The following is a 125784-nucleotide window of genomic DNA, read 5'->3' as shown; positions in this document are numbered from 1 at the left end:
GGATTTTTTTGTTTTTAAGCCTGATCCATCTAACTATACTCTTACAGACAGAAATTTACCAGGTGAAGCTTTCGCCATCACTTCTTCTGCCTGCTGGGAAAATTAAAAGCTTCACATGTCAAATTTTCTAACTGTGCACTCCTTAAAGAAAGAAATGTTAACTTGGCATGAAATGTTAGCTTTGCCTGTGAAAACATTTCACTCTTAATGTGAGGCCATGGCTACATTCATCAACCCTTTGAACTGGGTATGTTTAGCCTGGAGAAGAAGACTACGGCGAGATAGGATAGCGTGCTGGACTAGGACTGGGGAGACCCGAGTTCAAATCCACATTCAGCCATGAGACTTGCTGGGTGACTCTGGGCCAGTCACTTCTCTCTCAGCCTAACCTATTTCACAGGGTTGTTGTGAAAGAGAAACTTAAGTATGTAGTACACTGCTCTGGGCTCCTTGGAGGAAGAGTGGGATATAAAATGTAAATAATAATAATAATCTTCAACTATCTAAAGGGTTGTCCCATAGAAGAAAGGAGGGGCTTATTCCCTTGCTCCCAAGGGCAGGCTAAAAGCAATGGGTTAAAAAGACAAAGAACTGAAGTGAATTCAAGCTAGACTTGAGGAGCAATTATTATTATTATTTACATTTTATATCCCCGATTCCCCGCTCTTCCCTGCCCACCCACCCCCGCAGCAGGAGAGAGAGCTCCTGCAGAGATAAATCTGCATTTCTGAAGAGATCATGCCTCTTATCATGCTAATAATTCTAGGTCAGTGCCTCTCCCATTTGCTCTGGTGTTTTCAGAAAAAGTAGCTTAAAACCAGCATTTTAAAAAACCTGGACTTACATTGAGATAAGCTCAAAAGGGACTCCGAAAAGTCCGAAGTAGGTTTGGCTGGTGTGTGAACGCACATTCTCTCTTCTGAAGGCGATTTGGGGCAGAAGCCCTGTGTGTAAAGCCTCCAGGCAAAGCTGAGAGTGGTCTATCGTGGGGGCTGGGGCTGTCTAATTGAACTCTCAACACTCAGACCAAAGTACAATTCCCAGGACTGGCTGCGGGGAAACTAAGCCTGTGATGTGAGTATAAAAATAACGTATGTTTGTTTAGATACACCCAGATCCCACAATACCCTCTGGGAGCGTTGCACAATGACAGCTTCTTCGATGACTGTGGTGTTAACACAGAAAGTACCTCAGAAGAAGTATTTCCTAGAATGGGTGTTTGGCATAATAATGGTAATTGAGTGTGCTCACATTGTCCTGCTGCTTGTGCTGCTCATCCTGGTAGTCTGTCTACCGGCTGTGATCAGAACAGAATCACTGACATGTCTTTTTTCAAAAGAGGGGAAGCAACTATCAGCACAGGTATTGCTTCTCATCTCCATCTCCATCAATGCCAATCTTCAAATCTCAGTTCAAAGAAGACTCACTCCTTTATCCAAGTGGTTCTGTCTAGCTAAAGTTGCCCTCCTGCCTCCTGCCCTGGCTTTTCCTAGAGGAAAGGGGGATTAGTTTCATTTGTTTTCAAGTAAAATCTGTTGCTGGCTGAGCAAACAGGTTGCTAGAGCGCAGAAGGAACCTCAGCTGATCATTTTCCTAACTTCCAAATAGTTTTGCTAACACAGTAATTTTAAAAGCTTGCTTCCTTGGCTCTCTGCCTTTCAAGGGTTCTGTCAGACCCCCCAAAGGATACTGGAAATGCAGAAATGACTGACTTCCTGGCTTTGTTGATCATCAGAATTCTCAGCAAGGCCTAAAAGGTTTAATGCATCTAGCACATGCTCTTTTTGACTTGTTTTTTTAAAAAAATGGAAATGGGCAAACCTTTATAATTTTTACAAATTATTAGTATTAAAATATTTGTATACCACTTTTCAACAAAGTCCTCAAAGCAAAAGATAAAAGAAAAAGTTCCCTGTCAAAGGGCTTGCAATCTAAAACCTACAAACTGTAAACGGAAAAGAAACCCAACAACCTGTTGCCCTCCCTCCTCTTTTCTGGGGACCAGAAAGTGTGCAGTATTCTCTCATAATTTTTTTTATCTGTGTATGGAATGAGTTTTGTTCTGGGCGGCAGTATCAAGGCAGTGTAGACGTGCATGCATTCAGAGTGGGGCCTTCCTGATTCAATCGGAGCGGGATCTAAGATTAACTGAGCAGACATCAACAAACTTGTGAGCGCGCACACGTGTGCATGCCTTAGAGGGAACACTGCAAGTGTGTTGCCAGTGTCTTCTAGAGAGAAAAGGTCAAATGAGGGTTTGTCTTCTGCCTTCATTTTATTCATTTTTAATTTTTTTATACCACTTCCTTCAAGGGACTCAGGACAGCATATGCAGCCTTCCAGTTGTGTTTTATCCGGTGAGGTAGCTTAAGCTGGGAGACAGTGACTGACCCAAAGTGTCACCCAGTAAATTTCATAGCTAGCTGGGCAGGGATGTGAACCAGGGTGAGGGTCTCCCCAGCCCAAGCTGGTCATTCTAGCCACTGACTCCGTGGCAGTTTATGGGGCAAGAGAGACTCCAAGGATGAGAGCTGTCTTTATGCCCCAACTGATGTGATGCAGGACCACATGTCCAGGAGTTTCTACGCCATCCTAAAGATGACTGAAGACTATCCTTTTTATCTGGGTCTTTGGAAAGTAGGAGAGGATTTCTCCTTTGGCCCTAGGTGCCTGCATGCCACATCGCTTTATGGAATGTTTTAGCGGCTGTCGGGTTGGTGGTTTTATTCTTGCTGCTGTGTTGACTTTTCTGCTTTGGTTTGCTTTTGGAATTAATCTCTGATGTGTGTGATCTTTTTATCTGCATACTGTACACTGCCTTGAGGTTAACTGATGAAAGGCAGTTTATACATGCCAATATAAATAAAATAAATATTGCCTGGAATCATGCCTTGGAACTGTTTCACCACTGCATCCAGAACCAAATGAAGAAAGGCGTGTCCTGGGAATCAGGAGTTGTAAAAATACTTCACAACTCTTGGAGCATTTCTAGAAGTACTGTAGCTCTCCTCTCCTCAACCCTCTTGGACTGTAGAGTCATGATTGGCTGTATGCTCATTCCTAGTAGGGCACAGTTAGAGCAGGGCACCCCATTATTCCCTGTGATATTACAAGGGGCCTTGAGGTACACTTCTCAGATTGCAGAGGATTGCCTGCCCCTGGCTCCCTGGGTCCCATCTTCCTCAGGCCATAGACCAATTTCACTCCAGCAAATATTACAGGGCATGACTGAGGAAGTCAAGAGATCTTAATTCTGGACTGGAGGGAAGCAAGGAAAAGGCATAAGAGAGTCCAGTGGAGGGTGAGATAGGAAGCCAGTGACTTTAGAGGTGGAAGTGGATGGAAGCAGGCTATTCAGACCTGGGACAGACCAGAACTCAGTGAGAGGCATGGGGAATGAATGAATTGGAGACTCCCGCATGGCAGCCAGCTGGTGGAATTATGAGACTGAAGTGGCAAATCTAGGAGCTCTGTCAAGGATCAATACATGCTAGAGACTGTCTGAATATCTCAGGGCAGTGATCTTCACTATTTTTCAAGAGGAGGCCACTTTAGCAAAAAAACCACAAAAAACCCTTCAGTGTGAGAGCAATGCTGACTGCTGCACGGTAGGGATGTGCACAAATTGATTTGGTGCATCCAGTAGGGATGCACTGAATTTATTTGGTGCAGCCTGCTGAATCTTTTCTGCGGGGTGGGAAGCGGTACCTTTAAGCATGAGTAAAGCAGGTCCTTACCTGCTCCCCTGCTGCCCCGCCACTTTTCCAGGTGTGGCGCTGCGCCGCACCACTCGGAAGTCCGTGTGTAGCCTTGGGGCTTCACCTAGCAGCCTGTGCATGGTGGCAGAATGCACATGGTCCTGCTGCCACATGCACATCCCTACTGCACAGTACTGTGCTTTTTTCAGTGCTTGGAGGGCCCTTAAAGGGACACAGAGCCCTCTTTTAAGTGTTCTATGAGGACAGCACTTTACAGGGCTACACATCTCAGCACTCCACACCACACACGTATCCAGGGTGGGGCAGGCAGGGCACGTGCCCTAGGCGCAGCTGAAGGGGGGTGCAATGTGCCTGCCATGCCCCGCCCCCACCACAACATTTTTTAAAAAAAAACATTCTTTAAAAAAAATTTTTTTAGTCCAGGCCAGTGGCGCCCACTCTCCCCCCTCGTCAGACGCGCCATGTGACTCGCCAGTTGCGAGATCTGTCCAGCTCCTGGAGAGCGGAGGCAGAGTTGATCGCTGCGGAAGGGTTAAAACTACAGAGCTTTCCTCCCTCCCTGTTGGCAGCCCCGCCTTCTCCCAGCAGCTGCTGCAGCCTGATTGGTTCTCCTGAGTTCTGCCTTGTTGTGCTCCGCCTCCATTTGTATGCAGCCAGTTGCCCAGCGAGGAAGTGAAGCTGAATGGGACGGAGGAGGGAATTGTTTGCTGGCTGCTCTCAATGAAAGTACAAACGACACCGTATGATAAAGTCATCTGTTTTCCCCATCTGTGTGTGTGTGAGAGAGAGAGAGTGAGAGAGATTTCTATCCCTGCTTGCTTAGAAGCCACCACTGGGTGTGTGTATGTTTCCCCCGTGTGTGTGAGTGTGTGAACAAGAGCACTACCGCCTCCAAAAGCCTGAATTTGATTTGTCTGTATGCGTTTCTTCCCTTCCCAGCTCGAAAAGCTGTGTCTGTGTTCTGCACTTTGAAAGCCCGTGTGTGTGTGTGTGTGTGTCTTCCTCACTTCCCTCCTCCTGCCCCTTGATTTGGAATTGCTTATTTACTTGGGAGAAAGACCCCCACCTCCCACACACTTGAAATATCCCCCTTTTAGTTTTGCCTTGTGCTCCCGCCCCCTTGGAATGCAGGCTTTCAAGTGGAGACAGTACTGCTCTCGCTCACACACACACACACACACACACACACACACACACTGGCTTCTAAGCAAGGGGTAGAAATATCTGCCATGGATATTATCTCCACGGGACTTCACAATTTTGCTCAATCTCCTGCCTCTGACAGTGGCAACTACTCATATTTCAAAGGGAAGTGAAAATACATGCAAAGTGCACACTATAGGAGAAGATATCTGAAAAAGGCAGTACCTTCATTTTTCATAATGTGGTGGAATTTAGCCCTAAGGCATGGATATTTATGTCCCTCCAGCTATGTAACACCTATTATTCTTGCTCTACTTCTCGTTTATTTATTTTATTTATTTTTATATTTTATATCCCGCTCTTCCTCCAAGGAGCCCAGCGCAGAGTACTACATACTTAGGTTTCTCCTCACAACAACCCTGTGAAGTAGGCTAGGCAGAGAGAAGTGACTGGCCCAAAGTCACCCAGCTAGTATCATGGCTGAATGGGGATTTGAACTCAGGTCTCCCCGGTCTTAGTCCTGCACTCTAGCCACTACACCACACTGGACCTGGCTAGTTTTACTTTAAATCTTGGCTAAATTCTAATCCCCAAACATAACCTGTGGCAAATATTTTCATAGGTCAATTAGAAATTATGTGAAAGAGAGTTTCCTTTAATCATTTTGGAATTAGCCAACTTAAAGTCCATTTGTGTTTGTGTTATGATAAAAAGGTCACATACTACTGTTTCATCATGAGTGAGCCTGCGTCCACTTTCTTCTAAGCAACTACTTTCTGCTAAGCAAAATATTTCAGTATGTGTATTTCACATCAGTTTATTTTTTGCATTCTGCATTCAATAAAATTGCATTCAATAAAATTGAATCCAATTTTAATTCCACCATAGTTCTAGGCAGTGTCAGTCTCCTCTATTTGTATATATAGAGCAACTAAGCTCCTTCTTAAATTTAGTAGTGTCCTAGCATAAAGAGCTCCATGCTGCCCCAAAATACTTTTTATTCCATTGTGAGTTTGGTTTTAGGGGAAATTTTCACTAGCAGTCTCAGGCTGCTGGGTTGAGGCAAAATTGATCCAAGAAAATAGGCAGGAAGAATAAATTTAGAACTAAAAAAGACATTCCTAAAGTCATGTGTAATGTGAACACCAGGAAGGTAACTAATAAATAAATAAATAAATAAATAAATATTTTGACTAGACTAGAGATAAATGATGACTCCTGAAAAGTTTGGAGTCACCTGTCATGGCGGCAGTGGTGGTGGAGGGGGTCTCCGGTGAGGGAGGGCCCTCCGAAGGCCTTTAGGTCCAGGCTCCAAATTTACCTAGGTGCACCACTGCCTATAAGGCTGGAGGTGGTCTAGCCCTCAGACCAGAAGCTAATGACAGACCTGTCCTCCATAAATTTGTCTAAGCCCCTTTTAAAGCCATCCAAGCTAGTGACCATCACCACCAGTGTTCCCTCTAAGGTGTGCGCAACGTGCATGTGCATGTGCTCACATGTTTTTAAAAATGTTTTTTTAAAGGACATAGTTCTGGCAATTAACTATATAACTATATAAATAGTTATAATTTTTATAATTATAATTATAAATATAACGATATAAATATTCACCATGTTCATAATGTGGCGCTAGCGTGGTGTCGTGGTTAGAGTGCTGGACTAGGACTGGGGAGACCTGAGTTCAAATCCCCATTCAGCCATGATACTTGCTGGGTGACTCTGGGCCAGTCACTTCTCTCTTGGCCTAACCTACTTCACAGGGTTGTTGTGAGGAGAAACTTAAGTATGTAGTACACCACTGAGCTCCTTGGAGAAAGAGCGGGATATAAAATGATAATAATAATAATGGGGATGTGAGTGTGAGTGCACTATATATTGTGAAGTGTGTGTATCAGTGAGGGGCCCATTTTAAAATCTTGTCTCTGGGCCCACTTTAACCTTGCTACACCCCCCCCCTCTCTCTCTCTCTGAGATTTCCTTCCCCCTATGCTTGGTAAAGTTATCTGTCAGATGTTTGCACAGGGGCGCAATTTCAGTGCTTGCCCTAGGCGCTATTTTCCCTAGATACGCCTCTGTTCCACACATGCCTTCCAAAATGCCACAGCGGCTCAAAATGGCTCAGTTTCCTTTAGAGGAATGGTTGACGGGGGAGGGGGGGACCAGACACAGCACAGCACTGCACAGTGAGAATGATCATCTCCACATGGTGCCTAGGGGACTGTGTCGAGTATTCAGCTCTGGCTGAAGCTTCACACAGGCCCAATAAAGAATTAGTTGGAAGGCTGCACTCAAGATTGATGGGGGTTGCCACTCACTGGCCCCTGGGCCTTACAATGAGCCCTGTCTTAGGGAAAGAGCACTTGGGCAAGAGAACAGGGTCTCCTGCCAAATTCAGGTGTGGCAACATTAGTCTTGGCTCCCCTAGGCCTGGGCTACTACACGTTCCAGAGAATGAGGTGGAACGGGCTGTACCAATTCAAGCTGCAGGTGGGAGGTGGGTTTCGGTTTTCCTGCAACCTGAAGACTAGCACAGCAGGGAGAAAAATTCTCTCCCAACACCTTGCCTGCTGTGCTAAGTTTATTATTTCCAAGGAGTTTTTGATTAAAGGAGACACTGAAAAATGTGATCTGCCACCTGCAGTTTGAAGTGGCACATCTCATTCTGCCATCTCACTCTGCTGTACTGGCAGACCAGGTCTAACTGTGGAGTCTATTTCTGGAGGCAGGTTTAAGTGACATGCAAAGTCCTAATTAAGAAGAAAGCACCATTGAACACATGCAGAGTGCGTTTTCCCTCCCATTAGCCAGTAGCCACAACCATTAGCAGCAGCCCCCATACACCTAAGTTAAGAGGAAGGACTTCTGATACTTCCACAAACTTGATCCTCTTCACCACTCAAAAAGAAGGCTAAATTCCAGATTATGGGGCTGGATTTGTTTGTTTTCCTTTCCCCCTTTTCCTTATTTGCCAATGAGAAAAAACATCATGTTGGCAGATCTGCCCACTTGCTTCTCAGTGCACAAGGGAGAATAGACTCAATGCAATGGAACCACAATGGGATATCTGGGCACTGTTTGCAAGGGAATAGCTTGGGAAGAGGGGGCCTGTGTTCGCCCCTCAGAATGAGGGAGATAATGAAGAAAATAGAGAGGGGTGGAGCTGGGGGGGGCCCTCAGGAGCTGGAGGGCCCGTGTTCTTTGAACGCATCCACTCAATTATAGCGACACCCCTGACTGCTTGTAGTGTGTGTGTAGCTGTGGTGCCTGGCAGAGATCGCTGGTGTCACTCGCATCAAGTTATTATTGCACAGCAGAATGGCCACAAGGTGACAGCAGACTACCAGGAAGGCCAATTTATTTACTTCATACTTCACACAAGCAGGCGGAAGTGTGAGAGAGGTAGTGAATATTTTGGCATTCCCCAACTTTCTGCTCAAGGTCCCCTTCAAGCGACTTCATTATCAGATTGGCCTTGACTCCATAACTGAGCACACAGAGCTGCCATATACTGATTCAGACCATGGTCTGTCTAGTTTGGCATTATCTACTCTGACTTGCAGTAGCAGCTCTCCATGGTCACAGGCTAGGGCAGGGCTGCACAGCTCAAATGCCCTGGTGGGCTGGAACCACCCAAAACATGGTGTGAAGGGGCTGAGATCAATTTTTAGCCCATTATTACAGTCAAATTAAAAAGAGTATTAGTTACTTGTGGGTTTATTCCCCCTGTCAACTGACCCATGGTTTCTGTCCCTGCTCCACCAGTGGGGCCCCTGGAGTGCATGCCAGCCCCAAACACATGCCAAGTCCTCTCCTCTCCCTAAATTGCCGTTGATTTCAGGCTGCAATCCTAGGCATGCTTACAGGGGAGTAAGCCTCGCTGGGCACACCATGGAGCATATTTATGAGGAAACATGCATAGGATGGCACTATAAGGCAGGTTCCAGCTCCTGTGTTGCTACTGCGGGATACCTGTGGGCCAGTAAAACAGTCCGTGCGGGCCGAATCCGGCCCCCGGGCCTTATGTTGTGCAGGCCTGGGCTAGGGTCTTTCCCAGCATGCTACCTACCTGAGAAGCTTTCACTGAGGATGCCAGGCAGGGACTCCACCTGGAATACCAAGCGTGGATTATACCAGCAGGTTATGGCCCCTCTCAAAGGAAGTGGGCTGCGCCTCCTTTGGGATTTGAACCAAGGTCCTTGCACACTAAACACCAGTCTTATGCCCCAGACCAAGAAGTCACACATACACTCCAGCTTAGAGAGCTGTAGTACTCTCGTTGAATACACCCTGAGCAATGGACCTGTCTGTAAAGCATATATCACACACTGAAACAAAAATATTTTCATACCCCCAGTAGTTGTTGGGAGTACCTTCTTTGGCTTATCAAGAGGCTCTACCCGCCCCCACCTCTCTACCCACCCACCCTTAGTCTAAACAAGGGGCTTCTAGAGAAGTCAGACCTTGCCATGCTGCTCCATGTTTCTGTAAGGTCCAGGCTTGATTCCAGCAGTGCGTGCTACATGGGACTGCCCTTAAAGACAACTGGGAAACAGTGTTCCCTCTAACAGGGATTCCCAGATGTTGTTGACTAGTACAAACCCCATGCAAAAGCCATTGCAGATGGGGATTCTGGGAGTTGTAGTCAACAACATCTGGGAATCCCTCTTAGAGGGAACACTGTTTGGAAAGTTTAGTTGGTGCAAAATATTGCTGGGTGCCTCTTAAGTAGTGCTGGAGGGAAGAATCCTATTTAATCTATTGTACACTGTGGGCGCCAGGAATCGAAATTGACTTGACAGCACACTTTACCTTTACTTTACACTAGCTGCAAAGATTTCCAGGCTGTTTCTGGGCCTAATTTGAAATGCTGCTTTTAACCTCTAAAGCAGTGTTTCTCAAACTTTTTGGAGTCAAGGACCGCTAAATTCTTCGTGCAGAGTTTCAAGGACCGCTACATTCTTCATGTGCAGTTTCCCGGACCAGCAGTTAGTAAAGGGGTTTCAAGTCTGTCTATCTATCTATCTATCTATCTATCTATCTATCTATCTATCTGTCTATCTATCTATCAGACTTCTATACTGCCCAAAACTTGCATCTCTGGGCAGTTTAGAATGAAAATAATATAAGCATTAAAATAATTAAATTTGGAATCTTTTGCAAACATGGAATATTAGGGGTTCTTAACCTTGGGTCCCTCAGTTAAACTCCCATAACCCCCAGCAACAATGGCATTTGGCCATTATGGCTGGGGATTATGGGAGTAGAAGTCCACCAACGTCTGGGTACCCAAGGTTGAGAACCCCTGAATCTAAAAGCCTGGGTGAACAAATTTGTCTCCAGTATGTCTGGAGAGGAGGTGCTTGTGATTACTCAGTGGAGAGGGGATGTTGGGCCATTAGAAAAATTCAAAAGCTACATGGGGCCAATGAAAACAACATACAAGCAAGCCCCACTGATGCAAGAGGGAAACAGCGTTCCCGCTCAAGGCGCCTCGATCACAACAGGCAGCTGGGTTTCAATCAACCAACCTTTGGCTGCAAACAATGAGCATGCAAGAACCAGCAGCCCTTCAAGTGGCGCCCCCTGCCATACTTTTTCCTCCATGCCCCCGCATTGCATACAGTTTGAAGCTGTAAAGATAGGGAATAAGATAGCTGTAGGAAGATCTCAGCAGCATGTGGAGGCAAGGCACAAGAAGGGTCCCATGCCTCCGTGATACTCTTCCTCTTCCGTGCCATGTGCAAAATTGAGGAAGTGAGTGCCTTGATTTCAGTTGGGGGGGGTTGACTCCCAGTCAGGGACCGGCACTCAACCCTTCGGGGACCAGCAGCGGTCCAGGGACCGGTGGTTGAGAAACACTGCTCTAAAGCCTTGCACAGCCAGGGAACCTCCTGCTTTAAGGGCCTTGTCAGTCTCCATGTGAGCCATACATGGAGATCCACTCAGCAGGCTTTGCTGTCGGTGTCATCTTTATGGTAAGTACAAACAACAATAGCTCAGAGTAAGGCTATCTCCTGCTAAATGAGCAAAGACACACCCTTTTAAAGTGGTGATTCTCTTTATTTAGCAGGGGGAGAGCAACTGGCTCTATCCATCCCCAGCAAGCATTCCTTCAGTGGTTGTTGCTGGTGTCTGTCTTATGTTTCTTTTTTAGATTGTGAGCGCTTTGGGGACAGGGAGCTCGCTCTATCTATCTATCTATCTATCCCACTTTGGGAACTTTTGTTGAAAAGCAGAACCTTCTCCCTGCAGAGTTGAAGACAACTGCTACTCTGTTTTCTTTTCCAAAGGGCTGTAAGACCTGGACATGTGTATCTTTTTGACCTGGCTTTAGATAGAAATCCTGTTTCTGAGACTGTTTAGAGTATAATTCACTCCCTAAATGCTTGCCTATGGGCAGTAATGGGCTGGATGAGGGATAACAAATTGAAACTGAATCCAAGCAAGACGGAGGTGCTCATTGTGGGGGATTGGAATTTGAGGGATGAGTTAGATCTTTCTGTGCTGGATGGGGTTACACTTCCCCAGAAGGAACAGGTACGCAGCTTGGAAGTGATCTTGAATCCAGGCCCCACCCTGGTATCTCAGGTGGAGGCTATGGCCAGGAGCTCTTTCCATCAATGTGTGATGGGGATCATACAGAAGAAGACTCTACGGTAGCCCGGACCCAAGCCATTCAAGGCATTAAAGATAATAATCAACATTTTTTTTGATTCAACAGCTGCAGCCATTCCTTGAAGAGGATAACCTCAAAACAGTGGTGCATCCACTGGTAACCTCCCGGCTTGACTATTGCAATGCGCTCTATGTGGGGTTGCCTTTGTACATGGTTAGTTCAGAAACTTCAGTTAGTTCAAAATGCAGCAGCCAGATTAGTCTCTGGGGCAACCCAAAGAGACCATATTATGCCAGTTTTAAAACAGTTGCCGATATGCTTCTGGGCAAAATAGAAAATGCTGATTATTACCTTTAAAGCCCTGAATGACTTGGGTCCAGGCTACCTTAGAGAGAGCCTTCTTCTGTATGATCCCCATCACATGCTGAGGTCATCTGAAGAGGTCCATCGTACTGCTGAATATGTCTGGTGGCGAATTGGAACTGGGCCTTCTCTGTAGCTGCTCTTGAACGCACTCCCAGCAGATATCCGCAGTTTAGGCTCGCTGTTGGCCTTTAAGAGAGCTTTAAAAACTTATTTGTTTGGCCTGGCCTTCCAAGGTTTTTAAATTATTTTTAGTATTTTAATTGCTTTTAAATGGGTTTGAGTTGTTTTAATATTGTTTTTATATTATTTTAAGCTTTTTAAAATGTTTTAAATGGTGTTTGTTTTTATGTCTTTTTAAACTTGTTGTGCCTTTGCATGGGGTGGTCTATAAGTGAGGGAGAGAGAGAGGGGGGGAGGGAGGCTTTTTATTCAGTTTATTTCTGTTGATATGCAAACCACTTTGTACACCACAACAGCAGCACAAACAATATTTTAATGGATAAATAAACTTAAATACAATTGGGCACTTTAGTAGAAGCCTCTCTCCAAAAAAAGAAAAAATGTAATCACATATATTACAACATTGTTTGTGTGTGTGTGTGTGTGAACATTGGCAACATGCTATAACTCTATTTATTACAAGCAAGAAATGTCTTTGTTTATTGACAAATATAGACAGTTCACAGAAGATGAGTAACAAGAAGAAATGTTTACACATTCCAAAATTAACCTTTGGCAACTTGTCCATTTTTTAAAAAGTGTTACTTTACCCTTTTCCTGTGTCAAGACAATTGTGCTGGAGAGGCAAAAAACAGTAAATGGCCTTCCTGAATCAGAGCAAAAGTCCACAAAGTCATAGGCAGTTCCAGTGGTGCAGGCGATACGTGCTGGTGTAGTGGATAATGTCTTCAGACAAGCAGATGCTTCCCCCTCTGTCCTCCCCATTGATGGATCCTTGTGGGACCTGGACTTAGAAATTATAATTGAGTCATAAACCCCAAAGCATGCTTACTTAAACATTCATTCCCTCAAAATCAACAGGATTCACTACAGAGAAAATATGATTAGGAGTATTAATGAAAAAATATATCATTCTGTCTTTCCCAAAACTCTAACTTGTGGGACAAGACAAAGCTACCTCCCCCAAATGCACTTTGGCCCTCTATGCTCATCCTCCCTCCCCCCTGGGGGGGGGCTACTTCATCAAACCCAGCATTCTATTTCCATAAGAACATAACATAAGAACATAAGAACAGCCCTATTGGATCAGGCCCAAGGCGCATCTAGTCCAACATCCTGTTTCACACAGTGCCCCACCAGATGCCACTGGGAGCCTACAGGCAGGAGCTGAGAGCATGCCCTCTCTCCTGCTGTTACTCCCCTGCAACTGGTACTTAGAGGCATCCTGCCTTTGAGGCTGGAGGTGGCCTATAGCCCTCCGACTAGTAGCTGTTGATAGACCTCTCCTCCATGAAGTTATCCAAACCCTTCTTAAAGCCATCCATGTTGTTGGCTGTCACCACATCTTGTGGCAGAGAATTCCACAAGCTGAATATGCGTTGTGTGAAAAAGTATTTCCGTTTGTTGGACTTAGATTTCCTGGCAATCAATTTCAAGGGATGACCCCTGGTTCCAGTGTTATGTGAGAGGGAGAAAAATTTCTCTCTACCCACTTTCTCCACACCATGCATGATTTCAAAGACCTTTATCATGTCTCCCCGCAGTCGTCTTTTTTTCTAACCCAAATAGCCCCAGGTGTTGTAGCCTTGCCTCATAAGAAAGGTGCTCTAGGCCCCTCATCATCTTGGTTGCCCTCTTCTGCACCTTTTCCAGTGAGTGGCCTGTCAATGTGTTTCTGAAAATTCACAAGCAATTGTAAGAGATTTGGGGGCTGATGTCCCTTTGTTATCTTGAGGTCCTCCGTCACATCAAACACATTTCTTTAAGCCTACGCAGCAGACACAGAATGCAGGAGTGGGAGAAGCTCATGTTGTAGAAGATGGTCCTTCAGCTAGTCAGACCGATCCCAAGCCATTTCAGTCTTTAAGGAACCAAACAGCACTTTGAATTGTGTCCAGAAATGTGCTGATAGGAGCAGAGCTGTTTGCTTAAGATACTGTACCAGAAAAGCAAAACTAAGTGCCAAGTTGTAATCTTGAACGTATACACGGCTCTCTAAAGAATGCTAATATTTACAGTTAAGAAGTGTAAATGAAGGACAGGGACAAGATGTGACTAGGAACACTTATTTGAATTGGGGATTCCTGGAAATGAGCTGGAAGACTTCAACTGCAGCCCAGTTAATATCAACATCCAAGTTAGTACATAGTGTGGTTATTCAGTATGCTGTGGATGGTCACATGGCTGCTTTTTCATAGTCACCTTGAGTTTTAGATGGGTATATAGTTCAGACCAATAGTTGTCAACCTGGGGGCCTCCAGATGTTGCCGAACTACAACTCCCATCAGCCCCAGCTACAATTTATTGTGGCTGGGGATAAAGGAAGTTGTAGTTCAACAACATCTGGAGGCCTCCAGGTTGGAAATCACTGGTCTCAGTCACCATTTTTCAGAGAATAACAATATCAGGGTTGTAAGTAAAGTAAAGTTGTGCCGTTTAGTCGGTCTCAACTCCTGGCAACCACAGAGCTCTGTGGTTTTCTTTGGTGGAATACAGGAGGGGTTTACCATTGCCATCTCCTGCGAAGTATGAGATCAGCATCTTCCTATATCACTGCTGCCCGATATAGGTGTTTCCAGCAGGGATTCAAACCAGCAATCTTGTGCTCCCTAGGCAAGTTACTTCCCCGCTGTGCCATTAGGTAACATCAGGGTCGTGGTAAGTACTAATTATTACTTCTATATAAATTCACTTATACTCTGACTGAAATGTGGGTCACTCAGTGGCATGCCAAACTCAGCCCTATGTGTGCATACACTAGAATTGTGTTTATGAATTGGTGTTGATTAGGATTGTCCGAAGGGGAAGCTGGAGGCAGGGAACGGCCCAGAGCCCTGTACCTACAAGGGGTCCCACACTGTAGAATTGTGACAGATACTCTAGTTCTGGTAGGAACAGAGCGATATTGATTCATTGTGGGGAGGGGGATGCAAATATCTTTGCCCTAGATCCCTCAAAAGCTACAAGATACAACCCTGGTTTTGATCAATGGACAATGTTTAACCTATAGGTTAGATTAATTGATAAAAAACCTAAATGTTTTTCTTTCAAACTTTTATTTTATACTTATATAAATGTAAATTTACTTATATATAATCAATTGACCAATTAATCATATGGTTGATGTGATTAATCAACTAAGATCTCTTTAACTGGATGACAGCCTTGGCATACATTGATTGGGTTGTGTCTAATCCCAATTATTACATAAATTACATAGGAAACTGCTTTATATCGAGTCACACCATTGACCCATCTAGCTCAGTATTTTCTGCATTGACTGGCAGTGGCTCTCATTATTACAAGTATTTCATTTGCACTGCTACCATGTTTCAATGGTAGTTATCAGTATGCTGATGACACTCAAATCTACTTCTCCATGTCAACCTCATCAGGAGAAGTCATAACCTCCCTAAATGCCTGCCTGGAGGCAGTAATGAGCTGGATGAGGGATAACAAACTGGGGCTGAATCCAGATAAGACAGAGGTACTTATTGTGTGGGGTCGGAACTTGGGAGACTATATTGATCTGCCGGCTCTGGATGGGGTCACGCTCCCCCGCAAGGAACAGGCACGCAGTCTGGGGGTGCTTCTGGATCCGAACCTCTCCCTGGTGTCTCAGGTTGAGGCAGCAGCCAGAAGCGCATTTTATCAGCTTCTGTTGATATGCTACCTGCATCCATTTCTTGAGATGACCGACCTCAAAACGGTGGCCCATATGCTGATAATCTCTAGGCTAGATTACTGCAATGCGCTCTATGTGGGGCTGCCTTTGTGCATAGCCTGGAAAGCGCAGTTGGTCCAGAATGCAGCGGCCAGGTTGATCTCTGAGTCATCTAGGAAAGACCATATCACTCCTGTGTTGAAGGAATTACACTGGCTGTCGATATATTTCTAGACAAAATACAAGGTGCTGGTTATTACCTATAAAGCCCTAAACAGCTTAGACCCTGGGTATTTAAGAGAATATCTTCTTCACCATGAGCCCCACCGCCTGTTTAGATCATTTGGCGGCTACTCGGGAACGGGCCTTCTCCGTTGCTGCTCCTGGACTTTGGAATGCGCTCCCTGTTGTCCCCATCTCTGACAACTTTTAAGAAGGCACTAAAGACACATTTATTCACTCAGGCCTTTAATTAGTTCTATGGTTTAAATTTTTAATATTGGTTTTAAATAATTTTAATGTTAAAGTTTTTTATGTTTAAATGATTTTAACTGTTAAATTGATTTTCATTGTTTTTATTTGTTGTAACCCCCCCTGAGTCATTTTGGAGGGGTGGTATATAAATCAGATAGACAGATCGATAGAGTTGGAAGAGGGGTCTTGTAGTCCAGCCTATTTGTTAGCACTATGGATCACATTTGTAAAAGACTAATAGAAAGGGAAATCACTCTGAGCAGGCTGGTTTAAATGGCACTACTTGCAAACATGGCTGTAGTCCTGTAAAGTAAACCAGTAGTTGTACATTGGATGGCACTTTTCAGCAGCATTACAGTGGTCCTTTGACATCTGCTAACAAGCAAACCTATTAATTAATTAATTAATTCTAATTAACTAATTACTTAACTAATTTTGCTTACATCAATTACTGCTGCGGTGCGGTGAATTGTCATTCAGCTTCACAGAGGATACCTCTTGCATTTCATGGCAATTTGACTTCACTGCTTCTCCCCCCCCCCCTTTCCCTCTATCCCATGTACAGAATCGGCATACCTGTCAACTGAGGACAAAGCATGAAGCATCTGAGAGCTTTAGTCCATGAACGAATTCGCTAAAATAAATACATGTATTCGTCTTTAATGTGCCACAAGAAGACTTTGCTACAGCAGACTAACGCAGCTACCCCTCTGGAACCCTGCTCTTTATTAAGGGGTCCCTGTATCAGCATGACACTTTGGGATATAATACTCCCTTGCATCACATGGGGTTTAAGAAAGTCCCACGGCGCTCCCGACGGGACGGCTCACGTCCTTCTCAGCAGCCCCTGGACAGCCGCCCATGTCTATGAGCCAACTGCGACCCGCCGTTCTACGTCCAATCAGGTGGGCTCCTTTCAGGTCCAAAGAGCCAATCACAGAGCACAGTTCCAATCCTGAGCGCTCCGGGCTTCCCCTGATCTCTCTTTATTTGTAATTGGAAACTCCAGCTACAATCTACTTTTTTGTGTGGTGGTGGTGGTGGTACAGGGGACGGTGTTTTCTGGCAACTTGGTATAAATATGCGTGCTCGACCGGAAAGCACAGAAGCAAGATTAAAGTTAAGATCTCTTTTCTGTTTCGTTTGTTAAATGCTTGAATTTTTCACCCCCCGCCCTAGAAAAGCACGTAGTATCTGTTCCAGCTTGAGTCAAAAGCACTCGCTGCGTTTGCGTTTCTGAACCTCACGAGTGCAGCTCTGGTGACCTGAACCCTTGGCAGCACGCTTTAAAAAAGGCGGCGGGGGTGGGGAGCGCTTTAGTTTTTTGGTTTGTTGGTTTGCACTGTTGACACTTGATATCCTCTCTCCTGAAGATCAGCCCAGCTATAAAATGAAATTAAATAAAGGTAGGGCATTTATAAAATGCATAGTGGAAAAAGGGAAAAATTTCGCTTTCCTTCGAGCCGGAATCGAACCAGCGACCTAAGGATGACTCATACATTGTCCTACAGTCCTCCGCTCTACCAGCTGAGCTATCGAAGGAGCATGTCAGAGTTTCTGAATCAGCCTATATAACTACTCCTTCAACGACAGGCTTTCTGTGTATTTCGAATGTACGTTGAAGGAATTTCAATGTACACATCGCTAAAATTAAGGCAATTCATATTCCAATCATAATCATTTGACCAATCTCAAAAGCTCATTGCAGGGGACAGACCATTTCTGTCATACAGCCCGATGCTATGCACGTTTACTTACTCTCAAGTAAACCTGCACGGGATTACTGCTTTAACGTGTAAAGGCATATTGGATTTCACTTCTCTAATCTGACTAGACCAGACAGTTAAAGTGCGGGCGGTACACGCAGGTATAGATATTCAAGGAATATGTCTAAGTCTAGCCAATATGACAATAGCAGAAGCCAGAGTCAAAAGGGCACACAGGAGCGGCTTTCCCCTTTATGAGTCCCTTTGAAAACGCACGTACAAACAGGTTTAAGATGTACGTGAGAAAGTGGACGCGTGAATGAAACCACACCTGTAAGCCGATGCCTAGTTTGGAAAGTTGTTTTGTTTTTTTTTAAACTGCGCCTCAGTTTTTCCACTAACTGGCTACCCTTCTACTCTCCAGCCACACGATGGCGGCTTGTAAACAGTGTAACTGGGTCACAACACGCGATTCGGAGTCAACATAACGCACGAAAAGTAAAACAAATGGGGAAACGAAAGAGTACAATTGTCCTCTGATCTAAGCCCATGTGGTCTCTACTACCGTCCGTATGGAATTTCTGTCTGTCTGTCTGTCTCCCTTCTCCCTAGACCTGAAGCCCCTGGATTTCTGCCAACCTCCCAGCTGTCTCTATGACTTCTTGGGCTGGGCCAGGTCCAGCGAAAAATGCCTCTCAATTAATCTAGTTCCCAGATTAACAGCACAATCCTATACATGCTTACTCAGAAGTGGGTCTCACGATGTTCAGTGAGGCTTATTCGCAGGTGAGAGTGAAAAGGATTGCAGCCTTCCAAGTTGGAAGTCTGCTTGAACTCAAGCTTCCTTCTATTTCACAGGCAATGCAAAATGTTTCTGCTGAGTGTGCTTCCAGAGAGGCCTGTGATAAGAGGGGCATATGTGTTTGATCCTTGTATTGTTGATGATGTGTTTGCTTCCCATCCCCCCGCCCCACATCTATTGTTATTTTAAACCAGAGTCTAAGTATACTAAGTCAACCAGATCACTTTTGTCCACTTGCCTGTTGACTCTCTCAAATAATTCCAAAGAATTAGTGAGGCAAGACTTTCCCTTGCAGAAGCCATGCTGGTTCTCCTTCAGCAAGGTGTTCTTCTATATGTTTGAGCAGTTTGTCCTGAAGTATGCTTTCCATCAGTTACCCGGCATAGAAGTTAATCTTAAATTAAGATCTGTAATATCCTAGAGCCCCCCTGAATCCATTTTTGAAAAACAGTTACATTGGCTACTTTCCAGTTCTCTGGTACAGAGCCTAATCGTACAGACAAATTATATTTTTTGCTAGGAGATCAGCAATTTCACATTTCAGTTCCTTCAGAACTCTTTGACTTCAAGAGGACTCCTGGACTTCAAGAGGACTCTGGTCCGCTTTTCTAGCTTGTTGGATTTTATCCCTTCTTTAATATATCGTGCCACCCCCACCCCCCAATCCTCTCCTCCCTGTCCTTTCTGTAGAATTTGCACCCAGGAATAGCAGTGCCCCACTGATTCTCACCATTCCACCAGGTTGCAGTCATGCCCACTATATCTATGTTTTCATGAGCTACCAAGCACATAAGCTCACCCATCTTGGCTTGGAGGCTTCTGGCATTGGTATATAAACACTTACACCGAGTGTCTTGCCTGGCGTTGACGTGTGCTATCTCCCTCACTATCACACTTGACCTTTCTGGCCAGCTGTCATGTGTTTCCATTCTACTCTGTCCCCTTCTGGTTTATCTGAAATACTCCATCCTGGTACCTTAGGGGATTTTGCTTGTTGAACAAGATGCCACCCAGTTCATGTCAGCAACCCCCGCAAGCATAATTTTAAAAGCTGTTCTGCAACCTTTTTAAATTCTGGTTCAATTTTGGGTCAAGGGGAGCCCATCCCTTTTGTACACATATTGCTTGCCCCAAAATGTATCCCAGTGCCTAACAAGTCTAAACCTCATCTCATGGCACAACAGTCTATCCATGCATTGAGACCCCTCAGCTAAACCTGTCCCATTGGCCCTGTGCATGGAAAAGCTAGCACTTCAGAATGCTAGTCTAGGAGTCCTGGACTTTAATATGCTACCCAAGAGCCTAAATTTGGATTCCAGGACCTCCCATCTGCATTTCCTAACATCATTGGCAAGGGTGTGCACCACAACAGTTGACTCCCCCCCACCCCCATAGGAGTGTGCACAAAACTGGTCTGCCCGGTTCATTTCAAGAAAAATGGACTCTGACTGGGCATGTTCAGTTTCGGCACCCTGAACTAGAACCCTGGTTTAGCTCAAATTCAAGCCGGTTCAGGGTTCTAAAGTGACAAAAATAATGTTAAAAAACACAAAAACACCACTGGGTTCACGCTGCAGCAGCTGCGGTGTGTGTGTGTAGCAGTCCCTCCTCCCCCACTGGCCTCCCTGTCTTCTATGGGCCAGTTCAGCCCATTTCTGGACTGTTTCAGCGCTTTTTGTGGTAGCAGTGGCCATTTTAGAGGCCACCATGCATGCTCCCTGGCCATTTGTGTGGGCAGGTTTGGCCAGGGCACATGTGTGGCAGCCCCTAAAATGGCCGCTGCAACCACAGAGAGGGTTGGAACGGCCCATAGAAGACTGGAGAGAGACTGGTGGGGGGTAACCACCGGTGGGGGGTAACCACCGATGGGGGGTAACCACCGGTGACTCCCCACACACAGAGACTATGGAACCCAGCAGCATGTTGTTGGCGCTCCGCCCCCCCCTTTAGAACCCCAAACTGGCCCTGAGCAACTCAGGGGGAGGTAGGGCTTGAGCTCAAACTGAATTGGGCATGGTCTGGCTTGAGTGCGAGCCCTTAAGCTAACCCAGTTCGATGGCAAACCAGCTCAACCTCAAGTCAGTTCACACATACCTACTCCCCAACACTGTGTAACAGCATATCTAGACACTGCATGGCATGCACAACCTTTGCACCAGGCAGGCAAGTCACCATACGGTTTATACACAGGCCACAATCCAGTCTCTCTATGCCCGATGATTGAACCACCCATTGCCCTTGCCCCCTGGAGTATCCCGTGTGAGGGGATATGGGAGAATCACCCAAGGAAGGGGTTCCTTCTAAGGAAACATTCCTCTCTTCCTCAGACTGATGTCCTCCTTCCCTGAGACCCTCATTCTCCATGACAGCAGAAGAGCTGTCAGGCTGGCAGTGGGATGCCTCTATCATGTCCCTGAGGGTCTCACCCACATACCCCTCTGCCTCCCTGAGCTTCTCTAGGTCAGCCACCTTGGCTTCGATGGAACGAATCTGTTACCTGAGGGCCAGGAACTCTTTGCACTGTGCACACCCACAACTTCTGCCCCACAGATAGTCATACATGCAACACCCCGTGCAACACACTGGGAAGCACCCCCTCCCTTGCTGGCATTCAAGCTTCATAACTGGGTTTATTGGCTATTTAGAATATATAGAGCTTGTTTACTTGAAAGCTAGGTCTTAAGCTGCAGTTCTCAGCAAAGTTAAGAGTCTTCCGCTGTCTTCCAAGAAAATTACAAAAGTGGGGTAGTACTCATCTTCTCCTCATGCTGGGTGTCTCCTTTGTAGAAAATGGGGACCACTTCTGTGCCTCTCCACACACTTCTCTCTGCTAAACTCCACACCAAACTCCTGCAAAACCCCTTCAATACCTGTTTGCAAACTTCTGTTAGCAAACTGCCCCTGGTCCAAGTCTTGTCTTCAAGAGCAGATTTCAAACTGAGGCACTTCAGGAATGTGGCCCCTCTCACAGTTGTGTGACTCACCTGGAGCTAATCCCCACCTTCTCTCTAGGCAAACCAAAACAGAAGCTGCCCTGTCTAAAGCAACCAACTAACCAACCAACCAACCAGATATCAAACCCTAGAAAAGAGAAGTGCGAACAAATGTAGCTTGCCCTTTCCCCCTTGTCTTCCTGTTGATTTATTTATATTTTTCTTTGCTTACTGTCTTCTTTAGGAGAGAAATCCCAAGTTTTCTGGCTCCCCTGGTCTGAGTCTTGTCTTCAAGAGTAGGTTTACAAAAAAACACAACCCCACTGTTTTGATCCTTTAAAAATCATATTTCCCCATCCAACTTATGGGTTCTTATACAGAAGAGATGCCTAAATTGTTTCTATACTAAACATCTTAACACCTTTTTTAAAAATCCCAATCACACACCTTACTATTTATATAAAGTGTTAGGAATAAATTGATGGAAAAATCATGAAAGTGACTTTTTGTGAACTGCCTAGAGCCTTTGGAGAGTCAGGCAGTATATGAATTTAATTAATTACATAAACAAAAACTGGCCAAGGCAGCAATATTCCTACATTTCACTACTGCACAATCAGTAAGGCCCCGAAACAAAAAATAAAAATGATAATGCTCATTTGAAGCAAATGATTCTTTTTGTCAGAGCTATTTGGAATATATAAGAGTAATTGCCTACCTCAGAAACTATTTACGGGGTTGGGGTGGTGGTGGTATGCTCTAATAACAAATGACTCCTTTCAAAAGTTATCAGCAGTCTGTTTGCATCCAAAATACAATCCTCTCTGGTAGGTTTTGAGGGAAATTGTGGTTTCAATATAAAAAAATTCAGTATATGCCCCTTAAACACCAAATGTTTGTAGGGTTAAAAGCTCTTCACATTTTTGGTCGAATATGACAATTTTTCATAACGGTTTGTTTGATGACTGGACTAAACACCACAAACATATATATTGGTTGATTTTGTATAAGCTTGCAAATAATTGGGAGTTCTAGGGAGGAAGGGAAGGTCTAGGGAAATATCAACGGATAAGGTTATGGACAGAGGGAGTGGTGGGATGTAGCTATGTGAACAAAAGACAGATGTTCAAGGCACTCAGGTCCCACCCCTCTGGTATTTTAAAGTTCTGCTCCACAATAACTTCTGAAATTTTATTAGTGATTGTACACATGCTCAAATTCAACATGCAGCCATAAAGGTTAAGCATTTGCTGTTTTCCCTTTTTTCAGACCACTGCTTTCCAAAGACATTGGATTCTATATCGAATTTCAGGCTTCCATGCCAGATTAGTGGAAATATCAAGGCTTTTGAGATGGTGGAAATCTTCTATTTCAGATGTGTTTATTCATATGAGCTAGAGGATAAGTTTACTAATGGCTCTTAGGTATGCTCTCTGTTCATAGCAGAAGGGGACTCTCCTGTTCAGATGTGTATGCTGTGTCTGATCACATACTCCAGGGAGAAACATGAGGGAAGGACAATCGGTATCATACCCTACTTGTGCTCTTTCAGAACAGCTGACAAGCCACAGTTAGGAACAGAATGCTGATTTTAGATCTTTGATCTAAAACAAGGCAATGTTTACATTTTCCTGACCTTTGTTTGACTTTACACTAACATACACTAAATGATTCAATGAGATCAAAGACACAGGTTGTCGGAAAGGGACCGACTTTTATTCTTGAAAATAAGTTTTTGCATCTTTAAATTCTTTTTTCCGCCGACTGAAATCTGAACATAAAAACAGCATCTCTCCAAGACACACCTTTGATCACCTCAATTTGTCACAAAGTTTACATCCAGTTGGAGGTTCCAAAACAAACAGTTCTGTGAGTGGAGGGAAGAAAGAAAAAGCCAAACTGTTTGCAGCTGCTGGTGGATTCTCTCCAACTGACCCAAACTCTACTCCTGCCCCTGGGATTCTCAGTTGACCTCTTCCCACTCTCCTCCACCTAAACCAAGATCTAAAGGTAGCACCGTGAGAGAGGACAAAACAAAACACACACAGACCACATCACAGGAGAGGTCAGGCAATAAATGGTACGAATAATGAAAAATAGAGGACTATGTGGTCCTAAAAGTGAGGGGTAGGGGAAAGGAACAGGTAATCAAATCTGACTGTTGAAGCAGAAAGGAAGTGTAGGAGTCAGTTTCTTAAAATACTGCCCAGCCGCCATCTGTGGTGGGGGCAGAGGTGAGTAGATGGTGGTGGGGAAATTTTGAGTCATACAGGTGGATAGTACCAACTCCTTCTTGGGGGGAAATGGAAAAGGGCAAGACGAGTAGCTGTGCTGGAAGAAAAGTAGCTTCCCTAACCGTCTCCTATTAATTTGGCTTCCAGTTCAGGAACTATGGGCCTTGGTGTGAAGGGGAACAGAAAGCACTCCCTCCCTCTCCAACAGAACCTCATAGATGTCAAAGAACTTGTGGCCAAAAGGGAGAACAGCCCTGGAATTGCTTCTAGGCTTGATGGTGAAATGAGCAGCTCGCCATCACTGCATATGCTTCCATCTTCCCATGGTCCATGAGGTCATTCACGCATGTACACCAAGGAGAAATGAAGAAGAATGGACCACACCGAAGAGTCTTTGCCTTCAATGGAGGGACTGTCCCAGCCAGGTGTATGGGGTGAAGCCTTGCTCCATATTATTCCTCTATCAAAGTGAAATTCTTTTCCAGAAACCTCCAAATGTGCATCCAATGATAGAAGCTCCTCCTCTAAGAGATCTCAGAAGGGATTGCCCTTTAAAAATAGCAAAGTTTCAAGGTGTGGGCTCTCAACAGGACAACTCTCATCCCCTAGAGATCTCAGTGCTCTGTAGCAATACTGTCATTTTCCAGAAGGACACTGGAAAAAATAGAGAACCAGATACAGTCTATTCAGTGTAGTCCCCTCCCACCACAAGGCACCGACTCCTGTTCTCTCACCAACATTGATGAGAAAGAACACAGATATGGAAGGAAGACCTCCCACATCCATCCCACTGAACTTGACCGCAGGAGGGAAATTCCTTACTGAAGTAGTACTCTCAAGCAGAGAATCTTTTTCTTTCTCCACTCACCATGGAGACTTTTTTTTCTTTGAAAAAAAGACAAAAGTAATACAGCATCCAAACAAACAAAATACTACCCTTTGGTGTGGTCTGAATTTTGGCCAAATGAGGTCTGAAGCCCCTTGCCCACACCCACCTCGTGAAGTGGCTCTGGAGCAGCTTAGCGGCAACTCGTAGAGGCAAGAATGCGGAAGGGGGATTCTGCACCACGGAATAAGGCTGGGCTCCTTTGCCGGAGAGCCCCATCTGTGGTGTGTGCTGCTGCCTCAGGAATTCTCCTCCCCACTCCTCCCACAGACATGGTAGTGACGAACTCCAATATGGCAGCTCAAGGAACCAACTGCAAGGACATGCCACTGAGGGCCAAGCAAAGTCTACCTTGAGATTTGCTTTAGGCAGGAGAGGGGTCCTCAAGCAGAATTAAGGCAGCCTGAGGGGAGGGGGAATCTCCTTGCTCACCTGGCAAAGGGATGTAGACCATAGTTACACAAACGTCCTATAAGCCACATGAAACTCATGCCATTGACTACAGAGTTTTCTGCAAGCTCTCACACATGAGAAGCCCCACATAATGTATCCATGCTGGGAACTGCATCATTTCAGACTGCAGGTGAAAGGCTGCATGTTTGTATGCTCTTCTACATAAAACAGCCCTGCATATACAACAGCAGCGTGTCAGAGAAAAGGCTAGCCTAACTCTTTCTCCTGGACATGCTAGTTTTGCATGCAGAGGAGCTTTCAGATATTTAATTGCCCACCAGCAGTCTGAAATGGTACTGCCCACCAGGCTTCTGCTTGTCTGCTGCAGCTTACAGAACGGGCCAGTTGACCAGACACTCCTTTGCCAAGCACCTCCCCCACTGCCACTTGAGCCATGGTCACATGGCATTTGTGAGTGCACAACGCTCATATCTACTGCCTCAGCCCAAGATGGTTAAAGAATTGGGTTACCCAGAAGACCCAAGCAAAAACGGCCAACATGGTCAATAAAAATGGTCTTCTAAGAGGCTCAGTGGTCAATGAGCTTTCTGCTTTCTAAGCCTGCATCCAAAGATGCTCAGATGAGAACTCACTTGGTAGCCAAGAAGAGGACTGTCATTTTTTCCCTAAGGTTTGCACAAAATAAAGACCAAACAAGCTGAGCAATGAATTAAATGAAACTGGGAAAACCTCAATGGGCTGCTGCTTTGGTTCACTGTTGGACTTTTACCTCAATTCATCAGCTTGGAGAAGCCACCAAGGATCTGAGTTGGCAGACTACCATGTCAAGGAGGAGGACAGGCACTGGAGGGTAGACTCAAGAGAGCTCAGAATGCTCCACCTCACCCTCTTATTGGGGCATCAAAATAATCCTCACAACCCATCACTCCCACCCCAGTATTTTAAGTGCACAAAACAACCCTTATCCCTGGAATGCACTCGAATGCCACACAGGAAAAAAGAAAAGAAAATACAATCTCCCCCCACCCCACCCCCCCACTAGAGTCCAACATGCTTAAGGATCATCAGCCGCTAACTCCAGCTGGGGTCGTAGCCTGTCCAGTCAGAAGGCGGTGCTAAGTAAACACGGCGGCCTCGGTAAAGGAAGCTGACAATGCCCCGGTAGCCGGCACGGGGCACACCTGACTTGAGGTCGTCCATGACACCTAAGGCCTTTGCAAAGGCCTTGAAGGAGTCACGAGTGGTATACTGCACTCTGACAGTGCCCAACTCCCGGTGTTGGTTACCCTGAAGCTCTTCTACCCGCAGCTCAGGGGCATTGTAGACCCGGGCCAGGAATGAGTGCTCGTACTCATTCTTCTTGAGGTAAGAAAGGTCCATCTGGGTGAAAGGCACGAAGCGGTCGTTGAGCTTGATGAACTTCAGGTACTGGTCAAAGAACTGACCGTGGCTCACGCCCTTGCGGCCAAAAGTCATAGTGCGTGACACTTCAGGCCTGATGCACGAACGGCTCTGCCGTTGTTCAGGCTGCCGCATCCAATCATCCCAGAAGGCCTTGGGCCACTTGGGCTCCAGCTCATCCCACAGGTCAGCAAGCAGAAGCCAACCCAGGCCAGGGAAAAAATCCGTACGGTAGAGAAGCTCCGGGTGGGCAGCATCTACCATCTGTTCCTTGCCATTATCATTCCAGGCAGAGATACACCAAAGAGTTGGGTCCATTAGCAGGAGTGGAAAGGCTGCCTGGAAGTATTCAAAAAAGTCTGGAGCCACTTCCAGGTCATCTTCCACCACAATGGCTGCTTGGTACTTGAAGGTCCGGAAGACCTGGCTCAAAGCCCAGTGATAATGCCGGGCAATCTTGTAGTAGCCCTGGAACTTGCGGTGATCAGTGGGCACAGGGATGTCACTTAGGTTGGGCTGCTTGATGTGCATGATAGCATCTCCATAGGAGGCGATGACTCTGGCTGTCTCCTCGTGTCCACAATCCTGGCTCACAATTATGGGAAACCGCGTCTTTGAGGGACGGTAATGCAACAACTTGTCTAGGCAACGGCGGACTGTGCTGCGGTCACAGGCAATTACCACAACTGGCAATATAGCGTCTGCAGAGACTTGACGACGACGAGGCAAGGAAACAGCCGTGGAAGGCTGGGCAGATGCTGCATCCAACATGTGATGCATTTTAGCCTCATTAGCCTTCTTCCTGCTCCAGAGGGCACTGTAACGGGAAATTTGCTGCAAGATGTCCTTCTGGCGCTCCAGTTCCAACTCAGCGTCCTCGGCCAGCCGGATAACCTCTTCGGTGAGGTGGCTGTGGTCAGAGAAGGACTGAGGCCGGGTCCACAGGAAGAAGAGGATCAGGGAATTCCAGGCCACAAAAAGCACCACGCCCCAGAGAACCAGGCTGCTTTTCTTCAGCATCCTTCACAGGCGCAGGCCCCCCCACTGTCTTCTAGTGCTCTCTCCCTCGGATGGGGGTTATGCTGCTATCATGGACCTGGACAAGGAAGGGAAAAGTAGAGTGTTAGTGGAGATCACCGCTCTAACAACCTGCTTCACAGGTTGCTCCCCTCCTTCCTGGCCCTTCACCAGCCCCTCTGTGGGGAAAAGAGTTATACCAAACCCCTCATTCCCCATAGTTTAAGTGCTCAAGCATTCTGCCAGGGAATATACCCAGATCCCCAAATGGTAGGTGCAATTCTGCACTAAATGGAAGACATCCAAGATCTCCTCAGTGTGGTTCTCAGACAGTTCAACAAGTGACATCCACAAATATGTTCCCTCTATTTAAAGTACTGCGTCAGCCCCATAGTAACCTGGAAGGCCACCCCACCTTAGCTCCCACCCTCTACTTCAAATGATTTCAGAAAAGGTAAAAGGCGGTGAAACAATGGTTTATGGAAGCACAAGTGACAGACATGTCTGGATGCTTGAACCACATGAAGTACAAAGCTCTCTTACAAGAAAGAACGTAGCGCCATGACCAAAACAGTCAGCAGGGCAACCATAGCCCTGTTCAAAGTAGGGATGTGCATGAACTAATCTGGAGGCCATTGTGGAGGCCTCCGAACCGGTTCGAATGTGGAGCAGTTCGAAGTTTCAGCACCGGGGTGGGGTGTTCTTTAAGGGCCGGGAGGGTGTGCACTTACCCCTCCCGCCGCTTTCCCCCCGCCGGCGCTCCTTTAAAAAAAAAAGTCTTGGGGTGGCAGTGTACTTCCCTGCTGCCCCTGCCCCTGTTTTTGGCCAGAAGTGGCCGGATGTACTGTGCGTGCACACGTCGGATGTGGGTGAGGTACTTCTAGCCACTTCCGGCTGAAAATGGGGGCAGGGGCGGCAGGGAGGTATGCTGCCGCCCCAAGAAGTTTTTTTTAAAAAAGAGTGCCGGGAGGGGTAAATGCACCCCCTTACTCTTAAAGAACATCCCACCCCGGCACCAGACTGCGGAGGTGCGGTTCTGTGAACACCACTAGCGAAAAGCAGAGGTCTGTGCATACTAGTTCACTTAACATGACCACAGGGACAAGCTGACAGTGCCCATTTGACAGTCTCTCACTGGGCTCCTATGTAGGATCATTGCTCTACATAGGGAAAAAGTCATTTGTGTAAGAAAGTCCGCAGTTGCACTGAAAGGTCATCACTCACACAACTCAGTGAGGAAGCTTTGCAGGTCTGCCCACAAAAGCTACAAGCCAATGTGCATTTTTAGGAGTCTAAGGTAGTAATTCATGGTTGCCTGATTAAGTCTCTCACCAGAGGGGACCAGGCAAACGCAGTAATTGCTGTACTATCCAATACTGAGAACAGAAAATGCTACTTTTTAAAAAAAAAGACAGTATCTATGTTTAGCAATGAAAATCCACATAATATGAACATGCAAATCAGTACTATCAGGATTGTTCTTGCCACAGTACTTTCCCATCTGAGTGGGGAAAACCCACAGAAAATTGAAACGTATCAAAACATCTTCCTTGCAATACAATATCCCAAGTTTCAAATTCTGCTAAATAGTGCTTCATAGGCTGGGGAAAGAAAAAAAATTGTTGCCTCTGAACCAGTATTGGCTATTACTAATATCAGCAGACACCCAAGGATGTTTAGTTTTGTCCCGGCATAAGCTCCTTGCTAAATGAAGTCCTTCAGTCAAGATACCTGCAGCACCCTTGCACACACTCCCCCCACTGCATATGCCCTGAATAAAGGCCTCTCCACCCACCTTACCAGACTGCTAACTTTCCATTCTCCATATTAAAGGGGATGAAAGCAACATTTCCCCTATTTGCACAGCAAGGAAGTTGGGAAGGTGTGGGGAGTGTGTGCGTGTGTGTTTTACAGCTTGCAGAGACAGGATGGCAGGGACAGGAATTCCCTCATGCCCTAATCAGCTTTCAATCCCCACCAAGCAAAAAAGGAATGAAAACATAGCTCATTCTTTCCCCAAGTCTCGGGAAACCATACCCCCATCCTACCCCTAATCTTTCAGGTTGCAAGAGTCACTCTCTTGCTAAGTTCAAAATATCAAGTGTTGGTAGGATTGCTGGGGCTTTTCTTTTTGTGGGGCGGTCTAGTGCACACAGACCTGAAGACATCTCATGCCCCTTCTGCATGAAGTCCTGGCGTTTCCTTACTCAAAACACCTTGCCACACTTCCACAAACCTCGAGGGCTTGCATTCCAATGAAAGAAAGTAACTTGAGCAGTTGTATGCAAGATAATTTTGTAGCACTGTCATTTGCATAATTTGGAAAGCAGAATTTGATCATTTGGAGAACAAAGTACGGAAAGCTCCCCTTTCAGGGTAAGAACAGTCACAATTAATTTCTTGAGGGAAACCACAAAATTGAATGGCGCATTTGCAACACTGACAACATGGCCCATGGTAGTCACTCTAGACTGTGATGAGCCTGAGCCAGATTACTTGAAGCTGCAGCTTCAGCACATACTTGTTTCTCTTTGAGGCTACTTAAGTAAGGAATGAAAAAGGAAAAAAAATATTACAGATGCCCTTATACCAATTAGTGGTAGCTTAGCCCTTATGCCAGGCCTATTGAAAGATTTGCTCAGACTCTTCTCTAGCTTCTGAGATTTCAACAGGCTATATATTTTGAAGCCAACCTTCACTGCTTTAAAGGATAGGGCAGGCAGGGATAGGAACTCTGGTTCAAGTGGAATGCTGTTTCCTGGATCTCAGTGGCATTACTAACCAGACGATCAACTGCACCTAGATAGGCACAATCCCATTAGGCCTGTTGCTGGTTAGTAATTCCCCAGCTCACTTTTTGCTCCATACAAAGGTTCAGTGCTATCTATCACCAGCAATGGACCCAATCACGGTAACAATTATGTGATGCATGCTATAAAGCAGGATTCTATTCAAAGAAAGCCTCCTCCTGTAATATACCCTGTTTCCCCGAAAGTAAGACCTAGCAGTAATTTCTGATGTACCGCTAATTGCCCTAGTGCCTTTTGCGGGGCTAAAATTAATATAAGACATTTTCGGGGAAACACGGGTAGTTATCTAAGAGTTCCTTGGTGGGCAGTACATCCCTAACCTGATTTCCATACATTGGAGATCTACAACAATAGTCATAGAAACTAAAGTATTCCAAAAGTGGATGTATGGAAGAAAGCAATTCTTGCAGTAAGAGGGTAGTGCTGTAGTTTGTTCTATAGTTCAGTCTCTCATGGTATCATTTTTACCAATTTTGCAACAGCAAATAATGCAGAGTCCTTAAATTCATTCCAGCTCAGAACTCTTGTCATATGAACCAGCGTGGTATAGTAGTTAGAGTGCTGGACTAGGACCGGGGAGACCCGAGTTCAAATCCCCATTCAGCCATGATACTAGCTGGGTGACTCTAAAAATGTTTCAAACAAATGTTGGAAGTGTGGGCATATTGAAGGTAGTTTTTTTTCATATGTGGTGGACCTGTGGGAGGGCTAAGGCCTATTGGGACATGATATATAATGAATTGAAGAAGATACTTAAAGTGACATTTCCTAAGAAGCCAGAATCCTTCCTGCTAGGAATAACACAAGGAGCAATTTCTATAAATAATTTAACTTTTTTTATGTATGCTTCTACGGCGGCCAGAATATTATATGCACAGAAATGGAAGACCAATGAACTGCCTTCAAAAGAAGATTGGCTGATAAAGATTTTGGAATATGCAGAAATGGCAAAACTTACAACACTGATTAGAGATCAAAGTTTAGAATGTTTCAAGGAAGATTGGGAACCTTTTTTGGTTTATTTAAAGAATTATTTTCCTACTATGGATCTTACAGCAGGATTTGATATTTGAAATGCAGGTTGGGCAGATTAATGGTGGTGGAAAGTTTAAATTTGTGGTTTTTAAAATTAATTTTATAATAAGGGTAAAATTTATAGTTGTTATCATGAAAAGAGGTGCGTGGGAAGTCAATTTTGTAATTGTGTTTATTATGATTGTTATGGTTATTATTATTATTGTTAAAAGTTAATAAAAATTTGAAATCGGGAAAAGAAAAAAAAGATACTAGCTGGGTGACTCTGGGCCAGTCACTTCTCTCTCAGCCTAACCTACTTCACAGGGTCGTTGTGAAAGAGAAACTTAAGTATGTAGCGCACCACTCTGGGCTCCTTGGAGTAAGAGCGAGATATAAATGGAATAAATAATAATAATAATAATAATAATAATAATAATATAGTTAATTAGTTGCTATGTTACTAGTTATGGGGAAAGTGAAAATGCTGGCAAAGTGCATAAGCTAAGAAAGATGAAGGAAAAGATTCACTATGCTGCTGTAGGTTTCAAGAATGTAAGAGAGCAAACAGGAGACACAGGGGAGAAGTACATGACTATGGGTCAACAGAGAACCAATGTCCCTTAATCGAGTTTTGTTATGGGGCTGCAGCATGGACAACCTATAAATCTTCCAATCTCACACCCCATCCCACTCTGCAACTAACCCCCAACCCCAGCTCCTGCTGATCCCTTAGGCATTAATCCTCTAATCTTCTTGACTCCCCTCTTGCCCTTGCTACTTAGCAGCTGCATCAGTAGCTTTCTTAAAGCTCCACTCAGTGTGAATCCCAGTCCAGTCATATTTAAAATTGCAGGATTGCATGTACTTCTGCAGGTGGATCTGAACACAGTTTGTGCAATATTTAGCCATTGTGAAGCCCTGGCATTCTCACTTAGCACACCCTGCCAGCAGGTAGCCGAAAACTTTCTGTACAGAACGGCCACCAGGTATACTCACTGCTACCAGGCAGTTAATCACCTCTGCAGAAAAATAGCTTCAGACACAAACGTGGGAGTTCTTCTAAAACTGACACACAGAGTTTGCACTGAAAAAAACCTGTGCATGTTTCTACCCAGTGAGACACAGAGAGGGAACCCTCAGGTGCCTCACAAAATCTTTTATTGAGCCCAAGGCATTTTGGATTTTAAAGTGTTATCTTTTTTCAAGGGCATGTTCAGGGCAAAAGCATTTTAAAAGGGGGGCAAAATGACAACACGCATCTCATGGCCACAGGAGTAGAGCTGCTATGAGTGGATTTTGTTGTTTTTGGCATCGTTTTAACATTGCTTTATGCTTAAGCCCTGAAATAACTTTTTTTATCTGAAGCATGTCAGGCACCATAAAGGATTTTATGAGGCACCCAAGGGTTTCTTTTGTGTTTATGCTTTTTCAAGTGGTGCCCCTGCCCATTTTTGTCTCCTCAAATTTCTGCCCAGCCGTAATAACTATCTATATCTATATATCTACTTATCCATCAAACGCTAAGGCAATGTGTGGCACACTGGAGTGTATCGGACGGGGTGTGGCAGGGATGGCAGTGAGTGCTCCTCCCACGGGCCACCTGACTCCCAAATGCCCCGAAATGGCTCGACCTGGCATTGGGGAGGAAGGTCGGCCTGAGGAAGGAGCTCTCACCACCTCAGTACTAGTGTGCAGATGCTCTGTGCAGGTAAAGCTAGTTCTTTTTTAATATACATAAGGAAGTGACATGATGTTAACAAAGAATGCCATGTGATATACACAGTACAATGGAAAGATTTGCTTTTCCTGGCGACAGATTTCTATGGAGTGCAGAGTTCTACACCTTTGGTCTTCACGTCACTGTTGGGCTCAGCCACATACAAAGCGGAACAACTGGGACTTGGCAAGGTACGAGCAGAGGCAATATTTTTCACTGACATGCAGAGTGGTGGGGACTCAACACCCACTGGCAGCTGCATAGGCACACCTTAAAACAGGATCCAGGGAGAAGAGTTCCTTTAAGCCTTCCAAGTGACAGACAAAATAGAATACATAATTACTTCAATTGGATGGGATGCCTGAAAATTAAATATTGACTCTAGGGAGTCAGTGTTCCTCCACTGAGTTTCACTCACCAAACACTGGGGACTTAGCACTAATACACAACACTACAAAATAGCTCCCCCACTATTTGCTTTCCAGGGAGCTGCAAAAACATTCTTTTAGCAGGCACTTGGCACTGCACAAGCTGGTAATATTGTTCATCTGTGATAGTGTACTGTTTTCTTCTTTTTAATGTTTTATTAAAAACATTAATAAAACAGTATAAGGGCAATGAAATACATATTTCCACACTGCAAAGCTTTTTCAATGGCCTTCTTTAATGCGCAATAAGCCAAAAGTTTAAAAACATTCAAAAGTTTAAAACTTAACACACTAAACCACAGAGGTAACAAAACAGTTTCAATGTAAGACATCATCCTCAGTGCATTAATAAGCGTTTCTATGACTGAAAAGCAGAACAGAAATACTTAAACAATCGGGCACAAAAAGCCCCTTCATCAGCCAGCTTGCCAACAGTTAGAAGCAGTTAAGGATGCAGTGTGAGGTTTGAGTAAGAACCCCCCAGAACCCAGGTGATGACTCTCTCTTCTCACTTGTTTTCAGTCCCAGCCAGATGACATTTAACTGAAATCCTATGGATCTTCATGAGGGGTCAAGCAACATCAATAGTGATTGGATCATCCAAGAAAATAGGACTGACTCCAGAAACAGGAGACTTATCTTATGGTGGCCTGTGACCTGTCTAGCATGCAAATAAAAAGAAGACCCAAACAATTGCACTTGAGGTCTCTGGATCACAATTCATGAGGGAGATGGGATGTAGAGGAGAAATTTAAAGAAAAGAATAGATCAAAGACTTGAGAGAAAAAGATGCCCCAGTAGCTTACACTCTGAAGGACCCATCTCACACCCTCATGGGGCTTTTTCTGCAGAGTGCATACAGCAGGGCTGCTCAATTTTGTCTCTCCTGCAGACACTGGCCTACAATTCCCATAATCTCTGGCTATGGGCCACTGTGGCTGGGGAGTATGGGAGTTGTAGTCCAAAAACAGATGGTGGGCCGAAGTTGAGCAGCCCTGGCATACAGTTACCAATTGAAGGCAGGATGGAACTACATCCTCAGCAAGAGACGTATCAACTCCTCAAGTTGCTTCTAGAGGAACTAGAAGAACTCCTCTAGTTTATAGTTGCTTCTCTGGCAGCTTTCATAAGCCAAAAATGGCAAAGCTTGAACATGTATGTGGATGAACATACATCATACATACATCAGAACCATCTTCTGAACCCACACCCTGCTTAGGAGCAAAGCTGCCACAATGGAGTGCCTCCTATGTAACCTCCAACCCACAAAAGGTGCTCCAGAAGGATCCTGTGGCAAATGACAATGAAAGCCGAAAAGAGATCTAGAAGAATTAACAAGGTCACACTCTCCCATCCTCCCAGCACAAGTAATGAACCAGAGCAACTAATGTAGTTTTCATCCCCAAACCAGACCAGTAAGGATCTAGATAAATCAGCTTCATCCAGGAGAATACACCTGCTCAAGTACCTTGCCCAGAAATGGTAGATCTGAAACAAGTCTATAAGTTATGAAGGTCAACCGGGTCCAGCAAAGGTTTAAGGAACTTTATTACTGCCTCTTAATGCAGATGTAATAGCTCCTCCTACAAGTGACACATTTACTACCCTGCTGACTAATCCAGATAGCATCATTCAACTAATTAGCTGTTAGAAGCAGGGCTGTTATCAGGGATCAGCACTGTTGGGCAGCTGTGGATGGTCCAGGGTCCTCTGGAGAACCTACTGCTGATTCCAGAGACCACATCTGTGCTCAAAACCTTTATATGGTGGTGGCAGAGCAATTCTCTCAGGGCAGGGCTTGACAAGTTCCAGGTGCCAGGGAGCCTTAGAAATTTAACCACAGCATCTAGACTAGGATATTCAGATAAAGAGGAGAGGAGAGCTGGTCTTGTGGTAGCAAGCATGACTTGTACTCATAGCTAAGCAGGGCCTGCCCTGGTAGCATATGAATGGGAGACTTGATGTGTGAGCACTGCAAGATATTCCCCTCAGGGGATGAAGCCGCTCTGGGAAGAGCAGAAGGTTCCAAGTTCCCTCCCTGGCTTCTCCAAGATAGGGCTGAGAGAGATTCCTGCCTGCAACCTTGGAGAAGCCGCTGCCAGTCTGTGAAGACAATGCTGAGCTAGACAGACCAGTAGTCTGACTCAGTACATGGCAGCTTCCTATGTTCCTAAATAACTATTTCCTCCAGGTAGCCTTGTTTCTGTTCTAAGTAAGGAAGGGGATAAGGAGAAGCCGTTCACCCTCACCCTCCACAATGTTTGTCTCTAAATTTGGTAATTTTGTCAAGTATCTATTGGTTGGCTCCTAGATCCAAAGAAAGTTTGTCAAGGCCTGTCTCAGGGCCCAGCCAAATAGGAGCAGGTCCATACAGGGGAGTTTGCCAAGGGCCCCCTGGAACCAGTCCTGTTTAGAAGTCAAGAGGGGTAAGCAATCCAAGCAGCATGTTGGGGCATGGACTTCCCCAAGAACCTGGCCTGCTTCCTCAGGTGGAATAAACTGGAAGCCCAGGAAGTCCTGACTTGAACCGACAAAGAGGCCTTGATGGGAATACTAAAGTCCACAAGGACTAATAACCTTCAGATCTTAAACACCACACTCAGCAGTATTGCATCTGCAAGCTCAACTGGGAAGTAATTTAGGCAACAGGGTTGGTGGTACACTAACACAATTCCCAATTTGTCCCTAATGTTTAATATCAGGAGAACTCACTCAAAAGTCCTTTATCAGACAGGGCACCTGATATAAAAAAACACACACAACTACAAATATTTATACAGGAGGGCCTCGCTATTTGCAGGGGTTCTGTTCCGCTGCTGTACCACAGATACAGAAGCCGTAAATATCAAGGCATTGTATCAATGGGGAATTGGGGGTAGGTTCCCTGTCACAGGGAAAATGTGAAAAAATGCTAAATTTTGGCCAAATTTGGGGGCAAAATCCAGGGGGAAGCTCCTTACCATGCTTTGCTGTGGCTAAAAATCGCTGTTTTTTAAAAAGGGAGCCATTTTGTGGCTCCAAGAAACAAAATGGTGACCGGAAATGACCTCCGCAGCCATTTCTGGCCACCTCCAACCCGGCATAAGTGAGGTTGATGTGTCTCCCCCCCTGCCCCCCGCATATGCCGAGGTCAGGTGTCTTTTACTCCAGGGATCCTCAACGTTGGGCCCCCAGATGTTCTTGGACTTCAACTCCCATAATCCCCAGGCCCAGTGGCCTTTGGCTGGGGATTATAGGAGTTGAAGTCCAAGAACATCTGGGGGCCCAACGTTGAGGATCCTTTTACTCGACCGCAGATTATGAATCCACGGATAACGAGGTTTCTCTGTATACTGCTCTTCAACCAAAGTTTTCAACGCGGTTTACATAGAAAAATAAATACATAATTAAGATGGCTCCCTGTCCCCAAAGGGCTCACGTAGTGGTTAGAGTGTTGGACTAGGACTGGGAAGACCCGGGTTCGAAAATCCATTCAACCATGAAACTCACTGGGTGACTCTGGGCCAGTCAAGTATCTCTCAGCCTAACCTACCTCACAGGGTTGTTGTGAGGATAAAAATAACCATGTACACCACTCTGAACTCCTCGGAGAAAGAGCAGGATAGAAGTGTAAAAATTAAAATTTTAAAAATAAGGCAGATATCAGCAGTAGCCACTGTAGGGCTGCTGTGCTGGGGCTTGATAGGGCCAGTTGCTCTCCCCCTGCTAAATTTAAGAGAATCAACACTTTAAAAGGTGTAGTTTTGCTCAGTTAGCAGGGCTAAATCGAATCTCTATAGATCATGATGACGACAATTCCTGCCTGACCAGTCGCACTATGCTGATTCTACATCAATTACCTGGCGGAGAAAGTTATACTAAGGTAAGACCAGCTGTCTCATCCAACCAGCCCTCTGTGATACAAAGCAAACCAGCTTCTTCCTCCAGGATTAAATGCTGGATTACAACTGTTTCATTTAAGACCAACCTGGCAAACAGCAAGTGGGAAAAGCTATCTTGGCAACAAGAGCCCCAAGACTAGAAGATCTGGAAAGGGACGGGAGAGCTGAGTGAGCTGTCTAGACCTCCCTCTTTCCAATAGCATGCTGGTCTCCAGTGCTGTATCTTTCTCCCTTCCCTCAATGGTGGCCCCAAATTTTGCCCCCCTGCCCTTGACTAGGGATGTGCATGGAACTGGGTGGGAGAGGCTCGAAGGCAGGAGCGGGGGTTCTGCTTTAAGGGTGGGGGAGGGTGCACTTACCCCTCTCTCCGGTGCTCCGTGTTTTAAAAGTTCACTGTGTCTGCACGAGCATGTTGGATACTTCCGCCTACTTCCAGTAAAGGCGGCAAGGGGGTGGCAGGGAGGTATGCTGCCGCCCCGGTGGACTTTTAAAACAAAAGAGCCCCGGTGGGGAAAAGCGGAGGGAGGGGTAAGTGCATCCCCCACCCTTAGCAGAACCCCCTACTGGTATTGAACTGGCGGAACCGCCTGCCGTTCAAACCAGTTTGGGGGCCCATAAAGGGCCTCTGAACCGGTTCCATGCACATCTCTACCCTTGACTAGCCAGCTGATATGGTGCCAGACACATGTCCACAGCCTAATAAAACCACTTAAAATGAATTAAACTGCAAAACAAATCTAGAGAGGATAAAAGGAGCAAACACAACGATCTGCCTCTGCCTATTCAATCACAATTACTCATTCTTCTAGTACTCTCATACCAAGGGCAAGAAGCAGAAATCCCAATTTATTTCCCATTAACATTTTCTCACCAGGGCTCTCACATCAACCATGCCGATGCATCTTCGCATGCCTTCATATCCATTAAGATTACTAACGCCAGAGCACAGAATCTGTATCAAGAGCAGGCTCTGCATGGATAGCTGTTCTGTTAAACGTTTGCAGAAGGCAAAGAGAACTGGATACAACTGTATATTGCCTCATACATCTGACTGAACACAGATGACGGGTCAAATCCCAGCCTAGGCAAGTCTGATGCAGTGGAACAAGTTTGCTTCTCAACCTTTTCAGAAGAACTCTTTCTTCTAAAAAAAAAAAGTTCAGTTCTTCTTCAAAACAGGAAGTTTTTTCTGTGTCTCATGAAACAAAGATTAGATAGGAATTTGGAAGAGTTTCCCAACACATTATTCTTCCAGAATTTTGGTGTCTTGTCTTTTGGATTTGAAGAGTCACTCCCCCGAAACATTTTCAGGGGTGCTCGCATCTCCCCATCCCTTCCACCCACCAGCCAACAACAGAACAAATAAACTCTGCTAATCCTCCTTGCGCTTTGACCTCTACAGCCAAGTTCACAAAGCCACTGGATACATGGAGAGAAGGTAGTCCAGTCATGTTCCTTAACAGAAGCAGGGGAGCCATATTTACATAGGCAAAGCTAACAGAGTAGTCCCAACCTGTAACAGGGAAATGAAAACCCTGCAGTCAGATTGATGGGATTTATGCAAATGTTATAGCTAATCTGCATAATACCTTTTTCAGGATGTTGACTGCACTAGCACCAACAGGATGGCGGAAGTTACAGACAGGAAGGAGAAATGGGATGAGTCTTGTTATGGAGTCTCATCTCTACTCTGCTCCTCATGGTTGTCGATACATATGTCATACTGTGGAAACTACGGTAAGCAGTGCAAGATGAAAAAGTTCCAACACCCATGGAATGGAGTTTTAGTAATTCATCCAATACTTACTAGCAATTGTTCCAGCTCTTGCTCTTCTGGCTTATCCCAGCTTCATTGTTCATAAATATTGTTCTGAAGTTGCTAGGTTGTGAGTGAAATCTGAAGGACTGCATGAACACGTGTTCCCACCTTCATGGCCTCCTGCCTGAGGAGGGTAAGAAACAGTGGGAGCCATCTCCTACTGCTCAAAAAGGATCCTTGTTTCTTACCTTCTCAAAAATGGCACTCTAAGTGAGACCTTGAGGAGATCTGTGTGTTGCTGGGTGTTCTGCTAACCAGAGGGCCAGGAACACTCACCACTGGAGAGCTGGCAAGTGGATTTGTGGATGCCTGGGCCTGACCCAATGCGATAGCTTCATATGTTCAAGAAAAGGAGGAACTAGGAGAGATGGGCATGAATGAAACCTGGATAGAGGACAGGAGGTCAGTGGAAACCCTGCTCAAGAATCATTCTAAAAGGCATTGCATATACAGCAGCAATTTTCAAAGGCTGAAAAGTGATGAAGAGGAGTACAAAGGTCTAGGTCAGAGTAGGCTCCACACGCCATAAGATCGTTCCTCTCTTTGTAATTCAAGGCATAATTGTGTCTTCTCCCAAACTTGTGCCATCATTCCAACAGGGAGATTTGGTGCTTTGCATGAATGAAATTGCTTTGTGTACAGTTTTAGAAGGGTTCACAAGTGTCTCCTTGTATTTTGCTTTCTAATGCCAGTGTGGGGTTATTATAATATTTCTATACCTCTTTTCAAACAAAAGAAATTCTTAAAGTGGTTTACATAGAAAAAGAAGATGGTTCCTAATCCCGATGGATAAGGAAACAGAAGGTAGACACCAGTAACAGCCACTGGAGGGGTGCTGTGCCAGGATAAGTGCCCCAATCTATGCATCTTTGCACACAGCAGGAGGCTGCATGCACACAACTGTGTGCAAAAATTGCTGTATGCTCTGTAGAACAGATGGTTGGTGATTGGTGGAGTGGGGAGCAGAGGGTAAGATAAATTTAGGATGGGGGCATGCTCAAAAAAGTTTGAGACACACTTTTACAACCATAAGGGACTAGAATGTAAAAGATACATAACACACTAAATCCTGCACTGCCCAGAGACTGGAAGACATGGGAACAGAAGTGAGCATGGATCCAATTACAGAAGACAGGCAGTAGCAAATTCCTGGGGAAGGGGTGGTGGTGAGAAGACCAGTTAAAAAAAAAAATCTACGCATTACTATGACAAAACACCTTCTAAAGCAGACCCTCAGGTCTGTAGGAGAGATCTCATCTCCCTTTTCATCTCACCCATTGATATTCTGGCTTTACGCTTGTTCTACAAGCTTCTGATCAAGCTAAGCTGCAAGGACAAGGAGTGTGTTTATTTATTTTTACATTTGTATCCCGCTCGTCCTCCAAGGAACCCATAGTTATTTTTATCCTCACAACCACCCTGTGAGGTAGATTAGGCTGAGAATTAAGTGACTGGCCCAGAGTCACCCAGTGAGTTCCATGGCTGAATGGGGATTTGAATTCAGGTCTCCCCAGGGATGGGGAGTTGTATGACACACATACATACACATCAGTGTTCCCTGTAACAAGGATTCTCAGATGTTGTTGATTACAACCCCCATAATCCCCAGTCATAGGCCATTGCAGCTGGGGATGCTGAGAGTTTTAGACAACAACATCTGGGAATCCCTCTACTGGGAACACACTCTTATCATGCACGTACAATTTCTATAAAACACACTAGTATGGGCATGCATTTCACATATGCTTGAAGGTACAATCTAATGCAAAACTGCTGCCCTGATTAACTTCCTGTTATATCTCATCCTCCCATCAATCTTTCCTCTCACCACTACTTCACCAATTCCAAATTCTTCTCCCCAAAACTGGCACTGTGACTCACTGGGCTATAAACACCTCCCATGGAGCTGCCCACTTTCTCATCACTACCAATATGAAGTGGGCAAAAGTCTGGATGTGCCTTCTGAATCCTACCACAACCTTGAAAAGAGCATCAAGGGCTAACACACTGCCGCACTCCAGCACTGAGCCAGTGCCCTGGGGAACAGGAAGAGTTGCCTGCTAGTGGAAGACATGAGCCGAATTTCATTGCTCTGCATGCCTGAACTGCAGAGACAAAAGAAAAGTCACGTCAAATTTGGCAACAAACAGAAAAACTCAACCAAAAGGCGTGAGGCTGGAAGAATGATTTAGGCCCAAAGCCAAGGGGAAATACTAAAATGTGGATAAACAGAGGTGACCCATTTCGAAACCTCCACAGGACAGTCTCCTGGCTGTTTAGTCAGCTTAATTTTGTAGCCCTTTTATTGCCATCTCCAGGGAATCTTATCTTAGATCCAACCTCTTAGCCAAATCTGCTGCACCCTTACTTGAATCCTTAAAATGAGCTCCATCAACTGGATTGCTCTCTTTAATCAAGCAGCCAATTCTCAGCAGGAAATTGCCCAGGGAATATGGGGGAGGAGGGATATGTGGAAGCATTCAGAAAACAGCAACTAAAGGCAATGAAGGGGTTGGAAAACATTCCCTGTGACAGAAGGCTTTTTAGTCTGGGAACATAAACAGGTTTATAAAAATGCTGAGTGATAGGAGGGCAAAGAGAAATTTCTCACATTCTACTGTAGAAAACAGAATAATCTAGTCCAGTTACATTGAGTGCTGGTATGTTCCGGACAGATGAAAGGAGATGCTTCACACAGACATCATCTTAAGGCAGAGTTGCCAAGTCACCCGGAATTCCGAGTTTCACCTGGATTTTAAGCATCTCACCCAGATTTCAGCTTTCATTTAAAAAAGAAAAAAGCTAAGCTCTAGCCCTTGTAGAAGCAAAGTTATGAAGCAAAACATGTAGTCACTATTGTGCTCAAAAATTATTTTAAAGCCAATTTACATAATATGCAAATTACGCACCCAGATTTGGAAAGCCAGAATATGGCAACTCTATCTTAAGGCATTCATTTCCCCAGGATATGAAGCTGCCCATGAGTTTATAATAGTTTTTTAAAAGGATTAGACAAATTGCAACAACAGCCCAATAGGACCTCTATGTTCATAGCCACTGTCTCTCTGGCAGTAGAGCAAACAAGAGGAGTGGTAATAACTTGGAAGGCAATTAATACATTCTCATGGAACTGTGTGAAGTAGGTATCAGGTCAGGAGTGGAGAGAGGCACATGGCATATAGATTCCAATCTGGAGACCCGGACATTAGTTATGGTCTCTTTAGAACCTTTCCCTCCATTTAGTCACATTAGTTAACTCTCTGAGCTGAGAAACCTGACTGTCAGCACTTACTAACTCCCTGTACCCAGTGAGCTTTGTTTTAGCAAAGAACAGGGAAACCCACCCAAAGGGAACATTAACCACTTTTTGGCACCACCCTCCAGCCACAATACTGTTTCCTCATTGCCGAAAAAAGCACGCAGAGGCACAAAAACAGAAGAAAAGTGAGAAGCAGGGCAGCTTGACTACAGGAAGGGGGCCTTCAGTGCCTGAACTTCTGAGCGCAAACTGCTGATGTGGGCTTTGGAAGTTTGAGTAACTGAACTTTTTTTTTTTTTAAAGAGATAGCTAGAAGTATAGACAGAGATAGCTGTTTTTTAAAGAGATAGCTAGAAGTATAGAGTGCACAAGCAGTTGAGCAGATCTGGGTCTGTGGCCTGTACAGATGTTAACATGACGCCATGTTTTAGTGCTACATGAATGAGTCTAAGGGCCACAGCTCCAGCACCCTACCTAATCCTCTTCTCTGTTTTGTGTGAGGGGAAGTGAGTAAAAGATTTTGCTTCACTTTAGAAACACACCACAGTTCTGCAGGAACAGCAATTTGTTAACTATAGCTTAGTTAGAGCACGGGTTTGCTATTCTGACTTGTTAACAAACAAACCACACCTCCTCAAGTTCATACATAATAGGGAGCTGGGATTTGTTCTTCTCATACAAGGGGAAGGGGAAGGCAGCAAAGGAGAACATGGAAACCGGCAGCTCCCTTGGGCTCAATCACATAGCACTAAACCATGGTTTGACAATGTCTGGAACAGGCATGTAGCTTGCCATGGGGAAAGTGGCCCCACTGAGAGTCAGTGTGGTGCTGTCGTTTTTTCAGCTGTGTGCGGAATGAATTTTGTTCTGGGCACCAGTATCAAGGCATTCAGAGTAGGACATTCCTGATTCAACCGGAATGGAATCTAAAATGAACTGAGCAGATATAAAAAAAATTGTGAGCGTGCATGTGTGCACGCCTTAGGGGCAACACTGGTGTAGTGGTTAGAGTACTGGATTAGGACCAGGGAGACCTGAGTTCAAATCTCAGTTCAGTCATGAAATTCACTGGGGGACTTAGGGCCAGTCATTCATCTCTCAGCCTAACTTACCTCACAGGGCTGTTGTGAGGATAAACATAACCACATATATCAGTCTGAGTTTCTCAGAGGAAGAGCAGAATATAAATTTTAAAATAAACTTAATATTTAGCAGGAAGAGTATATAGTGGAATGCACAAAGTATGATAAAACATTAACCAAATTTCTATGGTTTGGCCAGCCTGGCATTTCTGGCCTCCATTTTAAGAGGACAAAGCTTCATTTTGGAAGAGAACCAGCTAGTCTGTCAGTTCTATCTGTCTGCCAACAGAGGGAAGTATGAAGTGGAGTCCCCCAGGGATCTGTACTGGGATTAGTGCTTTTAAGATTTATTTATAAATGATCTAGAAGCTGGGGTAAGCAGTGAGAGGTGGCCAAATTTACAGGTGACACTAAACAATTAATGATAGTGAAATCTAAAACAGTTTGTGAGGAACTCCAAAAGGATCTCTCCAAAAAAACGCATAATCAACTTGTGGAATTATCTGCCACAAGATGTGACAGCCAACAACCTGGATGGCTTTAAGAGGGGTTTGGATAACTTCATGGAGGAGAGGTCTATCAATGGCTACTAGTTGGAGGGCTATGGGCCACCTCCAGCCTCAAAGACAGGATGTTTCCGAGTACCAGTTGCAGGGGAGTAACAGCAGGAGAGAGGGCATGCCCTCAATTTCTGCCTGTGACTTTTAGCGGCATCTGGTGGGCTACTGTGTGAAACAGGATGCTGGACTAGATGGGCCTTGGGCCTGATCCAGCAGGGCTGTTGGTATGTTCTTAACTGGGTGAGAGGGTGACAGAATGTCAAATGTGGTTCAGTGTAAGCAAGTGTAAAGTGATGCATATTGGGGGCAAAACCCCCAACTTCACATATACACTGATGAGGTATGAGCTGTGACTGACTAGGAGAGAAATCTCGGGGTCATGGTAGACAGTTTGTTGAAAGAAACTTAGTGTGCAGCAGCAGTGAAAAAGGCAAATCCTATGCTCTGGATCATTAGGAAAGGGGTTGAAAATACAAATGCTAATATTATAATGCCTTTATACAAGTCTATGGTGCAGCCACATTTGGAGTACTGTGAACAGTTTTAGTCACTTTTGGTCAAAACTTTGGTTTTGTATCTTAAGAAGGACATTGCAGAGGTGGAAAAGGTACTAAGAGAACTTTACAAAGAATGGAAGGACAGGTTCCTGCCCTACAGGGTTTACAATCTCAATGCTGACACAAGGAATACAATATAGGCAGGGAGGAAAATGGGAGCAGAGGTAAGCAGGGGATGAATATGCAAATCTTTGCTACTTGTATCTGAGTTTAGTTACAATAGGGGATGGGTTTTAAGACTGTGCCAAAGGCTTCATGGAAAAGGTTTTAAGAAGGAATGTGAAATTGTTCAAACACAGAGTAAAGCAGGTAAGCCTAAGAAAGCTTAACTGAGAGAACACTGAAGCAAAAGATTCAAAACTATCCTAGGCTTGCTTCTACCTCCACTTATTCCAAGAGGATGGCAACTTGTTTTAGTCTTGGCTAGGAGCCCATGATCAGTGGGCAAATAAGTCAAGGCTGAAACTTGTATGAAAGATGCCCTGATAATCAAGGACTCATCCCTAGTCTCAAGGGTCATGACGGGTTTACTGAAGTTAAGAGGTGGAAATGTGTACACTGGAAAGGAGTATAGTCAAATCAATGCACTTTATATTCACCCACTGAATCAAAACTATGCATCAGACAACACAATGAAAATGTCTGTGCCAACAGATAGACAGGGACTTATGGGATCCACTGGTATCTTAGAACTGAATATAACAGCTTTATGACATGTGAACAAGTCTGAGCTTGAGTCAGGATAACAATCCTGAACTGATTCCTTAGGAGCTGATTGTTCAGAAGAGCAAGGAATTGCTCCCAGATCTGATCTGTAAAGTCAAATTCCCCGCTTACATAAATTTCTGCCAAAATGGCTCAAATCTTCCAGTCCGGAGTATCTCCCACAAAAAACCCAGAGAAACTCCCCATGTAGTGTGTGTGCCCACAGCAGTCACATTTTTGACATGGAGAGTTAGCTAGATGTGCTTGGGATATGGTCGAAAGGGAACCTCTAGGCGAAACCAGGTCATCATGCAGATGGCAGTTTAACTTGTCGCCCCACCCAGAAATAAATTGTTTTCATGTTTTATTGCCATATTATTGAGCTGAACTTTTCAGGAAGTGAGTGCAGCTAAAGATCCATGGTTACTAGTGCTAATGTACATAGACATCTATAGATAGCACTATAATGCAAAGTTTGGAAGGTAACCACTATGCATTGTATATCTACAGGCACCTGGTCCTGTTCTCTGCGATGCTTCCTTTATGGGTCTTGACACATCAATAGGTTCCCCCCACCAAAAATGGATAGGAAATGAATTATAGCTTATAATTCATACAAGGGTAATGGGAAGCAGACCGAAAATAAGCACACAACTGAACAGAGTCCCAGCTACTCAGCAAACAGCAACTATCATCAACTAATCATAGGACACAGTCTAACACCACAGGATAGCTGAATGACCCCATCCTTTAACCTTAGACTTAGACCTAGAGACTGTTCTGCACAGAGGCCAGCAGACTCAGCAAGTCTGCTAATGTTAAGAGGGTGGCTCAGCCACAATGGTATGTCAGTCTATGCAACAGCCAGATTGAGACAACTTATGAAAAATTTCTTCCACCTTCAAATCCTCTGGGAGACAGGACAAACAGAGAGAATGCAGTCCCTTTTACAGGAAAGGATTTTAAAATCAGATTAACCCCCCGCTCCAAGTTGTATGTTATTCAGTTTCTTGCTGGCGTTTCCTCATATTTTAAGTGCTGTTGGGCATTGGTCTTTTGCTACATATAAGAGGAGGGACAGACACATAAGAGTCAGAGTTAAGCAACTCTGAGTTTACAGGAGACTGCTAGATAGAATGTAGTTGCGCATGCACACGTAAGCGCTATACCAGATATGCACAGCACTGTTGAACCCATAGCTGAAGATATATGTCTCATATGTCTCAGTGTTTTACACACACACACACACACACACACACACACACACACACACACACTCTCTCTCTCTTAATGCATAAATACGACACATTCAGGGCTGTACGTTGACCACCACACAGGAAATGCACACAGTGGCAGCCATATACCATCTAACCCATGCAAACTAGTGCATGGATAAAGACCACTGCATGTACACAGCTCAAGGCAGAATGGCAGGGCAGAGCAATTTACTGTAAGTCATCCAAAGGGCCTCACCGCTTTATAGCTTCCTCAGTGACACTTCAGACCTCCCCCCTCTCGCCATACATGGCCAAAGTTCCAGTGTTAGAGTTCCACTTGCTGTTATCTTGCTGTTGCCACACAGTGCCAGCGTTTCTCAGCGTTCCAGCTGAAGGTCTGTGGAGTCAAAACACAGTGGTGTCGCAAGCATATTACCCAGTCCAGCTTGGGAGACATTCCCTGTGCTGTGACAGAGAAACAAGTCCAGCCTGAGGATACCCTGATGCTGCTAAGTTTTGCCTTTACCTCCCCGCTGCCTCTGTCTGTACCAACCAACAGTCAAAGTCCAGTGCTACAAACTTGCCTTCTGTCTCTCTCGGGCAGCTTTAATCGCTTGAAAAATCTTTCTGCCGGTATCCAATTTCCAGCTGTGGGAGGACGGCAAGGCTCCTGCACTCTGTTGGATCTGTTTGGGACACGGACTGAGAGAACAGCAAGGCACGCTGCCCTGCCAAAGTTTGAAGCCCCGAGTGCCGTGGCAGTGCTTCCCCAGGGAAATCAGGAAATGCAACTCCTCCCTCGTAGGAGGAGGGGGGCAGGGTTACAGGAAATACAGCTCCTCCTTCACAGAGCAGGGTTAGGAGGTTGCCACAGGGCAGCCCTCTCTATCAGGAAGTCAGGGCCCCTCTCCCCTCCAACCTTGAGAAGGAAGGAGGGGAAGGCTTAACCCTCACACAGCCAGAACCACGTGAAAACGGTGACAGCAGGATAGGCGGCTGAAAGGCTAATCTCAGTATTCAGAGGGGGACTATAGGGGATAGTACTGGATTCTGATCCCAAGGGGGGGGGGGGACTGGAATCACAGAACTCAAATTAACATCCCCAATCTTGCATCTGCTGTGTTTTCAGAGAGGCCAATGTGGACCTAAAGTCACTCCACTGATCAGCATGGGAAAATGTGAGGGCCAGATTCTGATCTCAATTACTGGCATTACCACAGGCGCTGCAATTCCACTGAAGTCAAAGAAACAGCTTTCCTGGAGATGATTAGCTAGTAAAGCAAGCAATGACCGCAATGAGCTAATTTCTGCTGCCACGTTCCCCCATGGAGGAGTGTTAACCATTAACTGTTCTCTTCCCAGCCAGCTGGTTGCCTGTTTCTGCTGAGGGAAGCCAGAGGGAAAGCCGGTTTAGAGGTAAACAGGATACAGAAACAGGAGAGCAAAACGGAGTGGAAATTAATGAAAAGACATTAGGTTTCATGTGTAGGGGTGGGGGGGTGGGGGGTTGAGAAGCCTCCCTCCTCACACACTCCTGTCATGGGATGAGGATTAAGGGAACTGAGGAGAAAGTAGTAGATTTGCACAGTCTCAGGCTACTCACAGGCCCCACCAGGAGAAGAAGAGAAGAAGCAATGTCACTTGGGGTCACTGTATGTGTACTGTTGCCCCCCACAACTAGTCAACAAGTTGAGTAAAAGAAGAAAAAAGACTGCTAGAGAGAAAGGAAACAGATACGTAACTTGGGGCTCTAAATGTATGTGCAACTCAGGAAAAGATGTCGCTTTCTTTGGAGTATCGAGGTTTAAATCCCTGCTCAGATGCTTCAAGTCCCCCATCTCTCTAGGCCTCAGTGATTTTACAATGATGTTGTGAGGTCAAAGCAGACTGTAGAGCATTTAAAAGTGCTACATAGAACACAAACAATAAAAAGCATTTATTGGATTATTTGCATCAAGTTTGCTTCAGAAGATCAAGGTCACAACGAAACCGAAGAAGAGCCAGACACAAAATTAGGAGCAGATTGTCCAACCATCCACTCCACAGCTGCCTGCTTGCTAATGGGAAACAGAACTTTAGCCCAGGCTGCCTGCTCCTCTACAAAATTATGCTGGAGGGGAGGAAAAGGGAACAAAGTAGACCAAAAAACAGGAAGCCTGAATCAACTAGTTCAGTAAAGGAGATGAATTTCTAGTGAATAGTTCAGTACCATTGGAAATACGTAAGCGCTAATTCTGATGAGTTTCAAAGCATGGACAGAAGGAAGAGGTGCGTATTTGGCCTCGGAAACAAATATATATTCCCAGAGTACAGTGGGCTAGAGTAGACAGAGGTGGTCAACTGTGTCAGTAAAATAGACTCCGCCACAAAGTAATGTGACTATAGCCCAGGGCTGCTCAACTTTGGCCCTCCTGCAGACGTTGACCTAAAACTCCCATAATCCCTGGCTATTGGCCTCTGTGGCTGGGGATTATAGGAGTTATAGTCCAAAAACAGCGGTGGGGGCCAAAGTTGAACAGGCCTGCTATAAATTACAGTAGCACTTGAGAGCTGAGAAGATCCCAAGCAGGGATGTGCACAGAACTGGCAGTGGGGGTGGGGTTATCTTTAAGGAGCAGGGAGGTTGCTCTCCCCCTCCCCCCACCGGCCTCATTTCCCCCACCGGCACTGTGCTAAAAAATGATCCTGAGGGGTGGCAGCGTACCTCCTTGCTGCCCAGTGTGCATGCGTGCACATCACGCAAGGAGGTACACTGCTGCCATGAAGGACCGTTTTTAAGCACAGCACCGGTGGGAAAAATGCGGCAGGGATGGGTGGGTGGATAAGCACACCCTCCCTGCTCCTTAAAAAGGTAACACACCCCCCCCCGCATGAAACCGGTCAAACCACTGGATCTTCAAATTGGTTCAGAGGGTTCCATAAAAGGGTCTCCAAACCGGTTCGTGCACATCCCTAATTCCAAGCACCGCCACCAGGTCATTCAGACACCTAATAAATAACTATTTGAGCCCAGAGATCAGAAATAGTATCTCACCCATGAACAAACAACAACAACAACTTATATACCGCTTTTCAACAAAAGTTTCCAAAGCGGTTTACATAGAGAAATAATAAACAAATAAGATGGATCCCTGTCCCCAAAGGGCTCACAATCTAAAACAAAACACAAGATGGACACCAGCAACAATCATTGGAGGTACTGTGCCGAGGGGGGATAGGGCCAGTTACTCTCCCCCTTCTAAATAAAGAGAATCACCATGTTAAAAGGGTGCCTTTGCCCAGTTAGCAGGGGTGACTACACAGGACTAGCTCCTAAAACATTCTAAGAGAAGGATGAGCCCCCACAAGCATGTGTGTTCAATTTGGTCCCATGGGCTTCCCCTTTGGTTCCCCTTGGTTGTCTGTACCTCAGCCACGTTCTTCCATGAGAGCTGTGGGGAAAGCTTCTTCAGCTTCCTTTGTGAAGAGCAACAGAGGCTTTGGCAGACACCTCAGCTGCTCACTCCCATTTGCCTGTCTCTTGGCTCCAGTGGGAGCATGAGCATCTGAGGTACATCACAAGGTAAGAGTTTTCCCAAATGCTCTGTTGCACAATGGGGAGGAAATGACTGGGCCATATCTTGACTTGTATGGGAGTGAGTCAGTGGGCAGAGTCAAAACTGCTGGCTTTTCAACTCTTGCTCTTTTTAAAATATGGCCCCTGTAGAAAAGCTAGTTGCTAAGCAGGAGCCTAGGGATCCCCCCAATCTTGGCCATCAGGCTGGGCATTTGACTGGACAAGAGAGATCTGGTCAACTTACCAGTTAAATAATGATCAAGTATTTCAAAAGCACACACACACACGTATATATTTAACATTTTATATCCTGCTCTTCCTCCAAGGAGCCCAGAGCGGTGTACTACATACTTAGATTTCTCCTCACAACAACCCTGTGAAGTAGGTTAGGCTGAGAGAGTAGTGACTGGCCCAGAGTCACCCAGCAAGGATCATGGCTGAATGGGGATTTGAACTTGGGTCTCCCTGGTCCTAGTCCAGCACTCTAACCACGACACCATGCTGGCATTGACTTTATTAGACCAAAAAAACCCCAAACACTTTAATGATCAGGTTTGATAGTTATGCCAATTACAGAAACAAATTAGCTGTTGTGAAACAATGAAATTAACTTTTTAAAAAGAGTGTAATAAATCACTATATCTTCTGTTAAGATTTCTTTAAATAGACAATCCACTGAACAATTCTTCACTTTGGCTTTTATCTTAGAACACCAGAGTCAGGCTATAGTTATATACTTTTAATTCCATTTCTTAAAAAATGAAATTAACACAAAGTAGCAAAAAAATATCTCACTCACACAGAGGCAGAACTCCCTACTTCATTCAGCAAACAAGATGGAGTCATGGGTGGCCCAAGGCAAGCGACCTTTGCCACTGATATCTGCTTGTGTTCCTGTATGGAGATGCCTGCAATTCTAACAGGTGGCCAATAGGAAATGCTTTGGGGTGTAGCTAGATTTGCCCTAATACAGGAGTAGGAGACAAGCAGCTCTCATCCCTGCCCTTGCTAACAAATAATGCAGTTAAATAAAAGCTGCTGTTATGGAGGCATTCTTGGTGTCACTGGATTATTTGAAAATATCTGACTGTGCTTAAATAATTGATCAAGTATTATCAACTGTTTGTCAACTGACCATCATTCCAACCCTATTTGGCCAGGTCACCTTTGTCCTATCTACAGCTCTAGAGAAAATGAACAAAGGCCTCTGAGTTACTCAACAGTACTGCTCAGGAACAACGACTTTGTCTAGTAAATTTAATTAGGCCATCACCCAGTGCAACACCCTTTTCAGTGAAGGAATATATGAGCTGAGCAAACAATCAAAAATGCAGGCTCTCTGTTCAGAACAGCCATCCAGCTTAAATCCTCCAAATTCTGGTGCCTGGGAACTGGAGCTACAGGAGCCAAAAGGAGAAATTCTGACACTCTATACTCCACCCTGCAGATGCAGCATGCTAAGACAACCTCTCCTTTCCCTCTCAGTTTTACATGCCCAGGTTTGAGTCAACTCCTGATGAGAAAGGTCTTCTGGACAAGATGAATACTATTAGGAGACTGACTGGTGATCTCACACAAAGTCAAGAATGCCACACGAAAGCAGCAAAGTCAACCTTGTTCACAGGTGTACAGAACATGTCTTCTCTTGAGACTCTGGGATGGGGATGTTTTGTGCAGCTGCTCCCCTCACAGTGCCAGACTCCCTCCCTTGTGACTGTCAGCTGCCAGAACAGGAAGAACATTAATAAATAAAATACTCCTTAACGCAGCAACATGCAGCCCGGACCCTTTCCCATCTAAAGACACCAAATCAAATCTAGAAGGGTTGTGTAGGAAAGTACAGAGAAAGCTCTGAAAATAACCTTTTTACATGTAACAAATCAGCTTGGTTTGGCTGATGAGTAGAATCCATTGAACACAGCAGCTCTCACCGATCAGATTCAGCCCCAAATTGAAAAACACAAGAACAAACTGGGATTTTGTATCTCCTGATGAACTGTCGAGCATGACCAAGGCTGGTACTAACAAGAGCTAAGGAACCAGGGGCATAGCAAGCCCTCTGGGGGCCAAAATCTTGGCAGGGGTCCCCCCTTCAACTATGCAAAGTGTGTACGCTCAGTGCCCCAGCACCCCACCCCCTGTATCTGATGTCAGATGCAAGGGGCGGGGCAACCAACACCTCCCTGTTGCTGCTCTTACCTCCTGTTGGCTGCCCCCGGTGCCAACCGCTGCCCCACTGCCGCTTATTTTCTTGGCCCCCCTGGCGGGGGCGGGCACTGTGGCTGTCAGGACCCTCTGGCCAGCCTGCATGCCTCTCCGGCAGAACTGTGCAGGCGTGCAGTTTGGCCAGAGAGGTGCGCAGGCTGGCTGGAGAAGCCTGACAGCCACAGTGCCTACCGCCGCTGCCTCGGGGGGGGGGCTGACCTGCCCCACTCGGCTCACCCCCCCAGCCTCCGGAGGCCAAGATAGGTGGCGGGACAGGTCAGGTCAATGACAGCTGTGGGGCAGTCTGCTTGGAGGCCGCTTGGGGGCGCCCTGACCTTCTGGGGCCTGACCTTCTGGGGCCAGGGACATTTGTCCCTGCTTGTCCAATGGAGGCTACACCCATGTAAGGAACGCATGCCATAGAAAAGACAATAGTACATGCAGGGATCCCTTGCCCCTTGAAGGCCTTGTGTATAAGGATCGCTCTGGTTTCTAAGCCTTTAATTCACCCTACCTAAAGGTAAAATTGTGTTGTCAAGTTGGTGTCGACTCCTGGTGACCGCAGAGTATGTGGTTGTCTTTGGTAGAATACAGCAGGAGTTTACCCTTGCCATCTCCCGTGCAGTATGAGATGATGCCTTTCAGCATCTTCCTATATCACTGCTGCCCGATATAGGTGTTTCCTGTAGTCTGGGAAACTTACTTTGAAGTGCAACTTAAATCTTGCTGAGCTGCTTACAAAAAGCTAGGTTTAACTTATGTGGACAATACAGGCAGATGTTTGTACGTTCAGTTCCGATTATCTTCTTCGGTAGAGAGATCTCTTTGCACTGTGCCCTTTGTGCTGAGTAGTTTTAGGCTTTTCCCATAGTCTGGGAAACATACCAGCAGGGATTTGAACCAGCAACCTCTTGCTCCCTAGACAAGTTACTTCCCCGCTGCACCATTAGGTGGCTATACTAGACAGCTTTAAACTTCAAAGCTCTAGAGGCTAAGAACTTGGTCCATTTAGAAAACTTGCAAGTATGATACTCAAAGCAGTCAAGTCTTGTGTCAGGTTCTGGACAGTGTGACAGTTACATAAAACTTGCACAGCCCCAGGTTATATTTTGTCCCCTTTAAGGAATTGCCTAGTTCAATCATGCTTCTGGTTGAGAGGGGAGAGGCAATAAGAAAAGGGCCTCAGCCTTGTCCTAACTTACAGAAAGTTCCCTAATCTAAAACAGCTGCTCACCAGTAGGAAACAGTCCACCTAAAAGAGACAAGCTGAATGGTGAGGTCTTGCAGAAAACCCCACTGTACATATCAAGTCAGGCAAAAGTATGATGGGATCCAAGAACATCAGCCACACCACTGAGGTTTCACTCCCTTGCTCATCCCCAACAAATGGCATCACCAGCTAATAATGCCTTTCAGACATCTACAACCAAGCAAGTCTCTACTACACAAATGAATAAATGGATACAAATCCAACATAGAGAAGGGCAATATTCAGAAGCCAGTGGGAGCACATTTCAGTCTCCCAGAACACTCTGCTACTCACCTGTAAGTCAACATTTTCCAACAAAAACACTCCAATATGAAATTGTTGAACGAGAATTAGTTTGACTGTATCCATTTAGGATTTGCTCTCTCACTGCAAGTATTAAATTAGAACAACAAAATTAAGACAACTGTGGCCAAGTTCACATGTAGTGCATAACCAGTGGTTCAGCTGAGGTGCTGCAGCCTCAACGTGCACGAGCCACTTCTGGTTTCAGAAACAATATGTCGAGATTGGTGGGTTTGTACCTCATGCCTAGTCTCAGCATATTCAACCATACTTGCAGCATGGAACCCAATATCTGTCATCCACTGCGAATTTTAGTTACAGATTCAACGTCTGATGTCATAATTTGTAATCACTATGAGAATCTCTACGCTATAGAAAGTGCAATTTACATTCCAGTTTGAGTCTGCACAGTTGTTCCGTTCCATTCCACAGATAGGGTAGAATATGCCAAGAATGGGCTTGACATACAAACCCACTAATCTCAGCAGATCATTCCCAAGACTGGAAACAGCTCTCATGCATGTGTTTAGGGTTGTGGCAGCTCAGCCAAACTGCCAGTTCTGCACTGTGAACCTGCCCTGTGTGACTGCCAATGACTGCAATTATAAATATTTTTATTTTTCCTCTGCACCTATGCATAGACACACACACACACACACACACACACACCCACCCCAACAGGATAATATTTCACACATCTGATGTTCACTCTAGTTCCTGAGATGTCCACAACAGATCTAATGAGTCTTTAAGGTTTCACAGGATTTGTGTTCCCAGTACCTGACACTGCTGCAAATTTTAATGCCGCATAAAATAACAATTCAGGGTCGGGACAGCAGGGGAGGGGAGTGTGGACTCCCTCAAGCAACTGGTGGAAACAGTGATGGCCACTTGCATCCAACACACCAATAGCACCTCTTCCTAGTGAATCTGGCAACTGTCACTCATGCTTTTGTAATCTTAATGTGTATTACAATCATTATGTAGGACTGCCCCAAACACTATTTGGAAGCTGTAGCTATATTACAGAAATCAGACTTATTGGGGGTAGATGAGAGCGTATGAGTCCTGTACTATTTAAGCCCAATTTAAGATAGTAATAGTAATCTGAAACATTCCCTACAGATACACGAAGAAGCACTCTGCATAATCTCCTCACTCACAAAGATCTATAGACAGAGGATTTCCCCAAATGCCATATGCCCATGAAATATAGTATTTTAGGTCAAGGAGTGGAGCTCTTTCACATATGAGACACCGATGTGTAATTCTGTTCCTGAGGAACAGAACACCCAACACCCAATTCTATACTCTTAGGAGACAAGTGAAAAATGTTTGAAAGTTTATAATCTGGTTAAATAAAAATTTCCCAATTCCAGTATTCTCACTTTTAAAAAATTCCGTGGTATACATTATATTCTAATTATTTTATTAGCTACCTTATCTCTCTGTTTGGAAGGATAAATAAATGCATGACACAGCCAGAAATCCCTGCCTATTCTTCTGAGAGAATTTGATCTGTAGGCTATTTTTTTAACCACCCATTGTCCTGCTTCATAGCTGGTCTCCTACTCTTTAAGAGAACTGGTGACAGATAGCTTCCCTAGGCATAATGGATATTGAAACCAATCTCCTCTGCCTGGGACACCATGATCCAGCTGACAGAAAGCCAGAGGGCTACAGTCAGGGCATAAGACACTGATAATTTGAAATAATTTTCCAGCCCTGCTTAAAGAATTAGAAAGTTTTCATAACAAAGCAGAAGGCTTAATGATATATCTTTTATGTTTCCCAAGTCCATCTTACCCTTTCAAGAAAGACTTGCTTTAAGTGCCCCTGCTGCCTGAGGCAGGACAGGTAACTAGAATCTCCTCTGTAGTAGTCCACTTACAGGACTCCTTGCCCAATTCCATTAACACCTCAGCAAACCGGTGAAAAACAACCCATCCTTGCTTCAGAGGGTGTTCACCTTTGGAAATTGTGTCAGGAGTTGTAATTCACAGATTCCTTGTTAATCCCTTTTCTTATTTACCTGGTTCTCCACCCCTGTTGGATTGGTGGGGGGGCAGAGGGCTGCTATTTTATTGTTTTTTATACTACATGTATCTGTTAACCACTTCAGAAACCTTGGCTTTGAAGCAATCTATACATCTGAGAAATAAACAAACTGGAGCAGACCTACAGTGGGCTATTAGGACAAGAAGTATTAGCTGAATTGATCATTGTTTATACTAGGCATAATGATGAGAATAATGCTACCTTGCAATTCAGCAATGCTACGTTTCCACTGAGCCTCACTCCCCTTTGCAGAGTGGCTTTCTTCCAGTCTTTCAAGGATCTGCATCCTTAACAGAATCAAATTCTGTTAAGCAGCTAAGGCATAAAGTAGAAGCATTTCAAATGCCAGAAGGCCGTTTCAGTTTCAAGCACTCTGCTTGTCGTTTTCTCAAAACATGAACACTGCCACATCATAATGGGCCATCACCTGCTCACTAGAATGCTTAATTTAGAATTGTTACTCATTCATACACACACACACACACACACACACACACACACACACACACACACACACTCTAAACAGATTGAAAGATCAGAAGAACAGCATTTCTTACTTGCCTTCTTGTTTCCCAATGTAAAAGTTTTCTATCAGCATGTTTTCCAAACTTCTGTTTAACCCTGTACAGTGGTCCCTCGACTTACGAAGATAATCCGTTCCGAACGCACGTTCGTAGGTCGGAATTTTCGTAAGTCGAAAAGCGCATCCACGGAGGTCCGGAAACATTCGTAGGTCGAGGAAACCACATCTAAAAATTCGTAGGTCGAAGAAGCCGCATCTAAACCGGCAACGACTTCCGGTATTTTTTGTCGTTCGTATGTCGAAATCTTCGGATGTCGAGTACTTCGTAAGTCGAGGGACCACTGTAGATACTTTTCTCCCCCATGAAAATCAGTTTCTTACATTTTTAATAAGCCCTCACAGACCACCAAAAATTTATCACAGTTTTTATTTATGTAAACCACATCAAGTCTAAGGAAGTCAGGCGGTCAATACATTTGCAAAATAAAAGAAAATAAAACAAACCAAAACGAAAACACTGCTGAGCTCAAACTTGTACATAGCCACTCAGCAAAAGGGAAAAATGTTTCCAACAGAAAGAGACTTGCATCCTTCCCACTCTCTTTCAGGCTCTCAATATGCCATAAATGAAGATCATAGATATGCATCAGCAGGTAGGCTAGTAAAAATGTTAGTAGGCTAGTAGCTTTTGTGGACCTGTGTGCAAGGCTGATTTGGCTCATGGGTTGTATGATCATTTCTGGCCTGGGAGCAATCATGGCACTCAACAGAAGTATCAAGCTGAAAGACAGCTCCTTTAAGGTGGTGTTTAATAACCCTTGAACAATGCTTAGAACAGAGATTGTATTTGTGCTTGAAGCCTCAAGAAGTTTTCTAATTTTTTGGTGTTTTTGAGAGCAATACAAATGGAATTAGCTCAATTACAAACCCTCAACGTTTTCTGCTGTCTTATGATCTTGAATACACCATCTTGTTTTCCATTTATACTTCCTTTGGTGCTTTATTCCATCTACCTTCAGCAGCTACCGCTTCTAAGTAACACACCAAGTATTGGGCCATTTGAAGATGAACAGGAAAATCTACAAAGGACGCTCTTCAAAAAGAGAGGAGGAAACATTGTGCCCGACAGGGAGAGAAATGGCAGAGACAGCTCCATGCTTTGCAACAGCCTGCCACCATGCAAAAGGAAAAATAAATGGACATGAAAGATCAAACCACAGATATAGGGCAGGATTGTTAGAACTCTCACTTTTAAAAAATGGCAGGAATAGCGCGATTCAATATCCTGAGAGGTTTAAAATGGAAAAAATACATTTGGTACTGTACTTGACTTGGGATTCCTCATTTTCAAGAAGCTGCTGCATTTGTCTTTTCCAACTCTACTGCTGAAAAGTGAGAATTCATGCTGTATTTGTCCCTCTTACAAACTGCAATCCAGGTTTTACTCCATTTTGATTGGTGCAAATTTTAAAAGATCATTAAACAATGCATTCTGGTCCCCCCCCACCCCCCGTTCTGTAGCTCAGTTTGATTTAAAAGGTATGCTGTGTGCAGATGATCAAAGAGCGTCACATTCAACCCATCACAACCTGCATAGCTCACTCACAGACCAACCATTCTAGAGAATCAGGAGAATCTTTTCCAGGAAAAGAAGGCCTTCACATACACATCCTTGCAGGGTTATAAGGGGGTGAATTGCAAAAGTTAAAAGCGGAGGACGGGTGAATCGCAAACCACAAAACCATTCATAAAAGGTACACAAGATTTCTCTGGAAACTAGCTTTGCTATCTTAAACATGAAGCTAATGTGAACAAGCTATTTTCATTTGTTTCAGATTTACATTCAAATAAATGTTTTCAGTCAAATGTCAATGCTCCCTAGCGTGCAACCCCACCAGTCATATTATATTTAAGTCTTAAATATGCATTATATGAGCACCAATGCAAAGCACTCCCAAAACTGGACATAGGACAAGTTTGAGCATTTCTGCTTCCAAGACATCTGAACCTATTGAGAATTCACCTACCTCTCTCTCAGAAGCAGACACAAAATGCTCCTCATGTTCTTAAAGTTAAAGATGACTTGTAGGTCAACTCCCATGACTCCATATATACAAAAGTTATATTCACTTCTTGAAAATGTTGAGAACCCAATAAGATACCTGATGGGGGAAAAAGAATGAATGAGTAGAAATGCCTGTTCCTGAAAACTTAACCAAGTATTATACACTAGATTGTTGTGCCATTATGGTATCCATCCTTGATAGATGAGACAAAGCTCAAAAATAGATGTTACAGAAGTCCAAATTCTGTTACCAATACTTTAACTTCTCTGCTCAGAATTATGATGCATCTTGGGTCATAGAGAAAGTTGTTTATCTCAACATTTGCAGCTCCCACAACAAGGACAACAATTCCTTCCAGGAAAGCTGCTTGGCAGACACACTGCTCAGGCTTTGACAGAGATGAACACAGAAGCAGACAAGCTGGTAAAATTGTCTGCAGGGTGTCAAAACATTTACTACTCACTTGCAAGGTTGCTTTAATTTATAGAATACTGTGAATTAAACAGTCCTATAACCTAGAATCTTATGTGGGCTTTGAACAAACAGATATGTGCAAGGCCAACCCACCAGATTCTACTGTTGTTTCATTAAGGCTGGAATACTAGAGTCAGATGTTATCAACTGACCACCTCTTATCTGACCAAATCATCCAAATGTTAATTATTGCACAGAGTTGAGAATACAGTTGTAAGAGTGACACACTTTTTTAAAAATCGGATCCTGGAACATGTCATAGCACTAGCAGGCGAGCAGGCTCATGGCTCCCAAACCTACACTAATAAGGGATACACTTACACTTGAAACACACACCATCTAGAATAGGTACCACCTCCCTTGCAACTCTCTCCCAGTTAACATGCATGGCTCAAATCCTCCAAATGACCATTTGCTTTACTGCAAGCATCTCTGAACAGAAATACAGGGTTCAGGAAGGAAGCATGAAGCAAACACACAAACAGTGAAAGTGACACAGGTCCAAGACCCCTTCTGAAAACTAAATACTGAGTAAGAGGCTACTGCCGTCAAGTCCTGTGCATGGGCTTTTCTTTTTCATCTGGTTGGCCACTGTGAGAAGCAGAATGCTGGACTGGTAGACCCTTGACTTGATCCAGCAGAGCTCTTATGTTTGCACTGTCACAATACACACAATGAAGCATCACATGGGGGCAGTAACCATGTTTTTATTGTAACACACATGGTAATAACAAAAGGTTTTATACTTCAACTGCAAAGTGCATATTGTGTTGTTCCATATACAGGTGAAATTCGGAAAATTAGAATAGCGTGCAAAAGTCCATTAATTTCAGTAATGCAAATTAAAAGGTGAAACTGATATATGAGACAGACATATTACATGCAAAGCAAGATAAGTCAAGCCTTAATTTGTTGTAATTGTGATGATCATGGCGTACAGCTCATGAAAACCCCAAATCCACAATCCCAGAAAATTAGAATATTACATGGAACCAAGAAGACAAGGATTGTAGAATAGAACAATATCAGACCTCTGAAAAGTATAGAGTGTACTGTGCTTGATTGGCCAGCAAACTCGCCTGACCTGACCCCATAGAGAATCTATGGGGCATTGCCAAGAGAAGGATGAGAGACATGAGACCAAACAATGCAGAAGAGCTGAAGGCCACTAATGAAGCATCCTGGTCTTCCATAACACCTCATCAGTGCCACAGGCTGATAGCATCCATGCCACGCCGCATTGAGGCAGTAATTGCTGCAAAAGGGGCCCAAACCAAGTATTGAATACATACAGTGGGTATAGGAAAGAATCACCCCCTTTGATAGACCTTAAATTCTGGTTCCCTTACATCCTGAAATGAAAACACAAAGAAAATTCCCTTCACTAGCTGTACTTATCCAATGCAACCTATAACATCCAACTGAAAAACATCACAATTACAGTCCAGAAAAAGTGTCAGAAATAAAAAACAAGAACTACTGAGATTGAAAAAGGATCAACCCCCCCCCCATGTCAATATTTTGTTGAACCACCTTTTGCTTTAATAACAGCCTTGAGTCTGTTGGGATACTTCTCTATCAACCTTGCACATCTAGACGGAGCAATATTTGCCCACTCCTCCATACAGAACTGTTCAAGTTCGGTCACATTGGATGGTAGGTGTTGGTGGACTGCTATCTTCAAATCTCTCCACAGATTTTCTATGGGATTTAGGTCTGGGCTCTGACTGGGCCACATGAGGACGTTCACTTTTTTCTCCTTCAGCCACTGTGTGGTCAATTTTGCTGTGTGCTTCGGATCGTTGTCATTTTGAAAGGTGAATCTTCTGCCCATCCTCAACTGTCTGGCAGAGGGTAGCAGGTTTTCTTCCAGAATCTGACGGTATTTTGCCCCATCCATTTTTCCTTCTACCCTAACGAGAGCCCCAGTCCCTGAGGCAGAGAAACACCCCCACAACAGGATGCTGCCACCTCCATGCTTCACTGTAGGTATGGTGTGTTGTGGATGGTGAGCTGTGTTGGATTTACGCCAGGTGTACTGTTTGGTGTTGAGGCCAAATAGTTCAATCTTGGTCTCATCTGACCATAAGACCTTTTTCCATTTGGCATCAGAATCTTCAAGGTGCCTTCAGGCAAAGCTCAAACGAGCTTTAATGTGGCCTTTCTTGAGAAGTGGCTTTCTCCTTGCGACCCTCCCGAACAAGCCACATCTGTGGAGCGCTCGTGAAATTGTTGTCACATGCACAGAACAACCAGTCTTTGCCATGAAGTCCTTTAACTCCTTCAGAGTGGCCACTGGCCTCTTGGTAACCTCTCTTACCAGTTTCCTCCTTGCTCTTCCATCCAGTTTGGAGGGCCAACTGGATCAAGGGAAGATAGCAGTCCACCAACACCTACCATCCAATGTGACCGAACTTGAACAGTTCTGTATGGAGGAGTGGGCAAATATTGCTCCGTCTAGATGTGCAAGGTTGATAGAGAAGTATCCCAACAGACTCAAGGCTGTTATTAAAGCAAAAGGTGGTTCAACAAAATATTGACATGGGGGGGGTGTGTGTGATCCTTTTTCAATCTCAGTAATTCTTGTTTTTTATTTCTGACACTTTTTCTGGACTGTAATTGTGATGTTTTTCAGTTGGATGTTATAGGTTGCATTGGATAAGTACAGCTGGTGAAAGGAATTTTCTTTGTGTTTTCATTTCAGGATGTAAGGGAACCAGAATTTAAGGTCTATCAAAGGGGGTGATTCTTTCCTATACCCACTGTATGTATTCAATACTTGGTTTGGGCCCCTTTTGCAACAATTACTGCCTCAATGCGGCGTGGCATGGATGCTATCAGCCTGTGGCACTGATGAGGTGTTATGGAAGACCAGGATGCTTCATTAGCGGCCTTCAGCTCTTCTGCATTGTTTGGTCTCATGTCTCTCATCCTTCTCTTGGCAATGCCCCATAGATTCTCTATGGGGTCAGGTCAGGCGAGTTTGCTGGCCAATCAAGCACAGTACACTCTATACTTTTCAGAGGTCCGATATTGTTCTATTCTACAATCCTTGTCTTCTTGGTTCCATGTAATATTCTAATTTTCTGGGATTGTGGATTTGGGGTTTTCATGAGCTGTACGCCATGATCATCACAATTATAACAAATTAAGGCTTGACTTATCTTGCTTTGCATGTAATGCGTCTGTCTCATATATCAGTTTCACCTTTTAATTTGCATTACTGAAATTAATGGACTTTTGCACGCTATTCTAATTTTCCGAGTTTCACCTGTAGCTCCATCCCTTAATACGAGAAACCATGGAGGTGATATGCATAATTTAAAGACTATCTCATCACTGATCACCTCTCAGATTGTGGGATCGCTGTCTCTGTAGATAGGCAAGACTAGGACCAGATTCCATGATCTCTGACCAAGTGAGGGAATATTTCCTGCACAAAACAAAAGGCCCTCTGCACATGTTCAGGAACATTTTGCCTTTTGGTCCTTATTTGAAAGATTTTGCCTTTGGGGGAAAAGAAGCTGGTCATTCTGACAGGCACTCACTCTGAACCATAATCTTTGCATATAAAAGATGGCACATACCACCAATACACAGGAGTAAACTGCATTTGCTGTGAGGCGGAGGGGGGAGGCATCATTATCATTTGTAAGGGATACCTCCCCTCTAGGAGCTCAAGGGATGTACGCAATCCCTCTGCTTTTATCCTTACAATAACCCTGAAAGTTAGTTTAGTCTGCTGAAGATAGCCTGCCTGAACTCATCCAATGAATGTTGTGGCTGAGCAAGAATTTGCTTGAGTCTCCTGAAGTTAAGTCCAACGCTTTGACTGTTACGCCATGAAGAGAAGAGAGCTGGACTTGTGGGAGCAAGCATGAATTGCCCCCTTTGTTAAGCAAGGTCTGCCCTGGTTTGCACTGAATGGGAAACTACATGTGAGCACCATAAAATATTCCCCTTGCAGGCAGAAGGTTCCAAGTCCCCCCCCCCCGGCATCTCTAGATAGGGTTGAGAGAGACTCCTGCTTGTAATCTTGGAGATGCCGTTGTCTGTCTGTGTAGACAATACTGAGCTAGATGGACTAAGGGTCTCACTCAGTGGAAGGCAGCTTCCTATGTATCATACAGTGATCTGACAGTGTTCTGAAAAGGTTCTGGGCACAACTGATATCTGAAGTCTTCTAAGACAATAGTTTCTACAGTGAGCATATATCTTTAAAACAATGTTTAAAGTATATGAACATTATTGTAAGTTTATGTGAACCATAGTCTTCCACATAATCAGTCTGGTTTCTAAATTGCAGATCACAGCCATCTCTGACAGAAAATGGCAGGGTCTGTCCTTAGCGATATTCCTCTAGTCCATTCTACCAACAAATAAAGTCTTGCTTAAAGAGCTCTCATCAAACATTCAATGCTGATGAAACGAGTCCTTACCCGGACACCTAAGATGTCTGCTGGGAAATAAGACTGTCCTACTGAATTACGACAGTCCTGTCTACAGGAACAACCACAGGACACAACCCATGGTGATGGGTGACCTCCAACATTGTATGCGAAATTCAAGCCCATCTCATCTAAACTTTGAATGGGATAGCCTCACAGAAGGTCATGGCTTAGATTTTTTTAAAAATTTTGATAGAATTATGAGGCAGAATTCAGACTAAGTTAGATATGACTAACTTGTCTCACTGATTTAATAATGCTTAGCCATGATTAACTAGTATAGATGCTGCCCAGGGCTATTAATGATGCAGTGATACCTAAGTAGAACCTCCATATAGCAAGGCAGTATTCTTCTAAATACCAGCTTCTGGGGGAAGGGGTCATTAAGCAGTGGAGGAGAGGCTTTCATTCCCTGCTTATAAGCAACATTCCCTGCTTATGGGCTTCCCAAGGACATTTTACTGGATACTGTTGGAGACAGGGCTAGAGTAACCCCTGGACTAAACCAGCAAGGACATTATAGAGTTCTCATGATGGGCTGATGAGTTTCTCTCTGCAGTCTTGCTAGATAAGGTCCTATGACAACTTCTTCCTAGGGTGAAGGGGAGAGAGGACATGGAATGCTGTGTGATTGCACGTGTGTGCCCACATACATGTATATGCACCAAGTCTGTCTGAAAATAGAGTCTGCAATTTAAAAAATATTCCACAATGAAAAAAATGCTCACAGAACTGGAGGACTGGGTAACTCGCAGTGACCAACTGTTAAACTTTCAGCTCTCCAACTGTGAGAGAGGCTTCTTTGAGAAGACACCAACATTCTCCAAAGGAGAGGGAGGTTTCTCCCGGGCTCAGCCTCAGTTTGCCTCTCCTTTGGGCCACGATAGGGAGCTCACCACCACCTACCCCAATTCTGTGCAAGGCAGGTAGCTGTGTGCCCTTTCTTTGAACTGTTGGTCATGCTGTGAAGCCCCTGGAACAGCCCCCTTGTCTCCCATTGGCTTTTTTGTTCCCCTAGGGTCAATCCTACAGAACTAAAATTGCACAGCAAAGCTATGCAACTGCCTCTAAGTGAAAGAGCCATCTGTTGACATGTCTTGGCTATGCTTGGATAAAGCATGAAGCTTCCTTTAATTGCAAATGGGGTCCTATGAACATCTGGAAACTGCTCTCAATACAAGACTGCAACTACTGTACAAACCAACCCTTAGGATCACTGAGGGGAAGAGACGAGTAGCGTCAAAGGGCACATTGCACTGTCCAAACTGGTCCCATATTAGGAAAGGGACCGATATTATGCTGTGCAGGCCTTGACAAATGTTATCTGGATCTAGGAGCCAGACAATGCATACTTGACAAAATTACTGGACTTAATGATAGACATTGTGGGGTGGGGAGGTAGAAACATAGGAAGCTGCCATATACTGAGTCAGGCCATTGGTCTATCCAGTTCAGTATTTTCTTCACGGACTGGGAGCGGTTTTTCCAAGGTTGCAGGCAGGAATCTCTCTCAGCCCTATCTTCGAGAAGCCAGGGAGGGAACTTGAAACCTTCTGCTCTTCCCAGAGTGAGCTCCTACCCGAGGGGAATATCTTACAGTGCTCATACTTCTAGTCTCCCATTCATATGCATCCAGGGCAGACCCTGCTTAGCTAAGGGGACTTCCTAGCTAAGGGGAATTTCCTAGTCTAGGTGTCACCGCAACCTGGCTGCTGGGATTTGTCAAGCTTTGCCCTGGGATACCGAGTAGTCAAGCAGGAAGACCGTGACTGGTGTTGTGAGGCAAGGCTGTTGATCCCTCTACTAAGAACTCTGCAGTCAAAGCCCACAGCCATCCATCATCTGGGTAAGATCATGAGTTAACTCCTTAATTCACTTCAATCTCTGTTTATTTAAATCATCCAACAAGCTGAGACTAAACAGATCTGAGAGAGAGACTTAATTAATGATGCTTGTGCCATTCAGCATAAGAAGGAGGAGACATAATTTCAGGTGACCACAACAGAAGAGTGGAATTTACAACAAGCACCTGGTGAAGATGTGGCTAAAGAAACAGGTGTGGCTGAAAAATCCTGCCTGTACTACAAGCCTAGCCAACCATCACTGAAGTGTCCTCAGCGCCACTGACCTTGTTAGCCAACACCTAAATCATTAACTTAATGGGGACACGCTACATGGTTCACTGAAAATATGCAGTCAGTTTGAGCCTGAGGTGGACTCAGCTTGAACCCACTCAGCTTGAACCCATCCCTGTCATGCAAAACCGTGGAAGACTCTTCTTCAAAATCAAAGTCCTAATGCCTGTTTATTAAGCAGATATTGGGAAGCAAGCAATTTGCACAACTTTCCCTCCATATTTTTCTTGTTTCATCGGATCAGGGTAACAAAAATAATGTACACATGAACCCTCTTCTTTTCTGGCATGTTCAGTATATTTGTGTCATTCCATTAGGAAATGCTAACATCTTCCTCTTCCCAATTTAAAGCCACTGGCCAATTTTAGTATCCAGGACTAAGCACCCTGCTCTAATGCGGAAGCTCAAATCCAGCTCTCAGAATGACTTAGTGACCTATTTTTTACTTGGAATAAATTTTGCAAATCAACTTAATAAGCATACTTGTCTCTGACTATATAATCAGGATTTCCCCAAATTTGGAATATTGTAGAAAGGATCAAAATGACTGAGAGAAAGAGGATAGTGGGGGCTTGTGAAAACACTGAAGGCAAGCAATGGAGGGACAAGTCCAAAAATAGTCACAAGAAAGCAGATACACCAGAGAGTATCCAGCTGTGCACTGTGGTGGTACTGCACCTTACAATACCACCCGCTGCCAGCCTCACCTAAATCTGACTCTCAGCCTGATCCTATAATCTGCTCTTCAAAAGAAAAAACAAATTGGCTCAGGAGCAAGGCTCTTGCTTCACTGAAACATCATGAGTTGCAATTGTGCATCAGCACAGCAGCTCGTAACAGCAAGAGGTGCAGCTGCCAAATCAGATGCGGGCAGGGGCAGGACAGGAGCAACACTGAGCACAAGCCTGTTCAGCCTCTTAGGCCACCCCTCCCCAAACTAATCTCAAAACTTGAGTGGGATCTCAAGGGTGTGAGTACCAAGTGCCAAGACTCTTCACCAAAACAGACAGAACGATACTCAAGTGCAGTGATATTGGAGTCATGGACTGGTACAATATTCATGAGCAGTTTCCCGGACCAGCAGTTAGTAAGGGGGTTGCCACCCTCACCCCCAACCCCCCCCCATGCACCCCCCAAAAAAACCCCACAATTTTGGTCAGCTCTCTGGAGCTCATTTCCAGGCAGTCCTCGCTGCTGGATAATGTTCATTTCAAGGAAGTGAAATGAACATTATCCAACAGCAAGGGCTGCCTGGAAATTAGTTCCAGAGAGCTTCCAGTGGCCATCGCCAATCTCCCCCCCCCACCCCGCTTTTTTTGGGGGGGGGGGTGATTTTTATTAGTGATGCCTCATGGACAGGTACCCAATGCCTTGTGGATCGGTGGTTGAGAAACATTGCTCAAGTGTATACTAGTTGTTACAGGAGCCCTTCATAGACATAAGGCAAAATGGGCAAAGAGGCACTTTCCAAACTGGTGATTCTCTTTCTATTAAGCAAGGGGAGAACAACATTCCTCCAGTGGCTGTTGCTGGTGTCTACCTATGTGCTTATTTTTAGATTGTGAGCCCTTTGGGGGAGAGGAAACCATTTTTCCTCCCTACATAAACCACTTTGGGAACTTTAGGGGGGGTGTTAAAAAGTGGTATATAAATAATAGAGATAGCAGTAGATTAGGGTTCAGGTTTCTCCAGCATAGGCCAAGTCCTAGCTAACAAGCTACATGAGTGAGCTGCAAACCAGGAAGTCTCCAGTTCAGATCTCACCTCTGCTATTATCTCAGGAGGCAGCCTTAAGTAAGTGATTTACTTTCAGCCTTGCATGCTATGATATGGGGGAAATACCTACCTACCTTACAGGGCTGTTGTAAGGGTTACTCAAGATTGTGTGAAGTATGTTAGGATTCTAAAATCACCATCCCAATTGACTAGATCCACTCTAAATGACGCTAAAGCCCAATTGTTGCAACCACACTCACAATTTTACCATAGAAAGCTATTCAGAAAAGAACCTGTCAGTTATTACGCCCAGTACACTTTATCATCCACACCCTCTAGAAGAATGTCTTCAGAAATACATATATTAATGGGCATTAAAACCTCCTTTTGAGATTACTTCTGGCAAGGATAACCTTTTACAGGCCCCATATATTACATGTGCATGTTCATACAAGTCCCAAACTCCACATGAATGACTCAAATGGTACAAGTAGGTACAAAGATCCAGTACAGACAAAAAGTTTTGACATCTTCTCTTTTGCAAGGAAACTCAAATATTAAGAGCAAAGTTGTGTGCATTCTGCACTAGAATATTACAATTTTGCACCAATAATAAACTATGAAAAATGAAAGAGACATACATATGTCTACTTAAATAATATGAGAGAAATGAGGTATCACGGGGCAGCAGAAAAAAGGCAAATAAGGACTAGAAGTCATATGGAGAAGCACAAATCTCACCTATTCAAACATCCTGCCCAGCCTTCAATCATATTTTACCACGAAGACTATGGTTTTGGCTCAGTCCACTCATTTCATGCTTGCATTCCACACTGAACACACAGTGCATAACATCAAAGCACATACAGACCAAGAAGATTATCCCAATATATAACAAACATAAGGTATTTCCAAGTTGTATCCAACCCCTCCAACATCAATCTCACCTGACAGGTGCCATCTCTCCATAGCTGTGCCGAGCCAATCTAAATTTCTTCTCTCCAGGGGGAGGGGGGATCTCTGGGCACCCCCCTCCCCCTTCAAAAACTCCACTTTGAAGAATCAGTGCAGATGCATGAGCCAGAAAAAGTTTAGTTGCTTCTTCAACTACTACACAGATCACCCTATGCTGGTAGGCAGGGGGTGGATAGGTGGGAAGTTCCTGTATTCTCTGCTACTACAAGGAAAGGCAACCTGGTCCTCCGATACCAGGATAATTCTCCTCAAGTATTTAAGGCTCTTGCAGAATCTTCCATCACACAGAAGGAAAGTCCAGTCTTCACCACTGATCATCAGCGTTGCCCCACTGCCATCAGAATCCAGTGGCTCTCCCTAGTAGATGTCCTCAGGTTCTGTTCTGTATTAGTCAATGGAGCAAAGGACAGTTCAAGAAAGTGCAACTTCTTTGCTGGATCTAAACCATCCTGGCAGGCTCCCCCAGAGGCAGGCACAGCAGTGCTCCTCTGTTTTTCCCCCAGCATCAGTCAGCATGCCCTGCATAGCACATAATTAGGATTAAAAAAAACAGCCTTCCGGTTCCAAACAAGTCATCCCCACAAGGCCTCGATCACTGCTGCTAATATAATCTGGATTAGAATTTGGTTTAGAATTTCCCTTGGTCAATTCTATTGCTTCACACAATCTCTACCCTAGACACAAGATTTACAGTCCTAACCCAGTCCTCAAAAGCATCAGGTAAAACAAAGAGTTTGCCCTTAAGATCTTTACTGTTTAAAACTTACACATATGCACTACAGGTGTGCCAGCCCAGATACAGAAGCAGACACATTTCTCTAAAATGCAACCTACACCTGAAGATGAAGAGGAGAAAGACTGTTTGCCACTCACCATATAGTTATTGTTGATCAACAAAACAAATATAATGTGCAAGATGTTTAGATTTCTGCCTTCTTCAGTTGCTTTGATGTTATAACTTAAGGCAGAAGCGAAACATCTTGCACATTATATTTCTGTTTGTTGTTTACAAATATTTTAATTTTAATAATTTGTTTTAATAATTTCTTATGAGATTGTTTTAATGTGTGTGTTGTGAATTTTTTAAATGTTTTTACTTTTTAATATTGTTTAAAATTTTCTACACCACCTAGAGATGTACATATCAGGCAGCAGAGAAATATAATAGGTAAATAAATATGCAGATGCAGTTAATTCTTTTTGATTAATGCATCCTTCTGGGATTCAGAAATTACTTGTATGGATTTGCAGCTTTAAAAATCCCACCGGTGTCTGTTGCTATATAAACAGAAAAAGAGGCGCATACACGGACAAGTGCAAGTCGCAGGGCTAAGAAAAAGCTCAGGTTGGGACCTTGAAGAACTGCTGACGGTCAGAATAGGAAATAATAGACTAGAGGGTCCGATATAGTATTGTACAAAGCAGACTCACATTTCTATTTATCGCCAAAGGGGTATTATTATATTAAGAAAAAGTCTATTTTAAGGGCCGCCCCTTGATTCCTCCTCTACCTAACCCACCCTTGTGGGTGCTTCTTCCACCGCTCTCCTCCCTCCCTAGATACGAGTTGTGCTAAATAAAATAATGAGCACAACGCGGCGGCGGCGGGGGGGGGACTGATTTTGCCTTGCCCATGTCCCCATGTCCCCTGGCGCGCGCCCCTCCGGTGGGGAGGAGTTCGACTCCCCCCTTCCACCCAGACGCGGACAGGAGAGACGCTTCTCTCCTCCCTCCGCCGCCCCCCCCCCCCGCATTTACACTGACCGAGGGCAACGGCAGCAAACGGCAGCCAGCACCAGAATTCCAGCCACTTCCGCCTGGCAGCGCCGGAAGCGAACCCATGGCAACCAGCCGTCCCACCCATCTCCCCTCACAGCTTCCCATTGAAGCCACGCCCTCTGTCCCTTCGTACGAGTCAACCGGAGCCAGAGCGTAGCCACCCTCCAGCCACGCCTTCCTCCCCGCCCCCGCCCCCGCCCCCGCCCCCCCCCCCCCAAGGAGGGAATGCTTTTCGCAAAGGGGATAGTTTACAGGCGGGCCCTGGCCCCACTACAGGATCGACTCGTCAAAAGCTGCCCCTCCTCCGCACGGAGCGAGAGAGGGAGGGAACTCACGCCACACACGAGCCCTTTAGAGCAACATAGAAGCCGTGGGCTGAGCCTCGCTCCCCGCTCTAAGCCTCCTTCCAATCCCCGCCCCATGACGCACATCAGCCACGCCCATATTCGGAGCACCTTCCCCCTCCCGTTTGTGCTGGTTGGGTAGGTTACGAGTCGTAACCCACGTGCCTCTTGCGCCCCCTAGCGGCTCAGAATGGACTCTTCGATAGGATTATGTTGGCTGGGGCACAAACCACGCAATAAATGGGGGGAGACTAGGGAGGAACTGACACGAAGTTTTTTTTATTTTACCACGAGTTTCTTTGTGTTCCCTAGAAATAAAGATTTAGTTACATCCCTAGCCCACCTCACTCCCTTCAACAGTCGACAAACTCCTAATTGTCGCAGCGCCTCATAACGGCTAGTAGAATATGTATGATAGAAGAGGAAATGCGAATTGGTTTATCCTACACTGCCGTGAAGAAAAATACAGCGTTTAACAGAGCATCGTGTCACACCAATTCTCAGCTTCAGGCTCTTTCGTGTGAGCCTTTGTTAGGAAGGCTTTATTTTGTTTTGTTTTGTTCAGAATGCTTCCCCCTCCCCAATTGCGAAAGTGAGACGATCCAGGTATAGGATGTGTGAGATGCTTGAAGACACACAATTAAAACCTGGCACGGGGAGAGAGGAGAAAGAATCCCAACCTATGACTTCCACCTTCGTTATTTTTCTCCTTTCTTCCTTCACCCAAAGCAATCACAACAAAAGCTATTGCAAGTTGTGCAGAGGTGTTTGCATGCTCTACCTAATTTGTTTCTTGCAGTTGCAGTTATGGAACACACTAAAGTTCAGCTCTGACTGCTCCTAAAGGTGCAGCTTAGTGATGAATGCACAACTCAAATCACATTCTGGCTTAAAAAAAAAAAAGCAGCCCTATAATCAGGGTTATCCAAAGTATTGTGGTGCCTGGGACGAAGTGCCAAATGTTGCCTTGCCCAATGTCCCTGGCAGAGGCCAGCTCCCTTTCAAAGGTGACAAATTTTGTAAGCGATGCAGAGAAGGAGATGAGGAAAGGTTTCCAGCAGCCTCCTGTTCTCCCCTTGTGCTTCTTGCAAGCTCTGCAAGAATGTAAGGGGAGGCATTCCTTGCAAAGCTCATGAGGGTCAAATCAGTACTGAAGAGCTGCTTTGATGGCGGCAGCAGGGGGCATATTGCCACCCTGCTGGCACCCCAAATAATCTGCCACCTGAGCAATTGCTTCCCCTTGCCTCTTGAAAGGCCCTGCCCAGAATCAGAAAAGTAAAGAATCAGAAAGTAAAGGGGCCAATGGTCAAGATTGTCTTTATGCATGGCTCCTCTATACTATATTTGCTGTAGGTTAGTCCCAAGTAAACATGCATGGGATTGTGTAGGCATAAGCATAGTCTTTATTTGATTGTGTAGTTTTGTTCAGGAAACTCTTAATTTTTGATGCCCAGCATCTAGTATTATTTTTACTGAGATATAATTTAATAGTAAAGGTAAAGGTAAAGTGTGCTGTCGAGTTGTCAACTCCTGGCAACCACAGAGCCCTGTGGTTGTCTTTGGTAAAATACAGGAGGGCAGGGGCGTAACTACAATAGAGCAAGGGGAGACACTTGTCTGGGGGCCCACTGCCTTGGGGGGAGCCCCCAGAGGCAAGTCACATGACTGAATCCCCCAGCTGCGCACCCACCCGGGCTTCCTTCAGGTGTATTCATCCTCCAAAATTGATGTGAGTATTAAGACCTGGAGCTACCACAACAGCATGTCTTTCTCTAGTACCATTAAATGACTTGCATCGTCCACAATTTACAAAACCTTTTAAAAAATTAGGATGATGTTTTATTGTGGTGTGTGTGTGTGTGTGTGTATATATATATATATATATATATATATATATATATATATATATAATGTTTTATGTTATATATATATATATATATATATATATATATATATATATATATATATATAAACACTATGCTTTTTGTTACCACTATTCAGCCTCATTTAAGATTTCTTTACTTCATGAGTTGAGCTTCTGTGAGGGGGGGCCCATTTTAAAAATCTTGTCTCAGGGCCCACTCCAACCTTGCTACACCCCTGCAGGAGGGGTTTACCATTGCCTACTCCTGCAAAGATAATGCCTTTCAGCATCTTCCTATATTACTGCTGCCTGATATAGTCTAGGACACATACCAGCGGGGATTTGAACCGGCAACCTGTGGCTTGATAATCAAGTCATTTCCCCACTGCACCATTAGGTGGCTAATTTAATAGTAGCATTTATATTTTTATTTCATTATTTATTATTCAGCTAAGATAGACTCCCAAAGCAGCTTACAATTAAAATGCACAATTAAATTTGCAATTAAAATTTGGGGTAAATTTGGCAGAATTTTCAGGCCCCTGGCAGTTGATGAAATAATACAGATGCCAGATCTTCTTCCCACGGGGAAGGGGCAGAAGGACCTGCAGAAGGACTTTGACTGACTGATGGAGAATATGCCAGCCAGCCCAAGCAGCCCTTCCGTTGCTGCCCCTGGACTTTGGAATGTGCTCCCTGTTGAAATAAGAGTCTCCCCATCTCTGGCTACTTTTAAAAAGGCACTCAAGACATATTTATCCACCCAAGCTTTTAATTAGCTTCATGGTTTTAATTTTAATGTGGGATTTTAAATGATTTTAATGTTAATGGTTTGGGCCTAGGATACTTGAGGGACCGCCTGCTCTCAAGGGTTTCTGCCCGCTTGACGAGGTCATCTGAGGGGGCTCTGCTTCGGGTGCCAACAATGAGGGAGGCTCAGTTGTCATGCATGTGGGACAGGGCCTTCTTGGTTGCTGCCCGCAGACTCCGGAATGCTGTCCCGGTGGCTATTCGCTCCTCGGTCTCCATCACAGCTTTAGAAAGCGTGTTAAATCTTGGCTTTTTACCCAGGCTTTTATATGATTGTCTCTACTGCTGCTTCTTTGTATTTTGTACAGTTTTAATGCTTGTATTTTAAATCTTTTCGGTCAGATTTGTTTTATATTTTAGCTTAATATTTTAATTGTGTCCTTTTCATAGCTTTGTTTTCATTTTTGTGTGAATTGCCTTGGGATTGTTTTAATGAAAGGCAGTATACAAATTTAACAATAAAGTAAATAAATAAATAAATGTCTAAATGATTTTAATTGTAAACTGTCCAGAGATGCAAGTTTGGGGTGGTATAGAAATATGTTAAATAAAATAAAATAAAATAAATAAATATGTGAAAAGATCACAGCAGGATGATCCTCAGTGCACGTGTATGACTTTTATGCCCCCAAAAGGAGAGTGTGTATCTTTAAGAATCAGGAAGGGAACATGCAATATATGTTCATGTGGTCAGAGAGCACAACCCTCCAAAGGCTGGGCTAGAATCTTGGCACGCTGGTCTGTACCTTGCAAGGTCAACTCGTAACTACCGCTTGACAAGACCATCAGAGGGGGCTCTGCTCTGCGTGCCAACAGTGAGAGAGGCTTGGTTGTCGAGCACGGGGGGGGGGGGGGGACAGGGCTTTCTCAGTCATTGCCCCCAGGCTTTGTAATGCTCTCCTGGCTAGAATCTGCTTCTCAATCTCCTTGACAGTTTTTAGGAAAAAAGTAAAGACGTGGCTCTTCACCCAGGCTTTTGAATGAAAGTATTGTTTTTACTGCTGCTGCTTTGTGTTTTGTGTATTATTTTTAATGAATTATTAAATTTTTAAATAGAGATTATATTTATATTTATATTATCTGTACTTTTGTATTTTAATTATGTACTAGCTGACCTGGCGCAGAGCATCTCTGCCCCTACTCTTCCCCCAGCGACCGGCTGTTTGCCGGCCACCACTTCTCTCTCTGCCCCCGCCCCCAGGTGGCTGGCTGTTTGCTGGGCCACTTCTTCTCCGCCACACCCAGCGGCTGGCCATTCGCAGGGCCACTGCTTCTCCTCCCTTGGTGGCTGTCTGTCCCCATTACTAATCATCAGCTCACTTGCGAACTCTTGTGAGAGCTGCCACGCATGGGATTAGCGATGGGTACGTCTAGGAGAATTAAATATATAGATTGTTTTATTTTTTGAGATCATTTGTACCTTGGTATTTTAATAATGCATTGCTTTAATTATCTTGTAAATCACTTTGAGATTATTTAAATGAAGAGCGGTATATAAATCGAACAATCCTCTCTAATAAAACGCTTGGTGTCCGTCCGTGGACGGACACCAAGCGTGTGTCCGTGCCTCCATGCCCTGTTCTGTGCCTGCGCGAAGCGCAGGCGCAGAACAGGGCAAGGGAGACACGCTCGCCGGCACCCGGCAGCCATCTTGGGCGGCCAGAAGCGGCCGCCCTGAAGAAGCCGGAGAAGAGGCGGCGGGAAAGTGACCGAGGCGGCGGCGGAGCCGCCGCCTCGGCCAAAATAGATGGAGGCCGAGGGCGGAGCGGAGGCCATGTAACCTTAAAAAAAAATTTACTCCCGCGGCCGCCGCCGCCGACCGCCCACCCTCCCTCCCAGCTGCCAAGTCCCCCTTACCCTGGCCGACTGCTGTCGGCCGAAGACAGCCCTTAATCTAAGAGGCAGAGAGGAGCTCGCAAGCAGAGCTCCTCTCTGTGCAAAGCCTCTTGCCGAACTGCCGCTTTGGGCGCTGTCCCTTGCGCCCAAAGCGGCAGTTCGGCAAGAGGCTTTGCACAGAGAGGAGCTCTGCTTGTGAGCTCCTCTCTGCCTCTTAGATTAAGGGCTGTCTTCGGCCGACAGCAGTCGGCCAGGGTAAGGGGGACTCGGCAGCTGGGAGGGAGGGTGGGCGGTCGGCGGCGGCGGCCGCGGGAGTAAATTTTTTTTTAAAAGTTACATGGCCTCCGCTCCGCCCCCGGTCTCCGTCTCCCCGGCCTGGCGGGGGCAAGTGCCTGGGCCGATTTGGCCCTTAAAGGTAGGGGGGGAACGGCGGAGGGAGGGGGAATGGCGGCGGGGGGCCAGGAGCGCTGTTACTAGCGCCCGTTATTCAACGGGCCAAAATTCACTTGTAAATAAATAAATATGCTCTGTACGGCCTGCTCTTGAATATGACTGGGAAGTTTCACCTCATGTAAAGACTGGAGCCCATCTGCTATAAAATATTAAGAAGGTATTGCATATAGAGCCCCTGGTGGCGCAGTGGTAAAACTGCTGCCCTGTAACCAGAAGGTTACAAGTTCGATCCTGACCAGGGGCTCAAGGTTGACTCAGCCTTCCATCCTTCCGAGGTCGGTAAAATGAGTACCCAGAATGTTGGGGGCAATATGCTAAATCAGAAATCATTGTAAACCGCTTAGAGAGCTCCGGCTATAGAGCGGTATATAAATGCAAGTGCTATTGCTATTGCTATGTTCAGTCTTTGTCAGGAGTATTGGCTGCCTGTCTGTCTCCAAGCCCATTTCCAAGCTAGTTTTGATTTATAAAGTCCTTCATTTCCTGGGACTCTAGTACTTTACAGACTGATTCTTTCTGTAACATTCCATCAAGGTGGCAAATAATGACTGTCATCACGACTGGATGCTGCACTAGTGCAATGAACAAAGATGCACCCGTGCAAAAAGGTCAGCATTGCCAGTAGGAGAATATGCTTCAATGACTGAATGATTCTTACTAGGGAAAGCTTTCAAGGTGCATGGAACTCAGACATAATAGAGGTCAAACTGTTCCCTTCGCTCACATACAGAGGCAGGTTACACAAACCTGTGCAAGGCTGACAATAGAAATGTAAAGTATGATCACAAGCCATTGAACATATCTGACGTTTGTTTGTTTAATTCAACTCTGATCAGCGGGGTGTTCCAAGAGGTTGTAATGGCCCATGAATCCAAGACTTCGTTTCCAGCTATTGTTCTTTGTATTTAGCAACTGTACGTTTTGTCATTCCTCTGAGGCATGTTTTGAAAAGTGTTCAACAAACTCCTTTTTGATCAAGGGACTGGGGCAGCTTCCCTACAAGGAAAGGCTAACGTGATTGTAGCATTTTAGTCTGGTTCCAAAAAAAGACAAGGGTGGAGTAGGTGGAGATGAAACTGCTTTAAAAAGCTATGAATGGCTGTAGAAAGTGGTGGGTTTTCATCCACCCTCTCTCATAAAATGAAAACTTGAGGTCACCCAGTGAAGTTGATTGGTAGTAGGTCTGAGACTGACATATAAATTTACAGAGGCGTATCTAGAGAAAATAGTGCCTAGGGCAAGCACTGAAATTGCACCCCCCCATCCAAACATCTGACACCTATCTTTCAGAAAGCTTTACCATATCAGCTCAAAAATACAAGTCAAGCTTGTTAATCTTTTAATATTTCAAAAACTATTTAGCAGTGGATGTAGCCAGACCAAAAAATGCTGGTAAACGACAAATTTCAGTATGCTGGGGCTCATGAAATACCCAAAAACTATGTAGAGGTGTACTAGTTTTAAAAATAAATGGAGAATTGGACTTTTCCCAGATACTCTGGAAATAACTAAAGGATATGCAGAGTAAACTGTGTCACTGCTTGGAATATATTCTAGTATTTCAGAAAGACAGTTACAATGAGAGAGAGAGCAAGAAACTCCCAGTGGGCCTTAATACGAAGGATTTCACACTGATTCAGAGACAAACTCACCATTAATAGCCATATTATTAAGACATCACATTTAACTCATTTATCACAAGAAGCAAAGTAAGAGCAAATGAATACAATCCTAGCTCATAAGCTTCAGCTCAGTATTCACAATATTTTTTTTAAAAAAAGAATTACCTGTAGCCCCTTCAGGGGCTTCCTAAAGGCCGTGGGGGGCGGTCTGTAAAGGTTCCCCCCCGGCCTCTTAATTCACCGCCACAGCCCGTCCCAGGCTGATTTTCAGGCCTGTCCAGGCCTGCAAAGATCAGCATGGTGGCCATTTTGGAGGCTGTCACGCATGCTCAAATGGCCTCTGTGAGGCCTGGCAAGGCCTAGGACCTCACATGGACCATTTGAGCATGTGCGGTAGCCATTTTCTGAAATATTTTTTTAAAATGGCCGCCAAAAACAAAATGGCCACTGTGCATGCTCAAATGGCCTCTGCGAGGCCTGGTATGGCCTAGGCCCTTGCAGAGGCCATTTGAGCATGTGTGGTGGCCATTTTGTTTTCAGCAGCCATTTTTTTAATATTTGATTTTTAAAAATGGCGCTCCCCTTCAAGTGGCACCCGGGAATGTGCCCTGCCTGCCCTACCATAGACATGCCCCTGTATATATAGTACTTCTTTTTTAATTTTAATTTTTAAAAAATTGCTTTTATTAGTATCACAAGTAGAAACAGAAGGGTTACATCTCTGACACTCCAACAAGACCAAACAAGTTTAGATACAAAGTCTATCCTTCAAAACCAGAATGAAGAAAAAATGCAGTAGTGTTAGTTGAATCTAAAGGGTCCTAAACTAGGCATCAGACATCAATAGCAATCAGTAAAGAATTTTGAACTCCACTACGGGAAATTAGAAAAGAAAAAGTCTGTCCCAACGTGATTGACCATCCCACTAACAAACGGTTTGAGAAGGAGAGAGCCAACCCAACTATGATATATAAAGTAGATATCATACAATTATTTCAAACTCAGGGCAAAGCATCTCCTGTACTCTGTGGTTTGAACATCACAGACACAAAAAATGATATTGGGTATTATTGATAAGATTCTGTATTCTATAGGGAGGGGAATATAAGTCCCCTTGCTCTAATTTTGTCCTACTTCTGAATTAAGACCTGTATAAGTAATCATAAGAAACAGAATTTATTAAAACTTTCAGTAAGTGGGATAACTATGTCTTGTAATGTATATAGTTAATAAAGTATGTTCTGTAGTATGTTATTCTCCAATACTCAACAAAGGAAGTCTCCTAAACAAATCATGGATCTTCTAGCCTTTTCCATCCCATCAACATTAAATGAGAGATATAATATATTAACTTATATGTTAAGCTGGTGGGCTGAGACAATCTAGAATGATCACAGGTCATCCATGATTCTGGCCAAACTGAAAATGAATTCAAAGAATTTTAAATGCCTTGTTCTATCCAACCGATTAACCAGTTTACAATAGGAGCCACAGCAGCAGACTTCACCAGCAAAGTGCTGAACAGTTCTCTTCCAAATGAATTTCAATGTTATGGATAACAAATACAGGAAACTAAATAAAGATTAATCCTACATAATAGCTCAAAAACAAATGTGTAATTTTAGGTGTACTTCAAATATGTCTCAAATATATTCTAATATACATTATTAAGTTCACTTCAGTACCATTTATAGCAATAGCACTTACATTTATATACCGCTTTATAGCCAGAGCTCTCTAAGCGGTTTACAATGATTTAGCATATTGCCCCCAACATTCTGGGTACTCATTTTACCGACCTCAGAAGGATGGAAGGCTGAGTCAACCTTGAGCCCCTGGTCAGGATAGAACTTGTAACCTTCTGGTTACAGGGCAGCAGTTTTACCACTGCGCCACCAGGGGCTCATTTATAATATTGTAATATCCATACAATAAAGGGGAAAGATCTCTCAGGCAAGACATATGTTAGTTCTATATGTCACTGTGTTCAAATCACACCTTAAGTTGCCTCAGTCCCTTCATACTAGCTCTCTCCTCCAAAAATCATTTGGCTACCTCCTAAAAAATCCATGGGAGATTAAAACAGCTACACATGGAAGGCTTGTTAATGTCTGTAGGCTCGACTAAAAACCTAATCATCAGAGGGAGTAGAGTTTAGAACTCTCACAGAACACTCCCCCTAAATTCAGTTAATTATTTGGCAACGATATGCAAAACGGTTTCAGCCAAGATTATCCAATGGAGAGGAAAATAGGAGTTAAAAAAAACAACCACTAATTCTGGCATACCAGAAGTAATATGTGTGTTATAAATACAAAGCCACATATCCACCAGCCCATGAAATTCAATCGCAAACTGGAATACAAAAACCATAGTAAAATAATGAACAAAGATCAGCTAAACCTTTAGTAGTCCCACTCCTCTGTAATGAAAACCAAATAAACATACCGGAGAGATAAACGGAGGGGACAAAATTCAGCCTTGACTGATCTTTGTAACCTACAACAGGGAGCAAAAAAATGGCAATACATTATCCCCTGTGTACATGTATCTGATCCTTCACAATTTGCTTCCAATTGTTTGCTTTCAGCTAAACTTCTCAAAGTGTTATTATTAAGTATAATAATAATTATTCAGATATTCATAACAAGTAATAAAAACCCATGGGAAGAGAGGAGGGAATAGTAAACTGAAACTAATAGAAGAAACAGAGTACCCTTCAGCTGCTTGTCATTCTTATCCCTTTAAAACTATAATGTCCTGTGGTAAGCAAAAACCAATAATCCTGTTCCCTATATTTGGATATGTTTGCATTGTTGCGACACTTTGTTTCTAAAAATTAAGTTTGCAAGGATATTCTCAATTCATCCATAAATCTCCCTTTCTTAATACATTCTCATTATGTCTCTAAAAAAGAAAAAAAACAGGAAGATATATGTGACAATTCCTTAGATCTTTTAGACCATCGGGTTCCCACAATGCAACTTAATTCCTGATTAGCTTGTTACCCATATTGGACCTAATTTAGAACTCCCTAAATTATTGTTTAAAATATAAAGGACAGTTAACACAGGGAATGCCTTGAGGGGCCAAGTGTTAAGGCTTGGTATTTTCCGGGTTACAGCTACAAAGGTAACCCAAAATAATCACATATAATTCAGTTTCAATCATGCTGATACGTGTTAACTCCCTAGGTTAAGACTTTAAGTGCTGAGGTTATTTCAGTATTAGACCCTGTATGGAATTCCCTAAATATTGTTTGGTAGGAAAAGGAAAGGAGGAAAAAGAGGAAAAGCAATACAGAAATACATTGAAGAAAGTGCATTGAACACAGGGAATACATTGGCAAGACAATTAATAAGGTACAATATATGCTTATACTCAAAGTTAAAACCTGTAGATAAAATAAACCTTGAGTTAATCACATATCTTGAAAAGTCAAAGAGAAAGAGAAATGCATTAAAAAAAAAGGGGGGGGGGGAGTCAACATTTAAAATCTTTGAGGCTTTGAGAATCTACCCGCTCACCCAGCAAAGGGTTAATGTGAAATCTTATAAACTGTGTCCAGAGACATTTTCTCATACAGGAGAGACCAAACAGTGCCAGGACTGTAACCTTGAAATACCTAAGAAAAAGCTTCTGCGCAAAGAAATCTCTCCAATTGAAATCCTTCTGCATAGACCTCACCGCAGCTAAAAGCCAAATAGTACTGTACACACACACACACACACACACACACACACACACACACACACACACAGTAAACAGCTGAAGCAAGTAAACTTTCAAATAAAATTAAAACTTTCAGGTTTGTTCTATTATAAATCTTCATCACTCCAGCTCAGCCAAGTAGGAGGTATGGAATTCGTCAAAGTAAAGTCACAGTCTCAGCTAACTCCGTCCCAACACTTTCGTTTCTCCAGTCAGAGCTTGGGTAGATGGTTAATGATGAAAGGGTGATTATTCAGCCATAAAACACTTTGTCAGCCGTGCAAACAGAAGGAGCTCTAAATTGAACTTTTCAGAGCAGTCAAAGACAAATCCTCCCAGAAATCAGGTAAACAGAGTTTGTTTAAGTAGGGCTTTGTAAGACAGACATGAACTGGTTAGATATGTGGCTCTGCAAAAACTGTAAGATTTTTTTTTTAAAAAAAACCAAATCAAAAGAGAAAAAACAAGCCATTCTTCTATCCAAGCCTGTCGTCGTCTCCATTCCTCTTCTCCATTGCAAATACTTATCTGCTGGAAAGGTCGAAGTGGGGGAGCGGGAGGTTCACGAAGAGATAGGGAGAAGAAGAAGAAACCCTTAATAGACTCCAACGAATGCTGTGAGTAATTTAAAGTTCAAGAATAAAATAAGAAATAAGTAATTGCTGGGATATCAGACATTTCAAAAAATTCTTCAAGACAAAAACTGAAAGCTGTTAGCATTGGAATACTGAGATCTCCAGCAAAGTAAAAATAGCGAAAAGTAAGCAAAAGCTTTCAGTAAAGAGAGATTTAAAAAAAACAGCAACATCATAAATCCACCAAACTCACGGCCGTGGACATCTCAGAGATTTATTAGTAAAGATAAGAAGAAAAGAACAGGTCGTCAGTAATTAGGCGGTGGAAGCCTCTCTTCATTCGGTCCAATGATTGCAGGAAGGTCTCTCCAGATGTTCATCCAGGGTTTTCCAGACTTTTCAGGGTCTAAAGACCCTCTAGACTAACACCTCGAGGAGGAAGACAGAGCCCCGCACACATACTGACCTCCATCTGACTGATGGAAGGTGATAAGACCAAATGATTGATGAAAATCCTGACAGGTGGTTTAGTCAGTAATTTTCGTTCCCGACGCCATCTTTCTATCCTATAGTACTTCTTAACACAAGGTTTCCTAACCTTGGGCTCCAGATGTTGTTGGACTATAACTTCCATCAGCCTCCACCATAATGGTTTTCTCCAAGGTTGGGAACTCCTGCCTTGGCACATGTAATGAATTTATGGACTTCTCTATCACAAGCTTTGATGATGGTCACAATCACTTAGATGGCTTTAAAAGCAGCTCAGGAAAATTTAAAAGGAGATCCACCCAACAATGTTGGCTGTAATATTTAAGCTGAACAGCTGTGTTTCAAGGCAGCATACCTCTGGATATCAGATGCTGGGGACAAACAACAGGGGGACAAAGATTACCCCCTGGACATCTTGTTTATGTTTAGTGTCCAGAGCCATGATCTGACTGGCCACTGTGGACCTGTGTGGATTAGACAGAATTTGGCTTAATCCTGTAGGGCCAAAATCCAGGGTTTATACCAAAAGACTTCCATGGCTTGCTTGCAGATGGTTTTTACTACTTGAACCTCCTGGAAGCTCAGGTGCTTTCTCCAAGCCTGGGATACTACAATAGCATTCTTCTGTTTTATTTATTTATTTGATTGATTGATTGATTTATATTCCCAAGGGCTGGAGGAATCAGACCGGTTGTCATTGCTGGTGGGCCAGTGGGTTATGTTGTAGATCCAAGCCTCCAGCCTTGGATCTGCAGTCAGGACAGTGAAGAGGTACTACTCAGCCAAGTGCCCCAGAGGGTCTTTCACCAAGTCTACATAATGTGTTAGGAAATGGCGCTCCCTCAAGGGTGGAGGCATGTGGTGCAGGGCTGTGAGGATCATCTCAGCCTGGCTGTGGCAGACCTTGAGCATGATCACTTGGGTACTAGGGGTGGTGTTGATGGCTTTGCTGATGAGCAGATCATCAGGGGAAAGGGAGCCAACCTGACAGTAAGCATCGACAGCTCAGGGACCCCTGAGCAAGTGGATAACATGAAGATTAAGCAAGGGATCTGTCAGGAGCAGATAAAGTGCCTCTAGTGGGAAGAAATGCACAGTTTTCACCACCACATGATTGTAGGTGGTACAGACCTCTGAAATCTTCTGGAAGGGGCTGTGGCCACAGTGGGCTTTACATTCCTTTATAGGGCCACATGAAGATATGATGGACTTTGCTGGGGTGTTCTATGTAGGAGCGAAGAGCCTTCATGTCACACAGGAAGCAAGTCCCGCAGGGCACCCTGGAGGAGTTCAGGACAGCCCCAGGAAATGTGGTTCCACACATGCTTAGCTGGCTCCATCAGGTGGAAGACCTCTGGGCTCTGGCTGAAAAGCTGTCCTGCAAAGGTAGACCTTGAGTGCCAGGTAGAGAGGATCAGGACATGGGTCTCTTGGTAGGACCCAAAGTTCCTTGGTGGGGTTCAAGCCTTCTCCAGGATGAGAACAAGAGGAGCAGGAACAATGCTGAGAGGACAAGACATTGGCAGGTGTTGACTCTAATGAACATGTTACCAGGCTGAAGAAGAGCCTGTCAGGGACAAAACAAGAATTAGATTCATAATGCTTCTAAAAGTTTCATAGTGTAGTTATCACTACAAGTATGGTATACTTTGAAAGTGCAGGACCTGCACCAGAAAATCCCATTTCTTTTTCTTTTCTTTTAAACAATAGTATTATGAGCTAGGCTTTTCGAACAAAATTTACACATGAAACCCTTTTTGTACATTTTGAGGTGTTGCATCCAAGCCTAAGCCACCTAATGGTGCAGCGGGGAAGTGACTTGCCTAGGGATCAAGAGGTTGTGAGTTTGTTTGAGTCCCTGCTGGTATGTTTCCCAGACTATTAGAAAAATCTATATTGGGCAGCAGTGTTATAGGAAGATGCTGAAAGGCACCATCTCATATTGCGTGGGAGGAAGCAATGGTAAACCTCTCCTGTATTCTATCACGAAAACCACATGACTCTGTGGTTGCCATGAGTTCTTGCCTTTCTCATCTGAACGTAATGGGCTGCTTTTCCCATTATTGTAATGAATCATAATTGTAGCCAGCAGTCTTTAATCACAGGAACCAAAACTTATGTCCTTACACATCCTAAACCAATCCTTGCTGCAACTAAAAGATTTTGAATCAAAATTTGATATTTGATAGGAATCACTCTATATTGCCCAGTACCAAAACATCTGGAGCACTGGGTAATCTGTAGCCAGTCATTTGATACACACCACAAAAAGAATTTATTTTCCAAGTTGTCTAACTTGTAGAGAATCCTATTACATATGTATATATGTTATCTGCATCCTACTTAATTTCCAGCCAAGACTGAGCCCAGTTCCAGTAATCTTTCTGATCTTCAGGAAACTCCATTTCTCTATTTGAAACAGAATATGCAAATTGGACCCATGGATCCCATTAAAGGAAGCAGATGGAGAATTGCTAACCCTTGCTAAATGGGCAAGTTGGCATCTTTTATAGTGGTGGTACTTTCACATTTAGCAGAGGAGAGGAACTGTCCCTTTTCAACCCAGCATTATGTAATGATACTGAAGTTGGTTTTCTTCAGAAATGCTACTAAGTTTGCAGAAAATGTAGTCGTTTTCTCATGCTGAGAATGTATGTGTGTATGTGCGCATGTGTGGGAAGATGACTCTAGTAAGATAGAACAAGACAAGCAGGTACCTCCTGAAAATATGTCCCTGAGAGCTGTGGGCCCTCAGGGACATATTTTTGGGTGGTATAAGACATTTATGGGGGAAGAGGAGATCTGCTAAATCCCATCCCTTAATGTGAACACCATATTACCATAGTTGTGTTAGTAGAAGCCTTCTGCTGCACAGGTGCATCTCACATCGTGCATGTGCAGCTTTAGTCAGGATGTCATCTGGGCGTTTTCCAGATTAGACCCTGCAACGGGGTCACGTCGTATCTCGGAAGTGTGCTTCCACAGTTCCTGTGTTGTGACACCACAGTCCCTATGTGGACAGCAGGGTGCCATTCACATTTCCAATGCCTTGTTTCAAATTTAATTTGTTGTGATATATAGCTAGGATGTCATATCTGGTGGGAAAAGTTGCTGTTTTTTCAGGTTCTTAGTTTCCACGAGACTGCCCCCGCTGTTCCTTATGTTTCAAATGCGACTTGCCGGAATGGAGGCATTTTGCTGCTGTTGAGCAGCTAGTCTGGTTGGTAAGTGCCCTGGTGTCTCTTTTGTGAGTTTTTGGGGGACAGGACCCCCTTTTTCATACCTTCTGCCATGTAAACTGCTTTGAAAAGCTTTTGTTGTTGAAAAGCAGTTAAGATGATGATGATGATGATGATGATGATGATAAATAACGTATGTAACGTATGATAAATAAAGTAGGGATTTCAGCCTTAGGCAATCAGAAAAAAGGATTAAAACACAGTAGAGAAAGAATTAGACATGTTTGCATTCAAAGCAAGACATACTTAACTTTTTTTTTAAAAAAAGAAATGTATTTCCAATCTTTAAAAGAAAAGAGTCACTTGAATACAGAATACAACATGTTTAACAGTGTGAAACAAATCTGAAGAGCGAGAAAGAAGTTGAAGTTTACACTGCAGAAGATTTCTTACACCCAGTTATAGAAATAGTTTTTGGAAAGGAACATTTCTGTTTAAAGCAGATGCATTCCCATCTTTCACCATATGATGGCAGTGTTTACTAGCAAAGATTGAAGCCTTTGCCAAAGGCCTGGAAAATTATGAATGCGAAAATTATCATCATTTTATCAAACATGAATACTGATAATTCATACCAATAAAGGGCTATTGTGCTAGAACTCCTGGCTTTAATTTATTTTTATTGTTAATACTTTTAAAAGGAGAAGACAGAAAATAAGACAACCAAAGACTCTTACAAATAGCAATCTTGTATTTTCATTTTGATTACTTCTAATCTTTACTGTTGCAACTCAAATTATAATTGTCTCCAATCAATTTAGTGTATTTGATTTGCAGCAAATCATTTGTATGTTATTATTACTTGTATGTTGCAATGAAAATCTGAATGTCTGCAGTGAATAATCACTTTGGGAGCAAATGCTTTGAAAGGGAAAGGTTTTTTTGCTAAATGGCACAGGGGAAAAATTGAATCTCCTTCACCATGAGCCAATTCCCACCATGTAAAAAGTGGGGATCTTTTTTATACAAAAGGACTGCTTCTGGTCCACTTCCTGGTTAAGCCCAGCCTGTCTATCAGTGCATAGGCTCTAATTATTCCCATTTACCAGGGATGGTCCCTATTTTTCGGAATCTGTTCCTGATACATCACTCCCCCAGTTTTGTCTGTATTTTTGCCTTGTGGGAATGCCTTGTTCTCTCTCTCTCTCTCTTTTTAAAAGTGAATTTCTAGAGCCATTCTCCAGGATTCAGCTCCCTCCCCAGAAACCCTAGAAATTAAATCTCCAATTTAATGGAGATGCATCCAGCTAATGAGTGGCTGGATTCACTGAGTCTCCAGATCACCTGCTGTAAATGGGCATACAATACTAAGGCACTATTCAGTAGAGCCAATATAGGGTTGGGTGGAATCCAGTTTGCAGCAATGTGTAACAGTGAGGGAAGGGGCTTGGGCAGTAATTAGTGGTATTCTTACCCCTGGACTTTGGGGCCAAAATCCAGGGCCTCCACACCTGCTGGGGGCCCCCAAATCCTCCTTAGTCTGTCCTGGGTGGTGTGATTGCCACTGGCCCACACTGCGCTGGGTGGCCAAGTGTGATGTGACAGGTGCTTTAGAGGCAGGGGAGAATGGGGAAAGAAATATGTGGGATGGCAATATGTTAAGTTAACCTAGAACATAAGAACAGCCTTGCTGGATCAGGCCCAAGGCCCATCTAGTCCAGCATCCTGTTTCACACAGTGGCCCACCAGATGCCGCTGGAAGCCACAGGCAGGAGTTGAGGGCATGCCCTCTCGCCTGCTTTTACTCCCCTCCAACTGGTACTCAGAGGCATTGTGCCTCTGAAGCTGGAGGTGGTTTATAGCCCTCCAACTAGTAGCCGTTGATAGACCTCTCCTCCATGAAGTGATCCAAACCCCGCTTAAAGCCATCCAGGTTGTTGGCTGTCACCACATTTCGTGGCAGAGAATTCCACAAGTTGATTATGTGTTGTGTGAAAAAGTACTTCCGTTTGTTGATCCTAGATTTCTTGGCAATCAATTTCATGGGATGACCCCTGGTTCTAGTGTTATGTGAGAGGGAGAAGATTTTCTCCCAATCCACTTTCTCCACTCTATGCATGGTTTTGTAGACCTCTATCATGTCTCCCCGCAGTCGTCTTTTTTCTAAACTAAATAGCCCCAGGTGTTGTAGCCTTGCCTCATAAGTTGCGTGTTGAAATTTTTCTGCTAATGCTTATTTGCATAAATACACCCATTTTGTATTCTTATATTCTTGTGAATTCAGTTGCTGTTTGGGCCCTCAAGAACCCATGTGTTAAAAAGTGTGTGTGTGTGTGTGTGTGTGTGTGTGTGTGTGTGTGTGTGTGTGTTGTATATAGGGGGATGATGCTTAACTTGCACCAGGGTTGGGTGGGGGGCTCCAAAGGCCTTTAGGTCCAGGCTCCAAAATTACTTAGGTGCACCTTTGGCAGTAATCTTTGGTATGATAATTGATTGTTGCAAAGGTATCCCTGTTTTCATCTGTGAAATGTTGGGGGAAATGGATTTAGCTAATATGTTTTGTAATCTGGAATAAGATGCTCTGTGGGCATCACTTGTTTTCCATTTGTGGCATGCTTGTAATCAGAACTGTGCACCGGGATGCCAAAGTTGCTTGGCCACCCCCCCTACACTTTCACAGGCATGCCCCTATTCTCAATGCTGAAATGCTGGACTAATTCAGATTATAATGTTCATCAGCCCTACCTGAGCCATGCATGCCATGTTTCCCCACCTGGTATGCTGTCCTGTTCCACATACCTGTGTGGGAGGTGGAAAATTCAAGCAGGCCCATAGCCAGCTTAAAAGTTGGGGGCAGGGGATAAAAAGTGGGGGACAACTTATCTGGGATTTTTAACCCTCATCCTGAATTCGGAGTACATTTTTACCACCAGCTATGTAAATGTGTGTAAAGCAAGCAAACACAGCACTCCCAGTGATCTTGCTACAGGTTTTTTGTGACAAACCACCAGGAATGGGCTATTTATTATTTATTTAGCATATTTGTATACTGCCCACTACCGAAGTTTCTAGGCAGTTTACAAGATTAAACCAAAACAATTTTAATTTTTTTTTTAAAAAAACATATAAAAGTTCAAATTAAAAACAGCTAAAACCCACTAAATAACTAAAAAGCTTGGCTGAAGAGATGTGTCTTTAGTTGTTTCCTAAAGGTCAAGAGGGATGGAGGAGCTCAGCAGGAAGTGCATTCCACAACCCTGGGGCAACTACAGAGAAGGCCCGCCTCTGAGTCATCACCAGACAAGCCAGTGGCACCCTCAGACGAACCTCCCCTGAAGATCTTAATAGATCATAACGAAGAAGGCGTTCTCTTAAATACCCAGGGCCCAAGCCATTAAGGGCTTTATAGGTAACTAGTTAATTTTGGCCCGTTGAACAACGGGCCCTAGTAACGACTCTCCTGTCCCCCCGCTGCCATTCCCCCTCCCTCCCTCATTAAGGGCCAAATCGGCCCAGCCACTTGCTTCCGCAGCTTCCGCCGCCGACCAACCGCCCGCCCACCCAGCTGCCGATACCTCCTTGCTCCCGGAACACGTCCTCCGCTTGATCCGCTGCTCGATTAACAGAAGGAGAGAGGTGCTCGCATGCAGAGCTCCACTCTCTTTAAAGTCTCTTCCCGAACTGGCGGTTTGCGCGGCAAGGACGCAAAGCGCCAGTTCGGGAAGAGACTTTAAAGAGAGTGGAGCTCTGCATGCGAGCACCTCTCTCCTTCTGTTAATCGAGCAGCGGATCAAGCGGAGGACGTGTTCCGGGAGCAAGGAGGTATCGGCAGCTGGGTGGGCGGGCGGTTGGTCGGCGGCGGAAGCTGCGGAGGCAAGTGGCTGGGCCGATTTGGCCCTTAATGGGGGGGGGTCAGCTGGGAGGGAGGGTCGGCAGCGTCGGCTGCGGGTGCCTTTTAAAAAATATTTAAGTGGCCTCCGCTCCGCCCCCGGCCTCCGTCTCTTTTGGCCGAGGCAGCGGCTCTGCCGCTGCCTCGCCCAGTTTACCCCGGCGCCGGTTTTCCGGCTTCTTCGGGGCGGCTGCTTCTGGCCGCCCAAGATGGCTGCCGGGTGCCGGCGAGCGTGTCTCCCTTGCCCTGTTCTGCGCCTGCGCTTCGCGCAGGCGCAGAACAGGCCAGGGAGGCACGAACACACGCCTTGGTGTCCGTCCACGGACGGACACCAAGGCTTTTATTAGAGAGGATAACCAGCACTTTGTATTTTGCCCAGAAACCTATTTGTAGCCAGTGTAGTTCTTTTAAAACTGGAGTAATATGGTGTCTTTGGGATGACCCGAAGACCAATCTGGCAGTAGCATTCTGCACCAATTTCAATTTCCAGACTATGTACTAAGGCAGTCTCTCATGTAGAGTACATTGCATTAGTCAAGCCTGGAGGTTGCCAGCATGTGTACGACTGTCTTAAGGTCATTCACTTCCAGGAAAGGATGCAGTTGGCGAACCAGCCGAAGCTGATAGAAAGCACCCCGGCCACCGCCTCCACCTGAGGTATCAGAGAGAGGGTTGAGACCAAAATTACACCCAAACTGCAAACCTGATCTTTCTGAGGGAGTGTAACCCCATTCACAACCAGCAGATCTATCCAATTTCCCGAACTGCTGTTTCCTACAATGAGCACCTCTGCCTTGTTTAGATTGAGTCTCAGTTTGTTTTCCCTCATCCAGCCCCTTACTACCTTGAGGCAAGCATTTAGGGAAGTTATGCCATTGCCTGATGAAGCTGACATGGAGAATTAGAATTGGGTGTCATCAGCGTACTGATAACCCCCTGCACCAAATCCCCTTATGATCTCTCCCAGCGGTTTCAAGTGGATATTAAAAAGCATTGGGGACAGAATGGAGCCCTGAGGGACACTATACAAAAGCTCTCTTTTCATAAAACAACAGTGTCCAAGTAACACCTTCTGGAATCTGCCTGAGTGGTATGAGCAAAACCACTGCAAAGCAGTGCCCCCTATGCCCAGTCCCCTCAGGCAAACCAGAAGGATACCATGGTTGATGCTATCAAAAGCTGCTGAGGGTTCTTAAGAACATAAGAACAGCCCTGCTGGATCAGGCCCAAGGTGTCAGCAATCTAGCCACCCGGCAAGGGAGTCTAGAGTGTAGCTCACAAGAGACCAGTCTGGGTCGCAGAGGCTAATGCATGGCTCGGAATCTCTCTCTGGCTCAGGCTGGAGGGCTGTCGATGTTCCATGAATGACATGCATTTTCTTCCAGCGTCTGACTGCAAGCTGCAGACGTGATTTAATAGTCCGAGCTGATGACTGTCAGCAGCTGGCAGGGATTCAAGGTTTATCAGCCTTCTTCAAGAGGCGTTTACTTTTCCTGATGGATTCCAGCTGTTGGTGCCGTCTCGTGGCTCTTCTTTGCAGTGGAGTCAACAGGGGTTACCTGCTTAACTCATCATCTGGTTAATCCGTCCCTGTCTCTGCTGCCTCAGACTGCTGTGTTTGCTCTGGAACAGAAGCCGGACCTGCCTCAGCCATCTCTTGGGAACCGACAGCCGAGCTCTGCCCTTCAGGCACCCCAGCATCGGCTGGAGGGCTGTCAGCATCCCCTTCCTCCTCACTATCTGAGACCGAGGGTGTGACACAAGGCCCATCTTGTCCAGCGTCCTGTTTCACACAGTGGCACACCAGATGCCGCTGGAAGCCTACAGGCAGGAGTTGAGGGCATGCCCTCTCGCCTGCTGTTTCTCCCCCGCAACTGGTATTCAGAGGCATCCTGCCTATGAGGCTGGAGGTGGCCTATAGCCCTCTGACTAGTAGCTTTTGATAGACCTCTCCTCCATGAAGTTATTCAAACCCCTCTTAAAGCCATCCAGGTTGTTGACTGTCACCACATCTTGTGGCAGAGAATTCCACAAGTGGATTATGTGTAGTGTGAAAAAGTACCTCCATTAGCTGGTCCTAAATTTCCTGGCAATCAATTTCATGGGATGACCCCTGATTCTAGTGTTATGTGACAGGGAGAAAAATTTCTCTCTATCCACTTTCTCCACACCATCCATGATTTTATAGACCTCTATCATGTCTCCCCACAGTCATCTTTTTTCTAAACTAAATAGCCCCAGGTGTTGTAGCCTTGCCTCATAAGGAAGGTGCTCTAAGCCCTTGATCATCTTGGTTGCCCTCTTCTGCACCTTTTCTAGTTCTACAATGTCCTTTTTTAGATGTGGTGACCAGAACTGTACACTGTACTGCAGGTGCGGCCGCACCATCATTTTGTATAAGGGCATTATAATATTAGCAGTTTTATTTTCAATCCCCCTTCCTAATGATCCCTAGCATGGAATTGGCCTTTTTCACAACTGCCACACATTTAGTCGACACTTTCAGCAAGCTGTCCACCATAACCCCAAGATCCCTCTCCTGGTCAGTCACTGACAGCTCACATCCCATCAACCTATTCTTGAAGCTGAGGTTTTTCATTCCCATGTGCATCACTTTACACTTGCCAACACTGAACGGCATTTGCCATTTTGTCTCCCACTCACCCAGTTTGGAGAGATCCTTCTGGAGGATCTGTTTTGGATTTCACTACCTGAAAGAGTTTGGTATCATCTGCAAATCTGGCCACCTGCCCACCTCGCTGCTTCAAGGATCATTTAGTTCATTACAATATCAATCATACTAGAATGCACTCTAACACTAGACCTATAAGACATTATAGGTGTGGCCATTGTTCTTGCTGTTTTCAATCAGTGCAGAGATCAAGCAATTTGTTAATCCCAACTATGGTCATTTGGTTGTTGTTGTTGTTGTTGTTGTTGTTGTTTATACAGTCAGACAGGTGTTATTGACTGGTGTTTTTTTTTTTGTTTTTGCAAATTAAATTTTTATTGATTTTGACAATATTCTTATAAACATTCACAACAAATAAACAAAATTGACTGGTTTGTTTTATCCAGACATTGAGTCCTTCCCAAGGACCTGGGATGGCTGAATTTTATTATCAGTGTTGGCGCTGTTATTATTATAGATATCGTCGTAGAATATAGGCTGTTCCCAGTAAAGTTGCTTTTTGTAATTGGCTGATGGTGATTTCTGTGGCCCCTATGGTGTTGAGGTGCTCCTCAAGGTCTTTTGGAATTGCACCTAGGGCACCAATTAATACTGGGATTATTTTGGTCTTTTTCTGCCACAGCCTTTCAATTTCAATCTGTAGATCTTTGTATTTTGTGATTTTTTCTATTTCTTTTTATTCTATTCTGCTATCCCCTGGTATTGCTATGTTGATTATTTTAACTTGTTTTTCTTTCTTCTCGACTACAGTTATATCTGGTGTATTGTGTGGCAGATGTTTGTCTGTTTGTAGTCGGAGGTCCCATAATATTTTTGCATCTTCATTTTCTTCCACGTTTTCAGTTTTATGGTCCTACCAATCTTTGGCTACAGGTAGCTTGTATTTTTTGCAGATGTTCCATTGTATCATCCCTACTACCTTGTCATGCCTTTGTTTGTAGTCAGTTTGTAGTAGTAGTAGTAGTAGTAGTTATTATTATTATTCAATTTCTATACCACCCTTCCAAATAATGGCTCAGGGCAGTTTACACAGAGAAATAAGAAATAAATAAGATGGATCCCGGTCCCAAAAGGGCTCACAATCTAAAAAGAAACATCAGATAGACACCAGCAACAGTCACTAGAGGTACTGTGCTAGAGGTGGATAGGGCCAGTTACTCTCCCTCTGCTAAATAAAGAGAATCACCACGTTAAAAGGTGCCTCTTTGCCAAGTTAGCAGGGTTTAACCTATATAGATCCGTTGGGGGGGGGAATTACCTTTTGGGTTTAGCATCTATCATTGGTAGCACACCTTCAATTTTGCAATTACACCTTATTATCAGTGCTAAACCCAAAGTAATTACAATTGTTTTTTTGTTTCTTTTCTAAACCCATTGATTTTACAATGCTGGACACATGCCAGAACCTAGGTAATTTTTTATTCATTGCTTCATTGTTTCTCTTCAAATATACAGTGGTTTCATCAATATTTCTCATTGTTTTGATTTGCTTACACTTAATATATTTCCTACTACTGATTTATTGCGTCTAGGCTGTATTTGCTTCTTATTGGTCAGTCTGGTGGGGGATCTTCTTGGTTTCTCATGTATAGATCCCTGTTACAATTTTTCTTTTCAGTTTGTAACCCTCCATCCATTTAAATCAAATTTTGGAATGGTGTTCCTTCTTGAATTGTGTTTGCAATTATCTCCCATCAAATTGTACCTGCATGTTCAACAACTGACAATCTCTTCTTAACACTGGACTTGTGTATGACCTCAAATGGCTCTCAGTTTCAAATGGCTCTCAATTTCTGTATTATATTTATGAATAACACAATAAATATTTATATACCTCTTTTCAACCGAAGTTCCCAAAGCAGTTTACATAAATAAAATGGCCCCCTGTCCTCAAAGGGCTCACAATATAAAAAAGAAACGGCACCCTGCTGTCAGCATAGGGACTGCGGTGTCACAGCACAGGTAGTGTGGAAGCACACTTCAGAGCTATGACGTGACCCCGTTGCAGAGTCTAATCTGGAAAGCGCCCCGAAGAGAGAAACAGATAGACACCAGCAACAGCCACTGGAGGGATGCTGTGCTGGGGATGGATAGTGCTAGTTGCTCTTCCACTGCTAAATATAAGAGAATCGCCACTTTAAAAAAGTGCCTCTTTGCTCAGTTAGCAGCGGACGTATGTATTTATATGTCCAGTTATACTTGGGTTTTTCTTGTTCTTTTCTGTTGTTGCACAGTTTTTACACATGTGCTTTATTGGTTGAAGAAGAAATAAAAAAAACTTGATTTTGTTTTTTAAAAAAGCATTTTTAATAGTAAAGTACCTTGGAACTGTGGTTGCCAGGAGTCAACACCAACTCGATGGCACAACTTAACTTTACCTTGCAACCAATCTTCAATTTCAGTCACTGCAATTCATCTGTTTGAGATTTCCTGTTGAGATTTCCCTAAATACTTTCTTTCTCAGGTACTTTGGAGATAACCTCATTATGCCTGCCACATATTGTTGGGGACCCCCCTGTACCCCAACATTAAACCCAGAATACCAACCCAGAATTGTGTAGAATTTAGGCCTGTGTCTGATTCCATTTTATTAAGGAATGAATTAATGCCTGAACTCAAGGTGAACTGACACCCAAGTCTCATGACTGCCTCTGCTAACTGCTCTGTGAAGAATTCCACTCTAGGTAAATGAACACAAAGAAAACACCTATAGATTTTAATTCTTATTTTACTAACACCTTTTGACACCTTCTGGGACCAGGCCCCAAATCTGGGGACAAGAGAAGATGCCCATTTGCAGCTCAGAGATGCAGATTTGCTTTGGGCAAAATAGAATGTCCCCTCCCCAAGATAGCAGCTAACAGAAGGTGGGATTGAGATTACCCTGGACTGACCAAATATCCTGAGCTAATTTTGATAATTAAAAGACAATATCCAGAGGATAACAGGAATGGACACCTTTTGTGGTCCAGGAGACTCAAATGGACATCAGAGGATGGAACCACTATAAGAAGGAGTCTCTGGATCTGGCAGTTTAGCAATCTTGCCTAACAAGCATACTTGCTCAAGAGCCATCTCAGAGTTTGCTGTTGAGCCGCGGGGCAACAAACAGGAACTCTGTCGATGGATAGGAACTGTCTGTGACTTCTGCTGCGCAGTGAGAAGTCAAGACTTCCCCAGCCATGGTGCTCTCACTCTCAGCCTCGCTCTGAGCAAACTGCCTGCTTGACCATCACTCTTAAGCTCCTGTCTCCAGCTACAGCATCTCTCCTTCAGCTGAAAGCCTCACAGCTCTCAAGCCTCTGACCCTGGTAATATGCTGTTTCCACAAGCCTTGGATCCCTCCTCCCTCCTCCCTACTAATTACTGCCACCCCCTTCCTAAGCCTTCCCTTCCTTCCTCCTTCTCTCTCTGTTTCTTTCTAAATGATTTGTTAGATTGTTAGATAGCTGTGATTACTGAGTGCACACACATAAGTTAGTTAGGCACACTACACTTGAATCAGAAACATGTTTTTATTTTATCCTGATGAGCAACTTTTTATAATAAAGCCCATTGAACTTTCTGAGTGTGTCTCTCTCTATCTCTGTTTGCGCACCCAGATCCTACATTGTCACCGTCTCCAAGAACCAGTTCAGTTTGTGTATGATGTGACTTTGCCACTTTCCCTCTGAGCATGTACAGAGTGCGAAACCAGGTGTAGTTCACAACAATATAAGCGATTGTAGTGCAATGCCATCACTATGCTGACAAGCCCCAGCTCAATTACTGCTTTTGATCAGTCAGATGAAGTGGTGGAATTTTTGAATGGATGGCAAGAAACTTAACCTCAATTCAGACAAGACAGATGCTCAGTTGGTAGGTGGCCTGTTTAACCAAGGAGATGGAACTTAACCTGTTCTGGATGGGATCGTATGCCCCCTTAAGGATCAGGATCATGTCCTCCTGCAACTCCAATTTAGAAGTAAGAAAAACAAACATGTCAACAGCTACGATGTGCTTAATGTAACATGAGGCTTGGCCCTCAGTCCTTATTTTTGGAAACAATGGCCAACACCCCACATTGCACAATGACCTAATACAGCATGCAGGCACTTCTGCAGTGCTACTTCTGTTGAAAGCAATGGAAATAATATAACACAAGTGCCGTCAGCTAGCAATCTGTGGCATAAACAAACTTCAAGATAATAAAGAGCTTGAAAAGGCCATCTATTCATGAGCTGCCACAGATTGCCAGCAGGTATCACTAAGAATATTATGCAATGCCCTTGTGTCATGTGGATTTCTCATTTTGTTGAACATCATAACTTGCACTGAGGTTAGGATATATCACCACCTGGAAGAGCCCAAAGTGACCATGTCTCCTGCTGAAGGGGTTTGCATGGTATTTATTTATTTATTTATTTGATTTCTGTATCTTGCCTTAGAAGGGCTCCTGTGCCTGTATGATTGCTGCATGATTGAATTGAATTCATCAGGTGAATATCCCATCACTACATCGCCACAGGGACCAATGTCTGACTATCCTGAAGTTGTTAAAGGCACAGGGGGGAAAACAACTCAGAAGTCAATCATCCTAGGAATTCCTCTGACTCACTGAAAGTTTCCTCTGACTCACTGAAAGTTCTCTTAAACACCTTGTGACTTTGTGACCAAGAAGAAAAACTCTCTGCATCTCACTTTGGGACTCATCAAGAGACTTTGATACTTTACAGGACTGAAAGCTTTTTAATGATTCCATTGTGGTAAATAACAAGCAGCTTTAATAAGACACAAATCCTCTCCTGCCACACTCCCCCGCTGGGAGATGCTAACAAGGCCCGGAGTGCCACATTGCAGCAGCAATTCATGAGAGAGTATACAATGTAATGAGGCCTTCCACTGGGGAGCAGAGCAGGACTTGTCAAAGAGCATTTCACTCCCAACTCCTTCCAAGTCCCTCTGTAGATGGCAGTGACCAGAACTGATGTGACTTGGGAGATCCTTAATCAGCTCTCCCAATGTCTTCTTCATCAGAGCGTCTGCAGGAGGCTGCTGATTTAATCAGGCAGGTTGTATTGTGCTAGGGAAGGAGTCTAACCCAGGGATTCTCAATGTTGGGTCCCCAGATGTTATTGGACATCAACTCCCATAATCCCCAACCAAAGGCCACTGGGTCTGGAAATTATGGGAGTTGAAGTCCAATAACATCTGGGGACCCAATCTTGAGAATCCCTGGTCTAACCCCTTTCCTTTGTGCAGTTTCCTTAGTCTAAATCCCTCTCCTCCTGAAGCTGCAGGGATGACAGAAGCTATGTAAGAAGATGTCTACAAACTGAGGGCTTTAGAGGGTAGGAGAGCAAAGGTTGTCATAGAAAAAATGTATGGAATTTTCAGGGCTGTCTTTTTAAAAAAAAGAATGGCAGTTGGTGACAGTTGGGAAGAAGGGAGTGTTGGTTAGATAGGGACTAGCCAGCTAATGGCACAGCAGGGAAGTAACCTGCTTAGGGAGCAAGAGATTGCTGGCTTAAATCCCCACTGGTACAGTTCCCAGACTATGGGAAACACCTATATCGGGCAGCAGCGATATAGGAAGATGCTGAAAGGCATCATCTTGATGTGAATTCCGGTTCGTCCCTGGGTCCGCCTTAAGCCAATCAAACAGACACAGTGGGAATCAATTAGAGGCAATTTTATTTGCTGCTGCAGCCAGCAAGGTAAATCAATGGGCTATTGCTCTGCATTGAAATACAAATTGGTTATAGGTGCATCTTACATTTATACAGACAATTTGAATGATGTTGACACCCTAGACATAGTATACTTGGCAACAGAATGGTGGACTAAGTATCTAGTACGCATGCGAATGATTCATTGTTCATCTGGTGATCACTCCTTATTTGGTTACATCCTGTTTTCTAAACTGTCCTGTGAGAACCAAGTTTCTTTAGATACAATTTAGTGGAGAGAGATAATGGCGTTGATCATGTGAGGCCGTGTCCTTGAGCTGGCCTGAGCTGGGCTGGGGTTACTTTAAGTTAGAGTGAGGTATTCTAAGTAAAATGGAGTTACTTTGGTTTTCTAAAACACATCAATTCCCCCCTTAAACACTGCATCATCCTGAATCTTCAGGATGCCTTAATTAAGGTTTATAAAGGTACAGCTATATGTATGGGTCTTACATAGTGGCAAGGTTGAAAGGTTCTCATAAACATTTAGATTGAAGCTAGAATGCATTATAAGCAGCAACTTGTGATTATCAATACAAAGAGAATACATGCTATAACTAGAATTATCTTCTGTGCCTATAAATCAATAGGCTCTCCATATTAGTTAATGAAAGTTCTAACTGTTTGGAAATATTAATAATAGCTCCTTTTTAACACATAAACTCTTAGATGGAACTCCGTGTTTCGTGTGGCTAAAGGGTTTGGGACACATGTGGTTTTGGGATGCCTTAAACATTTGTGATGCATTAAGCATAGTTTTTACAGAAATGGTATGTGCTATGGCAGGCACATTGCATACAATATTCTAGAGCTACAAACATAATTATATAATTCTATACATCACACACACATATCCTTAACCACCCATATCTGGCATGATTTGATATATATATATATATTATAATAATAATAATAATCTTTATTACGGTCGTTGACCAGCATATATATATATATATATATATATATATATATATATATACACACAAAGTTTTACACATAACAGCAAAGTGTACATATAAAGATCATACAACTTATAGCAAGCAACATGATTTTAAACCATCTTTATTCCAAATAAAGTATAAATAACAGTCTTGCATTGTGGAACCAGATGCTTCTGGTGATTAATGGGTTATCAGCTTGTGGAAAGCGATAGCAATGACAAGTCATGTATAATCACACTGATTAATACAAGTGTCTATAAAATTGTAGGTAAAGCTTGGGCCAGCTTAATGTCTTAGAGCATAAAGGGATCAGTAACTTGGGGATAGGTGCAGACTTGCAGGTAAATGCTCTGGTTGAAACAATGAGATGATTGGCACAATATATAAGTGAAACAATAAGGAAATGATGAGAGCAAGCATGTGAGGTCCATGACCTTACAGCACAGGAGATAGCAAGGTTTTCAACATAATGATAGCACATAGTCACTACAAGAAAGTAATATAAGAAAGTGGTGCAAATCATCAACTCCCACCCCCCTTAGTGTCCTCTAAAGTCTGTCATGGCCAAAAAGGAAGCCATGGAGAGCTTTAGAATTCAAAATCTAAAAGTCCTTGGTAAGGAAAAATATATTTTAGTCCTTCAGTTGAGAACCAAATGCTCTTGTAAAACGTTGCAGGATTTTGGCTATCCTGATCTGTGTTGTTTTGGCTTGTTTGGCTAGTGTCCACAGACAAGCTCAAATGTTCATGTGTTTGGGAGCCTTGACTCCTGTGGGCAATCTGAAATAGTGTCCTTGGCAGAATTTGAAATAGTGTCTTTGGCAAGGTATCTTACCCAGGTAGGATGGTTCCAGGGCTTTACAGCTTGGGGAAATGCTGTTACGTGTATGACTCCAGAGAAAAGTGAACAAATTGGCTTGCTTGTTTGTTATCAGGCAGTCTTCAGGCGTTTGTTGTCTATCCTTCTCCTATAACACTTAGGAGCAGGAAGATGAACTGTGCATTAGGCCCTCTTCTTTGAACACAGGACAGGGTAGCAGATGAACGTCCTGTCACCATTGGGTTGGACTGGAAATGCAGATAGGGACTGCCCTCTGGTAGCTGCTGCTGCTGATGGTTAGTTTTCCTGGGTCACTGTTGATGGAGACTCCCTTGGGATCACATTCTGGCGATGGATCCAGGTATTCCTTCGATCTGGGGAGGACCAATCCTTCTTTGGCAAGACAATTCAAGGCACTGTTGGTTGCAAACCTGTTTACTTGAGAGAAAGACAGGCAAGTGAGTTGCCAATTCCCTCCCCCCCCCCCATGTAGGGACAGCATCCTGAGACTAAGTCTCTGGGTGCCAACCATTAGCACAAAAGGAAAAGTCGTTTTCAAGACAAATAATACAAAGGATGGACAAAACCTGAGGCTAATTTCAATTTTGTCTTTTGGCAAATTTTTTTCTCCCCCCCCCCCAATTTATATTTTTGTTTCCCTGTTTGCCTTGGGCCCCCCTTTCCCTGAAGATCAGAACAGGGGATGATGTCTTCATTTAAGGCTTGGTGGCTTGTGTTGTAGGCTGGTTTCTGATCACGAGAACAAAACAGCAATCCTGGGCAAAAGCAAAGCAATAAAGTCAAAAAGAAAAAGGCATTCACATTTTTCACCCCCCTTGTGAGTTTGGGGTTTAGAGGAGGCATTAAAGCCTTTCAGGTCAAGCACAGTCACTGCTAACAAAGTCCAGTTTCCATGTGGCATCTCACATTCTCTTCTGTATCCTGTTCTTCCTCTTTACAACAACCCTGTGAGGCAGGCCAAATCATTTGAGTTGTAGGCTCTGTGTTGCCCAGTAAGTGTCTTGGCTGAATTTCCCCGGTCCTAGTCCAGCACTCTAACCACTGCACCACGCTGGCTGACAATCATACTTACAGTCCTTTGTCAGGGCAATCAATCTCCATCCAGTATGACTGACTTCATCGTCAGTAACGTGTAGATAGTTGTGGTGTCCCAGTTCTCCATCTTTAGCCTCATAATTAACCAGTCACTGATGGGTTCAAGTTTGGGTTTGACATTTCTGTAAAGCGAAAACCACCTCTCGAGACAAGGAGAAAGATAGCCCACACAGGTAAAGTCAATCCCTGCCCTCTGTCTACCCACAACTTGGGCATTACCTGACTTGGTATGTCCAGTGAGATACTATACCTTGGTAAAGTAGGATTGTTTACCACACAAATTACACAGGCTGTTGCCACATGTTCTGCAAAAGGGTACATCCAAGAGGCACAAAAGTGTCTTTGTATTGACTAGGAAAAACCAAAGGATTGGTTCTGCAAGAATTCCACATCCATCTGCTGTTCTTTACCAGCCATCCTCTTCTAAGTGCGCCCCCCTGCTGTGGTGCAAAGTCGATGTCCTTTTTCTGAATATGTGGGGGGGTTGTGCCAAGATAGCACAGGAATCAAAGATGCTTGGAAACAGAAATATAAGGAGCAGCGGTTTTAACTGCAGCATCTGCCATCCAATTACCCTTTGTCACTGGGTCATTTTCCTCTGGTGACCTCTGCTATGGATGACTGCAACCTCTTCTAGTAGTGTAACAGCAGTCTAGAGTTCTGATATCTGTGTCCCATATTTTACTTCCTTGTTTCCCACTGTTAAAAATCTTCTTTCTTTCCAAGTGGCCCCATGAGTTGTGTAAAAATTACCTTGCAGGTGATGAGCTCTGCAAGCTGTGCTGAGATACCTGGAGAAAGAGCATGGTCAGTCACTTCTCCATAGCCAGCTTACGTTGTCCTTCTTACATGAAGCTGCCTCCATCTGTGTACAGTTCATCTTTAAGATCAGGATGGCTTGGCATAGATGCAGTCCATAGCTTGCAAGCAATCATGTTCTTGGTCTTCTGTAGGCTCAAAAGGAAGTAAAGTAGCTGGATTAAGAATAAAGTAGTAGCCATGGAAACCCCAGAATTCCCCACCAAAGTCACATGATATTCGGTCATGTGTGAGGGAGTCAGCCATCTATTGCCCCAGACTAATCCCTTTTAGCAGGGAAATTTCCAAGGTGAATTGCAAACCGGTGCTTTGGAACTCCTTGCCACTTGCAGGATTGGCAAAACAAAATTCCTTTCATCAAATCTCATGTCTGGGATTTTAAGATTCAGCTGCTGTGAAGGCAAAGCAGGGCTGGTGGATAAGTCAAATTAAAAATTTTTTTTGAACCTTAGACCATTTGATTAGTAGCTTTCAGTTTACATCAAATCAGTTAGCAGAAATATTGCACAGATTTTGCAAAAACATGACAGTAATACAATTAGACTCATTTATCTTAAAATCCATTTTTCCTTCTCACCCACAATTAATCTGGCTGGAACACAAACTGCTTTACAGAGAACCTCTTTCCCCCTCCCATCTGGAAATGGGCGGAGTTATCCTTGTTCATCAGGGATCAGCTTTCATTTGTGAGGAAGAATTTGGAAGGGAAACTTCCGGTTTAGAGTTTTGAGCTCACGGAAAATAGGTAAGAGACCATCTCAAGGAAATCAGTAAATATAACATATAAAGGCTTATGACACTCAGTAGTGGCAGAAATATCACAATCAACTTAACATAAGAATGAATGAAATAGAGCTTGCTCTCATGCCTAATGCATTTAGCCATCCATAAGCAGCACTTTTGCAGAGGTGGGAAGATTCAGTTGCTCATGACCAATTTTATGTTCAATTAATATAATAACTGTGAATTTTGGAATTCAATGTCAGAGCAAGTTTGGTCTGGAACAGTTTACAGAAAGGAAAAAAAAACATGTCACTAGTATAAATATATTCACAAATACAACAGAATAAACAGAATAATTACAACTGAAACCTCATCTTCACAGAGATGAGCTATAAGATTGATGTGGGTTGAATTCCTATACAGAACCAGAGCTTTGGGCTCCCTCTCAGAAACATGCACACACACACACACACACACACACACACACACACACACACAGAGAGAGAGAGGGGCTTGTCTTGTGTATTTCACAGAACAAAGAACTAAACAAAAGAAAACTCCATATGAGTCACAAGGAATTTTATAACATTTTCAATCTGTTAGCCATAAACTCAGTTAAGAAAGTAGCTTAAATAGAACAAACTTATCACAGCCATCCATAAAAACAACCTGTAATTCTATATTACCTTTCCACATCACAATCTTATAACTTACTGGTGCTTTTCAAGCATTTTTCTTTTTATTGTTGTTAACAACCTCCAACCAAAATCCTTTTACGTGTTTCCTTCTAGTTTTTTTCCCTTTTGTCTGCAATTCCCATATGCATTCCTTCAAAACTCCATTTTCTTTCCTCTTTTCCAACTCAAGTAGTTGAAGAGAGATAGAAAAAAAGGAAAAGAGAACAAAAGCAGCCTTTTGTTCAGAGAAACTTTTGCAGCTAGAACAGTGTTATCTTTTGGCTTGGTTACAACAGGACAGTGGCAGAGACTGTTTGCAGGCTGTTTGCAACACAAGGGCAAAGCTTGGAAACAGAACACAGAGACAACATGATTTTAGCAAAAGACAATCATTCTTTTCCTCTTTAATACTTATAAAACAGAGGCAAGTGCAAAAGGATGTTATTTTCAGAGTCAGGAGGCCTCTGACTCGAGTTCATAGTGGCCAAACTTTCATACAAAGGCATTTCAAAACATGTTTTCTAAGAGCACTCTTTGCTCCCATGATAATCACCCAATTTTTCAACACACACTCCAAAGGTGTACATGAAATCCGTTCAGATTTTGTGTACTTGCTATTTCTGCTACCCATAGCCCCCCATTTGAGTTGCTCGGGCTTAGGCTGTTTATTTCTGACTCAAAGCCGCCCCTCCTTGGGCTCTTGGCTTAAGTCACTCCTTCCCAGGCAGCCCTACTTCGGCTGTGGGGTTTTTTTTGTTTTTGTTTTGTCTCTCTCTCTTTCCCCCTTCTCGAGCTGAAAGATTAAACCGCCCCTGCTTGGGCTTTTTGTCTTAAATGTGCCCCCCCTCTCGGGATTTTGGCTTAAATTGCCCCCCTCTCTCGGGATTTTGGCTTAAATTGCCCCCCCTCGGGATTTTGGCTTAAATTGCCCCCCCCTTGGGATTTTGGCTTCAATTTTGGCTTTCTCCCCTCTTCTCGAGATGAAAGATTGCCCCTCCCTGGGCTTCCCCCCCCCGCCCCTCTTGGGCTGAGGAGAACCAAAAGACGTCTTTGGATTTCACTTTCTCGCTCACTCACTCTCTCTGTTCACACTTTCATTCACTCTTGCCTCGATTCCCAGATGTGGCGCATTGTGACGACTGGCGCATCCCGGGCCCATGAGAATCCTCCACAGACAAAAGCTGTGGGGCGCGCTGGATCTCACTGTCCCGTGACGGGTCAGACTGTCCACCCAGAGTCACATCCGACTGTCACGGCACCAAATTGATGTGAATTCCGGTTCGTCCCTGGGTCCTCCTTAAGCCAATCAAACAGACACAGTGGGAATCAATTAGAGGCAATTTTATTTGCTGCTGCAGCCAGCAAGGTAAATCAATGGGCTATTGCTCTGCATTGAAATACAAATTGGTTATAGGTGCATCTTACATTTATACAGACAATCTGAATGATGTTGACACCCTAGACATAGTATACTTGGCAACAGAATGGTGGACTAAGTATCTAGTACGCATGCGAATGATTCATTGTTCATCTGGTGATCACTCCTTATTTGGTTACATCCTGTTTTCTAAACTGTCCTGTGAGAACCAAGTTTCTTTAGATACAATTTAGTGGAGAGAGATAATGGCGTTGATCATGTGAGGCCGTGTCCTTGAGCTGGCCTGAGCTGGGCTGGGGTTACTTTAAGTTAGAGTGAGGTATTCTAAGTAAAATGGAGTTACTTTGGTTTTCTAAAACACATCAATCTCATACTGTGCGGAAGATGGCAATGTTAAACCCCTCCTGTATTCTACTAAATAAAACCACATGTTTTTCTTTCTGTGGTCGCCAGGAGTCGACACCAACTCAACGGCACAACTTTACTTTAGTAGGGAAAGGGAAACAAGCTCAAGCATGAATTGTCCCCTTTGCTAAGCAGAGTCTGCCCTGGTTTGCATTTGAATGGGATACTACATGTGTGAGCACTACTGACCTCCTCTGAATCTATTCCAGAGCTCAGAGGATGACCTCATCTGAACCCATGCTGTTACCTGAGAGTTAACTAAAGCAGCACCATTTTAGATTCTTAGACAGACTGAGCAAGAGTCTAATCCATTTTGTGAGTTGTTTGTTCCCATGTAGAAAAGCATTTGGTCTGTTTTAGCAACAATATGTTAACTGCTATGCCTTCCTGCGTGTTCCAGTGAACACAGGCAGGGAAGATTGCTGATAAGAAGTAGCCCAGTTGGATACTAGGAATTTATGATACTAACAAAGGCAGTGTTGTGATCTTCAAAGGCGAATATGATGATGTAGTATGGACTACCTGTCAGGTTTGTTGTTACTGCTGAATGTGCTGAAAAACTGTATCAATCTGTATATAAACTCATAAGAACATAAGAACAGCCCTGCTGGATCAGGCCCAAGGCCCATCTAGTCCAGCATCCTGTTTTGCATAGTGGCCCACCAGATGCCGCTGGAAGCCACAGACAGGAGTAGAGGGCGTTCCATCTCTCCTGCCATTACTCCCCTGCAACTGGTACTCAGAGGCACCCTGCCCTGAGGCTGGAGGTAGCCCACAGCCCTCCGACTAGTAGCCATTGATAGACCTCTCCTCCATGAAGTCATCCAAACCCCTCTTAAAGCCATCCAGGTTGTTGGCTGTCACCACATCATGTGGCAGAGAGTTCCACAAGTGGATCACGCATTGTGTGAAAAAGTTCTGTTTGTTGGTCCTAGACCTCCTGGCAATCAATTTCATGGAGTGACCCCTGGTTCTAGTGTTGTGTGAGAGGGAAAAGAATCTCTCTCTCTCCACTTTCTCCATGCCATGCATGATTTTATAGACCTCTATCATGTCTCCCCGAAGTCGTCGTTTTAATAAACTAAAAAGCCCCAGGTGTTGTAGTCTTGACTCATAAGAAAGGTGCTCTAGGACCCTGATAATTTTGGTTGCCCTCTTCTGTATCTTCTCCAGTTCAACAATGTCCTTTTTAAGATGTGGTGACCAGAATTGTACGCAGTACTCCAAGTGTGGTTGCACCATAGTTTTGTATAAGGGCATTATAATGTTAGCCGTTTTATTTTCAATCCCCTTTCTAATGATCCCTAGCATGGAATTTGCCTTTTTCACAGCTGCTGCACATTGAGTCGACACTTTCAACGAGCTGTCAACCACAACCCCAAGATCCCTCTCCTGGTCCGTCACCGACAGCTCGGATCCCATCAGCATATACTTGAAGTTGGGGGTTTTCGTCCCAATGTGCATCACTTTACACTTGCTAACATTGAACCGCATTTGCCATTTTGTTGCCCACTCCCCCAGTTTGGAGAGAGCCTTTTGGAGCTGCTCACAATCCGTTTTGGATTTCACTACCCGGAAGAGTTTGGTATCATCTGCAAATTTGGCCACCTCGCTGCTTACCCCTGCTTCCAGATCATTGATGAATACATTAAAAAGCACCGGTCCCAGTACAGATCCCTGGGGGACCCCACTCCTTACTTCCCTCCATTGTGAAAACTCTCCATTTATACCTACCCTCTGTTTCCTGTCTTTCAACCAGTTAGCAATCCACACATGTACTTGTCCCTTTATCCCATGACTGCTAAGTTTCCTCAGGAGTCTTTGATGAGAAACTTGTCAAAAGCTTTTTGGAAGTCCAGGTATACTATGTCAACTGGATCACCTTGATCCACACACTCGTTGACACTCTCAAAGAAGTCCAAAAGGTTGGTGAAACAAGATTTATCTTTGCGGAAGCCATGCTGGCTCACTCCCAGCAGGGCCTGTTCTTCTAGATGCTTAACAATTTTATCCTTGAAGATGCTTTCCATCAATTTGCCTGGAACGGACGTTAGGCTAACTGGCCTGTAATTTCCCGGATTGCCCCGGATCCCTTTTTGAAAATCGGTGTTACATTTGCTACTCTCCAGTCCTCTGGGACAGAGCCCGATTTCAGGGATAAGTTAAATAATTTAGCAAGGAGGTCGACAATTTCACGTTTGAGTTCTTTGAGGACTCTTGGATGGATACCATCTGGCCCTGGTGATTTGTTGGCTTTCAGTTTTTCCAGACAATTTAGAACATCATCCCTTGTCACTTCTATCTGACTCAGCTCTCTATCCTCCATCCCTAAAAAGCCTGGTTCAGGAACAGGTATATGCTCAGTATCCTCTGCCGTGAAGACAAATGCAAAGAACTCATTCAGTTTCTCTGCAACCTCCGTATCCTCCTCAATAATCCCTTTCACTCCCTCATTGTCTAATGGCCCAACCGCCTCCCTGGCAGGTTTCCTGCTTCTGATGTACTTAAAGAAGTTTTTGTTATTCCCCTTGATACTTTTGGCTAAATGTTCCTCAAACTCTCTTTTTGCCTCCCTTATTGTCACCTTGCATTTCTTTTGCCAGAGTTTGTGTTCCTTTCTGTTCTCTTTGTTTGGACAGGCCTTCCAATTTCGGAAGGAAGTCTTCTTCCCTTTTATGGCTTCCTTAACGGTACCCGTTAGCCATGCTGGCATCCTCCTGGACTTAGTGGTACCTTTCCTCCTTTTGGGTATACAATCTAACTGGGCTTCTAGTATTGTGGTTTTGAGTAAACTCCATGCACTCTGGAACGAAGTGACTCTCCTGATTTCCTCCCTCAGCTTTCTTTTCACCATACTCCTCATTTTGGAGAAGTTTCCTCTTCTGAAATTCAAAATGTCTGTGTTAGATATCCTTGGTGATTCTCTCCCCGCATGTATGCTGAATTTGATGGCACTGTGGTCACTGTTCCCTAAAGGGTTGATGACACTGACATCATGCACCAGGTCCTGGGTGTCACTCAGTATTAGATCCAAGGTCGCCTTCTCTCTGGTCGGTTCCATGACCAACTGTTCTAGGGCACAGTCATTTAGCGTATCAAGAAATTTGACCTCTTTGTCCTGACTTGAATGTGAATTTACCCAGTCTATGTGTGGGTAGTTGAAATCACCCATAATTACAGCCCTGCCTCTCCTTGACGCCTCCCTGATTTCCTCCTGCAACTCCCAGTCACTGTCGGAATTTTGATCCGGAGGGCGATAGCACGTCTTCAGTAGCACGTTTCCTTTCCGGCCTTGTATAGTCACCCACAGGGTTTCTGTGGAGGACTCCAGTCTACTTAGGTTTTCTAGCTTGTTAGATTCTATCCCTTCTTTAACACACAGTGCTACCCCTCCTCCAAGGCGTCCCTCCCTGTCCTTTCTATCGAATTTATACCCAGGGATAACAGTGTCCCACCGGTTCTCACTGTTCCACCATGTTTCTGTTATGCCCACTATGTCTATTTCTGCATTAGCAACCAAGCACTCCAGCTCACCCATCTTGGCTCAGAGGCTTCTGGCATTGGCATACAAGCACCTATACACTGAATCTCTCCCCTGATGTATGCTATTCTTTTGACTCATTGACCTGCTGGCACAGGCTCCCGTCTGCTCTTTATGCGGTTCTGCTCCGTCCCCTTCTGTTTTATTTGAATTCTTTGCAGCCTCACACTTTAAAGGATGCCTTTTGCCAAACGAGATACTGCCCAGCTCCCATTGGCTGTTCCCCAGGTGTCATTTTAAAAGCTGCTCTGCAACCTTTTTTATTTTAAGCACCAGCAGTCTGGTTCCATCTTGGTTCAAGTGCATCCCATCCCTTTTGTACAGGCATTGCTTGCCCAAAAATGTGTCCCAGTGCCTAACAAATCTAAACCCCTCCTCTCGGCACCAACGTCTCATCCACGCATTGAAACCCCTCAGCTCTGCCTGTCTCACTGTACTTGCGCGTGGAACAGGTAGCATTTCTGAGAATGCTACCTTGGGGGTCCTGGACTTCAAAATGCTACCTATCATCCTAAATTTGGCTTCCAGGACCTCCCGACTGCATTTCCCCACATCGTTGGTGGCGACGTGGACCACGACAGCTGTCTCCTCCCCAGCACTGCCTAGGAGCCTGTCTAGATGCTGTGCAATGTCCGCAACCTTCACACCAGGCAGGCAAGTCACCGTGCGGTCAACACGTAGGTCACAAACCCATCTCTCTATCCCCCTAATGATTGAATCACCAACTACAAGGAGGCCCCCACCCCCCAGAGGAGTATCCCCTGTGCGAGAGGATATGGGCTCATCATCCACGGAAGGGGTCCCTTCTAAAGGAGCATTTCCCTCTTCCTCAGACCGATGTCCTCCTTGCCCAAGACCTTCATTCTCTCTGACAGCAGAGGAGCTACCAGCCCTGGAGTGGGATGCCTCTATCACATCCCTGAAGGTCTCATCCACATGCCTCTCTGTCTCTCTGAGCTTCTCCAGATCCGCCACCTTGGTCTCGAGGAAACGGATTTTTTCCTGAGAGCCAGGAGCTCCTTGCACTGAGCACACACCCATGACTTCTGCCCATGGAGCAAATAGTTGTACATGTGGCACTCTGTGCAATACACTGGGAAGTGCCCCTTCCCCTGCTGACCTTCTATCTTCATACTGTTTTAGTTGGCTCTTTACAGTATTTAGGGAGCTTATTGTCCGTTTATTAGATAGTTTATTAGGATAGGTCTCAGCTGTAATGGTCAGCTATTTAACTGTCCAAACAGCCTTTCCCATGAATATGAGGGATACGAGGGAGGGATATGTACTTACGTTCTCTTCGCCTCCAGGCTCCTTGTGATCCTTGTGATCGCGGGGGCTTGTTCCAGGCTCACCCACACACTTCCTGCTAAACTCCTGCAAAACTCCTACGTCCTGTTTGCTATCCCTGTTCGCTATGCTCTCGGGCCTTCACCTCATATGTAGAGTAGTCTTCCAACTGTCACACAGGATGTGAGTCGAAGGAAAGGAATGTGGGGCCTCTCCCAGCCCTAGCTGACTCCACCCCCACTACTAAGTAAACACTGCCTTTAGGTAACCCTAAGAACTCCTATCCCTGTGATATCTTAACCCTAACAAGTAATCCTAACAAGTAACACACAGAGAGATAGAGAGACTAAGACCTACCCCTTAAAGAGAAACAGCCCCTGCAAAACTCCCCTCTTCCTGTTAGTTTGTTTGAAGGGGGAAAGGCTAGATATTTAGAAAGGCTTGCTCAGCTTCTCAGCTGTGTCTGCTCTTCCCAGAGAAGCCTTCCAACTTCCAAAGGGTTAACCCTGGGAGTCCCGCCCCTCTCCCCAGCAGCCTCGGCTGCATATTTGAGTTGCTTCCTGGTTGCTCTTGGAATATTAATTGCAGGAGGCAAGGAGGGAGGCCAGTCAGATGGGATGGGAAGTGCAGGGACTGTGAACTTCATCGCTCAAGGACAGTAAAACACAAACCCCATTCCCCATCCCATATCGGGATGTTTTATTTGTTCCCCTTGATTAAGCCACTGTGTGTGTGTGTGTGTGTGTGTGTGTGTGTGTGTACATGTATGTGTTTCTTCTCTCCCAATTTGAAAAAGCGTGTATGTGCCTGCATTTGAAAAGGCAGTCTGCTTGTGTTTTCTCTCCCCCACTTCCTTCCCTGGTTTGAATTTCTCCCTCTCTCTCCATTACAAACTTGTAATAAAAATCCTCCTCACAGCCCAACAATATACTTTCTTGTGAGGAAATTAGTCAGTAAAGGTTTTTAAAGTTTTTAAAAGAATAAGAGGGAAGAAAAAACGCTTTAATAAAACAGATCTGTTTTTGCTCCTGCCTTTTGGTTTAGCATGTGCTGTTGGTGTTATATTAAGAATATTTATACTGTGTGCTGCTTTTATAGCAACAGGGCTTAAATAGCAAAATATATGAGAAAATGGTTATTTCACAGTATTTTCCTCATAATAAATATTGAGGTGCTTCACACAATTGGTGTGAAGCACTGGGGGGGTTCTGCGGGGAGAGCAGGCTTAGCCCTCTCTCCCTGCAGATGATCAAACAGCAGCCCTGGGTGGCCAAATCAGCCGCCCACATGACTGCTGGCTCCTACACACTGCAGCTTTAACTACATGAAATTTGAATATTTATCCCTACTGTTACTACACTTATCTGCCTAGCCCTGGTACCCTTCCTAACATCCCTCTATTCTCTAGACTCAATCCTTGCTCTGCTCGCCTGCTATTTTTCTCTTCTTGTCTTCTGTCTTTCTCTTCTTCTGTCTTTTTCTCTTCTTGTCTTCTATCTTTCTCTTCTTCTGTCGAGCAACTTCCTCAAACCAACATCCTTTCTCACCAATCCCTGGCACCCTTCATACCAAATTCCTCCCTCCTTTGCTCCTTCTGCAATGGTCCACTTCTCTCTTCCTACTCTTAAAATAACCAAGACTGGAGGGATGTTACAACATATCCTTTGCTTTTTTGGCCCAACACCCTGTCCAGTTAAAATACTAATAATTATGTAGTAGGGCTGGGAGAGACCTCTACCTAATTTAATATCAGCGTTGAAAGCTAAATAAACCTCCTTGTATAGAGGTAGTATACCTTGGAAAGTCAGAAGCTAGGAACAAACACCAGGGAGGGCTGGGCCCTCCTTTTGTGCCCAGTTTTTAAGTTCCACAGAAGCAACCAGCTAGCACTGTAGGAAACTGAGTGTTGGGTCACAAGGACTGTTCATCTGTGCCAACAGTTTCCTTGTTATGATTTTTTTTTTTAAAGTCTGGAGCTAGAGTTTTGCCTGCATCACACCCTTCTAATGTGGGTGTGCTCCCTGTTAATTCCAGACCCGGGGGTGGAGGGATAGCCACGGTGAGGGACGGAAAGAACTTTGCACATCCATGGATCAGATGTAATCTTTTCTTTACATATCACAAGGACAAGTCCATGGGATTGTTGTTCTCCAGGGCTTAACATGGACCCCTCCCCTGCTGCCGCCCCAGTCTCCAATGCAGGAAAACGAAAGCAACACTTGCAGAGGAGGAAGTGACCACGGTACTCTTAGCTCAATTAAGATTACTCTTGACTCAAATTACAGTGATTGCAATTAAAATAATTTGACTCCTGTGATGCCCCCCTTCTCTTACCCCACTGCCCCATATTTACTTCCTCCAAGAGTCCTGTTTGCTGCTGCCAATCTTAAATGCGATAAGGATTTCTGGAGAGTTTTCTCTTGCAACTTCAGAGTTTGCTAATAGCTACTAACGATGCAGGAAAGGAAGAGTGGCTCAAGCAGTGAAGTGTGGAGACTAGGATGTAATGGCGTGCCACAGCAGCAGACCCTACCCTGCTTGCTCTGGAGCTTCTCCTCCTTGTCTCCTCCAGGTCCTTCATTCGAGTTTGATCAGTGGTTAGATCTTATAAAGTGGATGTAAGCAGCACTCCTTGTGCAGGGGAAAACAGTGGCGTAAGTGATGAAGATAGTGATGAAGATGAAGTAATGGACACTAGCAAATGCAACATTCCCACATGGTCTGGAAAGGTCACTGTTACAACATGGATTCCCCAAAACACAAGTTGGTACACCACCATTAATTGCAGCACCTGCACATGAGTGGAAGACATTACTGATGCTATACTCATGCAGGGACAGTGTATCAATGCAAAAGTCGTAGGTCCTGACCTTAAAATGGTCATCACACTAGACATGGGTCTCTACAAGCCAGCGAAGCAGCTCCAAATGGCTTGAATGGATTTGGATAATATTGTACTCCAGCCTGGAGAACTACATATAGTGATGGCCCAGCTACGTTCTATTTTTCTACTGAAAACAGTGCACTCGACCAAGGGTGTAGCAAGGTGGGAGTGGGCCCAGGGACGAGATTTCAAAATGGGCCTCTCACTGCCTTCCTCTCCTTCTCCTGGCCCCATGTCCAACAGATCCTGTGAACCTGTTGCTCCCTAGCAAAAGAATAAAAAGAATAAAAAGCAGGCAAAAGAATAAAATGAGAAATAACCAGAATATTTCCAAATTGTAGGAAAGGTCTTGAGGGAACTAATCCTTCTTTCCAGGAGCAGATGTTTAGTGTCTCTCTTTTGCTCATCAAAGCAGATTGTCAGGCAGGCGTTGATACATTTAGCAGCAGAATTAGGGTATTCTTCTTTAGGACTTCACCATTACTAATGAATAACAGACTATTCTGCTATCTGTGTTTTCACAAATTTTTAATTACTCAAAAGGCAATCTTTAATATACTTTATAATGTCTCTCTCTCTCTCTCTCTCTCTCTCTCTCTCTCTCTCTCTCTCTCCTCCAAACCTGCCTTGCTGTGAGGATAAAGGTTTGGAGGAAGAACAGGCTATGTGTCAAAATATATGTATATATGTCTGTAACATACACATATTTCTGTTGACTTTAAGCCACATGCAAACCAATTCTAAGCATGTAGTAGTAGTAGTAGTAATAATATTAATAATAATAATGAATAAACTCAGAGGCAGATACAAATAGCCCTTTTTACACCTCTCACAGCAGAAAAAGCAGCCCAATTTGATCTTCTACTACTACTAAAAATATGTATATATCACTTTTCAACAAAAGTTTCCAAAGCGATTTACACAGAAAAATAATAAAGAAAGAAAGATGGATCCTTGTCCCCAAAGGGCAGGGATTGTTCTTTCTTTTTCTTATTTTCCTAGATTTCTTCTATGAACTACATTTAAGTGTATGTCTATCCACTACAGAAGGAAAAGCCAATTTTAATTTTATTCAATTTTATTCAATTTTATTTTAAACAGGACAGTAGAATTTCATATATGGAGCTACCCCAATTTTTTAGCATTTAAAAACAAGTCAACGTTTAAAGGGCTTTTAAAATGGAGTTTCCTGTGATGGAGCAAGTGTATATAAATAAGACTTTTGGTGGGGGAGTAGGAAATGCTTAGTTGTTGCGGGAAAAATCCTCTGGAACCAGGCCCTCTTGTCTGATTCATCCCCTTGCGTTCATCCTTCCATCAAGTTTGACAGAGAATGGGGTGTCTTGCCGAACCAAAAATTAGACCAAGTTCCCACAATTGACTTGTTGCCTGACTGAATGAAGTTCAATGCAACAAGGGTGCAGTGCTCAAATAAGCTTTTATTTTGTGATCATGAAAGGCAAAGTACAAGTAAGAATGTCTGGCTGGTACTGTGCAGAGAAGGAGCACAGTTGGCCAATTTATATAGAGTAGAAGCAAGCAAGCATATCAGTAAAGCAATTAATACATGCCATTGGTAATTAAACATATACATTCCAGAGGTGCCACTTAGAGCCTTGGAAGATGAGTTTACTACTTGGCCTTTCTGATAACCTTACTCTCTATCAGTATCTAGTGCCAGGGATGTTCCTTTTTGCTGAGTGGGGGATTTGGCTAATGGACTGGTTGCATACCTATGTTATCTATCTCCTGACAGGTTCTGGTATTGGTTATCTTCTGGCCGATGAGCCTCCTATCTCATATTCTTGAGAAGGGCCCCACATTCCTGGCTTCAACACTTTCCCTGACTTTATCAAGGAAAAGTGTTTTCTTTGTTTCGGGCCTAGTGGCTCTTTGTGCTGTTCAGTAGCCCAAACTTTGAATCAAACTCTTATACACTTATTTGTAGGCCTGGATTAAACAATTCCAATTAAATAATTCCATATCATAGTGTGCAAGAGCCCAAAGCGGCAGTTCGGCAAGAGGCTTTGCACAGAGAGGAGCTCTGCTTGCGAGCTCCTCTCTGCCTCTTAAATTAAGGGCTGTCTTCGGCCGACAGCAGTCAGCCAGGGTAAGGGGGACTCGGCAGCTGGGAGGGAGGGTGGGTGGTCGGCAGCGGCGGCCGCGGGAGTAAATTTTTTTTTAAGGTTACATGGCCTCCGCTCCGCCCCCGGCCTCCATCTATTTTGGCCGAGGCGTCGGTTCTTCGGGGCAGCCGCTTCTGGCCGCCCAAGATGGCTGCCGGGTGCCAGCGAGCGTGTCTCCCTTGCCCTGTTCTGCGCCTGCGCTTCGCGCAGGCGCAGAACAGGGCAGGGAGGCACGGACACACGCTTGGTGTCCGTCCACGGACAGACACCAAGCGTTTTATTAGAGAGGATAACTAGCACTTTGTATTTTGTCCAGAAACCTATTGGCAGCCAGTGTAACTCCATCAGCAAAGGAGTAATATGGTCTCTCCGAGATGACCCAGAGACCAACCTGGCTGCCGCGTTCTGAACCAACTGAAGTTTCCGGACTACGTACAAAGGCAGCCCCACGTAGAGCGCATTACAAAAGTCAAGTCTGGAGATCACCAACACATGTACCACTCTTTTGAGGTCATTGATCTCGAGAAACGGATGCAGCTGGCGTATCAGCCGGAGCTGATAGAAAGCAACACTGGCCACCGCCTCAACCTGAGAAACCAGGGAGAGGTGTGAATCCAGAAGTACTCCCAGACTGCGAACCTGTTCCTTTTGGGGAAGTGTGACCCCATCTAGAACAGGTAGATCAAAATCGTCTCTGGAGTTCTGACCCCGCACAATAAGTACCGCCGTCTTATCTGAATTCAGCTTTAGTTTATTCTCCCTATTCCAGCCCATTATTGCTTCCAGGCAGGCATTTAGGGAGGATATGCCAGCTCCTGAAGAAGCTGACATGGAGAAGTAGATCTGCATGTCATCAGCATACTGGAAACACTCAGCTTCAAATCCCCTGATGATCTCTCCCAGCAGTTTCATTTAGATGTTAAAGAGCATTGGAGAGAGTATGGAGCCTTGAGGGACACTATACTTAAGCTCAGATTTCAAAGAGCAACACTCTCCAATTGACACCATCTGGAATCTGTCCGAGAGGTAGGAGCGGAACCACTGTAAAACAGTGCCTCCCACCCCCAACATCCTCAGATGTTCCAGAAGGATACTATGGTCAATAGTATCAAAAGCCGCCAAGAGATCCAAAAAGACCAACAGAGTCACACTTCTTCTGTCAATTGCCAATTGGAGATCATCCATCAGGCCGACCAAGGCAGTCTCCACCCCATAGTTGTGGGTCCTTCCCTCCCCACACTGGCCCACAATTTTGACCAAGGATAGTGACCAGAAAATAAGCCCTGTCCTTGCTCAGTCAGCGGGCACCCACTATTCTAGCCCCACCCAAATGCCAAATTTTGGGGCTCCTGCTGTTGCTGGCTACTTGGGCCATCAAAAATGTCCCCATAGGCCAGATCTGGTCTCCAGGCCTTACGTTGTGCAGGGCTGCTTTAGGGGCATGCTTGCCATGCAAACAATAACCTTAAAGTATAACTATAATACAGTTGGTGCCTTCAGATAGCTGGAACTTGCAAGCTATGGAGCTCAAGGACATGAGCTGGGATACGTGCAATTATTAAAGTTCTTCATTTATACTGTTGTATTAGTTGGTTCTGTTGCTATTTACACCTTGTAACGGTAGTTGGGATAGTGAGCAGAGGCATGGGGCCAGGAGAAGGAGTGGAAGACAGCGAGGGGCCCATTTTAAAATCTCATCTCCAGGCCCACTCCAACCTTGGTACGCCCCTGGTTTGTGCATGTGCATATTGTCCACAGATTGTATGTGCATTGAACATAACATGTGAATAGGGAAGATGTTGTTCACTGAAGCAGTGCTCACAGTTACAGTGCCAAAAGTGCCAGTTGGAAGCAGGTAGAAAGTCCCAGCACTGTCATTTATCCCTGGGACCTCACTGCTCATGGTTACAGCAGTGTTTGTGTGAAAAAGCACATGATGTAACTGTGATGGCTGCCATTTCCGTTATTAGCAGCCATCATGGTTATAGTGTGTCCCTTTTCACACTCTATAACAATAACTCTGTAACTGTGAGAGGCAAGATCCAGGGTATGAGTGACAGCTCCAGGGTGGGACTTCCTACCTGCTTTGGTTCTGTAACTGTGAATACCACTTTGGTGCCTAATGCCCGAAGAGGGCTATTGTGTCCAACACATGTACAATCTGTGCACTGCATACACATGAACAGATCTGAATGTATGTACATTTTTCAGAAATGATGTTTAACACATGTCCAATAGTACATTTCTTGTCTGCATTTAAGCAGGCCTGTACCCAGGTTCATTTTTAAGGTGAATGCAAGTGCAGTGATTCACACATGTACAGGTGTACAAAAATTAATACATATGTACAACATAATGACTGTTTAGAAATGGCAGGAAAAGACAGACATTTCAAAAAGCATGGTCTCACTTAGTTGATTTCATAACCGTAATTTGGACATTAATCTAAACAAGTATTCTCTATTAAACATTTTTTCCATAGGTGTATTGTTGTGCATTTATTGTGGTTGTATTTGCAATAAATATATAATTAAATAAATTAACAGATTTAGTTTAAAGACACACTGATCACTGGAAAATGCTAAAGATATGATAAAAGCAAGTAATAAGTAAAAGTAATATAATAAGATTTTGCTTATTCTGTTAATAAATTGGGAGACCATTGGGCTAAGTTGTTGAGTGCCTGTTCATCAACCTTCTTACAGCTCTATGCACCTCTTTGTTTCTCAGTGTATAAATGAGGGGATTAAGCATGGTGGTGACATACGTGTAGAAAAGGGAGATCATCTTGCCTCAGGCACGGGAGTAGTTGGACGGGGGCTGGAGATAACTGAAAATGGCTGTCCCATAGAAGAGTGATACCACAGTCAGGTGAGAGGCACAGGTGTTGAAGGCCTTCCGCCTGCCCTCAGCTGAGCGGATCCTCAACACAGCTGCCACAATGTAGCCATAAGAGACTATGATGAGGCCCAGTGGCACTAGAAGAAACACCACACTGGCAGAGAAGAGCACAGCCTCATTGAGTGAAGTGTCAACACAAGCCAATTTGAGAAAAGCTGGCACCTCACAGAAAAAGTGGTCCACCCGGTTCTGGCCACATAGTGGAAGTTGAAGAGTCAGCACTGTTTGTACCAGCGAGTTGCTGAAGCCACTCACCCAGGAGATGGCCGCCATTTTGAAACATAAGGAGTGGCTCATAATGATAGTGTAGTGCAGGGGCTGGCAGACTGCAGCATAGCGGTCATACGCCATGACAGCCAACAGAATACACTCTGTAGAGCCCAGAGCTAGGGAGATGTACAGCTCAGCCACACAGGCAGCATATGTGATAGACTTGCTTTTTCTCCAGAAGTTCACCAGCATCTGAGGGCCAAGACTGGTAGTGAAGCAGAGGTCAAGGAAGGAGAGGTTGCTGAGGAAGAAATACATGGGGGTGTGGAGATGGGGGTCTAGCCATGACACCACAATGATAGTTGTGTTCCCCACGAGGGTCACTGTATAGCAGAGCAAGATGATTGCAAAAAGTATCATCTCCAAATGAGGGCGGTCTGCCACTCCCAGTAGAATGAATCCTTGGTAGCTTTGGTTACTTTCTTTCCATGATGCTTCACTGTAGAAGATCATCTATAAAAGCAAGGAAAGCTAATAAGAAGCAGAGAATTCACAGAAAATGGCAGCTGATGTGAACAGCTAGAAGCACGGAATAAATAAATAACCTGGAATAAATAAATAACCTGGCTGACAGGTTATGATTTGTTCCAGACATCCGGTGCCTCCTCTACTTGAACTGGGCCTCTAGTTCAGCTCACCAAGTCTGGATCAAACTTTGTTTGTTTGTTTGTTTGATTTATATACTGCCCTTCAAAAAAATGGCTTAGTTAGTGCCTAAAACTCATTGAAAATTGCCGCTGAATCTTTTAGGTATTTGTATAAATCAGGAACCAATGGCATGATGAGAAGAGAACGTACTAACGGCATGCATACGGCATAAAGCTCCACACTTTGCTCCAGGAATAGTGCATGGAGTTTTAGAAGTAATTGATAAATGGAAAAATTATAAATTACTGCTTTTGGAGGACCGCTATCAAAGGGTACTCAAATCTGCTCAATGGTCTTGCCAGTGAAGTTGTCAAGTTTGCTGATGATGACAGTAAACGAAGTAGGATTGTAAAAACACAGTAAGACTCTGAAAAGCTCCATATAGATTTCTCAAACCTGGTGTTATTGTAAGCAATGAAATTTACTCCTAAATAACCTCTGCAAATGGGCAAAGAGGCACATTCTAAGTGGTGGTTCTCTTGTTTTTAGGAGGAGAATGAATGTCCCTCTTCATTCTTAGCTTAGTATCTTTTCCAGCAGCTGTTGCTAGCATCTCTGCCCTTTCCTCTCCTTTCCTTTGACTATGAGCCCTTTTGGGACAGGGAACCATTTCTTTTTTCATTTCTCTGCTTTGTGAACTGCTTTCTGAACTTGTTCATTGAAAAGGAGTACTCTATTAATGCTGAACTTTGAAGAAGCAAGATAGAAAAAGTATTGATGCTTTTGAACTTTGGTGCTGGAAAAGACTTTTGAGGATATCATGGACAGCCAGGGAAACAAATAAATGGATCATAGAACAGATCAATCCAGAACTGAGGCACAAATGACCAGGCTCAAACTATCATACTTTGGACACATTATGCGAAGACCCAGCTCCCTTGAGAAGTCCATAATGCTGGAAAAAGTTGAAGGAAAGAGAACATGAGAACAGCCCTGCTGGATCAGGCGCAAGGCCCATCTAGTCCAGCATCCTGTTTCACACAGTGGCCCACCAGATGCCACTGGAAGCCTACAGGCAGGAGTTGAGGGCATGCCCTCCCTCCTGCTGTTACTCCCCTGCAACTGGTACTCAGAGGCATCCTTCCTTTAATGCTGAAGCTGGCCTTTAGTCCTCCAACTAGTAGCTATTGATAGACCTCTCCTCCATGAAGTTATTCAAACCCCTCTTAAAAGCCATCCAGGTTGTTGGCTGTCACCACATCTTTTGGCAGAGAATTCCATATGTTGATTATGCGTTGTGTGAAAAAGTACTACCGTTTGCTGTTCCTAAATTTCCTGGCAATCCATTTCAGGGATGACCCCTGGTTCTAGTGTTATGTGAGAGGGAGAAGATTTTCTCTCTATCCACTTTCTCCACACTATGCATGATTTTATAGACCTCTATCATGTCTCCCCACAGTCGTCTTTTTTCTAAACTAAATAGCCCCAGGTGTTGTAGTCTTGCCTCATAAGGAAGGTGCTCTATACCCCTGATCATCTTGGTCGCACTCTTCTGCACCTTCTCCAGTTCTACAATGTCCTTTTTTAGATGTGGTGACCAGAATTGTATGCAGTACTCCAGGTGTGACCGCACCATCATTTTGTATGAGTGCATTATAATATTAGCAGTTTTATTTTCCATCCCCTTCCTAATGATCCCTAGCACGGAACTGGCCTTTTTAACAGATGCTGCATATTGAGCCGACACTTTCAACGGACTGTCCACCACGACCCTGGTCACCACATCTTAAAAAGGACATTGTAGAACTGGAAAAGGTACAGAAGATGGCAACCAAGATGATCAGGGGCCTAGAGTACCTTTCTTATGAGGCAAGACTACAACACCTGGGGCTTTTTAGTTTAGAAAAAAGACAACTGTGGGGAGACATGATAGAGGTCTATAAAATCATGCATGGTGTAGAGAAAGTGGAGAGAGAGAAATTCTTTTCCCTCTCACACAACACTAGAACCAGGGGTCACTCCATGAAATTGATTGCCAGGAGGTTTAGGTCCAACAAATGGAAGTACTTTTTCACACAACGCGTGATCCACTTGTGGAACTCTCTGCCACAGGATGTGGTGACAGCCAACAACCTGGATGGCTTTAAGAGGGGTTTGAATAACTTCATGGAGGAGAGGTCTATCAATGGCTACCAGCTGGAGGGCTGTGGGCCACCTCCAGCCTCAAAGGCAGGATGCCTCTGAGTACCAGTTGCAGGGGAGTAATGGCAGGAGAGAGGGCACACCCTCAACTCCTGCTTGTGGCTTCCAGTGGCATCTGGTGGGCCACTGTGCGAAACAGGATACTGGACTAGATGGACCTTGGGCCTGATCCAGCAGGGCTGCTCTTATGTTCTTATGACCGCAAGATCCCTCTCCTGGTCAGTCCCCGACAGCTCAGATCCCATCAGCATATACTTGAATTTGGGTTTTTTTGTCCCAATGGGCATCACTTTACTCTGTTCAACATTGAACTACATTTGTCATTTTGTTGCCCATTCACCCAGTTTGGAGAGAGCCTTTTGGCACTCCTCACAATCTGTTTTGGATTTTACTACCCGAAAGAGTTTGGTATCATCTGCAAATTTGGCCACCTCGCTGCCTACCCCTACTTCTAGATCATTTATGAATAAATTAAAAAGCACCGGTCCCAGTACAGATCCCTGGGGGACCCCACTTCTTACTTCCCTCCATTGTGAAAACTCTCCATTTATATCTACACTCTGTTTCCTGTCCTTCAACTAGTTAGCAATCCATACATGTACTTGTCTCCTTATCCCATGACTGCTAAGTTCTCTCACAGGTCTTTGATGAGGAACTTTGTCAAAAGCTTTTTGGAAATCTGGTTATACTATGTCAACTGAATCACCTTTATCCACACACTTGTTGACACCAAAAGGCTCATAAGGCAAGATTTACCTTTGCAGAAGCCATGCTGGTTCTCTCCCAGCAGGGCCTGTTCTTCTATATGCTTTACAAGAAGAGGACGACCAGCGGCAAGGTGGATGGACTCGATTACAACAGCAAGGAATGCACCACTGAGAGACCTTAAAGGCCAAGTTGAAGACAGAGCATCCTGGAGAGAATCTCTCTATGTGGTCACTAAGAGTCAACACTGACTTGACGGCACTTAAATCAATCAATCAAATTAATGCCAACTAACATGATGCACATCAGTAGGTCAGCCTAAGAAGGGCTGTGGGTCTTCAGGGAGCCTCCAGCATCCCTACACTGCAGCAATGGCATACCGTGCACAGTCAAGTGAGCATGGACAAGGGAAAATTTTTTGCTTCTCTCCCCTCTCTCCAAATGTCCTTCCCACTTGCAGGAAAATGTTACTGAGGGTAGCATGGCCCTCAGAAATGCATTCCTGCATGTGGAATGGGCCTTTGGAGAGAAGCAAAAAAATCGCTCTCCCACCCCCCTCCATGTCTGCTTGGCTGTGCAACATGCCTTTGCTTCAGGGGTGCTAGAGGCTCCTTGCAGACCCACAGTCCTTCCTATGCTGATGCACACTGCACATTGTGTTGGCTAATAATAATAATAATAATAATAATAATAATAAATTAAATAATAGTATGTGTGTTATTTTAATGCTAGAGCAATTGCAATGGAGTGTGATCCAGCTTGAGATCATGACATGGGAGGAGGGGGTCCTCATGGTATGTCCATGGTCTAGGTCCCCCCTCCTCTGCACCTGCTATATGCCATGGGCAGTAAGCTCCCATTGGTACAAACGGGGGCCTTCCTTCCTGGGAAATAGCAGCTGCAGCGGGTCTCAATCTGGATTGTGGCTGAGGTGGGCCAATTGACTAAAGCCGCATCTCTCATGCTGTGATCCTGATCCTTCCCAGTTATTTAGCAATTTAAAAATCCAGGATGCATAGCAAGGCATGTGCACAGAGATTCAGCATAAGGCCAAAGTGATGGACATCAGGGCTTAACTTCACATCTTAATTTCATGTATTTGCTGATGTGTGTGGTCATGCACCAGAAAGTAAATAAAATAAAATAAAAATAAAAAATGGCAGCAGTAATAACAATCATCATCACTATCATGGGCAAATTTCAGTGTTAGAAATTATTATGGATGGGACTGAAATTAAAACTGTGAATATCATGTGCTGAAAAAGATACTAAAAAGAGAATACAAATCAAATTATGAAGGGGTTGGAGCATCTCACGTACAAGTATAAAGAGATTGGTTGGTTGGTGTGTGTGTGTGTGTTTTAGAATAGGTATACTAGACTGGTGGTGCAGCCCCTGGTGGCGCAGAGGTAAAACTGCCGCCCTGTAACCAGAAGGTTACAAGTTCGATCCTGACCAGGGGCTCAAGGTTGACTCAGCCTTCCATCCTTCTGAGGTCGGTAAAATGAGTACCCAGAATGTTGGGGGCAATATGCTAAATCATTGTAAACCGCTTAGAGAGCTCTGGCTATAAAGCGGTATATAAATGTAAGTGCTAAGTGCTATTGCTAGACTGTAGGACTTACATCTGATTAAGAATAGCATTAAATATATTGCATACAAACTCATTTAACAGAAGTTTAATGCTGAGTTAAGGACCAGAAGCTGCTTCAAATGGGGGCAGTTTGGAGTAGAAAAGTGGCAGATCGGGGTGAGGGGTAAGATACTCTCTTCTGTAGCCCCTCCACTCCAAATCTACACACCCAGTTGTGTTTTTGACTACCAGGTGGCAAATGCATGTTCCAAAACTGTGAGAATTAGAAACTTCAGAAAAATACAAACAAGTAAATGGTTACCTTTCTATCAAGAAAAATGCTACTTCTCATGTACTGAAAAAATGCATATTTGATTTTGATCTCTACAATACCTCTCCTTTAACATATATTGATTATACAGTTTGTAGCTCCTTGACATTTTCCAAAATCTCCACTCCCCAACCTCACCTCTGGCTTGGTAAGAAACAGGCAGGTGTGCTTTCTTCAGGTCCGATCTCATGTGCTGGCTCAGAATAACTTTGAGGCATCTATCCCAAGGAGATGCCCAGCCCCACAACCATACTTCTTGTTCTGCTACTTGCAGGAGATCAAGGTCTTGTTCGAGGAATGGTCAAGGTAGTTCTTAGTGGATTAGCTCTCGATGGACCTCTCAGCCAGAGAATCTGGTGAGGGAGATCCTGGAAGTGAGAGGCTTGGGCTCAGGAGTGGCTGGAGTGAGTGAGAGAGGCTGGCAGGCAAAGAGAGTCCCTAGAAAGAGGCAGAGTAGGAGACACACAGAGAGAAAGAACCAAGCACAGATCAGCAGAAATATACAGATGAAGGGAATGGAAATGAAATAATGTATACAGATGAAGGAGGGAGGGAGGTAGAGGGATAAAGAGGTGTAGAGTGGGTGGGGGAGGCTGACTAGAGTAAGCTATTGGAGAGAAAATGATCAGGCTGACATGTAGACAGAGAAGGGAGACAGGAGTGAATCTGGCTTTCTTTCACAAAGAACATGAATGAATGAAACACCTTGACTCTACATACACCTATATTGAATAAGAAGACGAAACATGAAGCAGACGCAAAGAAGCCTCATGCAGTTAGAAACAGTGTGTTTTAGAAGGAGAGGAACCAGAGTGTGCATGTGAAAGTGAGTAGTATGGAAAATAGGGAACAGGGGCAGGGGAAAGGTGAAAATAGATCAGTCAAAGTTGGTTACATTATGGTCAATATAAATAAGAGAGAAAAGGGGGAAGGTGACCCTCCCCTACTGATTCCTACCAGGTCTACTGCAACCCAGCAACTTGACTCTGCCTCTGACTACAGAGATCCCCAGATAGCTTAGCCAACTCTAAAGGGCTTTCCAGTGAGCAAGATAACTGTTTTTATGAGCATCATCTGAGGAGGAATAGTAGGCAGCTGATGATGCTGTTACATCAGCAGCTGCTGACAGTTTCAAGGAAATTACCTGGAGAGCTGTCATGGAGCCCTAGGGCAAACGACACATTACACAAAGTCCTGAAAGTCCATTTCCCTTGGAAAAAGCACCCTCAAGATAGGATGACTTGCATTGCAGAAAAGAGGGAAGAGAATACTTAACTCATACAGGAAAAAAGAGGATAGCACCAAACCAAGGAACAATGAGGAACATAGGAAGCTGCCATATACTGAGTCAGAACATTGGTTCATCTAGCTCAGTATTGTCTACCCTGATTGGCAGTGAGTGGCTCTCCAAGATTTCAGGCAGGAGTCTCTCCCAGCCCTACCTGAGATGCCAGGGGGTGAACCTGGGATCTTCTGCATGCAAACAAGTGGATACTCTTTCACTGAGTTATGCTGCCACCCCCTAAGGGGAATGTCTTACAGCACTCACATGTAGTCACCCATCCAAATGCAAACCAGGGCAGGCCCTTCTGAGCAAAGGGAACAATTCACGCTTGCTTCCTCAAGCCCAGCTCTTCTCTCCAGCAAACCTCCAATGGTGTTAGGATACTTCTTTTTATTATGATGATGATGATGAATGCTGCCTGATATCCTGACTAACACTATGCTTACACAAACATGTCCCACTAGGACAAAGCTGTTGTGCTAACTAGTTACACTCTCAGGAGCTGATATTAATCAAAATTTTCATTTTGATTTGAGGTCGAATCAAATTGCAGACTCCTCAGACTGATTCACCGAAAGCAGCTGGTCAAGCCAATGCTATAGGGTTGTGCACAAACTATTTGTTGCAAACCAGTTCACCTCAAACCAGGGCTGGTTCAGAAGTTTGATCGCAGAGTGGACCAGAGGCAGTTCGGTCCATGACCGAACTGAGCCAGTCCCAGTTTGGATGAACTGGCTTGCAATGGTAAGGGGTGGCTGGGAAGGACCATTTTGCATGACATGTGAGGACACCACACAAATGGCCTCCGTGCATGTGCGGAGACTAGAATCAAGCTTCTGCTGAGCTGGTGGTTTGGTAATAGTGAGAGGAGTGTGCTTGGGGCCACACCAGGAGGGTGAGCGGTAGCACCAGCAGCCGCACTGGCTGGGTAAGGAGCATATGACCTCTCTTGCTGCCACTGCCCACCCACTCCTTATCTTTAGGAGAATCCCCCACCCCAGAAAAACAGGAGAGCTGATCTACCAATTGGGATTGACAGGTAGAACAGCCATTGATGCCAGATTTAGCATGTCAGCCTGCCACAGAGGACAGATCTACCCAGATAGACAGGGGTGTATCTCGGGTAGGGCAGGCAGGGCACGTGCCCTGGGCACCACTTGAAGGGGGGCACAATTTTTTAAAAATAAAAAATAAAATAAAAATGGCCACCAAACACAAAATGGCCATCACGCTTGCTCAAATGGCCTCTGTGAGGCCCTAGGCCATGCCAGGCCTTGCAGAGGCCATTTGAGCATGCGTGGTGGCCATTTTGTTTTCAGCGGCCATTAAAAAATTTTTTTTAAAGGCCATCACACATGCTCAAATGGTCCCTGTGAGTCCCTAGAGGCCAGTGGGAGGAGGGGAAACCTTTGCAGACCGCCCACGGCCTTTAGGAAGCCCCCCGAAGGGGCTACAGGTAATTTTTTTAAAAATAATATACTATAAGTCACTGTACACATATTCAGTTTGGTGCTGTGTACAGAGAATCAGGGCTTGTGAATACTGAGCTGAAGCTTATGAGCTAGGATTGTATTCATTTGCTCTTACTTTGCTTCTTGTGATCAGTGAGTTAAATGTGATGTCTTCATAATATGGCTATTAATGGTGAGTTTGTCTTTGAATCAGTGTGAAATCCTTGGTATTAAGGCCCACTGGGAGTTTCTTGCTCTCTTTCTCTCATTTTAACTGTCTTTCTGAAATACTAGAATATATTCCAAGCAGTGACACAGTTTACTCTGCATATCCTTTAATTATTTTCAGAGTATCTGGGAAAAGTCAAAGTCTCCATTTATTTTTAAAACTTAAGTAATGGTGATGCTACAATGCATAGTAGAGAATTAGACAGGCACTTCTGTTTAGTTTTCCAAGTACACCTCCACATAGTATTTGGGTATTTCATGAGCCCC

The 125784-nt window shown here is 44.3% G+C and overlaps 2 protein-coding genes, 1 non-coding gene and 1 pseudogene across 10 annotated transcripts; all 4 read right to left on the bottom strand.

Annotated features, from left to right (window-relative positions):
• Positions 1-17616: 17616 nt before the first annotated feature.
• TRNAY-GUA (transfer RNA tyrosine (anticodon GUA)) lies at positions 17617-17704 on the bottom strand. Its single transcript is given in 2 exon segments — positions 17617-17652; positions 17668-17704. It is a non-coding gene; the product is annotated as a tRNA-Tyr (tRNA).
• Positions 17705-23297: 5593 nt separating this feature from the next.
• On the bottom strand, positions 23298-70532 carry MGAT1 (alpha-1,3-mannosyl-glycoprotein 2-beta-N-acetylglucosaminyltransferase). 8 transcript variants are annotated; one of them, XM_053299601.1, is made up of 4 exons: positions 70430-70532; positions 68288-68834; positions 58529-58663; positions 23298-27634 (listed from the first exon to the last, which is right to left on the bottom strand). In XM_053299601.1, exon 4 carries the CDS (start codon positions 27556-27558, stop codon positions 26209-26211), a length of 1350 nt encoding a protein of 449 aa, XP_053155576.1. In that variant the 5' UTR covers positions 27559-27634; positions 58529-58663; positions 68288-68834; positions 70430-70532; the 3' UTR covers positions 23298-26208. The 8 variants fall into 8 exon arrangements, with proteins under 8 accessions (XP_053155576.1, XP_053155578.1, XP_053155574.1 ...); XM_053299603.1 differs by lacking the exon at positions 70430-70532 and adding an exon at positions 70347-70367; XM_053299599.1 differs by lacking the exon at positions 70430-70532 and adding an exon at positions 70080-70241.
• Positions 70533-82287: 11755 nt separating this feature from the next.
• Positions 82288-83344, bottom strand: LOC128343965 (carbohydrate sulfotransferase 6-like; annotated as a pseudogene).
• A 32972-nt stretch (positions 83345-116316) lies between these two features.
• On the bottom strand, positions 116317-120797 carry LOC128347257 (putative olfactory receptor 2B8). The gene is made up of 2 exons (XM_053301631.1): positions 120701-120797; positions 116317-117607 (listed from the first exon to the last, which is right to left on the bottom strand). Exons 1-2 carry the CDS (start codon positions 120713-120715, stop codon positions 116777-116779), a joined length of 846 nt encoding a protein of 281 aa, XP_053157606.1. The 5' UTR covers positions 120716-120797; the 3' UTR covers positions 116317-116776.
• Positions 120798-125784: the final 4987 nt, after the last annotated feature.

This window comes from Hemicordylus capensis, chromosome 2 (assembly GCF_027244095.1).
Source record: "Hemicordylus capensis ecotype Gifberg chromosome 2, rHemCap1.1.pri, whole genome shotgun sequence".
NCBI lineage: Eukaryota > Metazoa > Chordata > Lepidosauria > Squamata > Cordylidae > Hemicordylus > Hemicordylus capensis.
Note: the sequence above shows the minus strand (reverse complement) of the source record. Positions and strands in the feature narration are given on the sequence as shown.

What these genes read in the sequence shown, in the direction of transcription:
- MGAT1 (XM_053299601.1), bottom strand. Translation starts at nt 27,558, where the DNA reads ATGCTGAAGAAAAGCAGCCTGGTTCTCTGGGGCGTGGTGCTTTTTGTG.